General features: G+C 39.0%; 5 protein-coding genes and 1 pseudogene across 5 annotated transcripts; 2 read left to right on the top strand and 4 right to left on the bottom strand.

Annotated features, from left to right (window-relative positions):
• Window positions 1-10083: 10083 nt before the first annotated feature.
• LOC131928491 (uncharacterized) lies at window positions 10084-10181 on the bottom strand (annotated as a pseudogene).
• Window positions 10182-11782: 1601 nt separating this feature from the next.
• Window positions 11783-14884, bottom strand: LOC131928489 (vacuolar protein sorting-associated protein 37A-like). The gene is made up of 2 exons (XM_059284553.1): window positions 14737-14884; window positions 11783-13116 (listed from the first exon to the last, which is right to left on the bottom strand). Exons 1-2 carry the CDS (start codon window positions 14882-14884, stop codon window positions 12515-12517), a joined length of 750 nt encoding a protein of 249 aa, XP_059140536.1. The 3' UTR covers window positions 11783-12514.
• Window positions 14885-23076: 8192 nt separating this feature from the next.
• On the bottom strand, window positions 23077-39601 carry LOC131928490 (leucine-rich repeat-containing protein 40). The gene is made up of 15 exons (XM_059284554.1): window positions 39528-39601; window positions 38481-38659; window positions 37347-37528; window positions 36797-36870; window positions 36196-36325; window positions 35475-35598; window positions 35060-35202; window positions 32993-33165; window positions 31835-31925; window positions 30861-31027; window positions 29275-29382; window positions 26917-27027; window positions 24970-25047; window positions 24157-24342; window positions 23077-23342 (listed from the first exon to the last, which is right to left on the bottom strand). The coding sequence occupies exons 2-15, from the start codon at window positions 38641-38643 to the stop codon at window positions 23234-23236; spliced, it is 1839 nt and encodes a 612-aa protein (XP_059140537.1). The 5' UTR covers window positions 38644-38659; window positions 39528-39601; the 3' UTR covers window positions 23077-23233.
• Window positions 39602-41431: 1830 nt separating this feature from the next.
• LOC131928488 (uncharacterized) lies at window positions 41432-42243 on the top strand. Its single transcript, XM_059284552.1, has 2 exons — window positions 41432-41546; window positions 41882-42243. The coding sequence occupies exons 1-2, from the start codon at window positions 41432-41434 to the stop codon at window positions 42241-42243; spliced, it is 477 nt and encodes a 158-aa protein (XP_059140535.1).
• Window positions 42244-49987: 7744 nt separating this feature from the next.
• Window positions 49988-84706, bottom strand: LOC131928486 (orexin receptor type 2). The gene is made up of 6 exons (XM_059284550.1): window positions 83989-84706; window positions 74615-74844; window positions 73672-73832; window positions 66444-66585; window positions 63502-63638; window positions 49988-50437 (listed from the first exon to the last, which is right to left on the bottom strand). The coding sequence occupies exons 1-6, from the start codon at window positions 84379-84381 to the stop codon at window positions 50277-50279; spliced, it is 1224 nt and encodes a 407-aa protein (XP_059140533.1). The 5' UTR covers window positions 84382-84706; the 3' UTR covers window positions 49988-50276.
• A 6862-nt stretch (window positions 84707-91568) lies between these two features.
• On the top strand, window positions 91569-91961 carry LOC131928487 (cytochrome c oxidase subunit 5A, mitochondrial-like). The gene has a single exon (XM_059284551.1). The coding sequence runs from the start codon at window positions 91569-91571 to the stop codon at window positions 91959-91961; it is 393 nt and encodes a 130-aa protein (XP_059140534.1).
• Window positions 91962-103579: the final 11618 nt, after the last annotated feature.

Raw genomic sequence — 103579 nt, 5'->3', positions numbered from 1 at the left:
GTGAAACCATATTCTAGCTCCAACAAAAGTAGTATTTAAACACTGAAAGACAATGTTTGAGAAGTTTGAAATGGGAATACAACCAACTTGTGAAGCGAATGTAAAGAGAAGAAAAGTATGAACTGTGAATGCCATAACAACCCAAGTCTGGAGAAAGACGGCTAGAGAGCTCTGGCAATCAGGGTTTATGATGTGTTGAAACCAGTCAAACAGTTTCTTTTAAGTATCTCTTCGGGAGAAAGCTGCTTCCCACCCCCCCCCCCCCCCAATCCCGACGAAATATGAAAATGTATTTTTTTTCTAGAAAATACAACCACCCTACAGTCATATATAACAGCTAGAATATTGGTGTCCTTAGTGTGAACCATTACATGGTACAAGTTGCGTGTAAAGTCACCGGGCACAAGTTGCGTCTAACGTCATAAAGCACAAGTTTTGTATAGCGTCACCAGGCACAATTGCGTATAACGTCGAAGTACGCCATTTGTGTATTACGTGTGATATAACTTGTGTATAACGTCACATCGTACAACCTTTGTATAACGTCACAGGACACAAGTTGTGTATTACGTCACAGGACACCCACTGTGCATTACACAACATGTCTTGTAGTCCCCCGTCCCCCCCCCCCCAACCCCTCCATTCACGATATACAGCTCACCATCATGCACCACAACCCAACCAAATCCGTCCCTTTTTTTTTCTTCGCGCAATGCGCGGCAAACTAAACTTCCTCTCTGGACACGCAACACTTCCCCCATAGTCCGCGAACTTGTTCATCTCGCTTCAATGGCCGCCTCTACAACAAGACCGTGAACTGTTTGTTGTGGCTGGGGCTCTACGATCAATACCCTACTCTAGCTTTTGTTGCCAGTCAATTTTAATGTGCCACGAAACAGAATCAATATTATAATATCAATATTGTATATTTTTTAAAAACAGCGGTCTGTTTACTGACTGTACACTACGGGCATGACATCATCGGTGGAATATTTTAATTTGTTCAGGTGTGTTTGGGAAAACTTGACCCGAGGGTGTGGGTGGGTAGGGGGACATCGGGTTGAACTCAAGACATGGGGTGGGGGTTAAAGACATTAAAGCTCATACTAGATTGTAGGAGATCGTAGATCGTAAGGGATCGTAAATCGTAGGAGATCCTATATCGTAGGGGCTCGTAGATCGTAGGGGATCCAAGATCGTAGGGATCCTAGATAGTAGGGGATTGCACTAAATAAAACAACTTGGTCATTAAAATAACTACTCATTACAGAGCTTAAACTAGAACATCATTGGAGCTTAAACTAGAACATCCCAGAGGCGTAGTGATGGCGGGGGGGGGGGGGGGGGCAGGGGGGACATATGTCCCCGGGTGCCGACCTTAGGGGGCGCCAAAATGGGTTGGAAAGTTTGAGGGGTGGGGGGTGCAAATCAAATGTTTGAGGGGGGGGGGGGGCAAATCAAAAGTTTTGAAGGGGTGTGCAATCGAAAGTTTGTCCCCGGGCGTCGGGAAGGGTCACTACGCCTCTGGAACATCCTTGCAGCTTAAACTATACCATTATTGGGGGGTTAGACCATGCCTTGGGAGCTTAAACTAGACCATTTTAGGGGGGCTTAAACTAGACCATTCTAGGGGCTAAAACTAAACCAATCTTATTGTTAAAAACTAGACCATTCTTGGAGCTTAAAACTAAATAGTATTCAGAGCTTAAAGTAGACCCATACATGGAGCTTAAATTAGAATATTCTTGAAACACATTAATATTTATAGAGCTAATCTATAAACTCAACATACTTTACAGTGGACCATTTGGGTAGCTTAATAACAATCAGACTAGTTAGTTTTCACAGATTTACAGAGGCGCATAGACTGTGTAGAGCGTGCCCTTTTAAAGATGGGACTGTCACACACCTACTACCCTGGGGATGGCGTGAGGTGGGGGGTGGGGGAGGTGATAAGATTCAATGGCCTTGTTTTTATTGGTGTACGTTATCTTAAAAGCTTGGTCGTTCAGCACAATATTGTGATGAGGTTAATTATTGTTACGTGATGTTATTGTGATATTGCTAAACCTATTGAAGTGGCTAAATATTGGTATGGAGCTAAACGTTTAGATGTGGCTAAATATTGATACGAGGCTAAACCTTTTGAGGTGGCTAAATATTGATACGAGGCTAAACCTTTTAAGGTGGCTAAATATTGATACGAGGCTAAACCTTTTAAGGTGGCTAAATATTGATACGAGCTAAACCTTTTGAGGTGGCTAAATATTGATACGAGACTAAACCTTTTAAGGTGGCTAAATATTGATACGAGGCTAAACATTTTGAGGTGGCTAAATATTGATACGAGGCTAAACTTTGGCTAAATATTGATACGAGGCTAAACCTTTTGAGGTGGCTAAATATTGATACGAGGCTAAACCTTTTAAGGTGGCTAAATATTGATACGAGGCTAAACCTTTTGAGGTGGCTAAATATTGATAAGAGGCTAACTATTGTGATGTGGCTACATAATGTGATTTAATTACGTGTTGTAAAGTAGCTACAAAATGTGCAGTAGCTACAACTTGAAGAAGATACTTCACCAGATCAACGAATGTACGTCACCTTAAGTAGTGTCACATATATTGTTGCAATGTTATTAAATGCGTAACAATACCCAACAATAAAGTTACATTATATATATATATATATATATATATATATATATATATATATATATATATATATATATATATATATATATATATATATAATATCAACACATAAAACAAGTAAGCTACTTACACTCAGGAAGCAGTTTTTAAACATGGCGCATTTTATTTCAGGTACCCTATGATATTTTAAATTACGTTTCACTCATCAAGATGTTATACACGCAATTAAGTGTTTTATTAACCCGATAATTATGCTGGTGCTTAATTACACATCAGGGGTATAATTACACATAATGCTTGCACAACTTTGTACACAAACATCTAACTTTGTTATCTACAAGTTGGATGTACACATCCCCAATGATGTGATGTCTGTACTGTCCCCATGATGTATACCACCACATCCAATGATGTTCAGCCTCCCATAGAACAATTCGCCCCCAACCCATTCTATAAATAGACCCGGGCTCGCCACGGAAACGACAAGTGTGCCAGATAATTTTCCATTCCCGCTTTAATAATTCATCGGCTTTAAAAAAAGGCCTTGTTTGGAATTTCAGTTTAACCTTTAAAAAAAAACACGTCTCGAAGTTGGAAGACGATTTGGAGTCCGCAACACGAAATGGAATAACGAACGATTACAATTGATAGCTTAAAGAAAGATGTTTTTGATTCTTGTATAGGGTTTTGTTTTGTAATTTCAAAGAAAAAAAAAACGTTGCTATGTTTGTGTTGTAGGTATTTAACAAAAGCTCAAACTTTTATTTCGTAGTTGTGGTACAAACTACAAAAGTAGTTTGGTACTCTTGGGAAGATTATAGTGTGTCATTTCTACATCGAACTATTAGCGGACCAAAAAGGTTAATCTTGATAAGGGTACATACAAACAAGTACTTTCGGCGGAGTTCCAATATAATTACATAAGTCCCACGATACTTTATAAACATGTTCTATATGGTAAATGAACAATAGACATAGATGGCAAAAATAGACGAGAAAACCAGACCGAAAACAAAGTAGACTAACGCAATACAAATATACTTTACAAAAAAATTTGAATAGGCTTACACAACGTGAATGTATTGTAAAGACAAGAAATATACTGACAGAAAATACGGACAATAAGGCACAAAAACACAACACTGACACAATAACAAAATGATGAGATATCAACAAAAGACTGGCAAAAAAACACTGACACAACAAATGAATGACACAAAAACAAAAAAACACTGTCTCAACAACAAAAGACCGACTCAACAATAAAACACTGACATAACAACAAAACACTGATAGAACAACAAAACACTGACACAACAAAAGGCGACACTACTTATGACTGACTGAACAACAAAACACTGAAACAACAACAAAACACTGACACAACAACAAAACACTGACAAAACAACAAAACACTGACAAAACAACAAAACACTGACAAAACAAAAAACACTGAAAACACATGAATGACACACAAGACAACACTGACAACACATGACTGACACAACAACAAAACACTGACACAACAACAAAACAATGAGATATCAACAAATGACTGAAAGAAAGACACAACAACAAAACACTGACACACAAGACAACAATGACACAACACATGACTGACACAACAACAAAACACTGACAACACATGACTGACACAACGAAAAAAAACAGAGACTATACATGACTGACACAACAACGAAAACTGACACAACAAGAAAAGACTGGCACAACATCAAAACACTGACAACACATGGCTGACACAACAACAAAACACTGACACAACAACAAAAAAAACTGACAGAACACATGACTGACACAACACATGACTGACACTACACATGACTGACACAACACATGACTGACACACAAGACAACACTAAGCCCAGCTGTACTTACCGAGGCCACACCGTGTGGGCGGGATGGCACTGAATCAATAACCTCTAGCCTCGCTCTCTTCTCTCCTGGCACCACACTAAATAAAATTTTAAAATCCTCTTGTCCTCGAGTCCTGCCGTCAGGTCCTGCTGAAATGTCCTGCCTTGTGTCAGGACACATCTATGTTGACGTCGTCGCGGTGCTCATTTCAGGTCAATCAAAGATGGACGGTCGCGGCAAGCAATCAACCAAAACCGCGCGAACGTTGGTGACGTCAGTAGAGCTGGCACCAGCAGACGTGCGGCGTGCCGCCATCCCTTCCCCACCCCCTCACCACGTTTCTTCCCCCCCCCCCCCCCACGAGATGATTGCCAGTGTGTCGTTTCAACAGCGAGCATTTTGTGATCAAAAAGGTTAATGTTGATAAGGGGACACGGAAACAAGTAGGAACTGTATAGATTGTGAGGAGACATTTGTGAAGTTAGGGGGTGTCTGAGTTTCTTAATTCAGGGGTCTGCAGGGGTATTGCTGGGTGACACGATGACGTAGGTAGGAGGGGGGGGGGGAACGCCAGGTAACTAATAGCAAATTACAGCACGATGTATAAGTATAAAGGTTGATTTAATCAAATATCAATATCTTAATGGATTTGGATACCTGAATAATTTTATCTTGCAGAAGTTTCTTGCAGTCTTACAAGAATTGTTAGTAAAATAAGTTTAGCCATTGAACCGTTTCTGGCTCATAATCAGTTTTTATTTAGTGTAGCGGCACAGTATATTTGTGTGTGTGTGTGGGGGGGGGGGTGTTGGCTCTTGAAATAAGTCAGATCCTGAAACCTCCAAATGCTGTCTTTAATTCCTGCTGACAACAGGTTCAACATCCCAGCTGTCCTATGTAGGTTCAACATCCCAGCTGTTCTATGTAGGTTCAACATCCCAGCTGTACTATGTAGGTTCAACATCCCAGCTGTATGTAGGTTTAACATCCCAGCTGTATGTAGGTTCAACATCCCAGCTTTCCTATGTAGGTTCAACATCCCAGCTGTACTATGTAGGTTCAACATCCCAGCTGTATGTAGGTTTAACATCCCAGATGTATGTAGGTTCAACATCCCAGCTGTACTATGTAGGTTCAACATCCCAGCTGTCCTATGTAGGTTCAATATCCCAGCTGTCCTATGTAGGTTCAACATCCCAGCTGTATGTAGGTTTAACACCCCAGCTGTCCTATGTAGGTTCAACATCCCAGCTGTATGTAGGTTTAACATCCCAGCTATATGTAGGTTCAACATCCCAGCTGTCCCATGTAGGTTCAACTGCCCAGCTGTATGTAGGTTTAACATCCCAGCTGTATGTAGGTTCAACATCCCAGCTGTATGTAGGTTCAACATCCCAGCTGTACTATGTAGGTTCAACATCCCAGCTGTCTTATGTAGTTTCAATATCCCAGCTGTCCTATGTAGGTTCAATATCCCAGCTGTCCTATGTAGGTTCAACATCCCAGCTATATGTAGGTTCAACATCCCAGCTGTCCCATGTAGGTTCAACTGCCCAGCTGTATGTAGGTTTAACATCCCAGCTGTATGTAGGTTCAACATCCCAGCTGTATGTAGGTTCAACACCCCAGCTGTACTATGTAGGTTCAACATCCCAGCTGTCTTATGTAGTTTCAATATCCCAGCTGTCCTATGTAGGTTCAATATCCCAGCTGTCCTATGTAGGTTCAACATCCTAGCTGTATGTAGGTTCAACATCCCAGCTGTATGTAGGTTTAACATCCCAGCTGTCCCATGTAGGTTCAACTGCCCAGCTGTATGTAGGTTTAACATCCCAGCTGTATGTAGGTTCAACATCCCAGCTGTCCTATGTAGGTTCAACATCCCAGCTGTATGTAGGTTCAACATCCCAGCTGTCCCATGTAGGTTCAACTGCCCAGCTGTATGTAGGTTTAACATCCCAGCTGTATGTAGGTTCAACATCCCAGCTGTATGTAGGTTCAACATCCCAGCTGTACTATGTAGGTTCAACATCCCAGCTGTCTTATGTAGTTTTCAATATCCCAGCTGTCCTATGTAGGTTCAATATCCCAGCTGTCCTATGTAGGTTCAACATCCCAGCTGTATGTAGGTTCAACATCCCAGCTGTATGTAGGTTCAACATCCCAGCTGTATGTAGGTTTAACATACCAGCTGTATGTAGGTTCAACATCCCAGCTGTCCCATGTAGGTTTAACACCCCAGCTGTCCTATGTAGGTTCAACATCCCAGCTGTATGTAGGTTTAACACCCCAGCTGTCCTATGTAGGTTCAACATCCCAGCTGTATGTAGGTTTAACATCCCAGCTATATGTAGGTTCAACATCCCAGCTGTCCCGTGTAGGTTCAACTGCCCAGCTGTATGTAGGTTTAACATCCCAGCTGTATGTAGGTTCAACATCCCAGCTGTATGTAGGTTCAACATCCCAGCTGTACTATGTAGGTTCAACATCCCAGCTGTCTTATTTAGTTTCAATATCCCAGCTGTCCTATGTAGGTTCAATATCCCAGCTGTCCTATGTAGGTTCAACATCCCAGCTGTATGTAGGTTTAACACCCCAGCTGTCCTATGTAGGTTCAACATCCCAGGTATATGTAGGTTCAACATCCCAGCTGTCCCATGTAGGTTCAACAGCCCAGCTGTATGTAGGTTTAACATCCCAGCTGTATGTAGGTTCAACATCCCAGCTGTCCCATGTAGGTTCAACATCCCAGCTGTCCCATGTAAGTTCAACACCCCAGCTGTCCTCTGTAGGTTCAACATCCCAGCTGTATGTAGGTTCAACATCCCAGCTGTATGTAGGTTTAACATACCAGCTGTATGTAGGTTCAACATCCCAGCTGTCCCATGTAGGTTTAACATCCCAGCTGTCCCATGTAGGTTCAACATCCCAGCTGTATGTAGGTTTAACATCCCAGCTGTATGTAGGTTCAACACCCCAGCTTTCCTATGTAGGTTCAACATCCCAGCTGTCCTATGTAGGTTCAATATCCCAGCTGTCCTATGTAGGTTCAACATCCCAGCTGTATGTAGGTTTAACACCCCAGCTGTCCTATGTAGGTTCAACATCCCAGCTGTATGTAGGTTCAACATCCCAGCTGTATGTAGGTTCAACATCCCAGCTGTATGTAGGTTTAACATCCCAGCTGTATGTAGGTTCAACATCCCAGCTGTACCATGTAGGTTCAACATCCCAGCTGTCCCATGTAGGTTCAACATCTCAGCTGTCCCATGTAGGTTCAACATCCCAGCTGTATGTAGGTTCAACATCCCAGCTGTATGTAGGTTTAACATCCCAGCTGTATGTAGGTTTAACATCCCAGCTGTATGTAGGTTCAACATCCCAGCTGTATGTAGGTTCAACATCCTAGCTGTATGTAGGTTCAACATCCTAGCTGTATGTAGGTTCAACATCCCAGCTTTATGTAGGTTCAACATCCCAGCTGTATGTAGGTTTAACATCCCAGCTGTATGTAGGTTCAACATCCCAGCTGTAAGTAGGTTTAACATCCCACCTGTGTATTTCCTACTTTTGGGACAGGCGTGACATCCGCAACCACAAAAGACCGGAAGGGGGTCGAGGTGGGGTCGGGGTGAGATGAGGCTATTGTCATAAGATGGACGAATAAATATTAAATCATCGATTTTCTTAAGACGTCATAGTGGGCGGGTCACGGTGACCTGTCTACCAACATCACATAATGGGGAATTTCCGCACCATTGGTTTTAACAGGAGAATTCAGGGCTTACGGCATGGTAGGTAGATCTGTTAAATATATGCTGGGCTAGCATAGCCACCTCTATGCTGGGCAAGCATAGCCACATTTAAATAGGTTTATACACACACACACACACACACACACATATATATATATATATATATATATATATATATATATATATATATATATATATATATATATATAAATATATATATATATATATATATATATATATATATATATATATATATATATATAAAATATATATATATATATATATATATATATATATATATATATATATATATATATATATATATATATATATATATATATATATATATGATTGACTAGCATATTACCAAGTATGATCTCATATACAAGTGGAAAGCGTAGTCGACTATATATTTGGCGTGCTTAATCATATTGACACGAATCGCTCTGGATAGTGGCAAGAATGGTCAATTTAAACCTGTCAAGATTATCCAAATATGACAAAAACGGTCAGGTATAGAAACAGTTGTTTAAAATGTAACATTTAAACACGGCAAGAATTGCCAAATCTAATTAGGCAAAAAAAGGAATTACAATCGCCATTCATTACAACTAATAAAGCAGATGAAGTAGAGTTTATCTACTCCTAAGAAATGTATAAATTCGAGGCAGACGTTGATAACGTTCATCCCTACAGTCATTACACTTACTTATTATGTTACAAATATGACGCCCTCTGCAAAAAAAAAAGAAGAAGAAGAAGAAAAGAAAATAGAATTATGTCACGCTAATAGGATGATTACTCGATGTCATACAAACGAATGGTTAATGTCAAAATATGACGTCACCTGCAGACCAAAATACTAAAATGTGACTTCAACCACGTAAACACATGCCGTAAGAAACATACTTTTTTAAAAAATTCTCCCTCTTGAAGTGGTAATCGATTTCTTCAAATCATCCCAGGACTCAAGGCCATAATGACGTACACCCTGGGATCAAATTAAATTATCCTTCGTGCAAGAGCTGCTAATTCATCTGGCCTTTGAACATCATTTCAATAACTAGCCCTAATTAAATAAGTCTTGGGAAGATGGGAGAGATCAATATGGACGCTGAAAGATCTATGTGCTAGTAAAAGGCTGTCTGTCTACCAATAGTATAATAGTATGGGTTTATGTTTATTTCAATATACGTCAGTGTGTACGTATATGTACTTGTATGTATGCTTTGTATATGATTATACATATATTTCAAATTATATATATATATATATATATATATATATATATATATATACTGTGTATATATATATATATAAATACTGTATATATATATATATATATATATATATATATATGGGGTAGTAGGCCCTATATATCTTATGTATAATGAATATATATTATGTATATTGTAAATGTTTGAACTATGTTAAAGACTAACTCTCACACACATTTGTGTATGCTGATGTAATTAATTCTATTTCAAGATATAAGTATTTTAAAAAAAAAAAGAAAGAAGCATTGATTTTTTTTTCAGTAAACAAAATAATTTAATCACAGATAATTCCTTGCTCAACATCACATGCTAGGTGAGACTTGCAACCAGATCTAGAAACTTCTAAAACACTGGTGGGTGGACATATATACTCATCTAAATATAAAAAAAAATATAAAAATAAAATAACCAACCTGAAAATGCAAATGTGTAATTAAATGATGATTCAAGGAAGCATTGATGATTTTTCTTTTTCTTTTTTTTTTCTTCTGCTTTCTTTCTTTTTTCTTTTTTTTTTTTTAAATTTGGAAACGCTTCACGATTCTGCGTGTCATCTCTGCGCGAGGACCATGCTAATCTTCTCTGTATCGTTCCAATTTTGATTTTTTTTTTTAAAGCTTTCATTCTTTTCGTTTATTGTTTTTAACAGAGTTTCTTCCAGGCATCTCTTCGGGGGGGGGGGGGGGGGGGGGCTTGTTACCCCCCCCCCCCCCGAAAATTTTTTACCGCCCCCCCCGAACGAAATGAAATTTATATAATTTATATAAAAAATATATATACTTTTAACAGTGTTCGCCCCCCCCCCCAAAGAAAGTTTATCGCCCCCACCCCCCGAAAATTTCAAGTGCCCCCCCCCCCCCCCCGGAGAAAAAAGTCTGGAAGAAACACTGGTTTTTAATATACAAAATTATGCATTTAAAACCTTAGAAAACAAAAATAATGAACCAATTGAATTTCACATGAACAAGCATTGTTACATTTTAAAAAGCTAACAGATCATTAACTTCCAATACACAAACATATATTTTTTTAATTTATTTTTTATTTTTACCAATACACAAACATATACAATGCTCAAATATTTTTCCCCTTAAAATTAGTACAATGAAGCTCTATTATATTAGGCATGATGTTAATATTTTTTTTTATTTTTAGGAACCATTAGTTTCGTTATGTGCATATGTCTATCTAGTAGATTTTAAAATGCAAGGTTATAATTATAACCCCATCCACAACATAGGGAAAATATTATGAATTAATTACAGCTCAAATACAGAAAATTACAATTTATTACTAAAACATGTACATGACATAAAAGGCTAGACTTTAATTTGGAAATTTGGGTTTGGTGAGTAATATAAATTGGGATTTTGAAATTTTAATACACACAACAGGGTAACATCTTGATGCTTTATGAATTTGCATAACAAATTTTTCTAAAAAAACTGTACTTTTAAAATAATACTGACATATAATTTTCTCATACAAACAGGTATTTACAGACAAGGTTTTCATGGTGGATTGTTTTTAAGTCAATAAACATTAACAGAAATTAGATCAGAATTTTTTATTTTTTTTAAATTATTTCTGTTGACAAAAGAAATGTTTGCAAATTTCTTAAATATTGCAAAAACAAAATTATTCACATAAATTGTGTCATGAAAAACGTCTTATAAATTGCACATATACATAAAACCTAACAACAAAGAGAAGTGCACAACCTTTATTCATGTATCTGACAATATTGTTGTTGAATCTATTAATGTGGATTAGAATTTAGCAAAGCTTTCTTCAAGGGTATTGCTTAGATTTAGTTTTCAACCTTCACTTTTCTTGAGTACACTATCCCAATATATTCCTGTGTTTTACAATACCAAATGAACAGTGTTTCTTCCAGACTTTTTTCTCCGGGGGGGCACTTGAAATTTTCGGGGGGGGGGGCGGTAAACTTTCTTCGGCGGGGGGGGGGGGGCGGACACTGTTAAAAGTATATATTTTCTATATAAATTATATAAATTTCATTTCGTTCGGGGGGGGGCGGTAAAAATTTTTCGGGGGGGCTTCGCCCCCCCGAAGAGATGCCTGGAAGAAACTCTGCAAATGAACCTTCTTAGAAAGGTTACGAGAAATAAATTTCTATGAAACTAAAACGCATTTTTAATACATGTGTAAATTTACTTTCTTTATGGAATTGATTTTACATGTTCAAATGGTTTTTGTAAAACAATTTAATAGCTAAAAATTAAAATCAACAACAGTGAATATTTATCAGCAGCATACTTATTATTTAATCCCAACAATAAATAATTTTTTTTAAAAAGAACTATTATTTTTTTTATCTGGGTTTTAAGCTGATTCTTCTAAGTCGAGGAAATTTGTTAGTACCCATAAACAAATAATACAATCTTAATTTTGTACCAAATAATTTTAAAAATATAACTCCCTATAAGCATTTTGGTTTAAATTATCTAAACACTGGTAACAAAATATTCATTAATAAAACAATGTTGCAATTTAAAGGTTGGAAATAGCGGCTCTATATTAATTCACTTCTTTTCTCTATGTAAATCTGTGTTAATTTTAAAATCCTTTAACCTTTTATGGTAGTTAACTAGTGGAAAGAGAGGTAACAAACCTCATCAAAGTGATAGAACTACAAATTCAATCATACAGTTCAATTAAAGTGATTGACTAGAACATTACAAGTGTAGTTATTGTAAACACTACTTAACCCTCAGTTTTTTTTAATAAGTAGATTAATCAAACAAAAATTTTATAATAAAATATAAAAACACAACAAAGGAATTTTCATTTTAAAAAAATGCCAATTTTTCACACATCTTTGTTTGCTTTTCCAGTGCCTCACTAAGAATGCAAATTACAATAAGTAATACTTGACAAGAAATAAGTTAAGTAAATACAAGATATAAGCGTAATAACAAATCAGTATTTAGAATCGAAGGCCTGGAGATAATATAATATGGTTCAGTTTCTCTTCTTTAGCTCGACGTAAATGGCACAATGTTCTTTTTTCCATGAACTTTTTCAAAAACTCATCAACATCTATTTCTTTTTCCAAAAATTGCTCTGCTATAATTTCTGATTCTTCATCAGCTTCCATAACAGCTACTTTAAGATTTGATTGTATATGTAACGGATGGTATTGGTCAGACAATGTCATGTGGTGCTCACAGTGCTTCTCAAATTCTACTTTTAAATTTTCCAGTTCAATATTCTTTTCTTTTATACTTTGTTTAAGACTGTCAATATCAGGCTTTTTGGATAAGTTACTTTTTGCTAAATGAACACAAGCTGAGGAAAGCTCTTCTAGTTGTTGAGTAAATTTTATCAATTCTTGTGACTTTTGGACCATCTCTGTTATTTTTTCTTCATCACTCATCAGTTCCTCAAGCTCAAATAGTTTCATATCCTTCAGAGCTGGGAACTCTGACAATATGTTTGTTATTTGTGAGTGCCCAAGTGTCAACTGATCCAATCCCAGGTCACCCACAGTCCCTTGATTTCTTCGAGGGGGGAGGGGTGGTGGAATTACTGAAAGCCGACTACCAGGGTAAGGACATAGTGTATAATTTGGTGATGCGACTGAAGAGCCAACAGTAGGGATACTGCAGGGGCGTAGCGAGGGGGGGGGGGGGGCGGGGGGAGCGGACCGCACCGGGTGACACCATTTAGGGGGGGGGGGGGTGACACCAAGGCAAAAAAAATAGCAAAATATATAGAGAAAAACTTGAGGGGGGTGCAAATCGAAAGTTTGAGGGGGGTTCAAATCGAAAACTTGAGGGGGGGGGGGTGCAAATCGAAAACTTGAGGGGGGGATGGTGCAAATCGCAAGTTTGAGGGGGGGGGGGTTGCAAATCGAAAACTTGAAAGTTTGTCCCCGGGAAGGGTCGCAACGCCTCTGGGGGGGGGGGGCGGTGACACCATTAAGTGCCGCACCGGGTGACACCCGACCTCGCTACACCACTGAGATACTGGACCCTAAATTGTAATGCTGGGGTAGAATAACCGGTGGTGTCTTTTTGGATTACTCTAGCACATTCTGTACAGCAAGCCCGAAATGCATGGAAAAATTGTTAATACTGTTGCACCCCACAACTTTCATCTGTGTGTCTACCCATGGATGTGTGACAGCAGGCTGTACAGTGAGTACAGGTTTGTCACTAGGACAGGGGTCGGCAACCTTTTGAGACGGAAGAGCCAAAAGTTACAATTTACAACATTACCCGGTTTTTAAAGAGCCACTAACATTTTTATGTCAATAGTATATTTGTTTAGTATATATATATATATATATATATATATATATATATATATATATATATATATATATATATATATATATATATATATATATATATATATATATATATATAATCCTAAACAAATATCATTATATATATATATATATATATATATATATATATATATATATATATATATATATATATATATATATATATATATATATATATATATATATACATATAATCTAAAATAAATAGCTTTGAATATATGATATAATCTCATTTAAATTTGTGTTGAGAGGATCTACTATGTAAGTCAGAGTACTTGCATTTGTTTTGAATTACTCAAATCTCTCGGTGAAAACATCCTTCATTTTGTTTATATTAATGCTGAAGTGATTGAATAGTAATATTGGTTCATAACGATATTTTTTTAATAGATTTTTTCGTAATTAAGTAATTTACCGCTCACCATGTATTCAACAAGAAAACGGTTTTTTTTTTCGAAACAAACCACTTCTTCAAGCAAGACATAAGCTGGGTTTTTCTTTCAGTTTTTCACTTAGCTGGTTTTTTTTCTTTGTGATGACCAATATGATGTTGAATGTTTCAATTCGGAATGGACAATGTAATATGAAGTACATTGAGATAGGGAGTAGCTAAATATTCTAATAGAATAGTGAATGTTTATATCTATTGTTATATCGTTTATTACCAAGTGTTGCAGACTAATATTTTTATTAATTTTGAAAATAAAATAAAATAGTTATTAATATTTGTGCATGGAGCTGAAGAGCCGCAACTGGACACCAAAAGAGCCGCATGCGGCTCGCGAGCCGCAGGTTGCCGACCCCTGCACTAGGAAAATGTGATGGCAAGTTAATCAAAATAGAGAGATTTGTTGAACCTTGTTTAACGTTGACTCTGTATTCTTGGTCTCTTAGTATTTCTACAGCCCCAATTTTCTTAAGACTTTCCACTTGCTTCGACTTTTGAGCTTGAAGATTGGCAGCTGATGATCCTTTTTTTTTACTAATATTACATGGTCGATTCATGATCATTCAGATTTAGCCAGTCACTCCTTTAAGTAATTAAAAAAAGTCTAGTGACAATTTTAGCGCAATTTCCTTATGTTATCTAAAAATAGCTCTGTCGTAGCGTAAATCAAGAGCAGGGTTAGTAAAACCATTGGTTAGTTATTAAAACGTTTTTTATTTTATTTTTTTCAGTATTTTACATGTTTTATTTACAATAGAGTAACATGACTAAAAACCATTGCGCGCCTAGCTACCGAACGTGATGTCGCAGCCATTGAACGTGATGGCGCAGCTATTGAACGTGATGACGCGTGTGGTGTGGTTTCATAAAATGCCTACTAATTCGGTCCAAATTTTAATTAATTCAAAAAAAATTTTGTGACCAAACGAAAGGATATTTTTGAAAACTTTCTTCGGCAATATTGTTCTAAATTATGGCAGGAATCGATTGGTACATGTTTCAAGTCGCTAAGTGGTCTGGTTGCCGAGATATGGGCCAAATACTGAATTTTTTCGAGGTTTTTTGGCTTTTCCGGGAAATCCATGAAAGAAACCCGGAATTTTTATGGCCTATGTTCATCCTCGTAACTTGCTTAACATAATTGTTTTTGTAACTAGTCATCGATATTGCTTCGTTGAGGAGGAGATACGACTTAAAGCTGCGGACACACATCCATACATTCATCCATCCATCCATCCAGAAATGACGGGTTAATAAACGCAATTCTCCAGAATGGAAATAGCGCTAAAAAGTAAACCAACTTTCAACAACTGCTTGCCTAGCAATGCGAAATTTCAGCCTTAAAGTGTCTACAAATCAAAATTTAAAAATAGCTACGGTCTTTTTATTTAAACTAGAACCAAAGGATATTTGATTTAAGCAATAAAACAAAAACCATTTGTGTCAAACCACAACATTATATGATATAAAAGCTTACTAAGAAATAAATAATCCTCCTGATTTTCATTGTCTTTTACTATTGACTTTCTCAGTATTCTTTGTCCCTTTTTGGTAATACAGTAATTGGTTATTTCCCTTTACTGTCAAGTCATTAACAAATAATTAGCTAGCGAATATTTTTTTTAATTGCATTATTTCAAAACTTATTTAACATTTTTCTAACAACATATTTTAATGTTTTATAAATATTATATATATATATATATATATATATATATATATATATATATATATATATATATATATATATATATATATATATATATATATATATATATATAAAGAAAGAGAAGGGGGGGGGGTAGAGAATGTGGGAGTAAAAATCCCTTTTCGAACCTGACGGTTCATGGGGCAAGTGAAGTAGAGTTCGCCTGTTTCTGTGACTTTGGGATATGTCAACTCTATGCCCACCCGCTTGTTTCCCTAACGTAAGTTATGTACCTATCACACCTGGGTGGACTCAGGAACATCCTACTGACATGAACACGGATTCGAACTCGTGACTTTTGGGTTAGCAGTCTAGCGCTCTACCACGCTTTATATACAACACATTGAATATTATAATTTGTGTGTGCGAAGGCAATGAATAAATATTTCATCTAATCTGCATGTTTGTATTGAACCTATCAGGTATCCTTTTCTACCACATGGTTTGGGGGTTGGGGTTGGGGGGGGATGTCATAATGTCCAATAAAGAAGGAAGGTGAAATTAGACAAATTATGTCATTATAAATGTGAGTCTCTATTTATCTGAATTAATCACCCTAATGTTCAGTTCTGCTAGAAGTTTGGTATTTTTTTCCTTAATAAAGGTAATTGTTTGTTTTCTCAATATTAAGCAGTTTGTTTATATGATACAACGTCATTTTGTTCTCGATAATAAGTAATTAATTTGTATGATAAAAAATTGTGGGGGTTTTCGATACTAATCCGTTTTATATTGATGCTAGGTGGTTTCAATACTAAGTAGGTGTTTTTTTTTCAAATTTCTATTTCTTTCTCAACACTAAAGCAGCTAGTTTTTTTTTACTCTTCTCCGATTTTCTTTTTTAATGTAATATTGAAGGGAACATACTTGAATATTCAAGTATTATATGTCAACATGTTAGGCGCAATATCGCCTGTTGACTCCGACTCTTTTCTTTCTAGACTTACTTCCACTGCTTTTGTCCAGCCAACAAGAATATGTTAAGGCAGCACTTGTTTTCACTCCTAGATGTGTTGATGTCCACAGCATCTGCCGGGGGGTTCGAACTTAGGACTATTCTAGTCAGCGATCATGCGCCCTCCTTCCCGACCATGCCGTCCCCTCCTGAACGATAAATTATACTTTTCTTTCCTCATTACCTAGTTTTTGTTTTTTATCGATATTTTTTAATATCTCCAATGCCAAGTATTACCTTTTCTAACTACAAAGTCTTTGTTTTTACAAGGTGTTACCAAGGTACTACTCCCCCCGCCCCCTCCAACCACTACACTGACCTTAGATTTGGTTGCCAGTGTCAAACCCTATTCCTCTAATCCAATTTGAGCCCATTAGCCAAAAAGTAGAAAATTACTTTATTTTTTTCCAAGGACGCACTTTGGTTATTTATCCACCACGTTTTTTGTTATTTACAAACAAAAATGTAATACTTAAAAGTCGGCCAATTGACTTATTCCTTGAACGTTTCTAAATCCGGATTTTTTTTCTCCCTAACAAAATCTCGTTTGGAAAATTTGGCCATCTTAATTTGTACATCGGTCGCGGTAGCGGAAATGAAAATTTTGGTTATTTTGGCTTCCTCGGCCAGCGAAGTCTATTTTTACACCGGCCAGCGCGCAGGTGGAAAAAAAGGGGGATCACCCCCTAGTTGTGACAGCGAGTTCTTCCGCATTAGCTCCCTTCTCTTTTATTCATGACTGGAGGTTGAGGCCAGTGTTAATGACGTCATTCGTGTCCCCAATGGAAGTGGCTGAGGCAATATTGGTGGAGCTGTTTCAGTGTTGTTGGGGGGGGGGGGGGGGGGCTATGGGGAACACGATTTTGTAACGGCTGGTCGAATACAGGCCACAGGGAGATCGTAGACAAGTCGTAGGCAGGCTGCAGACAGGTGATAGGTAAACCACAGGTTGACTCAAGGCAGGTGATAGACAGGTAGAAACGTCGTGGGCAAGAAACAGCCAGGTGATAGGTAAACCACAGGCTGACCCAAGACAGGTGATAGACAGGTAGACAGGTCGTAGGCAGGCAACAGCCAGGTGTTAGGTAGACCACAGGCTGACCCAATGCAGGTGATAGACAGGTGACAGACAGGTTGTAGGAAGGCAACAGCCAGGTGTTAGGTAGACCATAGGCTGACCCAAGGCAGGTGACAGAGAGGTCGTAGGCAGGTAACAGCCAGATGTTAGGTAGACCATAGGCATATCCAGGGCAGGTGATAGACAGGTGATAGACAGGTCTTAGGCAGGCAACAGCCAGGTGTTAGGTAGACCACAGGCTGATCCAGGGCACGTAGCCGGTTTCTTTCATGCATCGCTTCGAGGATGGTAGGGCTTGTAAACTGCTAACTGGGTGTCGAGTCTGTAGGGAGTCCCTGAGTCCACCCAGACAGTGTTTCTTCCAGACTTTTTTTCTCCGGGGGGCACTTGAACTTTTCGAGATGGCGTACTAAAATTTCAGGGGGGGGGGGCGGACACTGTTAAAAGTATATATATTTTTTCTGTATAAATTCCATTTCGGTCGACCTTAGGGGAGGGCTCCCCCCCCCCCCCCCCCCCCCCCAAAGAAACTCTGGAAGAAACTCTGCACCCAGATTTGATGAGGATCGTTATGGGAACAAAGGCGGCTGGGCATAGAGCTGACCACACCCCATCCCCCTTATGTATATCGAAGTAAACTGAAACACATGAACTAAAACACAAATCCTACCCTTTCCCCTACCAAACTTACCTAGACCTAGACCTAAGACAATTGTGCAGGTAAAGACTTTAAATTCGTGTAACCCCTGAGCACCACGGAAGTCTATTTTTGCCGAGTCAACTTACGATTGTCAACCAATCGCATTCAGCCGACAATGGAATGGTTGAAATAAGTCAATAACATACACACACACACAATGGAATGGTTGAGATAAGTCAATAACACACACACACACACACACTCACTCACAAAACAGTTTTCCGATTCATACTCGTTCATTCAATACACGGGGAAGAAAAGGTTCATTGCGACATGGGGTGGGGGTGGGTGTTAAGACTTCGCACGGCACTAGATGGAAAGGGGGGGGGGGGGGATTGCAACATTTCATATGACGCGTGGGCGGTCATTATGTAAGGTTTTATGACTAATTTAAAGCTAACGTTGAAGACATTTTTATGACTTCACAAATTTGGCCGGTGACTTGAGTTAAATGACTTCAGATCCGTGGTGTATATATTTATATAATCTATTATTAACGATAGGGCCAACTAGTGACTATTATACCAGTCGCAAAGATTAGAACGAAGGTTAAAATTATTTTGATACTAATGGCATTAGTTATTAAACTGGTGTTGAAACATTTGTTGGTTAAAAAAAAGTTTGACTGGTCATTTTTATATTCACGTTAAAAAACTTATTGATATAGATGGTGAGGTTCCGTTAAGGTAATATGGTGAGGTTCTGCAAGGTAATTAATTCCATAAGCTAGTCATTGTGATGTCATTAAGTCAGCCTACATTTATTTTACATCGTAAAAATAGTTCCTAAAAATTATGCGGTTAGATTTTAACGATGTCAAGTTATAAATGTCAAGGAAAAAAATGTCACAAAAAATAAATAGCACAAACATATGGCAGTGAAGGAAAACAATGGCGACACAAAAATAGTGCTAACAAAATTCATGGTACCAAACTTAATGGTAACACAATTCATGGTACCAAACTTAATGGCAACAATATTAATGTTATCAAACATAATTTGAACAAACTTGATGGTACAAAACACAAAGTGAACAAACTTAATGGCAACAAAATTAATGGTACCAAACTTAATGGCAACAAAATTAATGGTACCAAACTTAATGGCAACAAAATTAATGGTACCAAACTTAATGGCAACAAAATTAATGGTACCAAACTTAATGGCAACAAAATTAATGGTACCAAACTTAATGGCAACAAAATTAATGGTACCAAACTTAATGGCAACAAAATTAATGGTACCAAACTTAATGGCAACAAAATTAATAGTACCAAACTTAATGGCAAGAAAATTAATGGTACCAAACTTAATGGCAACAAAAATAATGGTACCAAACATAATGTGAACAAACTTAATGTTACCAAACATAATGTGAACAAACTTAATGTTACCAAACATAATGTGAACAAACTTAATGTTACCAAACATAATGTGAACAAACTTAATGTTACCAAACATAGTGTACATAATGTGAACAAACTTAATGTTACCAAACATAATATGAACAAACTTAATGTTACCAAACATAATGTGAACAAACTTAATGTTACCAAACATAATGTGAACAAACTTAATGTTACCAAACATAATGTGAACGAAATTAATGGTACCAAACATAATGTGAACAAAAACGGCATTAAATATGCCGAAAGATTGCCTAACGTATAATGGAACGACGAAATAACGACAGCCAAAAAATATAATGGCACCGTTTTATTCCGAGCAAACAAATAACTCTCTTGTAGGAATGAGCCCACGCAGTTCAGCTCCGTGTCAGGTCGCTGTGAATAACGGTTCCAGTAGGTGACGGGGGACGCGGTTAATTAGGGGAGGGGAGGGAGGTAATTGTTGGGGGGGGGGGGGATAAATGTTAGCCAGGTCTGGGATGGTTGAAATATTTTGGCGAGGTGTGGGATAGTGAGGTGTGGTATGGTGAGGTGTGGGGTGGGATGGTTGTGTGGGATGGTGAGGTGTGGGATGGTTGTGTGGGATGATGAGGTGTGGGATGGTGAGGTGTGGGATGGTTGTGTTGGTGAGGTGTGGGATGGTGAGGTGTGGGATGGTGAGATGTGGGATGGTTGTGTGGGATGGTGAGGTGTGGTATGGTTGTGTGTGATGAGGTGTGTGATGGTTGTGTGGGGTGGTGAGGTGTGGTATGGTTGTGTGGGATGGTGAGGTGTGGTATGGTTGTGTGGGATGGTGTGGGATGGTGAGGTGTGGGATGGGATGGTGAGGTGTGGGATGGTGAGGTGTGGGATGGGATGGTGAGGTGTGGCATGGTGAGGTGTGGGATGGTTGTGTGGGATGGTGAGGTGTGGGATGGTGAGGTGTGGGATGGTGAGGTGTGGGATTATTGTGTAGTATGGTGTGGTGTGGGGTGGTGAGGTGTGGGATTATTGTGTAGTATGGTGAGGTGTGGGGTGGTTGTGTAGTATGGTGAGGTGTGGGATGGTTGTATCGAGATGGAGAGTTGTGGGATGGTTGTGTGTGATGGTGGTGTGGGATGGTGAGGTGTGGGATGGTTGTGTTGGTGAGATGTGGAATGGTTGTGTTGGTGAGGCGTGTAATGGTTGTGTGTGATGGTGAGGTGTGGAATGGTGAGGTGCGGGATGGTTGTTAGGTTGGTGAGGTGTGGGATGGTTGTGTGGGATGGCAAGGCATTGAGATAACCTTTCAGTGGTGGGGATGTCATATTAAAAAGCAAAGCTGAAAAGCGGAGCTGTCTATGTAAAGTTGAAAAGTTAATTCTGTGAGCATATGACTCTGTAAAGTTCAAAGGTCAAACCTCACAGCCAAGATGCCAATGTAAACAGCCGAGACGAGAAAACAGTTTCCGGAAATCGATTTTGTTTAATCAAGCAAGCCATGTTGGCAAATATAATGATCCGTGGATCGATACCACGGCTGAATGATTTAGATGTCGACAGGGTTAGTGGGAGCTTTCTTCTGCTCAGATTAAATAATATGGCGGTGTTGGAGCGGTGTTTATCTGGCGACGTTAGGTTAGGTCCAGGTTAGATTATTGCTGTGGTAGCAGGAAGAGCAGGCAGTTACTGCCACTTCGATATGAAAAGAGTGACTGTAAAAATACCCGCTTGACACAAAACAAATGTGGGTTCTGAGATCTTACCTATCTCAGAAATAATCGGGCTCCGGGTGCCTCCAGGGCTTTCGCATGTCTCATAACTAAATGGGGGTCCTCCAATATGCTTATTTTATGAGAAAATTGCTTATTGAAAGTCTCGAGTTCGGATCGTGGGATGTCTCAGCTCCCTACATAATGAGTGGGTACTGGACTGACATTAGGGAATGTAAAGGCAGTTAGATGCTGACCACACTATCTCTTCATATGGTTAGGTTACAGACAGATCAATATCTCATCAGTTCTATGAATCACCAAGTTTGAAAGGGTAACTCGAATACATCTCGCAAAAAAAATGGGGATCTCACATATCACATAAATAAATGGTATCATTGAACAAAGGCTATGAAAGCAAATTCAGAAAGAAAAGCAGTTGAAATGAAATTATGTTAGACAAAATTTCTTCCAATAAGAAAATTAAGAATCAGTGGAGCGTTGCTGAGTCCACCCAGCTCTGATGGGTACCTAACTTTAGTTAGGAAAACAAAGGCGGCTGGGCATAGGGCTGACCATACTTTCCCTTCAAACGCCAAGGCATCTGAAGCAGATGAACTCTACTTCATCTGCCCCATGTTTCTTGGGCACAAACGGGAAATGATGATGATGATGATGATGAATACATTTAAGGATGAAAAAGAAAGAAAATGGTATTAAAAACGGGGCTCGCTAACATCTCGTTAAAAATGGGGCTCTAAAAACATCAGAAATAAATGGGGGTCTCATGATACATATAGGTCTATATCAGAAATAAATGGGACCATCAAATATCCAATAAAAATGGGGCTCTAAAAACTTCAAAAATTATTTGGGACTCAAAAAAATTGGTCTGTCAAATATCTCAGAAATAAATCACGTAATTCTCAGCCAAATGGAAGCATATCTGAGAAAGAAATTGGGCTTTCCTGTCTAAAACAGTGTTATAAAGCTAAAAAAACTTGTTCTGTTGGGAGAGTGATTTATTACTCTGATATTTTAATAGTGTAAGACAACATAAAATATTTTAAGCCAGGTGTACTGCAAGTTCAAAATTAAAAACTTTCAGACTAACCAAAAAAATTATTTTGATTTTTAGAATTTTGTTTCTTGGTAAAAAATCTAACATTGAGCACCAACAACGAATAAACACAACATTCAAAAGTATTTTTTACACAGTTCCAGTTTAAAAATATTTATTTGTTTATAAATCATTTATTGTCACTTGTTATAATTGACATTTTAAAGATTTGTATCACATTAGCTTTTGATGATGATATGCTAGTTTTGTGCTAATCAAAGCTTGGTATAAAAAAACCGTATAAAACGCAAACAAAAAATTAATTACTAGTTCTCTTGTATGCGACTACGTAAATACTCAAGCAGGGCGTTGGTTCCTTTTGCCAAGATGGCTGACCTTGGGTTGCGCAGCGGGTTACCAGTTAGCAAGACAGACCTGAAAGGTTAAAGGCACTGGTTTAAAGTGGAATATGGTACAAGGTGGAAACAGACATGTGCAGGTCTATAAGTAAATAGACGGAGAAAACTGCTGGAATATAGGGCTCACTACTGGGATGGTCATCAGATGAAACAGAGTTTATTTGTTTCAATGACCTTGGTATATGAAGGGATTGTGTGGTCAGCACTATGTCCAGCAAACTTTGTTTCCCTAACGAAAGTCAGGTACCCATGATGAGCTGGGTTGACTCAGGAACGTCCAGCAGTCCAAACTAAGATCTGAACTGGAAACCATCAGGGTGGCAGTCAAACACTCAACCATTCAACCACACCATCCCCTGGGCTATTACTGAACTTGATTTTATCAACTTATTACTTGACTTGTTTCCTCTTCTTTTTACTTTGTATAGAATCATTTACTTTTTGCATAGAGAGATTTGTCCAGTTAAAGTTGCATTTAGATTTATGATGTTATTTAATAAGCCAAAAAAAAAGTAAAGTTCCATTTTCTAACCTGACTGTCCATGGGGCAAGTGAAGTAGAGTTCCCCTGTTTATGTGACCTCAGCATTTCAAGGGACAGTGCGGTCAGCACTATGCCAAGCCACTTTAACTTTAACCTAATGTGTTAGGCACCCATTAGAGCCGGGTGGGTTTGGGACATTCTATTGACTAGAACTTGAACCACATGTCCCTGTCAGTATTGTTCCTTTATAATATCCGGGCTTGCCAGGTTAAACAAACTTCACTAATGCAACCCCGCCTCCCCCCCTCATGCACCCAACCCTACCCCCACGCCCACAAAGCACTCACTTGAGCCAGGTGCAGTTGCCCAGCTGTGGGGGGACCTGGGTGATGTCGTTGTTCTGCAGGTCAAGCGTGGACAGCTTGGTCAGTTGGCTGAAGCCTGCGTGGTCAAGTTGGGAGATCTTGTTGTCATTGGCAAACAGAATCTCCAGGTTAGACAGCTGGAACACAACTGGCGGCAACTCTTGGAACCTGGGGGTCAGAGGGGGTCAACTTTAGACTAGAGGTGGGGGGGGTGTAGTAAAGCTGACAGCTGCTGTCATGTGCTGTCATTTTATGCTGCCTGCTGCTATGTGAATACATCTTCTGTCACATGCAGACAGCTTCTGACACCTGCTGTCACCCACTGTCATGTGCTGTCACCCACTGTCATGTGCTGTCACCCACTGTCATGTGCTGTCACCCACTGTCATGTGCTGTCACCCACTGTCATGTGCTGTCACCCACTGTCATGTGCTGTCACCCATTGTCATGTGCCAACACCTGCTGTCATGTGCTGACACCTCCTGTCATGTGCTGACACCTGCTGTCATGTGCTGTCACCCACTGTCATGTGCTGTCACCCACTGTCATGTGCTGTCACCCACTGTCATGTGCCAACACCTGCTGTCATGTGCTGACACCTGCTGTCATGAGCTGACACCTGCTGTCATGAGCTGACACCTGCTGTCATGAGCTGACACCTGCTGTCATGTGCTGACACCTGCTGTCATGTACTACCACCTGCTGTCATGTACTACCACCTGCTGTCATGTGCTACCACCTGCTGTCATGTGCCAACACCTGCTGTCATGTACTACCACCTGCTGACAAGCTTACCTGTTGTTAGACAGCACTAGCTCACGTAGATGTGAAAGTGTAGACAGCTCAGAGGGGAGACTACTCAACTGATTATTCCTGGTTGGGGAGATGAAAGAAAAATGGAATTAATATTGATTTTTATATACTTGAATTTGAAATCAATTTAATTAGTAGGAAATTATGGTCGATAGAAATTAATATCAAATAAAAAACTTTTCTCATATTAAATAATGGATTTCTTCAATACAAGACAATCTTCTTCTTCTTCTTCTTCGTTCTTAATTATTAGTGTTAAAGGGGGATCGAGATTTATCTGCCAGCGGGTTTGAACTCGAGACTTTTTGTTCGAATTTATCAACCATGAGCTTTTTGCCGACTCAACCACGCCTCCAACACAATTAAGCGTAGCGTGTCAACTGGTTATGCGCCATTGAGGCCATTGACTTCGATTTCAGCCTGCTTTTCTTTTTTGGATTTGCTTCCATAGCCTTTGTCCAACCATGAACAAACTACAAGGCAGCAGTTGTTTTAATTTTGGTTCGAACTCGAGACTTTTCAGTTTAGCAACCATGAGCTTTACCGACTCGACCACGCCGACCCCTTACAAGACATTGATAGCAACAAAAATTATTTTATTTTCTACAGGTGTTTTTGGAACAAAATGCTGTTTTGAGGTATTTTAAATTTTATAATTATATAATACTAGCCGTCCCGGCCAGGCCCTGCTCTGGCTTCTGTGAAAAACCTTTCTGTTAAAGACCATTACCTATGTGTTTAGTAATCATCATAAATCCGGCATTGCCCACCCAAACCACAACCAACCAAAACAACAAAACACAAACATAACGCAAACACAATTACAAATACAAACGAAAATAAAAACCTAACAACAAACCCAACCACAACCACAAACACCAATACAAACACAAAGAAAAAACAAACAAAAAAGCAAACGAAAACAAAAACCTAACAACAAACCCAACCACAAACACCAATACCAACACAAAAAAAACAACGAAAAAGCAAATGAAAACAAACCAAATCCAAACGCAAAACCAACCAAAAACACAAATACAAACCCAAACAAAAAAACACAAACAAAAACGAAAAAAGAAAGAACAAAAACGAACCAAATCAAAACACAACCACTAACGCAAACCCACCTAAACACAAAAAAAACACTAACGCGAACATAAACGCCCGGGGCGGAATCACCTGTTTTAGCTTAATGAACGACTATAGTACCCCAACTTATTCATAGTCTTTTGCACTCACTTAAACGAACGCGCCTGTTTCAATTTAATGAACAATTTTAATACTCCAAGCTTATCCGTAAAATACCTACAAAATATGCACTTGATCAATCCGCGCTAATTATGTAATTATTTTTTTTCCCAACACCAAAACAAAGTAATAAAAAGTAAATTATTTTCCACTAATGCAATGGTTTTATAAAGGGAAGTAATTGTGTTTTCCTAATTTATCAAAGGGAAGTAAGTGCTATAGGACTAAATAAAGACATAATTAGAATTTTTGTAAAAGATGATATTTTTTTAAAACTTGTGTTTAATGAACATGCCGACAATTATTACTATAATTTGAAAAATGCAAATTATTTCCCAACACTTTCAATAGTAATTTTTTTAACTCATAAATTTAGACAAATGCGCACGATAATTGTCTAACACTTAAATCCATACAAGACCAACGACAAACATATGCGTTACATACAGAACTGAGCTTTATATATTAGATTCTACTGTTATAAATCTATTTTTATCTGAACGTCATTAGTATTATAGCAGATTTACAAAAAAATAACAATGCTTGAATTGTTGATTATGTGCATGAAACAAATAAATACAATTTGTAACTTTAAAAAGTGCATGAAGAAAAATAAAAAATAAAAATACTGTATCATTTCAATTAAGCACACAGTAAGTCAAGACATGAAGCATTGAATACCTGAGGTCTAAGAACTGTAGCTTGTGTAGGCCAGCAATGACAGGAGAGACCTGCACCAGCTTGTTGGTGCCCAGGTTCAGCTCAGTTAGTGTAGAGGACAGGAGGGACAGGCTGAAATAGGGGGGAACAATTGTTAGTGTGGGGGACAGGAGGGACAGGCTGAAATAGTGGGGGGAACAATTGTTAGTGTGGGGGACAGGAGGGACAGGCTGAAATGGTAGGAGGACAATTGTTAGTGTGGGGGACAGGAGGGACAGGCTGAAATGGTAGGAGGACAATTGTTAGTGTGGGGGACAGGAGGGACAGGCTGAAATAGTGGAGGACAATTGTTAGTGTGGGGGACAGGAGGGACAGGCTGAAATAGTGGAGGACAATTGTTAGTGTGGGGGACAGGAGGGACAGGCTGAAATAGTGGGGGAACAATTGTTAGTGTGGGGGACAGGAGGGACAGGCTGAAATAGTGGGGGAACAATTGTTAGTGTGGGGGACAGGAGGGACAGGCTGAAATAGTGGGGGAACAATTGTTAGTGTGGGGGACAGGAGGGACAGGCTGAAATAGTGGGGGAACAATTGTTAGTGTGGGGGACAGGAGGGACAGGCTGAAATGGTAGGAGGACAATTGTTAGTGTGGGGGACAGGAGGGACAGGCTGAAATAGTGGAGGACAATTGTTAGTGTGGGGGACAGGAGGGACAGGCTGAAATGGTAGGAGGACAATTGTTAGTGTGGGGGACAGGAGGGACAGGCTGAAATAGTGGAGGACAATTGTTAGTGTGGGGGACAGGAGGGACAGGCTGAAATGGTAGGAGGACAATTGTTAGTGTGGGGGACAGGAGGGACAGGCTGAAATAGGGGGGAACAATTGTTAGTGTGGGGGACAGGAGGGACAGGCTGAAATAGTGGGGGAACAATTGTTAGTGTGGGGGACAGGAGGGACAGGCTGAAATAGTGGAGGGGGGGGGGGGGAACGGACAAAATTCTCAACTATAATACAATGATTTGCATTAGTAAACATAAAATTTTAAATTTGTTTTAAAATAATATACTTTGTAAAGTAAAAATAAATCCATTTATTAGAACCCCCTCCCACCCCAAAAAAAACCCCACTGGTTTGCTTCTGCTTCGTTCTGAATTATAATGTTGGACAGGATTTCCTCCAACACAGTTAAGCATTACATGTCAATATGTTATGCACCATTTAGACCACTGACAGCCTGCTTTTTTTTTCTGGATTTGTTCTTAAGCCCTTGTCCAACCAAAAACAACTACTAGGCCACAAATGCTTGATTTTGGAGTTGTCTCTCCTAGATAGTTGCTGTCCACAGCTAACGAGCCCTATCTGCCCAGGATCCACAATTAATAAAGCAGTTGTAAACAACATCGCTAGCTTACAATCCAATTGAAAAGATCGTTCATCGAATAAATATTTTTTCTTTAAATTACTTCCATTGTACATACTTAATAACGTGTATTGTGTATGTCTACAATATTAATAAATTAGTTAGTTGGCTGTATAATCTTATGACAATGTCGGCTAATAAATGTTAAATTCAATTTTCTGTAAAATACCATGATGATCTCAAATATATAAAATTATGACTTACAAATACTTACAAAGCCACCCCAGTTTGTCAATTAGAATGTTATAAATGGAAGAGTAAAGGAAACCAAAAATGGATTAAAGTTAATGTAAGAACACACACACACACACACACACATATATATATATATATATATATATATATATATATATATATATATATATATATATATATATATATATATGTATATATATATATATATATATATATATATATATATATATATATCTTATAACAGGACAAACTTCATAGTAGGTTTATTATTGTAAGGGTTACAAAGTGTAACAATGACAGACTTGCTTGGCCTCACCAATGACATGACCTTTTGTGACCCTTGATATTTTGGCACTGAGAGAAAATTATCAGGGGGCGTAACTCAAATAACTGTAGTGGGTTTATTTCTGGGTTTAACTACTGGAATTTGTAGTTTTTTTATTTACTTTTTATGGTAGAAATGATTTCATAAGACATTATTGGTAAAGTGTTATATTTAAGTATCTTACATTTGTGTTATGGTGTGTTGGTGTATAGGTGTTAGGATAGCATGTATTGGTGTTCTGATGTAATGGTGTATTGGTGTTAGAAAAAGGTGTTTGAACAAAGTATTGAAATAGGTGATAGTGTTTAACGGGGTGTATTGGCGTTATGGTGTAAGAAAAGGTGTAATGGTGTATTGGTGTGACAACAATAAGTAGTGGTGTTACGAAAAGTGTATTGGTGTTGTGGGTGTCTAGGTGTTAGAAAAGGTGTTAACTCACTTCTGAGGGACATCTGTGAAGAGATTTTTGCTGAGGTTAATGACACGTATGCCTGCCTCTACTGCAGCTACCATAACCTCATCAGGTATACTGGGAACCTTTTTCTGGCTGAAATAACAAGCAAAATTTACATAGCATTTTCCTTCTAAATTAACTAAATTAACATGCAAAATTTGCTTTACTAAAATCAAGATTTAAAAGTTAAATACAAATAGGCCTATTTGGAAATATTAAGGAAGTAGAAATTTAGAAAAAGAAATATAAAAATCAAAATAAAGCCAATATTATAAGTCTCAACTGGTGATAGCTCTACACAAACATGGACAACTAGTGTAAAAACTATTCCATTAATCAGCTTCATTAAATTTTACATGACTACAAATTGTACAAAAACCCACCTGTAGTTTAAAGACTTCATCACACAACAACAACGACCCACCTGTAGTCTAAAGACTTCATCTGATGCAGATCGTACAACCCCTCACCTGTAGTCTAAAGACTTCATCACACAATAACAACAACCCACCTGTAGTCTAAAGACCTCACCTGTAGTCTAAAGACCTCACCTGTAGTCTAAAGACCTCACCTGTAGTCTAAAGACCTCACCTGTAGTCTAAAGACTTCATCTGATGCAGATGGTACAACCCCTCACTTGTAGTCTAAAGACCTCACCTGTAATCTAAAGACCTCACCTGTAGTCTAAAGACCTCACCTGTAGTCTAAAGACTTCATCTGATGCAGATGGTACAACCCCTCACCTGTAGTCTAAAGACCTCACCTGTAATCTAAAGACCTCACCTGTAGTCTAAAGACCTCACCTGTAGTCTAAAGACTTCATCTGATGCAGATGGTACAACCCCTCACCTGTAGTCTAAAGACTTCATCTGATGCAGATGGTACAACCCCTCACCTGTAGTCTAAAGACCTCACCTGTAATCTAAAGACCTCACCTGTAGTCTAAAGACCTCACCTGTAGTCTAAAGACTTCATCTGATGCAGATGGTACAACCCCTCACCTGTAGTCTAAAGACCTCACCTGTAGTCTAAAGACTTCATCTGATGCAGATGGTACAACCCCTCACCTGTAGTCTAAAGACTTCATCTGATGCAGATGGTACAACCCCTCACCTGTAGTCTAAAGACCTCACCTGTAGTCTAAAGACCTCACCTGTAGTCTAAAGACTTCATCTGATGCAGATGGTACAACCCCTCACCTGTAGTCTAAAGACCTCACCTGTAGTCTAAAGACCTCACCTGTAGTCTAAAGACCTCACCTGTAGTCTAAAGACCTCACCTGTAGTCTAAAGACCTCACCTGTAGTCTAAAGACCTCACCTGTAGTCTAAAGACCTCACCTGTAGTCTAAAGACTTCATCTGATGCAGATGGTACAACCCCTCACCTGTAGTCTAAAGACCTCACCTGTAGTCTAAAGACCTCACCTGTAGTCTAAAGACCTCACCTGTAGTCTAAAGACTTCATCTGATGCAGATGGTACAACCCCTCACCTGTAGTCTAAAGACCTCACCTGTAGTCTAAAGACCTCACCTGTAGTCTAAAGACCTCACCTGTAGTCTAAAGACCTCACCTGTAGTCTAAAGACTTCATCTGATGCAGATCGTGTGGTCTGATCATCTCCTTCTCAGCCCCAGGCAAGCCAACATTGGTACTGGACACTTCACTACATTGGCTCTTGTCTGATTCTTCATCGGTCATTCGACTAAGCAGGTATTTCTTCAGTTCCATAGTACCTCTCTGTAATTTTATTATTTGTTTAGTTCTTTTAAATCTAGTATGGGACAGAGTGGATGGATGAAAGAGTCCACCACTGCTAAAAGTCTCTAGTTCGAATCTCAGGTTTGAGTCCATATGATTTCCCTGAGTCCACTCAGCTCTGATGGGTACCTGACTAACATTAGGGAAAAGGAAGGCAGCTGGGCATAATGGTAACCACATTATCCCTCCATATGCTGAGGTCACAGGTAGACATAAACATTGCTAGATTTGAAAGGGTAACTACACTTTACCTTTATTAAACTAGTAGTTAATTCACCACTTACTAAAACCTATAACATAATTTTAAGTCATTAAAAAGCCTTACCATAATATTAATAGGATGTAAAACCTTAATGATTTCACCTGATTAACTAAAACCCTTTATAAATTAAACCATTTAAAGTTAAACCATAATATTACTGACCAAACCAAATACCTTATTTTAATGTGAACTGAATAACTAAAAGTATATTATAATGTTAAAAACTAAAACTCTTACTATAATGCTAACTGAATAATTAAAAAACTTAACTATAAAAATAACTACCTAAAAGCCTTACTATAACATGAACTAACTAAAAACCTAACCATAATGTTAACCAAGAAAAAACTTTACCATAATGTTAACCAAGAAAAAACTTTACCATAATGTTAACCAAGAAAAAACTTTACCATAATGTTAACCAAGAAAAAACTTTACCATAATGTTAACAAAGGAAAAAAGCTAACCATGATGTTAAAAAAGAAAAAAACCCTACCATAATGGTAACCAAGAAAAAACCTTACCATAATGATGTCTCTTCTGACAGACCTCATGGGATTACCCTCCAGGATAATGGCTTTCAGATTTGTCATGGTCCCCATCTCAAAGGGTAGCCTGTAAAAGGTAGCCTTCTTTTAATTGCCAGGTAGCCAGCATGACAGGTACATATGTAACTTATCCGAACAACCCAATCACATGTAACGAGTAAAAACAACTATTAAATGGTAGCCTGTAAAAGATAGCCTTTCTATATTGTCATAACAGATGCATATGTAAAATATTCTAACAACCCTATCACATTTATTGTCATTAGGTAAAATCAACTGTATATAAACTGTATATAAATATTTATGAACTCATACTATAAACTCAAGGAAAAAGAAAGCAGGGAAGGCCAAGGGAGATGTTGCGGGGAAGTAGCTGCTATGAAATTAGCGGTGACAGACGAAAGTGTAGAGAGATTCCTCTAGTGGCCCCATGTCATGGGCACAAAAAGGAAAAGATGATGATTACAGCTATAATGCTATAGAAAAGGTACTAACATAACATACACACAGATAAACAGTTGAAACCAACCCAAGTACAACCAATCACACAAAGCCAATCTCTTTCAACTGATCTGATTGGTTGCACAGCTGAGTTGCCGCATGGGACGGAGTGGTCTAGCGGTAGAGAGCTGGACTGCTAACCCGTAAGTCTCGAGTTCGAATCCGGGTTCAAGTAGTAGACCGTCCCTGAGTCCACCCAACTCTGATGGGTACCTAACTCATGTTAGGGAAAGTAAAGGCGGCTGGGCATAGTGCTGACCACATTATCTCTTCATATGCCGAGGTCACAGAAACAAGTGAACTCTACTTCACTTGCCCCATAGACCATCAGGTTTGAAAGGGAAACTTTACTTTTTTACTTTTACTGAGTTGCCGCACATTAGTTGTAAACCAACTACACACGCATTTTTGAAAATTCAAATGACTTTTTATCTGTATTCAGAATACAGCACACACAAAAGATACTTTGCACGCAAGCTCTTGGCCTTTACATGGTATGTTAATTATAAACAGCCAATCATGAATCAACTTACACACTGATAAAGCAGCTTACACACTGACAAATCAACTTACACACCGACAAACCAACATACACACCAACAAACCAACATACACACCAACAAACCAACTTACACGCTGATGTCGTTGTTTGTGAGGTCCAGCCTCTCCAACTTCTTCAACAACGTAATCTTCTCCGGTATTTTGGCAATTTTGTTGTCCCTGAGATCCAGGCAGGTGAGAGCTGACAGGTGCTGCAGGTGGTCTTCTGTCAGGCCGCGGATGTTGTTGTTGCCGGCTAAAATTTCCTGGGATAGATTACACGTTTAAATTAACAATTAGTTCAAAGTTAGGTGCAAAATTTTTGATCAAACAGAAAAATACATTCTCAACTAAAAGATTATACAGGTATCAGAATGCATGGTTTGTAACTCAAACGTCTTGAAATTCATTCCAAGACTTGAGTCCATAGGACTTCCCTGAGAACATCTAGCGCTGATGGGTAAAGGCAGATGAGATTAGAACAGAATCAGGCAGACTCTACTTCCTCTGTGCTAAAGCCCTTCAGATCTCTTGGGTAACTACTTTTTTCTAGTACATAGTTAGACATGATCATTTTGTAGTACAAAAGTACATTGAATCAATATCTGAGGTATTACAAAACAATCGGGGTTGGCATGGTCAGGTTGGTAAAGCTCATGGTTGCTAAATTGAAAATCCCGAGTTCAAATACACGGGCAGATGAGGCTCGACAGCTGGGAAGGACACAATGTTGAGGAGAGAGAACTCCTAAACAAACAACAGCTGCCTTGTATGGCGCATGAGAACTTGACAGGGAATACTTGATTGGGTTGGAAGAAATATCACCCAACATTAAAACTAACAACGAATAAATAATAATTTTATGACACAAAGATTGATAAACACAAGTTTATAAAACTAGATAGAATCAATTATTTTAGGGGACTAGGTGAGGTAGGTGAGGTATAAAACTCACCTTTAGGTTAGTGCAGTGAATGAGACAGGACAGGTAGGTGAGGTATAAAACTCACCTTTAGGTTAGAACAGTGCCTGAGACAGGGCAGGTAGGTGAGGTATAAAACTCACCTTTAGATTAGTGCAGTGCAGGAGACAGGGCAGGTAGGAGAGGTATAAAACTCACCTTTAGGTTAGTACTGAGACAGGACAGGTAGGAGAGGTATAAAACTCACCTTTAGATTAGTACAGTGACAGGGCAGGTAGGAGAGGTATAAAACTCACCTTTAGATTAGTGCAGTGCCGGAGACAGGACAGGTAGGAGAGGTATAAAACTCACCTTTAGATTAGTACAGTGACAGGACAGGTAGGAGAGGTATAAAACTCACCTTTAGGTTAGTACTGAGACAGGACAGGTAGGAGAGGTATAAAACTCACCTTTAGATTAGTACAGTGACAGGACAGGTAGGAGAGGTATAAAACTCACCTTTAGGTTAGTACTGAGACAGGACAGGTAGGAGAGGTATAAAACTCACCTTTAGATTAGTACAGTGACAGGGCAGGTAGGAGAGGTATAAAAATCACCTTTAGGTTAGTGCAATGCCGGAGACAGGGCAGGTAGGAGAGGTATAAAACTCACCTTTAGATTAGTGCAATGCCTGAGACAGGGCAGGTAGGTGAGGTATAAAACTCACCTTTAGATTAGTGCAATGCCTGAGACAGGGCAGGTAGGTGAGGTATAAAACTCACCTTTAGGTTAGTACAGTGCCTGAGACAGGGCAGGTAGGAGAGGTATAAAACTCACCTTTAGGTTAGTACTGAGACAGGACAGGTAGGTGAGGTATAAAACTCACCTTTAGATTAGTACAGTGCCTGAGACAGGGCAGGTAGGTGAGGTATAAAACTCACCTTTAGGTTAGTACTGAGACAGGACAGGTAGGAGAGGTATAAAACTCACCTTTAGGTTAGTACAGTGACAGGACAGGTAGGAGAGGTATAAAACTCACCTTTAGATTAGTACAGTGCCTGAGACAGGGCTGGTAGGTGAGGTATAAAACTCACCTTTAGATTAGTGCAGTGCCTGAGACAGGGCTGGTAGGTGAGGTATAAAACTCACCTTTAGATTTGTGCAGTGCCGGAGACAGGGCAGGTAGGTGAGGTATAAAACTCACCTTTAGATTAGTGCAATGCCGGAGACAGGGCAGGTAGGTGAGGTATAAAACTCACCTTTAGATTAGTGCAGTGCCTGAGACAGGGCAGGTACTGGAGCTGGTTGTGCCGTATGTGGAGCTGCTCCAGGTGTAAGAGGTTCCCAAACTCTTCAGGGAGGTTCACAAGCTGGTTGTGTGTGGCATCAAAACGACGCAGCGCTGGGGGTGTAAAGGGGGGAGCTGATGTTATTACTTCACATCCAGCTACAGGTAAACATAACACAAAGGATCTTAATATACCTGTTAAAGCCCCTATCCCAGGTGGGTCAACAACCTACCTGTTAAAGCCCCAGGTGGGTCAACAACTTACCTGTTAAAGCCCCTATCCCAGGTGGGTCAACAACTTACCTGTTAAAGCCCCTATCACAAGTGGGTCAACGTCCTACCTTTTAAAGCCCCTATCCCAGGGGAAAAGTGGGTCAATGTCCTACCTGTTAAAGCCCCTATCCCAGGGGGCAGGTGGGTGAGTCTGTTGTTGGAGATGTTCAGGTCTCTCAGCTGTGACAGCATGCACATGTAGTCAGGTAAACTTTTGATCTCATTATGGGACAGGTCCTACAACAGGTAAACTCAGTTGAACGCACAACAAAAACAGTTGCACAAACATAAGCAACTACTTTATAACATTTTTCTGACCTACACGGTTGGTTTAATAAAACTGTTTTTCACACTAACTTCTAAGGGTAATATTTATGGCAACATGCACAATCTCACAAATTTACAAAAACTTGTCATTTCATTTATTTATAAAATAATGCAAAAACTTTGAAATACAATCAAGTGTCGTTACAAGGTTTCAATCACTTCAAATTTTCAAGGAGATTTAATGCAGCTATGAGATTTGTCATGTAGCTGAACTCTAGAGAAAAGCCAGCTTATCACATAACAAATGTTCATATAATTATATGGGTTGCATTACGTAAAACTGTTTCCAGTGTGAGATGCATTCATTTCAACGTAATATAAAATGAACTCATTGCATGGTTATGTTATTATTATTTTATGATGAAACAAAACTTTTATGCCATGAAGGGATAAGTTCATTCAAAGCCTTATTATGGCTTTCTTAATATATATTTTTTTAATTTCTAAATCAACATTTCACGTAATTATATATTTCATAATATAAAAACGTGAATATTTGTATCTCACCAAAAAGTCCAGACTTTTAAGGTTGCAGATATCTTCACAGAGTGTGGTGAGTTGATTGTTTTCTAGCTGGAGAGTGGTCAGATTTAGCAAGCAGCCCACTTCGCTGGGAATCTCTTTCAACTGGTTTCGGCTGTTAGAGAGAATTTGTCAAAATCAATTGTCAGACAAAAATACCAAGGTAATTAAATGCACCTCATTTTACACAAACTGACTTGTAACATAAAATTTAACGCCATTCGAATTTAGAATAACTCTATTGGTTTAGTTTTATTTTTTTTAAATGTATTCACTTGGTAAATCATGACTTGATAAACAATCAAAAATATTATGAATATAATTACCACAAATGCTGAAAATAATAAAACAGATCCTCTGTTTATTGGTGTTCTTTCATTATGACAAAATTGTTAGCAATAATTACTACTCAACTAGTTTTTTTAAGGTTCATTACTTTTGTTTCAGATACAGTAAGCACTTAGGAACCTTGCACTCAGTGAATTCCTACTCTGATAAATACACGGCAAATCCACACATTTATATTTTGCTAATTTTAAATTAGATAATTTAATAGCAGTAAAAAAAAGTTACTAAAGATCTTCACCTGATGTTAAGTTTTTGTAGATTCTCCAGAACTTTAATGGCCTTGGGTAAACTTGTTAGAGCATTATCATGGAGCTGATCAGATGAGAGATGGGGGATGACAAACATTACCGTTCAGTGTATTTTAAAATATACTGTTGTATATCAATATATATAAATATCTATATAGCTATATATAGTTCCCAGACAAATGTGCAAATTAGAAACTGTGCAAAAGAAAAATGCGAAAATACAAACAAGTTATACTAATACATTAAATTTTTTTAATATTTTGTGGAAGTGTTTTATTATGCTGCAATGTAAATGCATTCATTCTTTCTTAATGTCTACAAATGCTTGATTTAAGAAAACAAAATGCCATTGCACACTTTTTTTTTCGCAGTTTTCCATTACCAGTTAATATCTACATATATTCTTTTACTCAAGCATGATACATCTAGCCAGTGTAACTTTAACATTCAACTTTCTATAACGCTAGATCAATCATTGGTAATATCCTACAATAAAATTTTTATATAAAACCATAAATCTTACCCTAATATAAAACTTACATCTAAAACAGTCAGGGCGGTAAGGTTTGCTATACCATCCTCAAGACTAGACAGCCGATTGGATGCCAGGATTAGCTTTGTGAGATCCACAGATTCCCACCACTTCTCATCCGTGTTATCCAGGGACACACTCTTGGATTCCTCTGGTATAAATTCTTGGATGTTCCAGACACTCTCTGGCACTGTGGCAGGACACAATGGCTTACGTTATGATGGGGTTAAAGAATTAATGTGGAATATTTTATAATTTAATTTAAAAATGTATAATGATGGGATGGGGACAGTGTGGTGGACAGGTAGAGCATTCTACTGTTAACCTGAAATTCTCTATTTCGGGTCCTAGGCTTGAGGCAACACAACGTCCCTGAGTCCACCCAGCCCTGATGGGTACCTGACTCACGTTAGGGGAAGTAAACACAGCTGGGCATACTGCTGACCACACTATCCCTTCATATGCTGAGGTCACAGGTGAACTCTACTTCTCCTGCTCCATTTGTTCAAAAGGGTACTTTACTAATACTGATGGGTTCTTTATATTGATGATACGATGGGAGAGCATGGGGCTGTATTTAGGGCTCCTTATACTGATGGTACGTTAGGAGAATATGGGAATTTGTCGTGAGGGTTCATGAATTCGCAAAAAAATTAACTAATAATTTTAAGTTGACATAGCTAGTGGCACAAATATTCCAGAGAAAAAATGCTACTAAGATTTCATATCTATCAAAATACCTTTTTTATTTAATATTGAAAGTTGAATAAAACTGAAATCTTTAAGGATATATGATACAATCACAGTTTTTTTTAATTTTTACAATTTAACATCTGAAGTCTTTTAAATAATTTTGCTATATTTGACCAATAGACTCTAAGAATGTGTAAGTTTGAAAAAAAAAATTTTATTAATAGGGTAATAAAAATTATATTTTCAAACACAATAAAAAATATGTTCTCATTGACATTATTTCATAAATTAAAAGCGGATAAGTATCGAAAAGTGCAAGAAACCAGTTATGACAAAAAATCAGGATTTTATAAATTTTCTGCTAAGAAAATCCCCATAAATCACTTTTAACCTATCGCATACTTTCTTGCCCTTGATTATAATAGCCACACAGATTATCTCTCTTTTACCTTTACTTAATCCTCTCTGACTTAAATTCAGAACCCCAGACTTGCGAGCTTGTTTTAGTATTGACGGGTGTATACTATCTGTTAACAAGTTGGACTGGTCAGTTAAATTAGCATGTTCGTTTCCTCTACCAGCGAGCTGACGACCTTTCTTGAAGCTGGACATTTCTATCTGAATGTTGCTGAAATTCGTGTAATAAACAGGTTAATTTAAACCTCTAACCGTATAGTCTATTGTCAATATGAACTAACTTCAACTTTCAGTCTTGTCATATATATATTTTACATCTATGCTATGTCAGAGTCCACAGGAATGATAATGATAACGATAATGATTGACATAACATTGAAGACACCATTCTAAAATATTAAATTATGTTGGACTTGTTGAGAGATACCAAATAATTATTGCTAACCTGGACCAAGGACTTGTTTTTACTAATCTATATTTAAAAAATTATTTGTCATTTTAATGTAGTAGTATGTAGAAAAACCCTAACGCTAACCCTAACCCTAGCCTATTACATAGGCCTAATTAATAATCAAATAATTTTATAATTGGGCCTTGGGCCTATTTATTATTATTTATATTATTATTAAATTAATTGAATTTACTATAGGGCCTAGATTTTAGACTAATGATTAGTCATAGTCATCATAGTGAGTCATAGTGACTAGACTTTAGTAGACTAGGCTGACTGGTTGTACAATTGTTGTGACTAGCTAGGTCACTAGGCCTTGCAACTTGCTGCTAGTTTTGACTAAGTTTCGACTTACCCTTAGGCCTTAACTCTTTTAACTCCTTAACTCTTAACTTCTTAAGTCTCTTACTATTAATTTATTTTTACTTAGCGGCGAAAGCTGCTTAGTCAAGTCATTAGATTATTTATTATTTAATAATATTTAACTTGTTAGGGCTCAAGTCAATTCCAATCAATTAGAAAGATGAAAACATCCAAAATCTAGAGAACAATCACTGACTTATACTTTATACTTTATAGTGATTATAAATATAGATCTAGATCTAGATTCTAGTGAGATTGTGCGTACCTAAAACGATAGATTACCAAAATTAATTATTATAGACTCTCTAGTCTCTAGTATCAGTTGGTGCCTTATTTATTTATAAACAGTTGAAAGGGAGTCTACTCCTATATTATAGAATATTAATCTTTCACAGTAATCTACCTTGTTTGATTTCAATGACAAAAGCCTAATATTAATAATTTTAATATTTATTATTTGCTAGAACTAGATCTAGCTGTAATGTAAGCTGTATGATCACTAAAAACAAACTAAAATAAAGACTATAAAAAGCATTGACCAGAACCCTTTTATATACTACTTCTGTCTGTTACAGTGGCGTAGGCAGGGGGGGTTAGGGGGGGTCATAACCCCCCCCCCCCCATAGACCCCTCGGTATATATAAAAACTATGAGGGGGGGGGTGCAAATCGAAAGTTTGAGGGGGGGGTGCAAATCGAAAGTTTGAGGGGGGGGGGGTGCAAATCGAAAGTTTGAGGGGGGGGGGGTGCAAATCGAAAATTTGAGGGGGGGTTGCAAATCGAAAGTTTGAGGGGGGGGGGGGTGCAAATCGAAAGTTTGAGGGAGGGGTGCAAATCGAAAGTTTGAGGGCGGGGGTGCAAATCGAAAGTTTGTCCCCGGGTAAAAATTGGACCCCCCCCCCCCCCTTGAGACGATCCTGGCTACGCCAACAGACTCTGTTATATAAATAGAAATACGAACGCTCACAAAGGCGATATGAGCGTAGATCTAGAATCTATATCTAGAATCTAGATATCTAGTCTAGATCTATCTTGTTATCAAAACTGTGACGATAAGTAAATAATAATAATAGGCGGATTGGTTTGACTAGAGACTCTAGGTCGAATAGATATAGAATCTAGATACTTTTAGATTTTTAGATCGTCTTTGGGGTCGTCCAAGGTGATTGGTGATGCTAAGCAAAGCGGATTTTATCAAAGTGATTAGTCGAGTCCAGAGTTTCTTCCAGGCATCCCCCCCCCCCCGAACGAAATGAAATTCATGTGGAAAATATATACTTTTAACACCCCCCCCCCCCCCCCCCGGAGAAAAAAAGCCTGGTCGTCCTAGATCTATTTTCTATCTAGATCTACTAGGTCTAGTTAAATTTAATGAGACCCCTGCTTTTATTGTTAGCTGCAAAGATATTTTATAGGCCTAATCAGTTTATTTAATTAGATTCGAAGACACAGCTATTAATGAATATAATAAACATTGGTTACGATAACAACAAAAAAAAAGCGAAAATGGAAAAAGAAAACCTAACAGGGGAAATAACTCCGTTTTAAAAAGCATTGCATGTTTTTTTTAAAAACAACCTCTATGATAGCGGACGTGAATGAGAGCAATGCATCATCTATGCTTAAAACAAAAATACGCTAAAAATAGATAAAACAAAAGCAATTAATCGTTTTCAAATAAGTCCGCTTTCAAATTATAAACACGTTCTGCTGCAAATCTCAATTTGAACGCAGGGACTTCGGTTAATGTCCTTTTGTCTAAAGGATTCCCAATTTATGTATGGGTCGCGACTAAACCAAACATAACTATTCTTTTTTTAATTGGGTGGGATAACGGGTTACTTGACTTTTATTTTTTTAAAAAGGGGGTCGTCACTAGAAAAAAATTGGGAACCTGGTGTCGAAAGGACTATCAAGGCGTTCGTTGTAGACTACACCACACCCAGTTCGGCGACGGACACTTTTTTGGTGTTCGATTTTCTCAACTCTGACGAGTAGGTCGCCAGTGTTGATTTTCGCCTTGTTAGATAAGCATCACTTGAACGAAACTCTTAGAAGTCTTGAGATGGCTATAGCGCGTCTGGGGATATCTAATAAGGCTCTTTTTGGTGATAAACTGCTAATAAGTGTGTCAAAAACCGCTACCACTACTCGCCTTCCTGGTTGAGCCATGATAACATTAGAAGTGGAACTCAAACTTGATGTTGGTCTACGTTTCTTCGGGAGTCGCCTTGCTCACTTCACCTACCGCTGTTGGCCGTACACGATGGCGTTGTATGGCGCAGGTAGGTGGGGGAGTGGGGAAAAAAAATAATTCCATCTTGTTATGTCAGTTTTTTCCTTGACGCCTCCACTTCCACGCAGTTCCTGAAGGGGTAGGGCCACAGCAGAGTTGCTGGGTCTGAGCTAGGAGAGGCTAGAGTTTTTGACATTTTGGACCAAATACACTTAAACCTATTCCTTAAATTTTCCGGGGGGTGGGGAGGGGGGGCGGTCACTGTTAAAATTATATATTTTCTATATAAATTCCACTTTGTTTGCCAACACTTACACTTACACCTACATTACACATACACACTCAAGCACAGTATATACACACAAATACACACCCGCCCAACAGAGCACCCGCCAACAGAGCACCCGCCAATAGAGCACCTGTCAATAGAGCACCCGCCAATGGAGCACCCGCCAATCGAGCACCCGCCAATGGAGCACCCGCCAATAGAGCACCCGCCAATAGAGCACCCGCCAATAGAGCACCCGTCAATGGAGCACCCACCAATGGAGCACCCGCCAATGGAGCACCCGCCAATAGAGCACCCGCCAATAGAGCACCCGTCAATGGAGCACCCACCAATGGAGCACCCGCCAATAGAGCACCCGCCAATAGAGCACCCGCCAATAGAGCACCCGCCAATAGAGCACCCGCCAATAGAGCACCCGTCAATAGAGCACCCGCCAATAGAGCACCCACCAAACTAAAACCTACCTGTTATACATCTACTATGTCACTGCTTGCTCGTCATCAAATACCACACCCCCAACATTACCCAGTAAAACTTTTTATTTCCCCAAGTGTTCCCGCCATGAGTTAAATTTTTGCCAATTTCACTATAGCCAAAGTGGGTTGTTATTTTTTTTTCCTTGTACCTTACCGTATTAATGCCCATTACATCCCTTGCCGTTCTTTAATTTTACTAGTGTGCTTTGAGTTTTGCCCCTTTAAGCCTATGTAAATAATCTCTCTTATATAATTAATGATGCGCTTTTTTTTTTTATTTTCTCTAGGTGGACGGCGCATTTCTATTTTGACATACGTGTCACATTGTGACATCAAAATTGTTTTCATTTTTATGTCTATTGACATTGAGTAGCGTTTTTTTTTTTAAATATACACATTATTTCAGGCAATGCGCTTCTTTATTTAAATATATCTTCATGCTGAAGTTATGTGTGAGAGATTTAATAACCATCGTAATTAAGAAAAGTTATATCTTTTTTTTCAAATGACAAGAGCTACATTGTTTCTTTCAGACCTTTTACCGGGGGGGGGGGGGGGCATGAATTTTCCGGGGGGGGGGGGGGCGAACTGAATTTTCCGGAGAGGTGGACTAAATTTTCTGTGTGGAAGGGGAGCGGACTACATTTTTCCGGGTACCCCCACCCCTTCCCCTGACGAGATGCCTGAAAGATATACTGCAAGGTTACCCATCTGTGTTGTCGATCCCCCTCCCCCACCTCCCCCACCTCCACACACACACACACACACACACAAACACATCCCACCCTCAATGATAAACAAAAACAAGATGCCGCCAAGGCTACACTACCCAGGTCATCGTGACATTTCGTTAGGATCCGCCATCACCTTCCGTTCAAGTCAAAAATTAGCACTGGAATCGTGTTGTCATTTTTACTTTCTCGTATATACGAAGTATAGAGAAAGTCTTGTAATCGTGCAAAAAAAAAAAAATCGAGATTTTTGCAAATCTCGACGTTTTGCATCTCACTGATACGGAAAAACATAATTTTGCAATCTTGTCCGTATGTCTGTGTGTCTGTGTGTGTGTCTGTGTGTGTGTGTGTCCGTGTGTAAACACGATAACTTGAGTACCGTTACAGCTAGGTTGATGAAATTTCATATATAAGTATTTTATCAAAATCGTAGATCCGTATCAACTTTTGAGCGATTTCTGACAACCGGAAGTGGTACTTTTTCTACTTTGAATTTTTCAAAAGCCTATAACTTGAGTACTATTTCAGATAGATAAATGAAATTTCACATGTAAGTAAAAGATCTAATTCTCTACCTTCTGTTAAATTTTGAGTAATTTCCGTTGACCGGAAGTAGTAATTTACGCTACTTCCGATTTCTCAAAAAACTAATGTAAATTTTTAAAGTAATAATAATATTGCGCACTATTATGCGCTTTTTTATTTCGCGTTCACTTGGTGTGCAATTAATTTGTCTACGAGATTTTATTCTATTTTTAAAACTTTAAGTATTTAAAATGGATTAAAAATCATGTCTATAGCCCGAGTTCCCATCCCCTGTTATTTTATATAAGAATATTCGAGAAAGTTTAGGGGAGATCACTCCCGGTTTATTTTTTTATCTTTCTGAAACAAGATTCACTTCGCATTGCGAAAAAGTTAAACGTTAATGGAGCATCGAATCGAGAACGATGCTGATGTTGCCCTCAGGAAATCTCATGGTGTTGTTTTTTTGTTCTTCGCTAGTGAGGTATGGCCGTAAGCTTTTGGGCAAAGGGTGGGACCGGGTTGTGTTTACTGAATGGGGACAGCATTTCAACAGGGCTCCGGATAAAATGGTTTTGGTAAACACAATGAAATAAGTGTAGATACGATGCCCAGTAGGTGTATGTAGGACACCAAAATGTGTAGGACACTCAAATAGGTGCAGATAGGACACCAAAAAATGTGTAGGACACTCAAATAAGTGCAGATAGGACACCAAAAAATGTGTAGGACACTCAAATAAGTGCAGATAGGACACCAAAAAATGTGTAGGACACTCAAATAAGTGCAGATAGGACACCAAAAAATGTGTAGGACACTCAAATAAGTGCAGATAGGACACCAAAAAATGTGTAGGACACTCAAATAAGTGTATGTAGGACACCAAAAAATGTGTAGGACACTCAAATAGGTGTATGTAGGACACCAAAAATAGTTGTAGGACACTCAAATAGGTGTAGGTAGGACACCAAAAATAGTTGTAGGACTCTCAATCAAATAGGTGTATGTAGGACACCAAAAAATGTGTAGGACACTCAAATAGGTGTAGGTAGGACACCAAAAATAGTTGTAGGACTCTCAATCAAATAGGTGTAGGTAGGGCACCAAAAAATAGTTGTAAAAACGGGGTTGGGCGTTAAAACAACCGTAGAACACTAATGTTTGTAAAAAAAATCTGTGATGCGCCCACTGAAATAGGGTACCAAATTATCCAAAGACAGCTGAAAAAAATAATCCCCGAAAATACCTCGAAAAGATTTTCTTTTTAAATACTCCGCGATTATCCAATAATCTGGAGGATTATTGCGAGTAAGAAATCACGCCTGTAACAAACAATGCTAGAAATGAAAATAATCGAACACCACAGAGCTTTGATCTACATAGAACAATAGTTTATTAGCACAAACAACGCGTCTTAACAGCACAGTTTAAAGTTCTGGATCAGACTCACACACGATATTTTACCTGATAAAAACATAAATGTCTATAATACACTATTTTATTTCATTGACAGACACCGTGTCTACTGTTTCTAAATATAGAACATTGTGTTGAGACAGGCACCTTGTTGACCACTGAACAAATATTGGTTAGTTGTACATTATAGTGACCTAAATACATTCGATATTTACACAATTTTTTGTTCATCTTATTTAGAGAATAAAATTTTCTTTTTCAAATTTTCAAGAAAATTAAAAGCGAGAAAGTAAAACATAAAATAAAACTACAACGCTCATGTGAAAAAGTAATTATGATTTCGTTTCTCTTTTAAAAAAATAAATCTACAAACGAAAATTTGGCTTTAACTTTGGCAATAAATCTGTTAAATGTATCTGGCAAATTGATTGTTAATGGAATTCCTCCTCGTGTTTATCTTACAATATGTTTTTTTTAACAGTTCTAGCATGTTAATTTACATCACAGATAAGCTACTGCTACGACTAAGTAACAAAATGTACAGTGCTGATAACGAAATAACAGTATAGACCATGGTGGCAGTGTCACTCTGACAAGTTTCAGATTTTTGACAAAATGACAGTCGTCTGTTACATAATGATATGTTTGACATTTGGTTAAAATGAGTCAAATATGGCAAATTGACAAGTGCATCGAGCATGGCAAGACTAGGGACCAGGTTTGTTTGTTTTGTTTTTAACCTAGTATAGGTATGTGTGATATGGTAAAAAGATGTATGTATGACAGGTGTAGGTTGTATGACTAGTGTAGGTTGTATGACAAGTGTAGGTTGTATGACAGGTGTAGGTTGTATGATTGGTGTAGGTTGTATATCAGGTGTTTAACAGATGTAGGTTGTATGACAGGTGTAGGTTGTATGAAAAGTGTAGGTTGAATGACAGGTGTAGGTTGTATGATTGGTGTAGGTTGTATATTAGGTGTTTAACAGGTGTAGGTTGTATGACAAGTGTAGGTTGAATGACAGGTGTAGGTTGAATGACAGGTGTAGGTTGTATGAAAGGTGTAGGTTGTATATCAGGTGTTTAACAGATGTAGGTTGTATGACAGGTGTAGGTTGTATGAAAAGTGTAGGTTGAATGACAGGTGTAGGTTGTATGATTGGTGTAGGTTGTATATCAGGTGTTTAACAGGTGTAGGTTGTATGACAAGTGTAGGTTGAATGACAGGTGTAGGTTGAATGACAGGTGTAGGTTGTATGAAAGGTGTAGGTTGTATATCAGGTGTTTAACAGATGTAGGTTGTATGACAGGTGTAGGTTGTATGACAAGTGTAGGTTGAATGACAGGTGTAGGTTGAATGACAGGTGTAGGTTGTATGGCAGGTGTAGGTTGTATGACAGGTGTAGGTTGTATGACAAGTGTAGGTTGAATGACAGGTGTAGGTTGTATGACAGGTGTAGGTTGTATGACAAGTGTAGGTTGAATGACAGGTGTAGGTTGTACGACAGTGTATGTTGTACGACATTGTATGTTGTACGACATTGTATGTTGTATGTTGTATGACAGGTGTAGGTTGTATGCTAGCTCGACAGATGCAGCAAATAGTTGTCTTTTAACACATATAAGGCATATGTCGTATGAGACTTGTATTACATGTTATTCTTGTCATGTGTTGTGTGGTTTCATCTGTATATCTATTATCTTGTATGTCTTTTTTTTTAAGTCACCTGAATGACGTCTATATATGACATGTTGTACACAGCATTACATATGAAGTAGGTCATATATATATATATATATATATATATATATATATATATATATATATATATATATATATATATATATATATAATATATACAAAACATATATATATATATATATATAATAGCATTATTTACAATATGGCCTTTACATGTGAGTAAATATGGCTTGTATAATACGCATAAACAGCTATTTAGTAACGCTAGATTAACTCAGATTTTTAAATATTAACATAATTAATTAATATCCAAAGGAAAAAGAAAAATAATTCTCAAAAATAAAAATAATACCAAAATAAATTATATATATATATATATATATATATATATATATATATATATATATATATATATATATATATATATATATACATATATATAATATGAATATTCATCACAATTCACGGTATGTTTTTTACAATTTACGACTCTCTCATGTGTGAGGCCAGTGTAGTGTGAAACATTAGGTTCCCAGAAAGAACCGCAACGGAAAAAAGCGCAACGGAAAAAAGCGCAAATCAAAAAGCGCAACGGAAATAAGCGCACACGGAAAAAAGCGCAAAGAGAAAAAAGCGCACACAGAAAAAAGCGCAAAGAGAAAAAAGCGCAAACGGAAAAAAGCGCAAAGAGAAAAAAGCGCACACAGAAAAAAGCGCAAAGAGAAAAAAGCGCAAACGGAAAAAAGCGCAAAGAGAAAAAAGCGCACACGGAAAAAAGCGCAAAGAGAAAAAAGCGCAAACAGAAAAAAGCGCAAAGAGAAAAAAGCGCACACAGAAAAAAGCGCAAACAGAAAAAAAACGCAAACGGAAAAAAGCGCAAAGAGAAAAAAGCGCAAACGGAAAAAAGCGCAAATAGAAAAAAGCGCACACGGAAAAAAGCGCAAACGGAAAAAAGCGCAAACGGAAAAAAGCGCAAACAGAAAAAAGCGCAAACGGAAAAAAGCGCAAACAGAAAAAAGCGCACACAGAAAAAAGCGCAAACAGAAAAAAGCGCAAACGGAAAAAAGCGCAAACAGAAAAAAGCGCACACAGAAAAAAGCGCAAACGGAAAAAAGCGCAAACAGAAACAGAAAAATGCGCAACCAGAAAAAACACAAAGAAAAATGTGCAAAAGAGAAATTTAGCACAAAGACCATATGGACTAGATGACACATTTATACATGACTGTTAGGGCTGCTGTGAGAGTGTCGTGTTTGATCACGTGATCTACTACCATTTAAAGCGTACCACTACCATCTGCATTCCCATCACCACGATACAGGCGATAATCACTTTACACAATGCCTATTATTTTCTTGGTCAATAATTATTCAACTACTATTCTCGTATAAACATAAAACTATCGACATTACACGAAGTCTTTCACATTCTCCCTAGTCCGAACTACCTAGCTTGCATACTATAACAACCCGTTCCTATGGCAAAACTTCACTCTCTTTCATCCGCGTCATCAAACATGCATTCGTCATATCTCTCGTAACAACATTCGTTCGCACCAAAATAACAATTTTGTATTTAATATTTTTTCACATCATGACGCACCTACCTACCTACCTACTACCCACCTACCCACCTACCTACCTACCTACCTACCTACCTACCTAACTACCCACCTACCCACTTACCCACCTACCCACCTACCCGCCTACATACTTACCAAACTACCCATCAAAAAAGTATCGGCGAAGTTCGTAAGTTTCGTAAACTGTACTAGACATCTTTTTTTAATGAAAATTCATTGACATCATTGACATATGTTACATATATGTTACATTTTGCGACAACCTTAATTAGTGCGTTGGGCTTGTTTGAAAACTCACTTCGAACTAACTCAATTACATGCTATGTATTTTAACATTACACGGTAATATATATATAAAGTATGCGGGGGGTGGATATCAAAGTTTAAGGGGGGGGGGGTACAATCGAAAGTTTGAGGGGGGAAAAAGTCTGGAAGAAACACTGCATGTAGCCTGATGTTATTATAAAACTTCATCTCTCTTTGTTTCTTTATAAAAAGGTTATGGAAGGTTTTTAAGGTATTTTACTGAAATGTTTACCGGACGAATGCAAAATGATATAAACAACCATAGCTCTTCTGTTAAAAAGGCTACATGCAGTGTTTTTTCCAGACTTCCAGTGAGTTTTCATACAAGCCCAACGCACTAATTAAGGTTGTCGCTAAATGTAACATATATGTAACATATGTCAATGATGTCAATGAATTTTCATTAAAAAAAGATGTCTAGTACAGTTTACGAAACTTACGAACTTCGCCGATACTTTTTTGATGGGTAGTTTGGTAAGTATGTAGGCGGGTAGGTGGGTAGGTGGGTAAGTGGGTAAGTGGGTAGGTGGGTAGTTAGGTAGGTAGGTAGGTAGGTAGGTAGGTAGGTGGGTAGGTGGGTAGTAGGTAGGTAGGTAGGTGCGTCATGTGAAAAAATATTAAATACAAAATTGTTATTTTGGTGCGAATGAATGTTGTTACGAGAGATATGACGAATGCATGTTTGATGACGCGGATGAAAGAGAGTGAAGTTTTGCCGTAGGAACGGGTTGTTATAGTATGCAAGCTAGGTAGTTCGGACTAGGGAGAATGTGAAAGATACTTCGTGTAATGTCGATAGTTTTATGTTTATACGAAAATAGTAGTTGAATAATTATTGACCAAGAAAATAATAGGCATTGTGTAAAGTGATTATCGCCTGTATCGTGGTGATGGGAATGCAGATGGTAGTGGTACGCTTTAAATGGTAGTAGATCACGTGATCAAACACGACACTCTCACAGCAGCCCTAACAGTCATGTATAAATGTGTCATCTAGTCCATATGGTCTTTGTGCTAAATTTCTCTTTTGCACATTTTTCTTTGTGTTTTTTCTGGTTGCGCTTTTTTCTGTTTCTGTTTGCGCTTTTTTCCGTTTGCGCTTTTTTCTATTTGCGCTTTTTTCCGTTTGCGCTTTTTTCTCTTTGCGCTTTTTTCCGTTTGCGCTTTTTTCTGTTTGCGCTTTTTTCTGTGTGCGCTTTTTTCTCTTTGCGCTTTTTTCTATTTGCGCTTTTTTCTCTTTGCGCTTTTTTCCGTGTGCGCTTTTTTCTCTTTGCGCTTTTTTCCGTTTGCGCTTTTTTCTCTTTGCGCTTTTTTCTGTGTGCGCTTTTTTCCGTTTGCGCTTTTTTCTCTTTGCGCTTTTTTCTGTGTGCGCTTTTTTCTCTTTGCGCTTTTTTCCGTGTGCGCTTATTTCCGTTGCGCTTTTTGATTTGCGCTTTTTTCCGTTGCGCTTTTTTCCGTTGCGGTTCTTTCCGGCCACCGAAACATTATTGAGTAGTTACCTCCCATGTGAGGCGAACGTAACACATAGGGATGAAGGGAAATAACTCTGTTCCCCCTTTGATTCATCCAATCCTCGAATCAACACCTCAGTTTATGTACTGTTTTTTCTTAAATCAGCATTCTGTTTCACGGATCAACAGTATAATAAAAAGCCGATCAACAAACTTTTATTTTCTCAGTTAAAAAACAGCCCTCGTCGACATGATGGCGCCGTGGGCTTTAGGGGTCAGGCGTGACGTCATCGATGGCGTCAGATACTGGCCATCGTCACTTCCTCTGTGTGGCAGTTGCTGTAGTTGCTGTTGGAGAATGTCATGGTGAAGGTGTGGTCGCGGCGGACGTTCAGTGGTCGTCTGCCCAGTTTGGAGAAACAGCAGTAGCAAGCGGCCTTGAACTCTTTCCTGAACTTGGCTGGTATAAATTAGAGACGTATAAAATTTTACTGGCATATTAAAAAAAACTATTTACTACTTAGAGTTAAAGTCTTACTACAATTCAATAAAGGTTTTACTTCTGAGATATTTTGTCTAGGATAATTTGTCAAAGACCCGACTTCCAGCCACGATAGACCACACTCCCAGACAAAATAGACACAGAAGACCCGACTCCCGGACACAATAGACCCGACACCAAGACACAATAGACAGACACAATAGACCAGACTCCCAGACACAATAGACCCGACTTCTAGACACAATAGACCCGACCCAGACACAATAGACTGACACAATAGACAGACGCAATAGACCCCACACCCAGACACAATAGACAGACACAATAGACCCAACACCCAGACACTATAGACCCGACCCAGACACAATAGACAGACACAATAGACCCGACCCAGACACAATAGACCCGACTCTTAGACACAATAGACCTGACTCCCAGACACAATAGACAGACACAATAGACCCAACACCTAGACACAATAGACCCAACACCCAGACACAATAGACCCGACTCCCAGACACAATAGACCCGACCCAGACACAATAGACAGACACAATAGACCCAACACCTAGACACAATAGACCCGACTCCCAGACACAATAGACCCAACACCCAGACACAATAGACCCGACTCTGAAACACAACAGACACAACTTTCCAACACAATAGACCAGAGACAATTGAGCGATCAGAGATAGAATAGACCAATCAACGTGAAGGCACATCGCCAGCCAATCACCAGCTAACACTACACTCAGACCGAGCCAAAAAAAAATGACATCGAAAGTCAGCCGCGACTGTTGGTTGTAGTACTAGTAGGACCAACACGGTCCTATTGTCCTACCCAAGCTGATAGTTACAGCTTAGGGCGCTTGAATGTGGGGGGAGCGGGGTGAATTGAAAAGGTGTAGGGTAGAGAAAGAAAGGGGGGGGGGGGGTGTTTTAATTCCGATCTATTGCATAATCAAACAGAAGAAATGAGGAAACGTCGAAATGAGCGCGGTTCAAAAACAGAAAAAGTAATTTGATAATCGTTTCCAGCCGGGCTTACAGAATGGTACCAATACGTAATATTGATTCATGGTGAGCGACCGAGCAGGGAAAGACAGTGGGGGATACTGTTTACATTTTTGCCAGGGTTTGTGCGTGAGTTGAATGGAGAAAGGTCAACGTGACACAGACGTTCGGCGTAAAATTTATTAGGGATTTTTTTTTATTTAAAAATCAGGACAGAAAGCTTTTAGTGTTTTCCCTTCGTGAATAATTTCGCCAAACAATATTTTCACTTTGATCCTATTTAATAAAAAAATAAATTCGATTGATTGTTATGACAAAAGTTTCACCTCAGCCAACAATGTGTTTTTTTTCTTCTTTCTGCTCCATTGTTGGAGGGGGGGGGGGGGGCATATCGTGACTCGGAAATTATTTCAAATTTTACATTCGTGAATGAAATACTAATTTAGAAAATCAAAACCATTTCAAATTTTTTATACTTGGATATATATGGATATATATGGATATATATGGATATATATATATATATATATATATATATATATATATATATATATATATATATATATATATATATATATATATATATATATATATAAACAGTGAGAGAGAGACCCCCCCCCCCCCCCCCTCACTTCAACGGACTTAGCAGTGTAGTCACGACAATGAGCAATTTGTCCGATTTCCTTTTCATTACCAGCTTCTTGAAATCTAGTAAAGGTATTCAATGCATAATATAGCGACCCATGCTTTTCTTTTTAATTCTTTAAGAAGTAGTTCATTGTTATACATTTAACGAACATCATTTTATTTTATCCTTTTTAGTTGTTGTGAAAACGTTTGTATGCATTTTATTTTTTTAAATATTTCTAGGCCAGATCACACACACAAAAAATCCCAATTCAGTCTTACTCTTGGTTTTTTTTAAAAAAAAACGATATATCGATCACAAAGTCAAACCATTAGACTTGACAGCATGTACTTTTGGTCAGATGAAACCATGGAACCATGTTGAGACAGTGCTGACCGCTGTACAGTGGAAAATACTCAGACTGTACGAGACGATTTGATATCCTTTTCTTCTTGCGTTGGTCCAGGGTCATTGTGTGTGGCTAGACGGGAACGTCACTCGATCGGGATTTCCCGTAAAACCAAAATAGTATCACACTTTTTTACTTTCTCGTATATACGAAGTATAGAGAAAGTCTTGTAATCGTGCAAAAAAAAAAAAAATGAATCGAGATTTTTACAAATCTCGACGTTTTACTCCTCACTGATACGGAAAAAAAAAATAATTTTGCAATCTTGTCCGTATGTCTGTGTGTGCACGCCAAATGAAATGTGCATAATAGTGCCCAATATTATTAGTACTTTTTAAATTTACATGCGTTTTTTGAGAAATCAAAAATAGTTTAAATGAGTACTTCCGGTCAACGGAAATTACTCAAAATTTGACAGAAGGTAGAGAATTAGATCTTTTACTTACATATAAATTTCATTTATCTATCTGAAATAGCACTCAAGTTATAGGCTTTTGAAAAATTCAAAGTAGAAAAAGTGCCACTTCCGGTTATCGGAAATCGCTCAAAAGTTGATACGGATCCACGATTTTGATAAAATACTTATATATGAAATTTCATCAACCTAGCATCAAGTTATCGTGTTTACACACACACAGACAGACACACAGACATACGGACAAGATTGCAAAATTATGTTCTTCCGTATCAGTGGGTGTAAACGTCGAGATTTGTAAAAATCTCGATTTTTTTTTTCACGATTACTAGACTTTCTCTATATTTCGTATATACGAGAAAGTAAAAAAAAAATGTACGGGGAACTATTTCCAGACAGGGAAATGCATAAAACTAAAAATGTTTTTACGTCTTAGAAAAACGTATACAAATAAGTAAATGTTTTCTAAAAATTTAAACACATATATTTTTAATACAATATTAAACTTATTATTAAATTTATTCAACGTTTCCTACAAAAATATATTATTTATTGTTATTTATCGTTTTAACTATTATTTGTGTTATATTTTAATTTTTAGATCTAATAAAGTACACAGATTAGCAATATTAAATGTTTTATCTCCCTTATATCTGTAAATATGTACTTTAATTACATACAATTTATTTCGATATCTATACTGATTAAAACATTGAATTGATAGGAATAGTACTGAATTATTTGATATCAAGGTAATAATTATGTGGTTAAGTAAACTTAGACATATTTAGACATAATTAAATACAACTATGGAGTGAGGTAGAATAATGTAGAATAGACTCTTTTTTTTTTAAAAGTAGTCTCAGTAGGTAGGAGTAAGTACCAATCACCAGAAGCGTAGCGAGGGGGGGGGGGGGGCGGACCGCACCGGGTGACACCATTTAGGGGGGTGACACCAAGGCAAAAAATAGCAAAATATATAGAGAAAAACTTGAGGGGGGATGCAAATCGAAAGTTTGAAGGGGGGTGCAAATCGAAAGTTTGAAAGTTTGTCCCGGGAAGGGTTTCTACGCCTCTGGGGGGTGACACCATTAAGTGCCGCACCGGGTGACACCCGACCTCGCTACGCCACTGGCAATCACATAGCCGACCAATCAAAAGAGAGATGAGCAGTCACGGTCAGTTGGTCAGAGATAGCGTCAGTTGGCAGTCAAGCGTGTAGAAAGTCAGTCGAGTGTTAGAAGCAGTTGAACAGAGATACGTCAGTTAAGTGACAGTTATTGAGTTCCAGTTGATAGAAGTGTGATTATATTGTCTTAAAATAATGGAATATATTTTAGGCATTACTCTTATATTATACTAGATATCAGTGGAAATAATATGCTATCTCATACCAATTTTTTCAACTGAAATCAACAATATAACCACGCATCGACCAGCGCACATTTTTAATTTGTGGATTTTTATAGTAATCAGCAAAATAAAAGAGTTAAATGCCACACTTATCAATTTTCAACTTCATGGAGGAATGATATCAGTATAAAATATATTAGGACAAACAATACCATGGACAAATGATATCAGTATAAAATATATTAGGACAAACAATACCATGGACAAATGATATCAGTATAAAATATATTAGGACAAACCAGGGGTCGGCAACCTTTTGAAGCGGAAGAGCCAAAAGTTACAATTTTCAAAATTTCCATGGTTTTAAAGAGCCACTAACATTTTTTTATTTCAAATATTTTATTCTTTATTAAGATTATTAGTATTTGTTCAAGGAGCTGGAGAGCCGCATCTTGATATCAAAAGAGCCGCATGCGGCTCGCGAGCCGCAGGTTGCCGACCCCTGGGACAAACAATACCATGGACAAATGTACTCAGACAAAATATTCCACATCACAATACTATAGTATTTGGGAAGATTTTTTTTTTCAATTATAACAATTAAAAAAAGAAAAGATTGTTTTTGATTTTGATTTACTTTTTTTTATACTCAATAATTGTCAAAAAAAATGTGTTGCATAGGTTTGTCATATTACATTAAACCTGTTAAAATTGAAATTAGAAAGATAATATTCTTAGTTTCAAACTACATTTTAGGTGGGCTTGCCAAACATGAGATAATCCAACCACATCAGGTGGACAAAAATAGATAAAGGTTCAGCTTATCTATTGATGAAAGATCTGTGGAGACACACCTATGTAGCAAGGTGGACGCAGGGGCGTAGCGAAGGGGGGGGGGGCAGACCGCACCAGGTGACATCATTTAGGGGGGGGGGGTTGACACCAAGGCAAAAATAGCACAAAAAAATAGAGAAAAACTTAATGGGGGGGTGCAAATCAAAAGTTTGAGGGGGGGGGGGTGCAAATCGAAAACTTGAAAGTTTGTCCCCGGGAGGGGTCGCTACGCCTCTGGGGGGTGACACCATTAAGTGCCGCACCGGGTGACACCCGACCTCGCTACGCCACTGGGTGGACGTTCGCTTTGTTGGAGAAGACATGCCCTAAAGGAGAAGATGTTTGCTCTCCGTGAACAACACAGCTATCATGTAAAGTCAATTGAGATATTTCGGTCACACTCTCGTGAACACGTGACAAATACTAATTTAAACGACAGGAGTCTATGTGGAGCAAAATTAATCTTAGTGTGCATCTAAACAAAGTGGTATCACTGGTGATTACCCAGCAGTAGGGTAGCGAGGGGGGAGGGGCGGGAAGGACATATGTCCCCGGGCGCCGACCTTAGGGGGCGCCAAAATGGGTTGGAAAAATAAATTGAGAGGCCGAGAGGGGGGGGGGTGCAAATCGAAAGTTTGAGAGGGGGGGGGTGCAAATCGAAAAGTTTGTCCCCGGGCGCCGGGAAGGGTCGCTACGCCTCTGTTACCCAGCCATGACATCTTTCGCGACATCACAGAATGGCGTCTACACTTTAAAGAAGTCAGAATTACGTTAGACAACAGTCAGCAAAGAAAGGTTAACGTTACATGTGGGTTGATGATGCACTAAAAACATACTTTTTACTTTACGAACCTGAAGACACAATTGCATTCTTGAGAACTAAGTCACGTAATTTGAAAAATAATTTGGCTACAATCAATATTATATGTGTATACGCATTATCAATTTCTTACTCAGTTTATATAAAATACTATTTTAAAAATTAATTTAACTTATTAATTTAGTATCTCACAATTAGTATGTGTACAAAAAGCACATACAATCCATATGATATTTTTTTGACTAAAATCATAAATAATAAAATATGTTGTTGTGTCTAATATATTTTGTCCGTGAAATCATTTGTCCGTGAAGTCATTTGTCCTGAGATCATTTGTCCTGATATCATTTGTCCTGAGATCATTTGTCCGTGAAATCATTTGTCCTGAGAACATTTGTCCTGAGATCATTTGTCCTGAGATCATTTGTCCTGATATCATTTGTCCGTGAAATCATTTGTCCTGAAATCATTTGTCCTGAGATATTTTGTCTAAGATCATTTGTCCTGATATCATTTGTCCTGAGATCATTTGTCATGAGATCATTTGTCCTGAGATCATTTGTCATGAGATCATTTGTCCTGAAATCATTTGTCCTGAGATCATTTGTCATGAGATCATTTGTCATGAGATATTATGTCTGAGATAATTTGTCCCGAGATCATTTGTTGTGTCACCCAATATAACCGTAATTTTTAGTAGTCCACATATTTCTACATTGCTCAATGATCGGAACAACATTGCTTATTGTGATTTTTTTGCATTTTTTAAATTTCACGTTTCAGATTAATTGTTTTTCGTTTAAAGATGGTATGATGGCATCTTAATCTGGTATATGCCAGGTCATCTAATAATGTGTTATTTCAAGCTGTTGTCATATTGTGCCAACGTGGGTTTTCAATTTTCAACGGAGGTAAGCTACATCTAGAAAGGGAAGGTGGTCTACGTAGTTGGTTGAGCGTTGTACGGCTAACACGGAAGTCTCACAAGGGGTCGGCGTGGTCGATTCGGTAAAGCTCATGGTTGCTAAACCGAAAAGTCTCGAGTTCGAACCCTCGGGCAGATGAGGCTCGTTAGCTGGGGACAGCCACTCTTCTAGGAGAGACAACTCCAAAATCAAACAACCTGCCTTGTAGTTTGTTCTTGGTTGGACAAAGACTATGGAAGCAAATCCACAAAGAAAAGCAGGCTGAAATCGGAGTCAATGCTCAATGGCGCAAAAACCAGCTGACACGTAATCCTTAATTGTGATGGAAGCATGGTCGAGTCGGCAAAGCTCATGGTTGATAAATTCAAATAATAATCATTAAAAAAGTTTTAAAAAACCCACGTTTTCTGATTGAACTAAAAAGTAGAAAATAAATGCTATAGGCCCTACATCACAATAATGCAAGCGATCACTCTACTATAAGCGATGAAAAACGTGGGGCGCCGAAGTAAAAGTTATATTACTATTGATTAGATAATACTATTGACTTTTATTAGAGAGCTTGTAGAGAGTCAACAGTATTAGAAACTGTAAGAAAATCACGGCGCCCCACGTTTTTGCTCGCTTATAGTAGAGTGATCGCTTGCATTATTGTGATGTAGGGCCTATAGCATTTATTTTCTACTTTTTAGTTCAATCAGAAAACGTGGGTTTTTTAAAACTTTTTTAATGATTATTATTTTCTACTTTTTAGTCTTTGTCTGTTTGTTTGCATTAAAATCTTGCTATCGATTTTATCTTTTCACTTTTTTTGGGTAAACGAAGACAACTCGTAAAAAGACAACTCGTAAAAAGACAACTCGTAAAAAGACAACTCGTAAAAAGACAACTCGTAAAAAACACGTTGTTTGAATACGTTACTGACTAGAACACATAGATTTGAACCCGTGTCGAGTGGGATAGCAATCGTGTGCCCAACCACTCGACCATATCGTCATTGAATATTCAATGGTCATCCAAAAGAAAGCTTCCCTGAAAATTTCAGCGCGCTAGCTAACTGGGAAGTGCCAGAAATTTCGATCGCAAGATTTGATTGGAAAGACAAACAAATAAACACACAGAGAAAGCAAGTTAAAGAAAACGTGGGAAAAAAGTCTCGAGTTCAAACCCTCTGGCAGATAAAGCTCCATCCCTTCCAACACTAAAAATTAAGAACAAAGAAGAAGAAAGTAGGAAGTCTCACTATCAGATCCCGCGATTGTGTCATGAACAGGTGTTACTAATGTTATGAATGTTAAAACTCAGATCAACTTTATTTTCATTTAAACGTCCTTCAAAAATATATACGTTTTTTTTTCCTAAATACTTTTGTTTTAAATATACTCGATGTGGAAGGTTTAGCGAAATTAGTTATTTTTGCCTATCAGTGTTGTAATTTTTTTTTTTATTTTTTTTTTTTTTTTTTTTTTGGCTAAGAACTTTTGTTACATGTTACCTTCCTTATAATAATATAAAAAAACCGGGAGTGATTTCCCCTAAACTTTCTTGAATATTCTTATATAAAACAATTGGGGATGGCAACCCGGGATATAGACATGATTTTCAATCCATTTTAATTACTTAAACTTTTTAAAATAGAATGAAATCTCATACAAAAAAGAACTACACACTAAGTGAACGCCTAATAAAATGTGCATAATAGTATTGAATATTATTAGTTCTTTATAAATTCTCATTCGTTTTTTGAGAAATCGGAAATAGCAAAAATTACTACTTCCAGTCAACGGAAATAACTCAAAATTTAACAGATTGCAGAAAATTAGATCTTTTACTTACATGTGAAATTTCATTTATCTATCTGCATAAGTATTTAAGTTAAAGGATTTTGAAAAAATGAAAGTAGAAAAAGTTCCACTTCCGGTTATCGGAAATCACTCAAAAGTTGATACGGATCTACGATTTTGATATAATACTAATATATGAATGTTCATCAACCTAGCTGTAATGGTACTCAAGTTATCGTGTTTACAGACAGACACACACAGACACACATACACACACAGAGCCTTTACGGACAAGATTGCAAAATTATGTTTTTCCGATTCAGGGAGATGTAAAACGTCGAGATTTGCAAAGTCTCAATTTTTTGTTTTCACGATTACAAGACTTTCTCGTATACTTCGTATACAGGAGAAAGTAAAATAAGAGGAAGTGATAAAAATGCTTGTTTAAAACAAGGTTTTTTTCACTTCCCATTTTGTTTTAATATTAGGGTAGGGGAAGTAACATTTAAAGAATTTTTTTTTAAGTTACTTTTCACGACTGACAGGCAAAATAAACTAAATTCACTAAAGTTTCTACATACTGTTTATTTGAAACATTTATTGTTTTTAGAGAAAAAAAATGTATGTATATAATTTTTGAACAACTTTTAATTTAATTTAAAGTTTTTCAACATTTTAAGATTTATAACAGTATAGATATTCTTTTAGAAATTTGGATGTAATGAGAAATCTTTTTTTCAATAAATGATGATAACTGCGTTGTTTTCGGTATAAGTGATATTTTTTTATACCTAACATTTAAGTACACATCTGCATTTATAGGTTTAAAAAAAAATTATGAAAAGAGTTTTTCTATTGTGTGTAAGTAAAGCATCTTAATGGAATTATAGTACATGTGATAGAGAATGAATGTTTTTGTAAATCTTTGTCAGTCCTCAAAAAGCGATGATGAAAACGATAAATTACTTCTGAGGCAAATAAAGATGTTCATAATAGTGCGCAATATTATTAGTACTTTATAAATTTACATGCGTTTTTTGAGACATCGGAAATAGCGTAAATTAGTACTTCTGGTCAACGGAAATAACTCAAAATTTGAGAGAAGGTAGAGAATTAGATATTTTACTTACATGTGAAATTTCATTTATCTATCTGAAATAGTACTCAAGTTATAGGCTTTTGAAAACTTCAAAGTAGAAAAAGTACCCCTTCCGGTTATCGGAAATCGCTAAAAAGTTGATAGGGATCTACGATTTTGATAAAATACTTATATATGAAATTTCATCAACCTAGCTGTAACGGTACTCAAGTTATCGTGTTTACACACACACACAGACACACACACACACAAAGACACACAGACATACGGACAAGATTGCAAAATTATGTTTTTCCATATCAGTGAGATGTAAAACGTCGAGATTTGCAAAAATCTCGATTTTTTTTTTGCACGATTACAAGACTTTCTCTATACTTCGTATACACGAGAAAGTAAAACCTATGAAATAGAGCTTGCGAGTCTCGGTCTATCTCGCTTAAAATTTGAAAACTCATTAGCCAGGGAGAGATAATTTTTCGAACCAAAGTAATAATTTTGAATATTATTTTCGTTGATAAAAATAATTCACGGCGGCTATTTGTTTCTAGGGCTCACTTCAAGACTTTAAAATACCAACAGTATCCACAATGCCACAATTACATTTTTTTACTATAAATAAAATAAAATTAAGAAAGGCTATTACTATTTTGTCAATATTGTAACTACATTTAGGACAAGCGGTTACGGATTCGAATAAAAAATAACAAATTGTAAACTTCTTTTAAAATTCACAATTTAAAGTAGGCTTTATTTTTCTTCAAGCTTGCCCACATCTTGTGGTCTATCCGTAGTATCATTATCATTGTTTACGATTTTAAATAACTTACTTAAAGCGGAAGTAACTTTTTATGTTACCGATTTAATAAAAATATTCACATTTGGCTTAAAAAATATCAGCTGGCAAGTACGAGAAGTTGGTGACCTACTTACAAGCCCTATTTATACGTCCGTTGTATTATTATCGTACTCAAAATATTTAGTTTACCTTTCTTCTTTCATTTTAACTTACTCCGGTTTATGTTTTTCAAGGCACATAACAAAAATGGTGATCCATCTTCAGCGCGTATTTGGACAAGCATTCCACAGAATTCCAAATATCTCTTCATATGTCATACATTAAGGCCAAAGAAAATATTAACCCCATAACGACCAACGCGTTCACTCGCTATTTTGTGACGCTGTATTTAAGCAGAGGTATCGTTTTAACAGCGCTATTAATAATATTCCGGTCACGTGGTTTTTAAACTAATGACGCAGAGAGGGTTCCGGAAGGTTAAACTAGAATCTCAAGAGGTGACTAGCTCGGTGGGTTAGGTAGGTCAGGAGGAGTTGGTGGGGGGTCGGGGTAACGTTATGGGGTTAGGGTAGAGTTTTCAGGGTCGGGGGTAGGGTGGTCGGGGTCGGGGTCGGGTAGAGTTGACGGGGTCGAGGTAGAGTTGTCGGGGTCGGGGTATAGTTGACGGGGTCGGGGTAGAGTTGACGGGGTCGGGGTAGAGTTGTCGGGATCGGGGTAAAATTTCTGGGGTAGGCGTATCTGGAGTTATAACTGGAGTCGGCAATAAGGTAGGCCTACCTGAGTCCACGGTTAAAGTGTCTGGGGTCGGGTCAAAGTGTCTGAATTCGAGATTAAAGAACTGGAGTTGGGAATAATGTACCCGGGGTCGCTGTTAAGGTGTCAGGGGTCCAAGTAAAGTCGTTTGTGGTCGGCGTTAAGGTGTCTTGAGGGGTCGAAGTTAAGGTTTCTGGGGTCGGGGTTAAGATTTCTGGGGTAAAGAGTAAGGTGTTTGGGGTTGTATTAAGCTGTTTTGGGTCGGTGTAAAGGTTCCTGGATTCGGGGTTAAGGTATTTGGGGTCGGAGTAAATGTGTGGGTGGGCTTAAGATACAAATGCTGGGGTAACGATGTCTTGGGTCGGATTAAGGCTTCCGAGCAGTTTCTCTTCCAGACTTTTTTCTCCGGGGGATCACTTGATATTTTCGGGGGGGGGGGCGGTCAACATTTCATTTGCGGGGGGGGGGGGGGGGCGGACAGTAGTAAAAGTGTATGTTTACTATATAAATTCCATCTCGTTCGGGGGGGGGGGGAAGACTTTCTTCCCCCCCCCCCCCCCGAAGAGATGCCTGGAAGAAACTCTGCTTCCGATGTCAGGGTTAAGGTGTCTGGTATCGAGGTAAAGGTACTCGGGGTCGGGATAAAGAAGATTTGGGTTCCGGGTAAAGGTTATTTTGTGGTAATAGTGTTTGGGGTCGGGGTAATGGTTTTTGAGGTTGGGGTAATGGTGTTTGGGGTCGAAGTAATAGTTTTGGGGTCGGGGTAGAAGTGCAGAGCTCGACTGAGTTGATTTAGTCTCTAACCAACAGGTATACCGACCACTTCCTGGCTTCACCTTTCACACCCGAGGATTGTATCTGTACCTAACGCTACACCTTAGGATTGTGTCTGTACCTAACCCTACACCTGAGGATTGTGTCTGTACCTAACCCTACACCTGAGGATTGTGTCTGTACCTAACCCTACACCTGAGGATTGTGTCTGTACCTAACCCTACACCTGAGGATTGTGTCTGTACCTAACCCTACACCTGAGGATTGTGTCTGTACCTAACCCTACACCTGAGGATTGTGTCTGTACCTAACCCTACACCTCTAAACGGCTGTTGTTTTAACAAGCTGAGTCTGCAAAAAGGATTTGTCTGTCTGGTTGGTATGTAAGGGGGGGGGGGGGAGGGAGGAGGAGGGGGGGGGAGAAGTCAGGGGAGACTACCATATCAGACAGTGACAGGGGACGCACGTGCATTTGAGTAACAGACGGGCAGGGTTGCCGGGGGGGGGGAAGACACGGGTGTAAATACACCGTTGCCAGATGGCTGAACGACTGGGGATTATAGGTAGGGGGATAATATTGGTTTTCAAAGCTGCTACCAAATTTTTAGATATAGTGTAGAAAGGGGGGGGGTGATCTTTATCAAATCATTATCATCTCAAAAAATTGTACCATTTCAAAGTTGGTTCCATTAGAAAGCTGAAGCCATCATCTAAAATTTGATATTATTATCCAAAAAGTACAACTATCAGAAAGCTGTGTACTATGGAAGTCGGCACCACCAGAACTTCGGCACCACCAGAAAGTCGGCACCACCAGAAAGTCGGCACCTCCAGAACATCGGTACCACTAGATATCATATAGTTAATACCGTTCTACAAGTCCCACTGAAAAGCTGGAACCATCAAACAAATTCCATCAACAGCAAGTAGCTACCATCAGAAACCTGCACCAGAAATTTGGTACCGTTCTACAAGTCCCACTGAAAAGCTGGAACCATCAAACAAATTCCATCAACAGCAAGTAACTACCATCAGAAAACTGCACCAGAAATTTGGTACCGTTCTACAAGTCCCACTGAAAAGCTGGAACCATCAAACAAGTTCCATCAACAGCAAGTAGCTACCATCAGAAAACTGCACCAGAAATTTGGTACCGCTAAACAAGTCCCAATACACTCCCCTAACCAGTCTCTACATACATAAAAACATAAAATTAACTGTCCAGTTTCTTTTGGGGGAAAGGGGGGGGGTCAGAGCCTTAAGAAGCACGTCCACTCATCTTCCCCCCCCCCCTGAAATAGAATTTATATATAAAAGTGATACTTTAACCAGTGTCCACTTTCCAACGGTAATTTAAGTCCCCCCTCCCCTCCCCCCTGGAAGATAATGTCTGAAGAGTAAGACTGGCACTGACCACTCATGAAGTTGTAGATGACCGGGTTGAGCGCCGAGTTGAAGTACGGGAGCCAGTGGTTGACCAACGACTGGGCGATCAGGGAGTCAGCAATCTGGGCGTCAGACTTGTTGCCGGAATAGACCACGTTGAAATATCTGCGGAAATCACATCGTTGGACAACATCAAAATGTGTGAAATATCATAGTTGGACACATATACCCACCTACCTGAGTAAACTAGACCTCTGACTTATAGTACCTATCTGAGTAAACTAGACCTCTGACTTATAGTACCTATCTGAGTAAACTAGACCTCTGACTTATAGTACCTATCTGAGTAAACTAGACCTCTGACTTATAGTACCTATCTGAGTAAACTAGACCTCTGACTTATAGTACCTATCTGAGTAAACTAGACCTCTGACTTATAGTACCTATCTGAGTAAACTAGACCTCTGACTTATAGTACCTATCTGAGTAAACTAGACCTCTGACTTATAGTACCTATCTGAGTAAACTAGACCTCTGACTTATAGTACCTATCTGAGTAAACTAGACCTCTGACTTATAGTGCCTATCTGAGTAAACTAGACCTCTGACTTATAGTACCTATCTGAGTAAACTAGACCTCTGACTTATAGTACCTATCTGAGTAAACTAGACCTCTGACTTATAGTACCTATCTGAGTAAACTAGACCTCTGACTTATAGTACCTATCTGAGTAAACTAGACCTCTGACTTATAGTACCTACCTGAGTAAACTAGACCTCTGACTTATAGTACCTATCTGAGTAAACTAGACCTCTGACTTATAGTACCTATCTGAGTAAACTAGACCTCTGACTTATAGTACCTATCTGAGTAAACTAGACCTCTGACTTATAGTACCTATCTGAGTAAACTAGACCTCTGACTTATAGTACCTATCTGAGTAAACTAGACCTCTGACTTATAGTACCTATCTGAGTAAACTAGACCTCTGACTTATAGTACCTATCTGAGTAAACTAGACCTCTGACTTATAGTACCTATCTGAGTAAACTAGACCTCTGACTTATAGTACCTATCTGAGTAAACTAGACCTCTGACTTATAGTACCTACCTGAGTAAACTAGACCTCTGACTTATAGTACCTATCTGAGTAAACTAGACCTCTGACTTATAGTACCTATCTGAGTAAACTAGACCTCTGACTTATAGTACCTATCTGAGTAAACTAGACCTCTGACTTATAGTACCTATCTGAGTAAACTAGACCTCTGACTTATAGTACCTATCTGAGTAAACTAGACCTCTGACTTATAGTACCTATCTGAGTAAACTAGACCTCTGACTTATAGTACCTATCTGAGTAAACTAGACCTCTGACTTATAGTACCTATCTGAGTAAACTAGACCTCTGACTTATAGTGCCTATCTGAGTAAACTAGACCTCTGACTTATAGTACCTACCTGAGTAAACTAGACCTCTGACTTATAGTACCTATCTGAGTAAACTAGACCTTTGACTTATAGTACCTACCTGAGTAAACTAGACCTCTGACTTACAGTACCTACCTGAGTAAACTAGACCTCTGACTTATAGTACCTATCTGAGTAAACTAGACCTCTAGTAGTTACCTGAGCAGATCGACTTTTAAACTCTTGTACTTACCTAACAAGACTCGACCTTTGACCTCTAGCATCTACCTGGGTAGACCCGACCTTCCACTTCTTGTACCTAGCTAATAAGACTCGACCCCTGACCTCTAGTACCTACCTGAGTAGACTCGACCCCTGACCTCTAGTACCTACCTGAGTAGACTCGACCCCTGACCTCTAGTACCTACCTGAGTAGACTCGACCCCTGACCTCTAGTACCTACCTGAGTAGACTCGACCCCTGACCTCTAGTACCTACCTGAGTAGATTCGACCTCTTGTACCTAGCTAATAAGACCCGACCCCTGACCTCTAGTACCTACCTGAGTAGACTCGACCCCTGACCTCTAGTACCTACCTGAGTAGATTCGACCTCTTGTACCTAGCTAACAAGACTCGACGCCTGACCTCTAGCACCTACCTGAGAGACTCGACCCCTGACCTCTAGCATCTACCTGGGTAGACCCGACCTTCCACTTCTTGTACCTACCTGAGAGACTCGACCCCTGACCTCTAGCACCTACCTGGGTAGACCCGACCTTCCACTTCTTGTACCTACCTGAGAGACTCGACCCCTGACCTCTAGCATCTACCTGGGTAGACCCGACCTTCCACTTCTTGTACCTACCTGAGAGACTCGACCCCTGACCTCTAGCATCTACCTGGGTAGACCCGACCTTCCACTTCTTGTACCTAGCTAATAAGACCCGACCCCTGACCTCTAGCATCTACCTGGGTAGACCCGACCTTCCACTTCTTGTACCTACCTGAGAGACTCGACCCCTGACCTCTAGCATCTACCTGGGTAGACCCGACCTTCCACTTCTTGTACCTAGCTAATAAGACCCGACCCCTGACCTCTAGCACCTACCTGGGTAGACCCGACCTTCCACTTCTTGTACCTACCTGAGAGACTCGACCCCTGACCTCTAGCATCTACCTGGGTAGACCCGACCTTCCACTTCTTGTACCTACCTGAGAGACTCGACCCCTGACCTCTAGCATCTACCTGGGTAGACCCGACCTTCCACTTCTTGTACCTAGCTAATAAGACCCGACCCCTGACCTCTAGCATCTACCTGGGTAGACCCGACCTTCCACTTCTTGTACCTACCTGAGAGACTCGACCCCTGACCTCTAGCACCTACCTGGGTAGACCCGACCTTCCACTTCTTGTACCTACCTGAGAGACTCGACCCCTGACCTCTAGCATCTACCTGGGTAGACCCGACCTTCCACTTCTTGTACCTACCTGAGAGACTCGACCCCTGACCTCTAGAATCTACCTGGGTAGACCCGACCTTCCACTTCTTGTACCTACCTGAGTAGACTCATGAGATGGACAGGCAGGTAACACAACGCGAACATGACGACGATGGCAATCAGCATCTTGGCCGCCTTTCTCCTCGCCATAATCTGCTCCTCCTGTGACTTCCGGTTACTGTCTAGCATGGGTTTGCGCCCTTTGAAGGAAAATTTTCATTTTTTAAGTGGCCTAAATTCAGAGGTAATTCGGTGGCCAATGAAATACTATCATCGGTCTTCGTGTTTGTAAGCGCACATTGTTAAGTTAGTCAAACCAGTGGCGTAGGCAAGGGGGATGGGAGTTGGGGGGGGGGGGGGGTTAGGGGGTTATAACCCCTCCAATTGACTCACACCTCTATATATATATATAATATATATATATATATATATATATATATATATATATATATATATATATATATATATATATATATATATAGGTAGAATCATAACCCCTTAACCATAACCATACATTTATACGTATGGGAACCCCTCCCATGACCAATTCCTGGCTACGCCACTGAGTTAAGCACAGATTTACAAAATAGGGCGTCTTAGGGATTTACACAATTAAATATTTTTTGTATTTACATAATTTGACGTTTATTATTTACACAATAGAACGTCCTATGGATTTACACGACAGGACGTCTAGAGGAGTTACATAATGCGACGTCTTTTGAGGTTTAAACAATGTTGGGACGTTTTGTTGGGATTTCAGCAATCAAATATATACATTTTAGTTGTACACATTATGAAGTTTCTGGTATTTACAGAATAGGAAATTCTTGGACTAACATTGTTTTGCTTGCATGAACCGCATATTGAATGCGAGCATGTGTAAAATATAATATGTCGATCTTTCAATTCGTTGAAAAATGCAATCGAAATAAAACACACGTATTAAATAATCTTGTATACGCGCAGTGGCGTAGCGAGGTCGGGTGTCACCCGGTGCGGCACTTAATGGTGTCCCCCCCCCAGAGGCGTAGCGACCTTTCCCGGGGACAAACTTTCAATTTTCGATTTGCAACCCCCCCCCCCCCCCCCAAACTCTCGATTTGAACCCCCCCCCCCTCCCCCTCAAATTGTTCTCTATATATTTTGCAATTTTTTGCCTTGGTGTCACCCCCCACCCTAAATGGTGTCACCTGGTGTGGTCCGCACCCCCCCGCCCCCCGTCCCCCCTCGCTATGCCTCTGTATACACGTAACCTCAGTGCTGTATATAATTAAAATTTAACTCCCAGAGTCTCTAAATAAATATTTTTTAAAACAGAAGTACCAAAATAAAGTGGAATTTTTTTTTCTCTTCAAAAGATTACCGACCTCAGCTCCGTGAAGATAAAAAAATAAAAGAACAGCCGTAGATTAAAACCTTCAAGAAGATAGGGTTGAAATCGGTTCAAAGCGTCACCCACATTAGCATGTACCGCCACGAGATGTCAAACTAAATTTAACTTGAGAAAATCTGTTTGAAGAGATTTTTTTTTTTTTTTAGATTCGCCACGACCAAAAATCCAGACCGGTCTTTGGGTTCTTGCAAGCAAAGTGCGCGCCCGCTTCCTAGACTCGCCTCTTCATCTTAAAAGCCCCCCAAGAAGGACCCAGGCTAATAAAAACCAAGTGATGTATGGGCAGTCAGGCTCCCCACCAATCAGACATGCCACTCTGCCGGTCATGTCCCTGCCATTAGCAGCAGACGATACTCTTACATCCGTAATCCGGAGAGTAAATCAAAACACATTTTCTAAAAAAAAAATTTAAAAAAAAAACTATTTTTTTTCTTCTTCTTCTTCTCCTCCGTGGGTACAATTTCTTCTTCTCCGTGGGTACAATTTCTAAATTAGCTGTACCTATCCGATTCCAGCGGTAACTCTGGAGAAATTTTTTCATAATCACGGAGCTATTTTTGTGGAGCACGATCTGAGCCCAGCGTCATTAACATCTTGTTCTAGTCGTCCGTGGATGCTGGGGGCCGTCATCGATTTCTGGCAGCGCCGGCACCAGGGGCGGTAAGCGGGGAGACCTGTCTTAGTTAAATGGTGGGATGTGGGGCAGGGCTATACACTCGTTAGGGTAGGGAGGGGTGGGGGTGGGGGTAGGGGGCAAACAACAAATAAACTCGTTAGGTCAATGGGAGGGAATATATAACCAATATACTCATCAGGGTAAGGGGAGGGGTGGGGACAAGCAACCAATATATTCCTTAGGTCAAGGGGAGGGAATATATAACCAATATACTCATCAGGGTAAGGGGAGGGGTGGGGACAAGCAACCAATATATTCCTTAGGTCAAGGGGAGGGAATATATAACCAATATACTCATCAGGGTAAGGGGAGGGGTGGAGACAAGCAACCAATATATTCCTTAGGTCAAGGGGAGGGAATATATAACCAATATACTCATCAGGGTAAGGGGAGGGGTGGGGGATAAACAACCAATGTACTCGTTAGGTCAAGTGGAGGGAATATATTCGGATAGAGGAATGGGAAACAACCAATATATTAGGTCAAGGGGAGGGAATATCGTCGGAAAAGGGAATGTGAAACAACAAATATATTAGTTAGGTAAAGGGAAGGGAATATAATCGGAAAGGGGTAGAGAACCAATATATTTGTGTGGGCAAGGGGGAAAGAATATACAACCAAAATAGTCGTAAATATATTTGTTAAGGTCAGAATGAATGTACAACTAATATACTCGATGAGGGGAGGTACCAATATAATCTTTAGGACAAGGGAGGATATTCTCAATAACTATACTCTTTAGGATAAGGGAGGGTATCCAACAATAACTATACTCTTTAGGATAAGAGAGGGTATCCTAAATAACTATACTCTTTAGGATAAGGGATGGAACAAAAAAAAACAATATACTGCTAGGACAAAGGGAGGGAATACTTAACTAATATGCTTGTTGAGAGGGTATAATACATAACTATACTCTTTACGGTAAGGGAGGGAATCCTCAACCAATATACTTGCCTGGCCGGTTAGGTGGGTTGGGGGGGGGGGGGGGGGGGAGACACACAAACTTTAAGGTTTTAACAAACAAGGGGAAATAATTCTCCACTACTAGAGCAACAAACCCTGACCTAAAGAGAGCTTAAGTCAGACATCGTAATCTTGGACGGGAGATTTGCATTTTCATTAAAGTTTTTTTTTTACACAATTCGGGACTGAAAAAATTGTACTATGAAATTTATTTTCCCCGGCCGGTGGAGTCAAGCATTGCTGATGGGAAGTAACAAAAGTCCATACAGGAGGTCGCGTCCATAGAGAGGAAGGAATTCTTAGATTAAATAAGGACGGGGTAGAGAAAAGTCATGCAATAAATTGTGAAGTGAACGTAAAAGTGGTTTTTAAATCTAACTTGCTCGTAAAAAAAATGTGTAACCATATTTTGTTAACAATAATATATATTTTAGACATTAAACTTTTCTGATTAATAAAATTACGGTTTACTTGTAGAGTTCAAGATTTTCATATTGTATTATATTGTACTCTTATTTAAAATAAATATTAAAATAATAAATTTTAGGGAAAGAACGTTATAAGCAAGATTTTTTCCTAATGACTATAACGATAACAACTTAACCGGCCGTATTTATTTTTTAGGCATTACAATAGGATTTTATTTTAAGTTCAACATTTTATAAAAGTATAATAATCGGATGTTCAGGGAAACACTACTCTAGCGAACCGAACTGTGTTTACAAAAATGTTAGCAAGCAGGGAGATAACCTATGGCCCAAACTAATCGGACGTGCCATGGATTGCCGGCCGTTAGTGAGTGATTTAAATGTGGGTTATAGTGATCTGAAAATTATTCAGGGCCCTGTAAATAATCCATAGAACTAGTTTTTCAATCATGTTTCGGTTCTAATAAAAATATGTTGTTTTGATCAGCTGAATTGTTTGTAAACATCACAAAGAGTGCTTTCCCTTTGTCTTTAAATTGTAATGTTACATTATGTTTCTTTAGTCTAGTTATAGTAAAAAAAAAAATTAAACACCAAAAAAATTAAACACAAAAGCGAATTAGAATATGTTATTTTATACAAGTTTGAGTCTAAGGTAGGTTATATAATTAGGACATATAAGTTTCACTTCTTCTCCTTGGCAGTGATATATAATGTGAACATTTCTGATATGAACTCTACTTCATCTGGATCGCTAGGTCGGAAGAGAAACTTCACTTACATTTCATACACATTAATTTCATGTCAGTTCCTAAATGCTGATTATTAAAGTGCAAAGTTCGGACTCAAAAATTTCAGGTTCTTTCATTGAATAGATTGTTAATGAAACTCAATGTGCTTTCCCTCGACGTAACTGAAGTGTTGTATTCAAGTATAATGTAACTAATGATACTCAGAACGTCCGACTGTCTTCGCTCGTCTTGTGAACTGAGGCACAAAATCGCCAGGTAGTTAACATCAAACAAGACCTACGACTCATTACACGTGCCCCTGGCTCTTGGATCGTCCCCCCCCCTCCCCTAACTCAGACTTCGTATTAAAATAATCTGTGTTTTCTTAATAAAAATTTAATAAAAAATTTGGAATAATTAAAATCATTTTTTTAAAGCTGATATTAAAAGCTAATTACTCTCATGTCGTGATAACTAACAATAATTAAGATCTCCAACTCAGACCCAAAATTTTAAAAATGTCGACATTCAAGTTCTGGGTAGGATAGTGCTGATGGAATATATCTTCTGTGGCATGTATCGAATGACCTGAATGGACGATCTTTAGGAATCGTTAAGTAAATAATGTGTGTGTGGGTCGGATATCCACATATGGGAGGAGGTGTGGGGGGAGGTTGGGAAAAGGGAGGGTGTATCAGGGCGGAGACTTAAAAAAAAATTCCAGACAAGATACTTAGGCCTATTTATCTACGCTTGTTGATATTTTATAAGCAGATATCGTGTACAACTTGAGACAGACCAGAGCGGAGCCTTGGGCGAATTCCTGAGTTGGGTGGTGTAGTGTTGACTAGGGAGGGGTTTACAGGTGTAAAATAAATGTGATTGGTCTGTTCATAACATCCCCCTTCCACACACACACCTAACTTTTCCACAACATGTATAAAACGATGTGATTGGTCGGTTCATAACACCCCCCCCCCACACACACACACCTAATTTCCCCACAAAAGGTATAAAACGTTGTGATTGGTCTGTTCATAACACCCCCCCCCCCACACACACACACCTAACTTCCCCACAACATGTATAAAACGTTGTGATTGGTATGTTCATAACACTCCCCACACACACCTAATTTCCCCACAACAGGTATAAAACGATGTGATTGGTATGTTTATAACACCCCCCCCCCACACACACACACCAAAACTCCCCACAACAGGTGTAAAACGATGTGATTGGTCTGTTCATAACACCCCCCCCACACACACACACACACCTAATTTCCCCACAACAGGTATAAAACGATGTGATTGGTATGTTCATAACACCCCCCCCCCACACACACACCTAATTTCCCCACAACAATTCCCCCCCCCCCATCACACATACACCACTTCCCCACCACAACACACATAGTTTAACCACTATATGCCTATATGATTGATAAGGTGTGTTCACAAATGCCCAAATGACACCCACCTCTACATACACGCACCTGGTTTATTCCATCTACCTCAAAGTATTGAATTGCGTCCATGGCAGTGTTGTTTATTTTTTAAGCATTTCTCCGGGGGGGGGGGGGGGGAGGGGACAATGGCCACCAAAGCACTTCCACGACCTCCGGGCGAAATAGAAAAAAAGTTGCAATGTATAAAATACGTTTACATTTAATCAGTGACCCCCCCCCCCCGCCTGAAGGTAAAGTTTCAAGTGCCCCCGCCCTAACCCCCCCCCCCCCAGGAAAAACCACCCATCACCCCTCGCCCAAAGAGCTTATTTTGTCACAAATTAAACCTACTAACTAATGTAATAGTTCGTGTCAACAGTGTCACACCATCACCCCCCCACCCCCCCCCACACGACCCTAGCACCAGCCCCCCGGGGGACTGGAGGTCTTCTGGTGCATGATGTCGAGGGCCGAGTTTACTAGCGCCACCCCAGAGTAAAAGAGCGGCTGATTGAAGCAAACACGCAGCCGGAACTCAATCAACCTTGTCACGAAACGCTGCTCAACTAGAGCACGTGACCATTGCTGAGGGGTGGGGGAGGGGGGGGGGGGACATCACAAACGTTGACAGAAGGGGACAGGGACATGACGCTGAATCGTGGGGGATGGGTATGACGCAAAAAACGTCGGGACGGAGAAAGTGTACTTTTTTTCCCTCGACAATCGTATATTTTTTCTATATCTGATAGATCTAGTAGGTTCTGATAATAGGTCCATTAAAAAAAACACCAAATATTTAAGTAATTTCTTTTTTCGGGGCGTCCAGATAGTACCATGACGCTAAGCATATAGTCCACAAATGACGTCATAGCCTACATAATATGGGGAGGGAGGGTTTCAGATTTGTTGTGACATATCGTCCCGTTGGGGAGGGGGGGGGGAGAGGGTAAAAAAAAGTAAAGTTTCCCTTTCAAACCTGACGGTCTATGGGGCAAGTGAAGTAGAGTTAACTTGTTTCTGTGACCTCGGCATATGAAGAGATAGTGTGGTCAGCAATATGCCCAGCCGCCTTTACTCTCCCTAACGTGAGTTAAGTATCCATCAGAGTTGGGTGGACTCAGGGACGGTCTACTGACTTGAACCCGGATTCGAACTCGAGACTTACGGGTTAGCAGTCCAGCTCTCTACCGCTAGACCAGGGGGAGAGGGGAGAGGGAGGGATTCATATTTTCTTTGGTCACATCTTCACATTAGGGGGAGGGGGGAGGTTTAATGACATTATTTGTTGGGTTTTTTTTTAAGATCAATGGTTTTACTTCAAATGTGTGACGAATGCTAAAAACATAACATGCAATGGTGACTCGAGATGATCTCAGAACAAAATAACTCAAGACAAAACATCGCACGTATTTGCTGTGTTTTAAATGATTATTTCTCATGTCACACTCCGTGTAACTTTACAAATAGCCCAGAACAGTTTAAAATTAAAGAACCTTCTTAAATAAGTTCCTAATTTTATTTTTTAATTTTTTTTTACGTCACTTCCTGTCTCAGTCCCAATTACACTTCAACCCTATCACCGCACCCCCCACCCCCGGGACGTGCATGGTCCAGCGCGCTCACTCAGGGAGGGACTCACCTGATTTTTTACTCCCCACCACATCCCCAGGTATTTCACGGCTCCACAGCACAGTGGCTATGTGCGTGTAGGTCAAGGTCATCAAGACGATTGGCAGAAGGTAAAAAAACACAACCACAAAAATTTGGTAGACACCTTGGTTCAGGTTGTCCCAAGCTGGCCTGAAAAAAGGTAAGATTATCTATATCTATATCTATATCTATATCTATATCTATATCTATATCTATATCTATATCTATATCTATATCTATATCTATATCTATATCTATATCTATATCTATATCTATATCTATATCTATATCTATATCTATATCTATATCTATGTCTATGTCTATGTCTATGTCTATGTCTATGTCTATGTCTATGTCTATGTCTATGTCTATGTCTATGTCTATGTCTATGTCTATGTCTATGTCTATGTCTATGTCTATGTCTATGTCTATGTCTATGTCTATGTCTATGTCTATGTCTATGTCTATGTCTATGTCTATGTCTATGTCTATGTCTATGTCTATGTCTATGTCTATGTCTATGTCTATGTCTATGTCTATGTCTATGTCTATGTCTATGTCTATGTCTATGTCTATGTCTATGTCTATGTCTATGTCTATGTCTGTGTCTATGTCTATATCTATATCTATATCTATCTATCTATATATATATATATATATATATATATATATATATATATATATATATATATATATCTCTCTATATATATATATATATATATATATATATATATATGACCTATAACACCTGCCGTCACACTCCTTCAAAACTTAAGTAGATCCAACATCAGTGAGCATACATATATATATATATATATATATATATATATATATATATATATATATATATATATATATATATATATATATGACCCATATCGATGTCACTCCCTTCCCCCCCCCCTCCGATGACGACACAGCACGTGACTTACTTGCAGTGAGTAAAGAGCGAGGATGAGATGGGGGCTGGAAACTGAAAGGGGAAGGCGTGGGCCACGATGAGCTCCGGCAGGGAGGCGAGGAAGGCGACGATCCAGATGATGAGGATGATCTTGCGGGCCCGGGGCAGGGTGCTCTTGAACCTGAGGGGGTAGCAGATGGCCCACCATCTCTCCACGGCGATGGCGCTCAGGGTCAGGACTGACACGGTCACCGAGGTCGACTGGGGAGGACAGGTGACAAACATTTATAGAAGTGAAAGGTGACAAGGGTTTACAGAAGAGACAAGGGTTTAGAGACAGGTGAATTGGGTTTACAGAAGTGACAGGTGACAAAGAGTTTAGAGAAGTGACAAGGGTTTAGTAAGTGACAAGGGTTGAGAGACAGTTGAATTGGGTTTACAGAAAAGGACAGGTGACAATGGTTTAAAGAAGAGACCGGGGTTTAGAAAAGCGACAAGATCATAGATAAACTAACAAGGGCTTAGACAAGTGACTATTGACAAGAGTTTAGTGAAGTTTAGAATTTAGAGCATAACCCCTATGTATATTGGTAGAACCATAACCCATATATATATATATATATATATATATATATATATATATATATATATATATATATATATATATATATATATATATATATATATATGTAGAACCATAACCCCTAGGGCTCCAAACTTCCACAGTCCACAGAGTGAACTGCCCTAGGTCGCACCAATTTGGCAGCACGGAAATGAAAACAACAGACGTGAGCAGACGATACATTTCAAACGTCACCCCAGCCGTGTATGGGCAGACCAATCGTTTTTTTTTTTTTATTATATTCAATAAACTTATCTAGATCTACATATGTTTTTTGTGTGTAGATTATTCATTTCTGTTCATTATTTTTTCGTCCTAGCTAGTCGTGTCTGGTGAAGGTGGCCAGAAAAATTTAACTCTAATCTTGCCAACATGACAAAGAGCGGATGAGAATTTTTAAAATTAATACTTCCTCAACACTATTCAAGAATGGCCACCTATAAGCTATCTCTTAATTAAATATCTTTTCCATGAATTAGGACCAATTGAAACGGTATTAGTATAACAAATTTATATTTGCGCTATTTTGTGTTTGCGCAAAATGCGTTTGCAAAATTTTTTATTTACGTTTTTTTTAAGGAAACTGATTTGGAGTCAGCAATGTGAGATAAGGGTTGATTTGTGTGTTTTCTTTAGGGGGGGGGGGGAACTGTGGGTTATAAGCAATTTAGTCACAGAGATAAATTTTCTAAAGATAATCATTATCTAAAGATAATGAAAGATCTATAGACATGTAAGATAAGTAATGGAAGACCGCAATACCAATAACACTGAAATCTCTTTTGGTTCATAAAAGCGAAAGGTCTTTAAGTTCATAAGAAATGGAAGACTTACAGCCAAAAAAGGCAGATACGAATCGAAGACCTTTTGTTTCATAAGACTGGAAAATATTTAGTTCCTTAGGAACTTTAGGCGCTGGGCTAGAACTACATTTAAGGCAATAATATTGCAAGCTTCAGTAGATTATACAGGTAGAAACATACAGTGGAAGATTGTGTGCCATACAGGTAGATATATAGAACATCCAGGTGGTAGAATCAACCACGTGACCGACGGGAGACAGGACAAGATATACCACGAGAGGTTCCAGATTGTTCTACGTCACGCTGGTAGAGATAAAGAATAAGTTGTTTATAAGTTAATTAATTGCTCCATCTTCACATTCAAATCCTCCAACATTCACAGTACAGTTGGTCTACTCAATACTATACTCACTTCTTCTTTCATGCATCTATCTGGGGGGAGGGGGTGTCATTTTCCCCGCCCCAAAAACAGGTAAGCCGCACCACCGGATGAATGACATAAAAATTATATAGAACTTTTTTTATTTTTTTATTTATTTATTTAACCAATGTCCTGTCAATGGATTCAAGTGTCTGCGCTCCCCCCCCCCCTCCCCCCAATCCAAAAGAAAATGTTTGAAAGAATCCCTAACTTAAATTTTAAAATATCATGACCATGACTTAAATAAACCGTTTGCTCTTTACTTCAATATCACGAACCTAAATTTAAAATGTTTTCAAACACTTCTCGAAGAAGGGGGGGGGGGGAGAAAAAAAAAAGGCCATCTTGGCAATTGATTAATCGAACGATGACTGGCGGCATTGTGAACAGGGAGTCAAAAATCTGGTCACTTCTAGAAGGCAACCCTTGGTTATGAATGTCAGAGTTACGTTTTCCTGTCTCGTTTGAGTCAAAAGTTTTGGTGTAGCTGTCGTGAGTAAGATTCACTGATAAGTGGAGACTTTAGTTAGGGGGGTGGGGGGGGGGGGGGGGATTTGTTGATAAGTGGAGGTTTTAGTTCATGGGGTGGGGGAGTGGGGTGGGGTGGGAATTTATTCACTAGTCAGTGAAAACAAGACATAGTTTTGCGGATCAGTGTCTTTCACCCCCCCCTCCCCCCCCCACCGAACAAAATAGAATTTATATAGGAAATATATACTTTTACCAGTATCCGCCCCACCCGGAAAATTTAGCACGCCTCCACGAAAATATCAAGTGCCCCCTCTTCTCCCCCCCCCCCTCCCCAGGAAAAAGTCTGAAATAGACACTGGTGTAAATGGACCCGTCTGAGACTTGTGAATGCGTGTGTGTGCATGAGTCTATGTGTGTGTGTGGGGGGGGGGGGTGTATGTGTGTACGCATGTGTGTGTATATGTGTGTGTGTCTGAGTGCGCATGACGGCGTAAGTCACGTGTGTGTACCATGTATGAGCTTCATTAACTGATGTCTGTATCTTGCGTGCGTCAGTATGTTTCTGTATTGACTGTATTGGAGGGTAATGGTGTGGTCAGATTGGATAGCGTGATTGCTAACACCAAAAGTCCTGAGTTCGGACCCAACCGATGAAGCACGTTAGCTGTGGACAACTGCTGCCTCGTTCTTGGGTGGACAAAGGCTATGGACGCAAATCCAGAAAGAAAAGCAGGCTGAATTCGGAGTCGTAGCATGTCTGACACTTAGTACTTAATTGTGTTCGATAAAATCTTCTTTATTTGATAAAGAACGAAGTAGAATAATATTGTGCTTACGTATGTTCAGGTGAATGTATTTATGTTGTGTTTATGTACAAGCTTGGGCTTACCCGTTGTGTATGTAGTGCGTATGTAGACATCTGTGATATATGCGTACCTTGAGTGCTATAAATGATTTTTAACGTCACCAATTGAGTCATGCTAAATCCCGTCCCCCCTGCCTCTAGCATGATTCCCACCCCACTCACCCATAGCCTCTAGCCTGTATCCCCCACCCTAGCCTCTAGCATATATTCATCCCCCCCCCCCAACCCCTCAGCCTCTAGTATGTATACTAACCCCAGCCTGTAGCCTGATTCCCACACACACCCTCACCCACATCTATTTTCTATTCACCCCCCCCCCCCCCCCCAGCCTATCTATATATATAATTCTCTTCTTCGAGCCGTTAGAAAACAAGCTGCAACCTCGCCTCACAGTCCCCTCTCTTCCTCTATATCAATATCACAACCACCCCCACCCCCGCCCCCACATTGTCTGGTGAGTTGTGTTCACTCTGTTTACATTTTACAATCACAGAGACGGGTTTGGTGACGGCTATTAGGGGCAGATAATTTAGTTAGAAACGATTTTAAACTTAGAGGAGGTAACTAAGAGGAGGCTGCTTTCACGTGGGGGGGGGGGGGGGGGTAGTGTTTTTAAGCAAATATTTTCAACGAGCCGGCCCGCGGCATAACATACGCCGCTATTTAGTTGTTTCTAATTTTCAATAATTCATAATTTTGAATTCGACAGTACCAACGCTGACACTGAAAATATTTCTTTAAAACACTATAAGTAGCTCGTTAAGGACCATAACCCCCCCCCCCCCCCTTCCTCCCCCCCCCCCCCTACGTTTAAATACGTTGGCTCTGCTTGTAAACATTTAGAGTGAACACAGCTCACTAAAACCATGTAGGGGGTGGGGAGGTAGGGAGAGCGTTTGCAGCTTGTTTTCTAACGGCTCGAAGAGGAGAATTATATATATAGATGGCAGCATTGGTACTGTCGAATTCACAAATTATAAATTACTGAAAAGTAGAAGAAAAAAACAACTAAATAGCGGCGTATGATACGCAGCGGGTCGGCTCGTAGCCTATAAAACCCGTCGGGTCTGTCTGTTCTGTCTTTACTTGGACTATATTCTGTACCTTTGTCTACCCTTGGCGTTGAAATATCACTTTATGTTTATATTGCTATTTCAGTTACAACGCCTGCTTCCACCCCTTACCATGTTTAGCCTATAGCCTGTAACCCCCCGTCTCCCAGCCTCTAGCATGTATCCCCCCCCCCCACCCTCCAGCGACCCTACCATCCATCATGTCCCAACGTTATCACCTCTACTACACGAGTCGCTGTGACTCCGCTGGCTTCTCTCCTCGCACGGCCAGCCCCGTGACTCCTGGCGTCTGTAATTTGTCGACCCTGTGCACGGACGCACTAAGCATCCGATTATCTAGCCCCGCCGCTCCATAAATCGTTTTCTAAAAGTTATAAAAAATTCCAGTGAGGCAGCGAGATTTAACTCAATAACTCTCCAGAATCTCTTCTTTCATCCTCCACCCCCCAACCCCCATTCCCAACCCCCATAAACCATACATCGGGTAGAATACAACTCTAGATTGAGATGAAGAAAAAAAAAACGGGGTGAAAAAAAAAAACGCGACGGGCTGAATTTTTGAACCAGTCAAAAGCTCTTGACCTCCATTTAAGACGTCTTGATCGGGACCAAAGTCAAGTCTCATCCGTGGACGGGAATTTTTTTTTTTATCTTTAGCGGCTTTTAACGTCTGCGTTAGTCCTTCACATAGTCCAGTTTACCTGTGTACTTTCACGTTATAAAGTCCAATTGATCTGTATATTCTCGTATATTCTGTATATTACCACGCCAAATAGTCCAGGATACCTGTATATTACCACGTTATACAGTCTAATTTATATGTACATTCTCGTATATTCTGTATATTACCACGTCAAATAGTCCAGTATACCTGTATATAACCACGTTATAGAGTCTACTTTATCTGTACATTACTTAGACACATCGTCCAGTTTATCTGTATATTACGACGTCACATAGTCCAGTATAACTGTACAGTAGTCAAAAGATAAATACAAAAGGTAGCTGCAGTGAGGTTAATTCAATTAGTAATAAAACAGATAGTGTTAGTTACCTCACAAGTTAAAGACAGTTTCGACCCAAGGTCTTTTCTTTTGGATATCATGGCATTTAGACAAGACGTGTTTTACGTGTTTTCATCGCCTATCTAAGTCTAAAATAGTGTTACTGTTTGTCTTTATTTGTCCTAATCTGTAACCACACTGTTGTGTGCTGACGAAGACCTTAGGTCGAAACGTCCATAGTATTTGTAACTGTCTTTAACTTGTGAAGTAGCTAACACTATCCAGTAGCGTAGCGAGGGGGGGGGGGCGGGTGGGGGGGGGGGGCATATGTCCCCGGGCGCCGACCTTAGGGGGGGCGCCAAATTGAAAGTTAGAGGGGGGGGTGCAAATGAAAAGTTCGAGGGGGGGGGGTGCAAATCGAAAGTTTGAGGGGGGGTGCAAATGAAAAGTTCGAGGAAGGGTGCAAATCGAAAATTTGCTCCCAAGGGGGCGCCAAATTGAAAGTATGTCCCCGGGCGCCGGGAAGGGTCGCTACGCCTCTGACACTATCTGTTTTATTACTAACAGTACAGTAGTCACATAAGCCAGTATACCTGTATAACAGTCACATAGTCCAGTATACCTGTATAACAGTCACATAGTCCAGTATATTTGTATATTACCACTTCACATAGTCTATCAGCATATTCTCCCCCTAATGCATCTATTACCACGTGACATAGTCCTGTCTATCTGCATATTCTCGCCTCTCTCTACGAAAACATTACCCCGGATCAATTTTCCGGGAATCCCCGTTTATAGATGTAAACGGAAACTTGGTCCGTCCAGCAAATATTAGGTGAGTACTACATGTCTGGCCCGGGCTGGCGAGAACTGGCCGAGGGCTAGTCACGTGATGTAATGTGACGTGTGTCGGAGCCCATCAGGTCACGTGACCGCGGCCGGCCATTAGGAACGGACGCCGGAGTGACCGCTGGAGTTGGCGTTAACAGGGGTTTTCCATTCTGATAGATGTGGTACATCGTCGGCAATTCTGTCCAGCGGGCAATGGGCATCGTAGGCAATTAGGTCGAGAGAACAACAGACATCATAGGCAATTCTGAATCGCTGACAATATAATATCGTAGTCAATTCGCTCTCAGAGGACATTGTACAGTGTAGGACATTGTACGTTGTAGTAAATTTTGTCTAAAGGACATTGTACATTGTAGTAAATTCTCTTTAGAGGACATTGTACAGTGTAGGACATTGTACATTGTAGTAAATTTTGTCTAAAGGACATTGTACATTGTAGTCAATTCTCTCTAGAGGACATTGTACAGTGTAGGACATTGTACATTGTAGTAAATTTTGTCTAAAGGACATTGTACATTGTAGTCAATTCTCTCTAGAGGACATTGTACAGTGTAGGACATTGTACATTGTAGTAAATTTTGTCTAAAGGACATTGTAAATGGGCAATGTTCAGCTTAAGCAAGTCTGTTTAAAGGACTATGTACATAGTGGTCAACCTGATATAATGGTCAATATACAGCGTAGGCAAGCCTGTATAACGGTCAATTTACTGCGTAGGCAAGTCTGTATAACGGTCAATTTACAGCGTAGGCAAGTCGGTCTAACGGTCAATTTATAGCGTAGGCAAGTTTTTATAGTGGTCAATTTACAGCGTAGGCAAGTCGGCCTAACGGTCAATTTACAGCGTAGGCAAGTTTTTATAGTGGTCAATTTACAGCGTAGGCAAGTCGGCCTAACGGTCAATTTACAGCGTAGGCAAGTCGGTCTAACGGTCAATTTACAGCGAAGGCATATCTGTATAGTGGTCAATTTACAGCGAAGACAAGTATGAATAGTGGTGCTCACATAAGATTCTAATATAATATCTCGCACATCCGTCTAACGCTAGTAATAAAAACAAACGTGTTTATCGTGTAAAAACTCCCTTAGAAGTGGTAGTATCGTGTGAAACATCACTTAGATGTTATTGTAGTATAACCTTCAACAGACAGAAACAATTTACCTTATCATAGGATGTTGTTTTTAAAATCTTCACTCTGCCATGATCAATAATCATCCAATTCGTTCTTCCAAATATTTCTTGAATTTTTTTTAAATAAAATTTTGAATGTTTTTTTTTAAATATATTTTTACAAAACAGAAATTTAATCTATCAATGGGTAAATTATTTTAAAGCACCACACCTGAATGAAATTAAATTATCTCTATAATTTAAACAGTAGAAATTAAATTAAAACAACATCATTTTTTCTTCCGCTTTAATTTACTAAACAACGTATTCAGCCTCGTTTTGAAGCTGCCCAGTAGCCCTCATGTTTTCCTCATCGAATCTATTCTAAGAAATTCTTCAAAAGATTTGAGTGAACTGGGCGTGGAAGAAGATAAAACACACGGGCACTAAGACACTACATCAAACAAATAGATTACAAAACACTCACCGCTTTAGCTTATACATTTAATATATTATCAAAGATATCTTTTTTTTTAGTTTGTTGTCTAAGCATGTTTTAATTTGTTCCAGGGACTCAATTTCTTTATTTTTTTCATCTTTATCAACAAACCAATCAAAGTTTTCATTTACCTATAGAAATTAAGAAATAGCTCACAAGAAATGTGCTTTAAAGCCAATCTTATATACACAAGTATATTTGTATTTAATTACACACACGCACACACACACACACACACATATACATATATATATATATATATATATATATATATATATATATATATATATATATATATATATATATATATATATATATATATATATATATATATATATGTGTGTGTGTGCCTGTGTCTGTGCCTGTGTGATTTACCGGCAGAGTGCGAAAACCAAACACTTTATAGAACGATTTCAAGCATGTTGACTTGAGGGTGTAGAACATACCAGAGTACACCCAAATCTGCAGGCCAAATGACTAGAGACGTGAGAAACTAGAGTGCTGACCATATGGGAATAGTGCGGACCTCATGGATCTAGTGCTGACTATATGTACATAGTGCTGACCATACGGACATAGGGCTGACCTTATGGATATAGCGATGACCATCCGGACATAATACTGATCATATGGATATAGTGCTGACCATATGGACATATTTCTGATCATATAGACATAGCACTGACCACACGCCTTAGCTACATTAGCTAGCATTCTAAAACCAGTCTGAAGACAAAAGATCCCCCCCCCTCCCCAATATAACTCACCTGAAGAAACAGCACCGCCTTACCGCCCCCCCCCCCCCACGACTCACCTGTAGAAACAGCACCGCCTTACCGCCCCCCCCCCCCACGACTCACCTGTAGAAACAGCACCGCCTTACAGACCCCCCCCCCCCCCCACACGACTCACCTGTAGAAACAGCACCGCCTTACATACCCCCCCCCCACACACACACACGACTCACCTGCAGAAACAGCACCGCCTTACAGACCCGCCCCCCCCCCACGACTCACCTGCAGAAACAGCACCGCCTTACATACCCCCCCCCCCCACACACACACGACTCACCTGTAGAAACAGCACCGCCTTACAGACCCCCCCCCACACGACTCACCTGTAGAAACAGCACCGCCTTACATACCCCCCCACACCACACACACACACGACTCACCTGTAGAAACAGCACCGCCTTACAGACCCCCCCCCCTCACGACTCACCTGCAGAAAACAGCATCGCCTTACAGACCCCCCCCCCACCCCCACACACACGACTCACCTGCAGAAACAGCACCGCCTTTACATACCCCCCCCCCCACACACACACACGACTCACCTGTAGAAACAGCACCGCCTTACAGACCCCCCCCCCACGACTTACCTGCAAAAACAGCACCGCCTTACAGACCCCCCCCCCCCATGACTCACCTGTAGAAACAGCACCGCCTTACAGACCCCCCCCCCCACGACTCACCTGTAGAAACAGCACCGCCTTACAGACCCCCCCCCCCATGACTCACCTGTAGAAACAGCACCGCCTTACAGACCCCCCCCCCCCCCCCACACGACTCACCTGTAGAAACAGCACCGCCTTACAGACCACACCCCCCCACACACACGACTCACCTGTAGAAACAGCACCGCCTTACATACCCCCCCCCCACACACACACACGACTCACCTGTAGAAACAGCACCGCCTTACAGACAGCCGTCCCCAGGAACCAGGTCTCCGTCACGTCCTGAATGAGGGTGGGGGGCAGGCAGATGAGAATGACCAGAAAGTCCCCGACGGCCAAGTTGACGATGAAGACGTTGGTGATGGTGCGCATGGCCTCGTTTCGCCACACAGCGAAGCAGACGAGCGTGTTCCCTACCAGCCCGACGATGAAAGTGACGATGTAGAGGATGATGAAAAACCACTCATAGTCCTTCGGGGCGATGTGTGTGTAGATGGCGTCGTAGTAGGTGTCCTCGTCCCAGCAGTATTCGTTCCAGCACTCGGTAGTGGTGTTGGTGCTGTTGGTGGTGTTGGTGGTGGTTAAGTTTTTGTGTTGGTCAACACCGCCCTCCATTGTTAAGTGTGGTGAGTTAAGTCACGAGCGTTGAATTCCCTGAGGATGTGTTTTCTCACATTGCGTATCGTCTCAACACATGGTGTACGGCTAGGGAAATACGGTCAAGGCTCTTACATCTAGCTGGTTGTATTGGTTGTGTAGGATGGGGATGGATTTACTCACAAACGTCTTAGTTGTATGGTATGGTTAAAGATTTACAAATAAAGGTCTTAGTTGTGTTGTATGGCTATATATTTACACAGAAAGGTCGAATAGTGTGATATAGTCAAAGACTTACAGAGTTGATTGCCTTTATGGGATGGTTTCAGATTTACACAAAGAGGTCTTTGTTTGGTGGGCTGGTTAAAAACTTACACAGAAAGGTCTTTCTGGAGTAGGTTAGTTAAAGACTTACACAGAAAGGTCTTTCTGGAGTAGGTTAGTTAAAGACTTACACAGAAAGGTCTATGTTAGGTTGGCTGGTTAAAGACTCACACAAAATTGTATTTGTCATTGTTCAGTGGTTCAAGACCTATACAAAGAGGCTGATCATATTTAGGGCAGATGATTATAGATTTACACGGATATGTGAGTGTTAATGGTTTATGATAAATATATAGGCCTTACAGTTAGAGAAGAATGTAGGAACACTATTTCAGAATTTGTCTCAGTTTTGCAACTCTAGAAAATAGCCACAAATGTGCACTATTCTTTTTCGGTTGGCACAAATGTGCGATGTTCTGTTTTGACTGGGACAAATGTACGATGTTTCGTTCAACTTGTAACTACGTAATTGTTAGATACAGTTGGTTTCTGACAGAAAATAGCTTCCAGGGTAAGCTTCAATCTTGATTTTTCTGTGGTAAAAGAAAAAGAAAATTTGATGTTTTATAAGTAATGTTAGATGGTTAGAATTGTTAAAGAACAGGTTGAAGTGTAGGTCCTATGCATGGTGGTAAGTGTTTACCGTATTGGTTAAAGTGTTGCTGTATTGGTTACAATGTTGGTATATTGGTTAAAGTGTTAGTGTAATTTCTAAAGTGTTGTTATATTAGTTAAAATGTTGCTATATTCGTTAAAAGGTTAGTGTATTTTCTAAAGTGTTGCTATATTTGCTAAAGTGTTGGTATATTTGCTAAAGTGTTGCTATATTGGTTCAAGTATTAGTGTATTGATAAAAGTGTTGCTATATTGGTATTTGCTAAAGTGTTGGTATATTGGTTAAAGTGTTGGTGTATTATTTAAAATGTTAGTGTTTTTGTTTAATGTTTCATCCTAAAGTGTTTGAGTACTGAAACCTCTTTCAAAGATACATTATGTCAAAGTTAATTCTAGTAAAAAAAAAAGTTTGATGGGTTTCCGTGCTTAATGTTTGAAGTATAAAACATAAATCTTGTACACACGATAAGATAAGGGAGATAAATCCAACCAGTATGAAATAAAGTATCACAACAAACTTCCCTGCTCTAACCGAGAATAAAGACATGTTTTCTCGAGTTACAGAAGTAAAAACATTAGCTGCTTTTTTTTTTAAAGAAGACTTGTAATAAAAAATATTTTAGGCTGCTCGACTTCGCAGGCAAAATCAATGAGACCTCCCCCTCCCTTCCCCACCCTCGCGCTCCCCCATCCCCGAAATAATTTATAACTTTTAAAATAAAATTACTAATTACTAGCCGTATATTTCTAAAATCAATAAACAAGACCAAAAACATAAATTTAAAAAAATTAAAACTTACCTATTTTTTATTATAAAACATAAATTCTTCAGTTTTAAAAAATGTTGTTCTAGTCTATCTACCCCCCCCCACCTTCACCCTCCCACAAAAAGTGGGAGGGGAGGAGTGGGATATAAAAATTAAAAAATAAAGCTCATGTTAAGCCGCAAGACTTATTTTCATCTTAGACGTGAAAAACAGCAAGTATTGATAATTTGTTGTATTAAGTTTGTGGGAAACGAACTCGAGACTTTCGGTTAGCAGACGTATGCCATACTCCTCGGTCATGCCGTCTCCTTTGACTTCATGGCAGCTAAACAACAAAGACCGTCCCCCATAAACTTTACCAATCCACGGTTTTGTACAAGGGTGTTTTCATACTGAGATTCGTCGATCATGAACGTTAAATAAAAAGGGGCAGATAATTACCGTTTAAAGATCTCAAGTTACTGATCGTGTTTTCCAGAGCAAATAATATTAGTGTGTGTTGGGGGGGGGGGGGGGAGAGGGAGGGGTTGACTTTATTAAGAATGAAAGGAATTAAAAGATTTATTATGATGATGATTGTTTATATATATATATATATATATATATATATATATATATATATATATATATATGTCGATGAAATAATACATTCTTCGCTGTTATCAACAGTAGCAAATTATTTTATTGTTGTTTTGTTTTTTCACATCGAGTGAGACTTGGATTCGAACCTAGTTCAGCGAGTTCTAGTTGCCCAGGTCAATGAACCGTTCCTAAAATGTAAAATCAATCAATCCAAACGTTTTTGAGGGAAAAAAACGTGTTTTTAAGATGTGTGTAATACAGTAAACGACGTCGTAAGAATGTAAAAGATGTGCAATGTCTTGCTGTGGCTAAGATCTAAATGTATTTATAGGATGAAAAAAAACGACGTTTCACATAGGCTGTGTGCTAATCACTTTGATATCAGGTAAAAATAAAACTAATAAAAAAGTTTTTATTAACAAGCTTGTAAATACACTGAAGATAAGAAAATAAAACTAATTTCCTCCCTTTAATAAAAGTTTTGGGTTGCTCGTGAAATCGTTTACATATTTCAGCGACCACAGCTTTTAATAAAGGCAGCTAGTTTTATCAGAAATTTTCCATGCTTTTGCAAGCCTGTTATTATAAAGTTTGTTTATTTATATAATTGTTGAAGTTAACACTATATAAACTACGACTAAAAATATAGTGTTAAAATCCACAGAGTAGCTTGTGATCTCTAAAATTGAATTATCTGCCCCTAGTTTGTTCGAGGTCGCCGATCAGGATAAAAATCAGCCAACCGTGACAAACAGCTGACCCTCGAGTGCCTTCTGGTCAAGACATCGCTAGTATTTTAACTTGTTTTCTCTCCTTTTATTATAGGATATTGTAATTTTTTAAAACTAAATTGTCTATTTAACTAGATTAAAAATTAGATAGTCTTTCATTGTCATCGAAGGAGAAAGGTATCTGGAAACTGGTCAAAACTGAGCTACAAGATTTGCCTCAAACCCACAAACAAACGGACGTTGTGGCCTATGTAAAAGCTTGTAAAAAAGAGTTTCTCGGTGTGTATTATAAGCGCGTAATTATCAGAGGTAAGTGTGTAATAGGTGGGTACATTGGAGTAAGTAGGTAGGTAAGTAGTCGACAAATACCATTAACTTGGTAAGAAGGAAAGTGGGTGAGTGGGAATATAGGTATGTGGGTAATTATAGGTAGGTGGGTTATCGGTGTGTGTGTGTGTAGGTAAGTGGGTGGTGGGTGAATGGGTAGGTAGCCTTTAATGACAGCGAGATAATAATATACACATGCATGTATAGTTGACTTTGACCAACGTAAAATAGAATTGACTCTGGCCATCATGAATTTAGACCTTACTTTGGCCAACTCGAACAGAGAGTTGACTTTGGCCATCATGAATATAGAGCTCACTTTGGCCAACATGAATATAGAACTCACTTTGGCCAACACGAACAGAGAGTTGACTTTGGCCAACATGCATATACAGTTGACTTGGGCCAACATCAATAGAGTTGTAAATCCAACAGTTCGGAGCCAAATTTTGCCCGCTTTGATGTTCCCTGGAAAAGTTCCCTGGAAAAGTTCCCTGGAAATGTTCCTGCCCTGCCCGCGCGCTATCGGCTAATCGTTTATCCAGCTTGATTTAAACGTTTATTATCTCCAGTGTGAGTTGTTAACACGAGCCGGTCGCCGTGGTTTCTAACGTGTCAGGCTGTGGCGGGTGGGGGGGGGGGGGGGGGGATAGTAGGGGGGGGGGGGGGAGCTGGGTGTCGGGGGATGGAGATTAGAGAAGGTTTTATAATCTAGTAATGGATTAGGGAGTTAATCACCTTCCAGAAATCAAGGGAAACAAGTTGGTAAACAAGAAAGAGTTTATGTAGTCAAAGTGTTTTGTGCTGTTGTTGTTTTTTCTTTAAAATAACATATACAGAACTATAGAAGTGAATGAGGAGCTTTTATATATATATATATATATATATATATATATATATATATATATATATATATATATATATATATATATATATATATATATATAGCGAGAGAGACAAAGAGGCAGAAAAGTTTCCCACCCTTCAGCTAAATAATAAACGGCGCCACCTATGAATTACATAGTGCTAGAGGTGGAGGGGCCATCCCACTGTAAACACCTTTATCATGAACGTTTCATGATGCCATCAGAATTAGAGTCGACAAATGGCTTCTCTAAAGATAAGAACTTCATTAAAATTAACGTTAATTTACATGCGAGATAGCCTGGTGTCAGCGTCTGAATAAATTACAGAACGAAATCCTGACACTAAAACGAAACTACAGAACTCTGTGAGTGAGTGTGTGTAGGGCCGGGGTGTAGAGCTCAGTGTCTATATCCTGAAGCTCTAGGGTTCAGATTAGGGTTATGTGAGAATAGACTGAACAACAGAGAAAAATGCATGAGAAAAATCAGTTCATAATGTGAATAGCCTTCATGGACACCTGTTGATGGTGTAAAGAGACATGGACGGCCATTTGATAATGTAAAGATACATGGACGGCCATTTGATAGTGTAAAGATAAATGGACGGCCATTTAATAGTGTAAAGATACATAGACGGCCATTTGATAATGTAAAGAGACATGGACGGCCATTTGATAATGTAAAGAGACATGGACGGCCATTTGATAGTGTAAAGATACGTGGACGGCCATTTGATAATGTAAAGAGACATCGACTAAGTGTGAATAGTGTATAAATACATAGACTACCTATAACTAGTGTAAAGAGTCATTATGACGGCATGTTTATGGAATAAATATATTTAAAAGTGACCTATGGACGCTATAAACAACCCAATAGGTCCTGAACATTTAGTTTCTGATGACCTCTCAACTTGTACAAATCGGGGCTATTGAACAAAGCAAGATCGGGTTAGTCTACAATAATATCTTCTCCTTCTTATATACACACGTCAGATGGTTAATTAACAGTGGGGTTTTTTTTCCAAACAAGATCACGTGGCTAAGATATGTAGTCATCGTGGAGGGGGGGGGCGCATTTTTTTAGGGGGAGGGGGAATGAGCGCAAATGTTACCGCCAAGGTCATGAGGTCAAGCGAACAACGCTTTATTGGACAGATTGTTCAATCTGCGATGGCTTGTTGTGAGCAGTTAGCCCGGGCTTAACTTGGGCGTCTGCCGAATAATTGGTCTTGTGATGTGGGTTTTTTTGTGGGGGGGGGGGGGTTGTGGACGGGGTGGGATATAAGAGGGGGTGGGTAGGGAGTGGAAGGGGAAGAAATTACCAGATGATTAACGTGCGAAGTGGCTGGTGTTCCTGGAACATTCTGACCAGTGGTCACAAATAACATTTGCCGTATTTTTTTTTATTACATTTTATATAAATAAAACGTGAAGTCCATAGCAACGACGTCAGTCCAAAAAAAAAAGAAAACAGGAAAAGAGTGATCGTTCTTTGCTAAAGAACATAGAGAGAGACACAACAGGGGAAACAACCAACAGCGAATGTTTACTGATGTCGGTTTAACGTACGGCTGGAAGAGCATAAACCATTGGTTAATGCACTGCGCATGCGCGGTGCGGAAAGATGCAAATAAAACACCATAACATATATCACTGTTTGTGTACCGTGTGAGGAATAAAAACACCTAAATATTTATTTTTAGAGTACACTGCAGAAACCATTATAAACATAAAGCTAGGGGGGTATAAAAACAATTGACTATATTTATTACATGGTTGGATTTCTCAGTAGTACGATAATTTTGTTGCAGTAAAAACACCCACTTTTTTTTTTAATAAAAAAAAAAGTATCCGTTAATAAAGTGACGAGATCATATTGTTCGTTTCCAAAAAAAAAAGAAAAAAAAAGACACCCACTGAGCCATAAGAAAATTAAAAAGAAGTATACCCCTTCAAAATCTTTACCATGCAATTCAAGACAAATGGATGCCACATTTACTCCTTTGGCTGAAGATTCTAACAGAGACCTGACCAGAGATGAAGAAAATGTCGAAGGTACCAGCAGTCTAAGTCCTATACCTCACAGCTCATCAACTTCAGCTAGGGTAAGAAGAGGTCCTCTCACACGAAGATCAGCTAAATTGCTCAAGAAGAATATCATTAAAGAAAGTAAAATTCCCTATGTGAGGGTTCCACCAACAGCTGCATATTTGCTGAATAAATATGGTGAAGAAGACTCAAGCGATGATAGTTCTTGGTCACCATCAGAAGAAGTTTAATGGTGAATAAGAGGCTGATTATAACTGAATGTCTTAATTTTTATTGCAAGACACAGAATGTTAATTTTTATTAAAATGTCTGTTATTGAACTGAATTCATTTTTAAAGTAGTCTAAGTGTTTATTTTTACTAACATAAACTTCTTTTGATCATTTAAGTTATGAGTGTAAACTTATGCATCAAATGCCTTGTAAATCAACCTCTCATGAGAAACCATTTAAAGCTGATTTGCAAATTTTGAAATATTAAAATCTACTAACAAATATGTTTCCACAACAACAAAGGTGGTTGCATAAAAAGGAATCTATGAAAAAAAAATGATTGTTCAATATTGAACATCTTCGATGTCCTCAATAAATCAGAATCTGATTCCATTGATGGACATCTGACAAATAATCAGTTGAGAAAAACCCTGGCTGTGTTTTTTATGCTGAAACATTTTTATAAAATCTAGAAGTATGACGCTAAAGTTTATTGATATAAATTTATACTACTGCAAGAAATGTCACAAGCTTCCAACTAGTATGAGCACAGGTTAATCAAATTTTCATGTTAGTTACTTAGTCTTTCTTTTTGACATCTGTTTATTCTGAATAATATTTATTCATCCACATTATTTTTTACCACTGTTACTTCAATTTACTGTATTCCAAATTTATGAAAAAAAACAACATTAAATTAAAAAAAAAATACCAGACAATGCTTGAAAGTAATGACCGGTGCTACTTCAGCCATAAGACAAAGTCATGGTCATCATGAAACTGAGGAGGAATTTGACAACAGATATGTAAAATACTTTGATCGCCCAGATATTGATGGATGGGAAATAAGAAAAGCTATGAATGACCTGACGGGAGAAGATCTTGTCCCTGAACCACGTATTATAATATCTGCTATGAAAGCTTGCCGTCGTCTAAATGATTATGCACTTGCTGTAAGGTACTTGGAATCAACTCAGTGGAAGTGTGGCAGCCAAAAGAAAATTATATGTCCATGGCTGTTGAAAGAAATCAAGCCTACCCTTGATGAGCTTGGAATTCTTACACCAGAGGAGATGGGATATGACAAACCTGAGCTTGCACTGAAAAGTGTATATGACATGTAGTTAACAGGTTGAACAAGAAGTTCCTTAATGATAGATTTATCAAGCAAGCTAGTGTTTCATGGTCTCTGACAAAGAACGAACTTTGAAACATTCATTGTCTGCTTATTTCCAAAATTAAACTATTTAAATTTAAAAAAAAAAAAAAAGTAAGCAGTCCTTTGCCAACGTATCAGTCCTCACAAGCTGATAATGAAAACTGTAACACCAAAGCAAACATGCAAGGCAAACTGACGCTGTAAATTACATGTCTGAGGCGGGAAAAAGTTCAATACCAACTAATTAGAACAGCTACTTAAAATTATTAAAATTCTAATTAGCCTACCTGTAACGTAAATTTTTAATTAAACACAAAGACGGGGTGGGGGGGGGGGGGTGAGTGGCAGTTAAAAATTAATGAAATTGTGTTTTTATTTTTTATAATTTGGTGGATGGACCATCCCAATGTAAACACCTTTATCTTGAATGTTTCTAGGTGCGACCAGAATTAGAGTCTACAAATGGCTTCTTATTATTATAATTTAATAATGCTTTGTGTGTGTGGCAGGAGGAGGGAGGGGGGTGAAGGTGAGAAGAAACACTAACATTCAACATTAACACACTTTTTCACTTATTCGTAATTTGCATGAGATTTTATATGAAAATTCTGCTTGTAACGTTTATTGATGTATATTTGCATAGCTATATATCTCGGTATGGAATGAAGGCTTAGCACCACCGCCTCCCCCTCCCCCCAATTATATATTTATAAATATATCTCTAGCTCCAATGTGCTGCCCACGTCATCCAAATTTCGTCTTCTTCGTGTGGTCCGTTCTAAATACCCGCTCTCTCTCGAACATGTCAAATTACTCCCCCTTCTAATATACTCCGAGACTCGCCAAATTACTGCCTTAGTTTCTTTCATACATCTCATCTCTTCGTGGGGTGGGGGGAAGGGGGCACTGACCCCCCGGAGCACGTCTACCGAAAAAACCCCACCCCCAACCACCCTAGACGAAATAGAAATAAGATATAATTCCTGTAGAAAGTAGGAGGTATATACTTAAACCGACGGATTTCCCCCACCCCCACCCCCTTTGATTTTAAGTAAAAAAAAATGTCTGCAAGAAATAACTGCTTGTACATGTTCTCTTCATGCAACACCCCCCCCCCCCAAGATATCTTTATTCCCCCCCCCTCCCCCCCCCCCCCCCCGTCTAACTCTTCGTATACTCCTGCCTCTGTATCCTGGATTGAAAGAGATTCAAATATTAAGTATGATTTCCCTCACCTAGTACCCACACGCGAGCTTGACGTTAAGCTCTCCCTGAGCTTTAGCTCACCCGTTAATCCTGACACCTGAATGCATGTACGTGGTAGTCACGTGTCTATATATTTACCCATCGTAGGTGAGTACACATTCTTTGATGACCTTTAGCTGAGTAGCGGTAGTTAGACAAACATGCGGGCTGTGTTGTAGGGCTGGCCGGTAAAGTGGCGGCTTAAGTAGTGGAGCACCAGGCAAATGTGTGGCACTAGTCTAAATAAGGCTAGCAGCAGTGTAGCTCTAGCCAAACTGTGGCTACCGGCAGTGTAGCTCTAGCTAAACTAAGGCTACCAGTAGTGTAACACTAGCTAAATGGGCGCTACCAACATAGTAGCACTAGTTAAAATAAGACTACTAGTAGTGTAGCACTAGTTATAATAAGGCTACCTAGATTAACACTAGCTAAATGGAGGCTACCTAGAGTAGCACTAGCTATAATAAGGCTACCATCAGTGTAGCACTACCCGAAGTAAGGCTACCATCACTGTAGCACTAACTACAAGAAGGCTACCATCAGTGTAGCACTAGCTATAGTAAGGCTATCATCAGTGTAGCACTAGCTATAATAAGGCTACCATCAGTGTAGCACTAGCTATATTACGGCTACCATCAGTGTAGCACTAGCTACAATAAGGCTACCATCAGTGTAGCACTAGCTACAATAAGGCTACCATCAGTGTAGCACTAGCTATATTACGGCTACCATCAATGTAGCACTAGCTACAAGAAGGCTGCCATCAATGTAGCACTAGATACAATAAGGCTACCAAGACTGTAACTCCAACCAAATGAAGACAGATAGCTGTCTTACTACAGACGATACACCCTTTGCGATACCTTGACAGATCGATAAGAATCGATTACACTTTATTGAAAGAAATCAATCATTGCACTAACCTCGGCCCTCATATAAAATTCCTCTCGTTAAACTGGCTGCGATAATTTTGTCTAAGTCTAGTAGAAGAAAATTCGATCGTGGCTATATACTATATTTGGCCCGTGAAGGTATTACTACAACATAGCCGCCTAGTTCAAGGTTGGAATACAAAGCATCTGTAAGCTAAAATATATCATTGTTCCCCACCTAAATACATGAAGGGTATCGAGAACAGCTCGTTGCCTAGCTTAGCAATACATACAGGGTGCTGACAAATCTTGGTTCTTGGCTTAGAAATACATGTAGACCTAGCGAGCACTTGAGCAGATGAAGTACAGTTCATAGGTATAAGATGTTATCATTATAGCCTACAGAAAGTTGTATAAGATGTTATCAGTTTAGATGTAACACACAAACGAACACAAACCTAGAATACCATACTACAAACAATGTGACACCAAACGACTTACAAACATACCATACCAAACATCTCACAAACCAACGACACCACATAATACCACACTAAAATATCACAAAGCTACGAAACCAACCATCTAAAACATCTACCATACCAAACATCTCACGAACATACGACACCAAACATTTCATAATCATACCACGGCAAACGTCTCACAAATCTACGATACACAACATCTCACAAACCAACAACACCAAATATCTCAAAACCCTAAGACAGGGGTTTTTTACTATAGAGCACATTCTAAAATATCGGTAGGGTGGCGGGCACTACCTATTTTAAATCGACAAACTCCTTCCAGAGGCGTAGCGAGCCTTCCCGTCACCCGGGGGCAAAACTTTCGATTTACACCCCCCCCCTCAAACTTTCGATCCGCACCCCCTCAAACTTTCAATTTGCACCCCCCCCCCCCCTCAAACTTTCGATTTGCACCCCCCTCAAATCTTTGATTTGCACCCTCCCCCCCCCCCCCCCTCAAACTTTCGATTTCCATCCCCTTCAACCTTTCAATAATGTTTATGAAAAAAATTCTGCCTCTGTCGAATAGTGAGAGGCGGGCACATACGAATCGTTCGGCGGGCGCCATGGCGCCCGCGGGCACGGGGTTGGGAACCCCTGCCCTAAGACACCATCTGATACCACACTAATATCTCACAAATATAAGACACTATAAAATACCACATCAACACCTCACAAACCTAAGACACCATATAATAGCACACTAACATATCACACATCTACGTTACCAAACATCTTACAAACCTACGACACAAAAAACCTCACAAACCTACGACAGCATATAATACCACAATAACATCTCACAAACCTACCACAACAACCATCTCACAACCATATGAGACCAAACACCTCACAAACCTAAGACACCATCTACCACCAAACAAAACGACACCAACCATACTTCCACACTTGCGACTCACACCAAGCAAGCAAACTGATTGTGCGGACGTCCGAGAGATTGGGTATTAAATTTGCAGAACCGCCCCAGGCCCACATAACCCAATCGTCAGCATCGACGTCATAGGGACCCGACGGCATGCGCATGCGTGGGGAAGAATTTGCTCTGGTCAGCGAAAAAACATGCTCATGCATTTCCTGAAATCTTGGGGAAATAAAATCGGAAAAGAGTGAGTGAATATTTTTAAATTCTACCAGATAACAACAGAGATAGATACTCATCCAGATAATCTTTCAGATAAAAACGCATGTATTCCTTTAGATAAAATAAATACACTATCAGATACCAACATAAATAGATGATCTACCAGATAACTACACACGAAGATAATCTTTCAGATAAAAAACATATATTCCTTCAGATAAAATAAATACACTATCTAATAGCAACATAAATAGATACTCTATGAGATAACAACACAGAAAGATACTCTATCAAATAACACCAAAGTTAGATAATCTCCCAGACAACACCACAGATAATCTCCCAGACAACACCACATTTAGATAATCTCCTAGACAACATCACAGTTAGATAATCTCCCAGACAACACCACAGTAAAGATAATCTCCCAGACAACACAACAGTAAAGATAATCTCCCAGACAACACCACAGTAAAGATAATCTCCCAGACAACACAACAGTTAGATAATCTCCCAGACAACACAACAGTTAGATAATCTCCCAGACAACACCACATTTAGATAATCTCCCAGACAACACCACAGTTAGATAATCTCCCAAACAACACAACAGTTAGATAATCTCCCAGACAACACCACAGTTAGATAATCTCCCAGACAACACCACATTTAGATAATCTCCCAGACAACACCACAGTTAGATAATCTCCCAAACAACACAACAGTTAGATAATCTCCCAAACAACACAACAGTTAGATAATCTCCCAGAAAACAACACAGATAATCTCCCAGACAACACCACAGTTAGATAATCTCCCAAACAACACAACAGTTAGATAATCTCCCAGACAACACCACAGTTAGATAATCTCCCAGAAAACAACACAGATAATCTCCCAGACAACACCACAGTTAGATAATACACAAGAACACAGACATACTGAGCGTGGTTGAAGATCAATTTAAAATTTTGGATTTTTATCAGTTTTTTAAAGTTTATAAATGAAAAAAGTTATCAGAAAGTGTTGATCTAATTGATTAAATCATGAAATTTGTTCTACAGAAACATCATAAATATGAGTACAACAGTAATAAAATAGTTTGTTAGGTGGTTTTCCATTAATGACGTCAAAACAACGAGGGACCGTAAATGACGTCATGTTAATAATGATAATGAGTAAAACCTAGCGTAGAAACTAAGACAAGATCGCTCAATGCTTTTTCTTTAAAGCAAAAATGGTAAGACAGTTCTTGACATGTTTTTAAGTCAACTTTTTTTTTTAAAGCCAATATGGCAAGCCAAACCTTGAGGTGTTTTTTTTTTTTTTGTTTTTTTTTTTCTTTTTTTTTTTTTTGAGGTAACTTTTAAAAAAGCCAATAAGGCAAGCCAGTCCCTTTGAGAGGGTATCACTGTCTGGGTACTTTGTTACTTAAGGAAAGAGTGAGTACCCACTAGTCCAAGTCCTGGGGAGTAGGGTGGAGTGGGTGGGTGGGGGGGGGGGGGCACTCGACGCCAGCTCACGACCCGACACGCGCTGATTAACATAATTGTCCTCGCGCGCTACAGGAGGAAATAGAATTTTAAGAAAAGTACAAAATACGAAACAAACACTGAAGCTTCGCTGCAACGGAACAAAACACCTGAAACCTGTTTGGTATCTTGGCTAATCTATAGTACATCTGTTAACTTGCATTTCGACATTTTGAAACATCAAACAACATGTTGCGTTGTGATGTTGTTGTTTTATTCCGAACAACAGGATATCAAAAAGTTTGTATGTTTTAAAAAGAAAATTATTTGAAAGCTAAATGTTATGATAACTAACTAAACAAATAGGCTAAACAAAACTTAGTTTTTAAAATATTTTTTTATCAAACATTGAAATGCTGAGTAATGATACATTGTTACAACCGAGTAGAATTAGCTAGTAAATTTTTGTTGCTGACTACATGTTTTCTGCTCTGCTGGAACATGGGCCGCTAACTACAGCTCTCCAGATATATTTGTACTGCTGGAGTATGGGTCACCGACTACAGCTCTCCAGAGTTCTCTGTCCTGCTGGAGTATGGGCCGTCTACTACAGCTCTCCAGAGTTCTCTGTCCTGCTGGAGTATGGGCCACCAACTACAGCTCTCCAGAGTTCTCTGTCCTACTGGAGTATGGGCCACCAACTACAGCTCTCCAGAGTTCTCTGTCCTGCTGGAGTATGGGCCGCCAACTACAGCTCTCCAGAGTTCTCTGTCCTGCTGGAGTATGGGCCGCCAACTACAGCTCTCCAGAGTTCTCTGTCCTGCTGGAGTATAGGCCGCCAACTACAGCTCTCCAGAGTTCTCTGTCCTGCTGGAGTATGGGCCACCAACTACAGCTCTCCAGAGTTCTCTGTCCTGCTGGAGTACAGGCCACCAACTACAGCTTCCAAGATTCTCCAGCTCTCAGCCATTATCTCCAGCCGCCGCCATGATTGGCCGACCCATATTTATTATTTCTGCCGCATGTTCTCGTGATATTTCATTAAAAATATTAAAGGAATGTAATTAACCTTTGTTAAGCTAATGCCAATGTTCCCTGGCCAGACGATATGGCTCAATAATCCAAGGATTACTAACGTGCGGAACATGAGCATCAAAATTATTTTTTAAATGGACGCATAATTTGTACTGTCAATAAAAGTTGTTTTTTTTTTAATATGAAAAGCTCTGGATAAGAATGCATGCTATTGGAAATACTGACAGAAGTATCATGAACAAAACTGCAACACACAGGTAAAACAGTCGGTACATTTGTTAAGGGCGGTATAGGCAGCTGTTTGTTGTATTCTGTCGTTAAATTAACATCAACACTGAACTCTAAGGAACTCGAAACTTCTGCTCTAATCTTCATCATCACTGGCAGTGTCCCTCTCTCCCTCTCTCAGTCTTTCCCTCTTCTCTCTCTCTCTCTCTCTCTCTCTCTTCTTCTCACCACGTCACCATCATCTTATGCCTCTCTTTACCTGACATCCTCTTTGTTCTCTCAATCCTCAGTGAGCTTATGAGATGTAATGAGATTCTTACATGTAAGGAGATATATGAGATGTAAGAATATTTTGTAGACGTAAGGAGATATATAAGATGTAGGGAGATATCTGAGATGTAAGGAGATATCTGAGATGTAAGGAGATATCTGAGATGTAAGGAGATATCTGATACGTAAGGAGATATCTGAGATGTAAGGAGATATCTGAGATGTAAGGAGATATCTGCAATACAAGGAGATATGTGATATGTAAGGAGATATCTGCGCTGTAAGGAGATATCTGAGATGTAAGGAGATATCTGAGATGTAAGGAGATATCTGAGATGTAAGGAGATATCTGAGATGTAAGGAGATATCTGAGATGTAAGGAGATATCTGAGATGTAAGGAGATATCTGAGATGTAAGGAGATATCTGAGATGTAAGGAGATATCTGAGATGTAAGGAGATATCTGAGATGTAAGGAGATATCTGAGATGTAAGGAGATATCTGAGGTGTAAGGAGATATATGAGATGCAAGGAGATATATGAGATGTAAGGAGATATCTGAGATGTAAGGAGATATCTGAGATGTAAGGAGATATCTGAGACGTAAGGAGATATCTGAGATGTAAGGAGATATCTCAGATGTAAGGAGATATCTGAGATGTAAGGAGTTATCTGAGATATATAGAGAAAAATGAGATGTCAGGAAATTTCACTAGATGTAAGTTTTACTAGATGTAAGGATATCGAGTTATTTCAGAGGTAAGGAGCCACCTGAGATGTAAGGAGATATCTAAGATGTAATGAGAGAATATTTCTGATATGCAAGCAGATATCTGAAATGTAAGAAGATATCTGAAACGTAAGAAGATATCTGAAACGTAAGAAGATATCTGAAACGTAAGAAGCTTTCTAACTTGTAAGAAAGTTCCCAGAGTAAGAACATATCTTATACGCCACGTCACATTCCCAAAACTAAACATGATAAAATAAACATTTTACCTAGATCTAAGTCTTTTTAAAAAATCCGGAAATTCCCGTTGACAACAAAAGGCTCGTAGACTCATCTTAGAAGTGTAGGATTGTTTTGTTGACATGCATTGAGCTTCGCACATTGACAGATAGATGAATGAATGAACAGCCGCATCCAATTGGAAGATCTCTGGCACCCGACCCCCATCCCCACCCCCCTCACCCCGAGGATGATGGGCCGTCCTTCCATCTTTTAGGAACTCGACGTACACATGACAGGGCCACAATATAGGCCAGAAAAAAATGAACATGGGCCATGTGAGTGGACAGGGATTGTCCAGTTTTTTTTTAAAGTCAATTGCGTCCAATTTCGGGGAAATTGTCAAGATTATAAGACAACATAGATGGTGCATTTCTTTAAAATCTGGTTCAGCTTTGGAAAAATTGTCAAAATTATAAGACAACATAGAAGGTAAAACATGTATTTAAAAAATAAGGGGGTGGTGCTACATAAACATTAGTATTACAAGTAGCTGAATGTTCATACGTAGAAATATAGATAGTACAAGGCTTTTATGGCATATTGATAATGTGTTTTTCCAGGGATAGACATTTTGAAGATGTTGCGTCGAAATGCGCAGGCTAGAAAACTTTGCGCAGGCTAGAAAACTTGAAAAGCAAGGTAAAAAAATGGCCCCACTTACAGAAAACAATAAAAGACGTTACGTTGGAAATGGAAAAGCTATGTGACTAATTAAGTACGTATAGATTTATGTTTTAAATTGTAGATGGGTTTTTTTTTCTATGCAAGTAGAAGATATGTACAAAACAGGTAATGAATTAATGAATTAAATATTAAATATAATATTAATCGGGTGTTATTCTAACTGTCCGCGTAATAGTGTGCAAATTTGATTTAGGGATTTTGGTATCTTGTTTTTCATAGCAATAAAAGAATATCCGTTGGCTTTAGAAGTACGAAACGTTCAGTAAAGATAGCTTTTAAACGTGTTACTGTCGATTTAAGGAATAAAATGTTTTGGGAACAAAATCTGATTTATATCGAAAACATGTGAATCTTCTATCCTTTATAGCATATTGTTCTACATATGTATGTTTCGTTCAAGGTATAAATTTTAAAAGTGCGTTTAGTAAAAATGTCAGATTTCATTTCTATCCCTCGAATTCAGTCCAATGCTAAAATGTTATAAAACTTCACTTGAAGAGAATCTACTTCCACATTGTTCTGCTCTGCACCCACTAGTAAAATACTAGACTTCAAATAAAGTGGTTTATTTCGATTAATTGATTGAATTAGGCAACAATTACGTGAAACTTGATCGAGTGATAGATCAGAAATATGTCTTTTGTGAATACTTTTCATAGCTCGCACCTGTCTTGTCAATAATCTTTCTTGCTCAACCTTAATCCAGAACTTCCGCCAATTCTTTCTTAAAACGTGCCAATTTGCAACAATTCCGCAATAATTCTAGTCGAAGTTCCAACAATAAAACTTTAATTCACACACACACATCAAACTATTTGTTCATTTAAAGAACAGATTTCGTGTCAATTAATTCTGTGAAAATTCGCAGACAAATTATTTTTGGATACAAAACAGCTGTTTAATTATTTGTTCATTTTGGGATTTAAAGACTCGCGAGTTTAATATTTGCTTGTTCTTTGTAATTTGCTTTGTTATTTGTTTTTAACCGGTTAACATTCCCTCTCAATCAATACGCCACTTCAGAATGGTTTTTTTTTGTGTTATATTGTGTTATGTTGTCTTGTGTTATATTGTGCTGTGCAGAGTTTCTTCCAGGCATCTCTTCGGGGAAGCCCCCCCCCCCCCGAATTTTTTTTACCGCCCCCCCCCCCCCGAACATAATGAAATTTATATAATTTATATAGAAGATATATACTTTTAACAGTGTCCGCCCCCTCGAAGAAAGTCTACCGCCCCCCCCCCCCCCCCCGAAAATTTCAAGTGCCCCCCCCCCCCAGAGAAAAAAGTCTGGAAGAAACACTGGTGCTGTGTTGTGTTGTTTTGTGTTGTGTTGTTGTGGTTATGTGTGTGGTTGGAATTAAAAAATAAAATATAACCTCTCTATATTTTTCAGACCAATTAGTCTTTTCTCTGAGAAAAACGTCTTTTTAACACACCAACGGGTCATTTCCATAAACTACTTCGTCATTTCCATGAAACCAACGGGTCATTTCAATAAACTAACTGGTCATTTCCATAAAAAAACAGTCATTTCCATGAAACCAACGGGTCATTTCCATAAACTAACGGGTCATTTCCATAAAACCAACTGGTCATTTCCATAAAACCAACTGGTCACTTCCATGAAACTAACTGGTCATTTCCATAAAACCAATGGGTCATCACTGTGAGACCAACTGGTCATTTCCTTCCAACCAGTTCAACAGAGCGGTCAGCTAAATGAAGTCCGTGTCTGAAGAAGCATTCCCGGACACGGCGCGCACATTTGGAAATTTCCGGTTTCAACGCCCCCAACCTCGTCTTACAATGGACCTAAACGGATACTCGATACTCACGGATTTGTATAGCTAGGTCTTCGGGTACAGGGAGGGGTATAGTTTAGGTGAGGATTGTACTAGAGTTCAATCCTTATATTTAGCGATGTATGAAGTTGTTAGTGCTCATAAGATAATAGCAATATAATGTCAAGCTATTTTATTCAGAGAAATGAGTCTCTAAATTAACATAATAAAGCGATTACAACTAACACCTTTGGCTTATTTTTCACACATGGCTCTTAAAACAAAAACACTAAGAAAAGCGTGTTTAAAAACAAAATACAATACAAACACGACAGAACAAAAGTTGGCATCATAATAAATACACACTACAGAAAAAAAACAACTGAAAAACATTCAATACAACATCATACTACACAACAAAAATACATTTGTGACAATTCGCTGCATGGGGGTAAAGGGAGTCACGGAATGTGAAGCAGTAAAAGAAGTAAAGTTTGCCTTTCAAACCTATTCCCCTGACACTCGGTCCTACCACCTGACTGTCAATTCTTCTGACTATGCCCAGCTGTCTTTACTTTCCCTTTACACCACTCCGTCCCCTGAATGTGAAATTGCCTTTCTGTTATATAATTTTATTAAATTGATTTTAAAAGAACAAGTTAGAATTTGTAAGATTCGTTGTTACTTAAATGGGGGGGGGGGGGGGTTGATGATGTGGAGGCGGGTGACGATAGGAAGGATTGAAAAACATCTCAATAAGCGTGACGAAATCCTTACTACCCGGCTCCTATTAAGAAATAACAGGGAGGTAATACCTCTCATCCCCCCCCCCCCCCCGTGAGCTGTGTCCAACACTTGACGACTATTGATCCGGACGGGAGCTAACTCTCGGCCAATCTTACGGGGTTAAAACAAATTTTTTAAAGGGTTAAAACAAATTTTTAAAGGGTTAAAACAGATTTCCATCGAAATTAAAAGTAAAGTCGGTAAATATCGCCGTCACCTGGGGCGCGTCACCGGGCCAGCAGCTGATGGGGTTCATACGCCCAGATAGAGCTGTGGAAAGTGCTACAAGCTAGTAGACGCCCCTGGTTGTTATAAAACAAATTAAGCTTATTTCAAGTCTACCTGGCGCGCTGGATAGCAAATATTAAAACTAAATCAGGTTCCAGGCGAAATTGGTGAAGGATTTTGAACGAGATTTTTTTTTATTACGATAATTATATTTACGAGTATAAAAAAATTAAACATTTTCGAGGCTGTTTTTATTTATACGTGGTTTTGGATTTGTATAATGACGTATTTTGGCCTCTTCTAAAAGTACTAACCATAAAACAGTTGAATTATTCTAAAAG

Source organism: Physella acuta, unplaced genomic scaffold (assembly GCF_028476545.2).
Source record: "Physella acuta isolate Inbredline_101_S28 unplaced genomic scaffold, ASM2847654v3 ptg001508l, whole genome shotgun sequence".
NCBI classification, from domain to species: Eukaryota; Metazoa; Mollusca; class Gastropoda; family Physidae; genus Physella; species Physella acuta.
Note: the sequence above shows the minus strand (reverse complement) of the source record. Positions and strands in the feature narration are given on the sequence as shown.

Excerpts from the sequence above, each read along its gene's own strand:
- LOC131928489 (XM_059284553.1), bottom strand. The coding sequence starts at position 14,884 with ATGAATCGACCATGTAATATTAGTAAAAAAAAAGGATCATCAGCTGCC. Across the intron at positions 13,117-14,736 it reads CAGAGTCAACGTTAAACAAG|TAATTCCACCACCCCTCCCC; the intron begins GTTCAACAAATC and ends GTCGGCTTTCAG.
- LOC131928490 (XM_059284554.1), bottom strand. The coding sequence starts at position 38,643 with ATGTCCAGCTTCAAGAAAGGTCGTCAGCTCGCTGGTAGAGGAAACGAA. Across the intron at positions 37,529-38,480 it reads TCAGAGAGGATTAAGTAAAG|TGCCAGAGAGTGTCTGGAAC; the intron begins GTAAAAGAGAGA and ends GTCCTGCCACAG. Across the intron at positions 25,048-26,916 it reads CTACAGTTCTTAGACCTCAG|GAATAATCAGTTGAGTAGTC; the intron begins GTATTCAATGCT and ends CTCCCCAACCAG.
- LOC131928488 (XM_059284552.1), top strand. The coding sequence starts at position 41,432 with ATGATAACATTAGAAGTGGAACTCAAACTTGATGTTGGTCTACGTTTC. Across the intron at positions 41,547-41,881 it reads GATGGCGTTGTATGGCGCAG|AGCACCCGCCAACAGAGCAC; the intron begins GTAGGTGGGGGA and ends CCCGCCCAACAG.
- LOC131928486 (XM_059284550.1), bottom strand. The coding sequence starts at position 84,381 with ATGGAGGGCGGTGTTGACCAACACAAAAACTTAACCACCACCAACACC. Across the intron at positions 73,833-74,614 it reads TCGCTCTTTACTCACTGCAA|GCCAGCTTGGGACAACCTGA; the intron begins GTAAGTCACGTG and ends ACCTTTTTTCAG. Across the intron at positions 50,438-63,501 it reads CATCTACAACTTCATGAGTG|CCAAGTTCAGGAAAGAGTTC; the intron begins GTCAGTGCCAGT and ends AATTTATACCAG.
- LOC131928487 (XM_059284551.1), top strand. The coding sequence starts at position 91,569 with ATGACCGGTGCTACTTCAGCCATAAGACAAAGTCATGGTCATCATGAA.